The 128157-nt window shown below is 43.6% G+C and overlaps 3 protein-coding genes across 3 annotated transcripts; 2 read left to right on the plus strand and 1 right to left on the minus strand.

Annotated features, from left to right (window-relative positions):
• Window positions 1–7141: 7141 nt before the first annotated feature.
• LOC103057877 (galanin receptor 2b-like) lies at window positions 7142–10916 on the minus strand. The gene is made up of 2 exons (XM_007444608.1): window positions 10543–10916; window positions 7142–7925 (listed from the first exon to the last, which is right to left on the minus strand). Exons 1-2 carry the CDS (start codon window positions 10914–10916, stop codon window positions 7142–7144), a joined length of 1158 nt encoding a protein of 385 aa, XP_007444670.1.
• A 31707-nt stretch (window positions 10917–42623) lies between these two features.
• LOC103058010 (uncharacterized) lies at window positions 42624–114557 on the plus strand. Its single transcript, XM_007437994.3, has 12 exons — window positions 42624–42729; window positions 42882–43004; window positions 58930–60252; window positions 80455–80643; window positions 95657–95785; window positions 98086–98167; window positions 101391–101528; window positions 104413–104530; window positions 106050–106145; window positions 107310–107406; window positions 112066–112117; window positions 113034–114557. Exons 2-12 carry the CDS (start codon window positions 42950–42952, stop codon window positions 113221–113223), a joined length of 2469 nt encoding a protein of 822 aa, XP_007438056.2. The 5' UTR covers window positions 42624–42729; window positions 42882–42949; the 3' UTR covers window positions 113224–114557.
• Window positions 114558–119499: 4942 nt separating this feature from the next.
• LOC103057775 (myeloid-associated differentiation marker-like) lies at window positions 119500–121234 on the plus strand. The gene has a single exon (XM_007437993.4). The coding sequence runs from the start codon at window positions 119625–119627 to the stop codon at window positions 120504–120506; it is 882 nt and encodes a 293-aa protein (XP_007438055.1). The 5' UTR covers window positions 119500–119624; the 3' UTR covers window positions 120507–121234.
• The last annotated feature ends 6923 nt before the right edge of the window (window positions 121235–128157 follow it).

Raw genomic sequence — 128157 nt, forward strand, 5'->3', positions numbered from 1 at the left:
TGGCTTGGTCAGACCCCCTTCTTCGAAAGGCGCTGCTGGTGATGAGTTCTGACTCTGACCCCCGAGAGGGGAACCTGGATTGCTCAGAACGACTGATGAGATTGTGCTGTTGGCTGGATTAAAAATGTAGTATTTGGGGTCACATTCTCCTCTGTATGCCTTTTTGGGCTTCACTTTGCAGGGTACTGGGGGAAGGCGGTCCAAAAAAAACAAGATGGGGGTTGGGACCATGCAATGGAAGCCCTGCCCTTTTTGTACTTTCCATGTGCAACATATGTTAAAAGGGGGTGGAACATCAATCACACAAATGCGGTGGCCCTCTTGACTTTTTTTACCCCCCTGGAAGCACCTGGGACTAGGTCTTCGTTAATAAACCCCCACTGGTTGAGTTCCACCAAGACAGGGAGCAAAAACTGATCAAACAGCAGGATGCAACATATAAAATCAACCCCTTTTGTTTAAAAATTGCCATTCCAAAAAAAAAAATCCTGATTTTTCTTCGATCAGTTCTCATTCAGCTGGATGAACCAGAATGTTTTGGCAAAACATTTTTCAAAGAAGTGAATGTCACTGAATTTTTGGCTGGGAGCCTTTCCTTCCTTGCATTGGCTTATGCTTTTCATTGCTTCCAGGGCTACCTTCTTTGTCTTTCTCTCCCTTTTGTTAGGCAGTTAAGTGAATCCGTTTCCCCACAGACAGGACGACAATACCCATTGCAAGTAGATTATCGTCTGGCAGTTCATTAGGATTTCAGGTGGGGCGTTGGGACATGAAGGGCCACGGGGCTGGGTCTCCACACGCCTGGGGTTTCCCCTGGAAAATTAGTAGATGGTCTCTGGGTTAGAACGTTTTCTGGAGGGCCTGAAACCAGGAGTGAGGAAAATACATTTTTCGGGTGAAGAAAGTAAATTTCTAGAGGCAAATATGTGTAGCTCAGGGTTGAACTGTGGAGTCCTTGGGTTCCCTGAGCTCGGTTGTTTTCTGGCTCGCACTGAAGATGTTCCCTAGCCGGGTAATGAAACGTTTGCAAGGAAACAACGAAGCTCGGAGAACCCAAGGACTCCACATTTCTAGAGGCTTCAGAGGAATGGGAGTGCCTTAATAAAACTGAAACATAGAAGACCATGCAGCACCCTTGCAGCTGGTGTGACCTCCCAAGGCATCTGCCTTGAAGGAGGATGTGTTCTTCCGGGCATCTGGCACCTTGAACTGATTCGTTTCTTCTTCTCAGTCAGGCTATTGCTTCCCTTGTCGACAGTAGATAAACAGAGGGGCAGAAAGTAACCGGAGATCTATTATTCATGTATGTCTGCATCATCATGTGAATATGTATGTATGTATGCCTCCTTTTCCCTTCCCTTTCCTGAAATGTGTAAATATCAGAGCATCTCTTGTGTCTGCAGAGGGAGGGGGGTCTCTCGCTATCCCTTGGCGGGGTCCCCCTCCAGGACGCACTGTCTAATAAACACTGCAGTGAAGCCTTGATCACTTTGCAGTCGGGTCCTGCGTCTTGATCCACGCGTGTAAAAAAGCTGCAGAGCTTCAACCCCGTGGTCATAAAATGGCCCTCATCAGGAGTCACACTCAACTTAAAAGAGACTTGACCTTATTTTGTTTTTAATTCTGTTACAGCATTTTACAGCTGAGAAATACAGTGGCTTTTTAAATTCTTCTTCTCTACTAAAAAATGAGTGGGAACTGTGCCGTTTCCAGCAATCATAGCCAGAAGGGGCCCCAGGACCCCATGGGTTAGCTCATAATTTGATTTATAAGCCTGACAGCTTGTTCTGTGAGCCAAACACTGGCTTAGTCCTTTAACCACAAATCATGGCTTAGGGCTACTAAGCAGCTTTTAGGTAGTTTTTCCCTGTTTGGGGGGAGAGAGTGAGATTTTTGAGATCTCAGGGCACGGATGGTCCTCTTTTGGCTACGTGAGGATATGTGGATCTGATCGGAGTAGATTGTAGAGGTGATACAGAAATAGGATTTGCATCTTTTTTCTTTCTTTTTAAAAAAATTTAATTGGTTTCTCTTATCCTGTTTTTAATATATGGCCTTATTAAGGTCTTATGTTTCGTATGTTTAATATTCTGTATCCTGATATGGCCTAACGGCTAATCAATAATCAAATAGCAGCACCAAGAATCCAAATATTGGGAATCAAGGGAAAGCTGATGAGTAGCTCCCAATCCTATCGAAGGGCAGCTGGAACCCTGTGCGTGTGCGCCATTTCACAGTGCAATTCGAGCCATTCATCCCCTGTTTCTGTTTTGCAAAAAGGCGCACCATTTATCCCCCTCCCTGCTGACTGCCAATTATCCTGTGTTCATTTGGCACAGTGAGAGACCTGCGTATTAACACCCCAGGGCAGACCGTGACTTTATGCGGGGGGCGAATTCTCATCTCTTTTTCAGCACTTGCTAATGGATCCTAACAAAAGAGCTGTTTCTCACTCCTGCTAAGGGGAACTCAAGATGTGGGAGCTAAGACTTATGGGGCACCTGAAGAATGAGAGAGAGAGGAGAGAATTTGGTGTATTGGAGATAAAGGCTGAGGACCAAGGAGTAAAATAGAAGCAGAGGGGGAAGGAGAGCATTGTTCACAATTCTACAAAAATGTTTAAAAAACAACCCAAAGAAGGTTTAAAAAAAAAGACCCAAGAGATTCAGTGAGGGCTAGGTTGTTCAGTAGCCATGAAAAAAATCAGCGTTGCCTGGGAAAAGATGGGACAATGCAGAAGAGGTTGAAGCTCTCGGAAGATTCCTACAAGATGAGGTGAGGCTTCAGTATCTTGTTGGCATTCCCACTTTTGAGCAGAGCTTATAGAATACCCTAACTCAGTGTTTCTCAACCCTGGCATGGCATGGCAACTTTAAGATGGGTGGACTTTAACTCCCAGAATTCCCCAGCCTCCATTCCAGCAATTCTGGAAGTTGGTCCATCCATCTTAAAGTTGTCAAGGATGAGAAACACTGTTTTAAGCCATGGATTGCTCCACCATCATTTACTGAATAAACCACCGTTAGTAAGGGTTACCCAGCATGCTAAGCCCTAAAGCATGGTTTGTAAACCAGAATGGCCAGGTTCACACAATACCCTGAACCAGAACCTTTAAATGTGTATGATTTAAGTATCTCCCTTGATGAAGAAAGGGAGCTTATTTCTTAACAAAACCTGCTTGATCCAAGCAGGATCCTTGAAGATCCTTTTTGCCCTACCATTTCTCATACAATCTGATGGAGGAGAATTTGCCTGAGGAATCCTTTCAAAGAAAAATTGGCAAGAAATTCTCTTGGGTAGAATATGGCCATCTTGCATGTATCTAATGATGAGGTCATATGGGGGTGTCCTCTTTTGCACCAGACAATCTTCTCTCTCCGACAGCTTCCCTGGTTTCTCATCACCCCAGGCATCTGCAGCCTTTCTGGCTTCCTCCTCTTCTATTCATCCAAGAAAAGACCCCAGGAGGGAACTTCTCTGGGGATTTTCCATTGGGGTGCTACTGTTAATGGCTAAAGGGCAGTCCTGCCCCTGAGAAATGACTGAAGAATTTCCTCTTCCTTTGGAAAATCCAGAAAAATTGTCCACTCAATTTCTCTGCCCCCAAATTTGACAAAGAATGTCATAAAACCCCAGGTCTACTTCAAACTGAATTACAGTCTGAGTTTCCATTCTGCAGGGAGAGAAAGGTTCAGTGGGTAGAATTTGAAAGTTGGGTTGGACAGAGAAGGCCTGGTGAAAAATAGCTTATCCTAAGCAAGAACTATTGTCCTGTCACACGTAGTTCTTGCTCAGGATAAGCTATTTTTCACCGGAAGAAAATGAACAAGGGAGGTTAGGTAAATGATCCCTTGATTGTGGCTTACTGAAAACAGTTCTTGTCCAAGTCAGGCTAGAGGACTATAGGAACATGGTACGTTCCAAAATAATGGAAAAGACCAGCCAGGTAATCTTCTATGTGCCATGTGCCATCTAGCATCGATGGGGACCTCTATCTATAATTTCTCCAGGCCATCATCAAATTCTTCAAGCCTTTATTTTTCCATTTGTTTTGGACTAGACAACCCATCAAAAAGACCACATCTTCAGCTAGTGAACTACCCTCGATAAAAGAGAGAGTGTGGCCATCCTAGGTAGTGATGGATTGGAAACCTGGAGGAAGGAGGAAGAAATGATATATACGTTTTGGAACTTTTATTATGAAACTTTCTGACCACTGAAGTCTTCAATCCAGACCTTTCTCACCCATCAGACTCTAAGGCTGCTTTCCATTTTCAGGCTAGGTAGAGATGGTGGCTCCAGAGATTAAGATCAAAAGGAGGTCTTCCCTCTCTATTCCAGCCAGGATACTCAGAGGGATAGGAAGTACAGAAATGACATCTTGTGCAGAGCTATTGTCATGGGGGGAAACCTATCACTGAAATGATACCATCTCTGATAACCGTTTCTGATTGGTTTCCAGAAAGTACTGGAATAGATCAATAGCTTGATCGCTTGCTACAAGGCATTAGTGCATTCAGTGGCCTCTGAATTTTGTTTCCAAAGCAGCTTGGGTCCCTTACCTCTGGTGGTCCTAGAGAAAGAAGTGCGAGGTCTGTTTCAAAAGCAAAAGATCAGAAAAGCCCCAGGTCCAGACGGTGTGACCACCTCGTGTCTGAAAGTTTGTGCAGAACAACTGGCCCCTGTTTTCACGCATATTTTTAATAAATCGCTGGAGACGGGTTATGTCCCTTCTTGTTTTAAGACCTCTACAATCATCCCAGTTCCTAAGAAATCCCCCATTAGTGAGCTGAATGACTACAGACCAGTTGCACTGACATCTGTGGTCATGAAGACCTTCGAGAGGTTAGTGTTGGCTCACTTGAAAGCCATCACGGATCCTCTGTTAGACCCACCGCAATTTGCTTATGGTGGAAACAGGTCAGTGGATGATGCTGTTAATATGGCCTTGCATTATATTCTGCAACACCTTGAATTTCCGGGGTCTTACGCACGAGTTCTTTTTGTGGACTTCAGTTCAGGATTTAATACTATTGTGCCAGAAATTCTTTACAACAAACTGATCCAGCTTACTGTGCCTGACCATACCTGTAGGTGGACAATCAGTTTTCTAACAGGTAGGAAACAACACGTGTGGTTAGGCAAAATTACATCCGGTACCCGGTTAATCAGTACTGGTGCCCCTCAGGGATGTGTGCTCTCCCCGTTGCTTTTCTCCCTTTATACCAATGACTGCATTTCAAAAGACTCTTCTGTTAAAATCTTGAAATATGCGGATGATACAACTGTCATTGGTCTAATTCAAAATGGAAATGAGTCAGCATATAGACGGGAGGTTCAACAGCTGGTCTTGTGGTATGGTTGTAATAACTTGGAATTGAACACACTTAAAACTGTGGAGATGATTGTGGACTTTAGGAAGAATCCTTCTAATACCCCTCCCCTCACCATACTCAACAGCCCAGTATCAGTGGTAGAGTCCTTCAAGTTCCTGGGTTCTATACTTTCCCAGGACCTGAAATGGACGTTTAACATCACAACCATCATTAAAAAGGCACAGCAAAGGATGTTTTTTCTGCAGCAACTTAGGAAGTTTAAATTATCCCAGGAGCTCTTGGTACAGTTTTACAGGGGAATCATTGAGTCTGTTATCTGCTCCTCTATAACTGTCTGGTTTGATTCTGCAACCAAACAGGACAGACTCAGACTCCAACGAATAGTTAAGTCTGCAGAAAGGATAATTGCAACCCGCCTGCCTTCTACAGAAGAACTGTATACTGTGAGGGTCAAAAGGAGGGCAGAGAGGATATCTGCAGACTCTTCTCATCCTGGATATTATCTGTTCCAACTTCTTCCTTCAGGACGGCGCTATAGAGCTCCATATGTTAAAACATCTAGACATTGGAATAGTTTTTTCCCTTGTGCCATTGCTCTGTTAAACACTGTATGATTTGATATGTACTGGATAGTGGCTTCTTCTTTGGAAAAGTTATTTTATTGGGCAGTGTTATTGTTACTGTTTATTAATTTTTGTTGCTATCCAAACGCACCGTTGATCTTGCTGTTCGTCACGGAAGACAAATTCCTTGTGTATATTTTATACTTGGTCATTAAAGTATTTGTATTGTATTGTATTGTATTCAAGACTGTCATGGGCACCTATTGGCTGGTGGCTGTCATGTTATTGACCACCACCCTATTTCTGCTGCTCCATTTGCCATCCCAAAGAGTAAAGTTTGCTATTTTCCTGCTCTGTTCTTAAGGAAGGAAGTACTCTTGCAGTAATTGGATTGAATAAGAAGTCCCTCCTCTACTGGGCTTTCTTTGTAACCCAGTTCTCTGGAGAACCTTAGAAAATATAACACAACAGCATATCGCTATGCAGTAATTTGATATGTCATGGCATCTCCAGCATTTGGCCTGGAGATCAGAAGGCACACCCAGCTGGATGGGCTTAGAAACTTTCCATGTTGAGGAACATAGATAATGCAGATGGCCAAGTCCAGAGAAGCTTCTTGGCATATTCACCTGCTTGTGTTTTAGACATTTGCATCAAAGGGGGTAAGCACAGCGGTGGGCAACATGTGACCTTCTCAGTGTTGCAGACCAGCTCCATTAGCCAGGTCGATCAGGGTTGATGGGAAATGTGCAGTGCATTTGATTCTCAGCCCTAATTAAGCAACTTGTCTTATCTGTCACTATCAGTGGAAATCACCCAATTCCCCCATCATTTCCCAGCTCTTTGTTGGTGACTCAAGTAACCACTGGATCATGGATAGCTATGGTTGTAGGTGATGACACAGATGTAACGATACCATTATGGAAATGATGTGACTTACATACTTGCATCAGATGTCATCATTACATCATGTATAACATGCAGATGTCATCATGTTGACATCATTATGGATAAACGCTACACTGGACATATGCTTTTGACTAAACAGAGGAGATGTGATGGGTAAGAGACAGGCCTCCCCTTGAAAGCAGTGTGAATCTCCTAGTCCTTGACCTGTTTATAGAGACTTTCCCCACAGATGCAGTAAGTTCTATGTCCTCTCTTGGAAAATGCTCTTGGTATGAAGGCTGTGCATGACTGCGATGTAGACTAAAAAAAGAAAATCAACCATTAATTATGACCTTAATGGAAGCATTTGGCACCCTTTGCTGAAGTCCCACTCCACTTTGGCTTATGAAATGCAGGAGATGATGGGACCATGATGGACTTCGGATCCAGTTCACACACATTCAGTTGCCCATTATTCTCATTCACCCGGGACACATCTGTGGAGCCCACCTCAATACCAGGCACAGTAATCGTGTCACGGACTGCGTGGACTTTGTTCCATGGTTTCTTCCTCAGCAGACATCTAAACACCTTCTTAAACCCCTTGCGGAAGTGCTTGGAGACCAAGGCATAGACAATGGGGTTGAGACAAGAGTTGGCATATGCCATACAGTGAGACAGCAGGCGGAAAGCATAGGTAGTTTGGTTGAATGGGAAGTCTCCATAGAGGTAATGGAGCACGACCACATGGTAGGGCAGCCAACACAAGCAGAAGAGGATGGTAACAATGATAATCATTTTAGTCACTTTCCGCTTAGCTTTCTTGGACTCCAACATGTCCGTCAAAGGATCCACAGACGTCCAGAGATATTTAATTGTCCTGGTGTAGGAGAGGCTGACGATAAGTGCCGGGATGATGTAGCCAAAGATGAAAGTGCTGGTGTCCATGACCTTGCGCTTCCATTCCTCCCACCCTGGCACACAGAGGTAGCTGCCCTCCCATTGAATCAAATCGTAGTAGCTCAGGTAGGGCCCTGAAAAGATCATGGAGAGGCCCCAGATGATAACTGTTGTCACCACCGCACTGTAGGGAGTGCGCAATTCCCGGGAGCGCAATGGATATCGAATGGCCAAATACCTATAAAAAAGTCAACTGCATTAGGCATTGCTAAACATATATTATGTTGCTTACGGTCAGGAGCAAGGGGCAGTGAGAACAGTGGACATAAAACCACTGCAAAGCTTCGTGTTGTTTCCCCATGATGGTCCCTCCCATCTCTTGCACAGTGAGCGTTCTTGTGAAAGTGTAACATTCCTGTTGCCCACACATGTGACTAGGTTCACCCCTCATGCCAAACCACAATGTGATTTGGTTTGGTTTCGGTTTAGTATGTCCTGTGAATCCAGGCCATTGTGATTTTATTTAGCAAACCACAGCTTACCATGATCTGGGCACACCTCAACCCTACCGTAAGCTTCTTCGGTTATGATTTCTTTAGCAAATTAGAATGAAAAAACATGTTTTCATAGACCATGACCGGGCTCCCCCGTTGGGCTTAGTCATAATATGGTTAGTGTACTGAGTCAAAAATGGATCAAAATGAGCTAAGCCAGAAAATAACTAAGCAAGCTTAAAAGTTAGGATATTTTGCTAATGCAGTGTAGCCATTAGGTCTTTGGGTGATATAGTTAAGTATGTTATTGAAACACAGACCATATGGGATGTTGGGCAATAGGCTGAGGACCTCTAGGCTGGATCATGCAAAATGTCACCAAGCAAATGACTGCATAAGTAGAACACGCTAAACTTTGTTAAATCATGGCTAGTTCTTTGTGGCTTAACTTGTCGAAATCAAGCCCACCTGGTTAATTTTAGAATTACTGTATTGTGGAGACCCAAAACATGGATTAATTCAGGATGTGGAATAAGGCTGTTGAACGTAGGCATCAGAGACTGGCAAAGCCATAAAGCAGGCTGCTTACCTTGGGCTTGGCGTGACAAATGAAGCCACCTGGGTGTGGCTCATTCAACAAATGATGATTAAGAGCTTCTGGTTTGGCATTCTCATCATGAAACGACCTCTAATGTACGTGTATGCACGTTTATGTTTGTATAAATCTGGCTGTTAAAAAACACTGGGCTCTGTTTCCTTGAGTGTGTGCAGCTTGGTAAAATCTGGGTGCTTTTCATGATTAACTATTGGCGTTTCTTCCGTTGTATTAAGGTGAAGAGGTAATATGAATATTGAGATTTATTCTCTCTGCCTGTTTGATGGGGTTTGTATCTTTGATTATAAATTGCTCTGAGCATTATGTTAATAACATGAAGCAAGGTGCTATAATTCTGAAGTCAAATAAAGTAACAGGAAGAATAGCATTTGTTGGGGGGATTGAAACTATGAATTTATGTTCCAGCAATGAATTCTACTGTGCTAGAAACTCCAGGGATTAAGAGAGTCCCAAGGAGAATTTCTGCCTGATGGTCTCACAGGAAAAATGATTTGCGTGTATGGAAAAATAATACTTTTTGACAAATTTCGCCTGGTAATTTGCAAATTGCTAAAAATCCTGTCATTAATAGTGCAGTAATCCAGTTTTTCCCCCCCTTTTCCTGTAGGTTTTAAACCCACCTACAAAAAAGGTTAACTTTGTTCACAACAGTCTCTTAGAAAGGTTTTCTATGCACCTTCCCTAATTTCCTAATGATGGCCATAATCAATCAATCGATTCGCTGCCAATAGCCTTTTGCATTCTTACCCCCCCACACACACACACTAATTGTGTAGCTTTTGCTCTTTCACATGTACATTTTGTGCAGACTTTTAAAATGCACATTTCCCCAATGTAAGTTCCCTTTTGAAAGGTAGCGGTGCTGTTTATAGGTTACTTTTGGTGGTGTACCTTTTCTCAGACTTTTAGAAAGCGGATCTGAACGCTACCATGCGTGCCCACGCACAAACACATTTACTAACATTCTGTCCACTGCAAAGGCCAGGAGCATGAAACTATCTAAAATATTCTTCCAGCAGAATGTATGGCTATTTTTTTTACCACTGTAAAGGTCCTTAGGGGGAAATAGAAATATACCCGCCTGCACAGGAATTTAATCGCCTAGCAAAATGTGCTTGTTGTGGCCTGGGAGCACCAGCGATTCTTTGGCACAAGAATGGGTAGAGAATGCTTTTTAAGAAATAAGATATCTGACGTGGTTTTATTTATGGAAGTGAAAGAAAGCCCATTATTTTTGTTTGCTGGGTTTGAAGCAGAACATCATGCCGAGAAAATGTCCCATTTTTTTCCCTCCCACTATAAAGCATTCCTGCCTTAATTGATTTAAGCGCAATTGACTGGCTAAATCATGGCTGGATTCACAGATTGATTGATTGATTTGGTAAATTTATATAGCCGCTCTTCCCACACGCGCGACTCTGAGTGGCGTACAAGGTTAAAAAGCCCAAAAAACAATTCAACAAAAATAACCAAAAACGTAACAACCAAAATCATTTTAAAAGTTTAAAAACAATAAAAACCATTTAAAAAAAACTCTAAGCTGCAGGAAAGCGCACTCAGTTTCCCTAGTAATACAGCCACTTTACAGGCGCCATAACTGCTTCCCCAGATCCCCAGATAGGCCAAGCCATAAACTATGTTGTGCCAACCCGAGTGGCAGAGCTCCTCCCACCCCAGCCAGCCCCTTTGGTGCTCACCATAGTGCTTAAATCAGGCATGGGTCATCAAAAAAAGGATCAGATTACCTATCCACGGAGACAGCAGCCAGCGTGAAACTGCTGGCGTACATAGTGAGGTAGATGAAGAAATGCACAGCTTTGCACATGAAAGAGCCAAAGATCCAGCCCTCGGTGGAATAGATGGTGGCCTGGAAGGGCACACAGAAGATGATAAAGGAGACGTCAGCCAAACTGAGGTTGAGAATGAAGAGGTTGGTACTGTTACAGCCCATCTGGCTGTTCTGCAGAACCACAGCCAAAACCAGACCGTTCCCAACTGTGCCCAACAGAAAGATGAGGGAGAAGACCACTGGAATGGCAACCCTGGTGGGGCTGAACTGGTTGAGGTCCGAAGAATTCCAGGGTCCAGCCAAACCGACAAGTTCTTCTTGTTCAGTCATTTTTTTTTAAAACAAAAACAATCTGTGGGCAAACAGATGGAGAAGAACAAGAGAGAGATTGAGCAGCCCATAAATGCTCATGAAATAATCTAAAAGCCCCCTAAACCTGATTCTAAACTTCATACAAAAGCAGAAGAGTCTCCCTTCTTCTTAGATATCAGCTAGACACTTCCAGGGCATATAAAGGCAACCAGGTCTTCTATGGTTGGCCCCTACCTAACCAGTTTTCAGTGATTGCTGCCTCTGACTGTGGAACATAGCTGGTACTCATTGATGATCAGCAAAGCCTGGGTAGAACCTTTTTGCAAAGAGTATCTGCTGGACCCGCCCATATCACTAGAGCAGGGTTTCTCAACCTTGGTCACTTGAAGATGTGTGGACTTCAACTCCCAGAATTTCCCAGCCAGCATGGCTGGCTGGGGAATTCTGGGAGTTGAAGTCCACACATCTTCTGGGAGTTGAAGTCCACACATCTTCTGGGAGTTGCAGTCCACACATCTTCTCCAAGGTTGAGAAACAGGGCACTAGAGAGAGTGTGGCAAAGCAGCTGATCTGGTGTGCAATGAAAGGCAATAAATTGTTAGGTAATTAATTTGTTACGTTTGGAGCAGAAGCCAACATCATGTAGCCTGGTACCATAGGGGGCAATCAAGGAAGCAAGAGCTGCTTAGACTCAAATAAGGCATTTTGTGGTACAGAATCTTGGAAAGTAAGGTAGGAATCTCCAGCCCTAATTTATTAGAACGTTCATTGTGGTGAAGTTTCTTTGGATGGTCTGAATCTCTTCATCCTGCAGTTTTTGCAGTCTGGACTCAGCTGCCACTTATGAGATGAGCTATTAACCACCTTCTTTCCCATCTGTTGGTCACTAATGCAGCCTTTCTCAACCATGGCAACTGTAAGATGTGTGAACTTCAACTCCCAGAATGCTGGGAACTCTAGGAGTTGAAGCCCACAAATCTTAAAGTTGCTAAGGTTGAGAAACACTGTGCAAATGTATCGAGCTCCTCCCATTTCTTTTCCAGCCCCCTTGAAATTTCTCACAGCCAGAAAAGATTAGTAACTTCCCATCTGGATTAGACAGCAAGCAGAACTCCATCCAAAGGTAGTATTGGCCTATGGCATTCTGGCTGGGGAATTCTGGGAGTTGAAGTCCACACATCTTAAAGTGGCTGAGATTGAGAAACACTGGTCTGAGGTCTTGGTTTGGATGATCTTCTAAGCAGGCGGAAAGGGGGGATAGTGGTTAGGGGGCTGGACTAGGGTGGAGAGAGATGGGTTGAAGCCCACTATTAGCCATGGAAGCTCAATGGATGAATTTAGGTAGGCACTATTGCCTAATCCAATCTATTGCACAAACATGTTGCTGTGAGGATAACATTGGAAAACAGAAGAGTTACAAATGCCTCTTTGAACTTCGAAAGCAAAGGTGGAGTACTGTTCTAGTGCTTGTTTAAGATGGTAACCATTGTTTAAGCTCATATGAGGGCTAAACCCCTTCTTCCTCCATGACTGTCTCTACTCCCCTGATAAATCATCATGCTGTCCCAAACCATCGATCAGAATTAGGGGCCACCACTAAGCCAAATATGCTGGGAAAAAATATTTTAGCAAAACAGATATTTAAAAGTAGGTGCTTTTACTGTGGAACAGCGTGCTTCAGAACTGGCGTGCTCCCTTTGATGGAGGCATTTTAGCAGTTCTTCGACCATTTGTCCAAGATTGCGTATTGCATTGTGTTTCCCATGTATCTGTTGTGGGGACAGGCTTGACGACCTCAAAGTTCCCTTTTGTGTTTCTAAGCGTATCCCAAAAGTTTTTAAATTCCACTTTACAGCAGCAAAGTCTGCTGCTGTTTCTCATTAAGGCATATCACAAATGCAGCTTCAAAAACACTCTTGGGAATTCATCTAGGGTGAAATGCATAACTTCTTAGGTCCATGACTAGAACATGGCTGCGTTAATAACCATGTTTGGACTTGGAAAATGCTGGCTTTGAAAGCAAGCACCTTGAGAATGGAAGGTTTAAAACCAGGTCCAATTATCTGGTGCCAATCAAAGTATTTTTTTTTTTTAGACGTCTTTAACCTGCATGTATCATCCCTGGAAAAAAATATTCCATGTTGATTTATGCATGAGCAAAAAACCCAACAGCTAATCCCAAATTTTTATTTTACCACTTCATCCTTAGCTGTTGCTGTAGTTTAACACTGGCATTTTCTGCTCTCAGTTGCCCCCAAGGATGATAGATTACCCTTGAGCAAAGCTATTCCCATTCTTTATTCAAGAGTCAAGGGGTAAATAAATATACTTGCCAAGAACATTGGTTTTATTGCGCCAGAGGAATATATGGCTTAAACCCCCATCAATTTCTTTTGGCTCCCCCATCTGTCTTTGGATTCTCTTCTGCTAAATTAACAGCCATGTTATTTGCACAGAGTTGAGTTATAATTCCATCTTTCTAGGGGTATCTGCAGGGAAGGGAGGGGCCAAAAATCAAGATAGACTGACTGTGCAACTAAAGCCCCAACCTTTTTTTAACATGCTTTGTAATGTACATAAAAAGGGGTGGGGCTTCAATCAAATGGTCACCACTACCATCTTGACTTTTTTGACCCTCTCTCCCCCTGCCAACAACCCTACACCTTTTCCTTGGCACACAGATCCAAGGCAACAGTTTTAACAAGACCCAATTTAGAAACTAGAGATTGGGAACTTGTAATATAATTTGCATGGTTTGGGTTTAATCCCTTGGGTGGGTCCATCCAAAGCCATGGCTTGACAGACCTAGCTAACATTCAACAGATTGTGATTAAGGAAGCCATGGCTTAGTGCAAGGGGTGAATCAGGTCGTTGTATGATCTCTGTGGTTTTGGCCTAGCACATCACTTGAAATACATTACAGCCTCTGAATAGCACTGCATACTGTATCAGGCTGGCTAACTTGGAATCCAGTGAGTGGCTATGATCACGTGAGTTGGGAGAAGGGCTGATAAAGAGAGGGTCCTGAGCTGAAGAGACTTCTTACTAATTTGAGGAGCTCCTGAATTGTCTGTAACCAAAAAGGCAAGAACCTGCTTAGCCATAGAATGGAAATAAAATCTTCTTTGCTAGACGTCTTGGATGTGGCCATGCACTTTTCTGGGAAGCAATAAGGACATGGTCTGGCCTTGGTTTCTTCCAATATGTGGTGTTTTTTCTACCTTCCAGATGACTCAACACAACTGGATCTCCTTGGTGGTCTCCCATTCAAGAACCAATCCGGTCAAACTCTGCTTAGTAGAGGTATCCACAGGGTGTGGTCAAAAACACCAAGGTGGTGGCCATGATGATGCCGTTGAAGCTCCACCTGGTTGTTATGCACTGCACATAAAAAACAGAGTTTCAATTGCACCATCATGGCCAACATCTTGATGTTTATGACCATGCTGTGCTGAGCTTCTTCAGTATTACTCAAGGTTGTCTAGGTATTGCCACCTAACCAGGTGAGTAGATGCACTGCAAAATAAATACCCAAGTGGAGTCACTGGTAGGGGTTTCAGAAAGAAACGGCAGCTTCCTAGGCGAAAAACTGGACTTCTGTTTCCTCTATATCTTAATTTCCAGCAGAAATAACTTAAGATCCTTAGACCTTTGTGGATTATAACTGAAGCTATCAACCAGTTAAAAATAATTCCTCCCCCACACTTGTTAAAATGTCCATGATAGATTTATACCAGTGGATAGAATTAAAATGAAAAAGCTATAAGAAGTTTTAACACCAAAATCTTAAAAGTGAACACTCTGCCTAAGGTTTTAATTAAAGAATCTGGAGCAGGGGTGGGAAACGGGGCAGGCATTGGACCTTGTAAAATTACAATTCCCAGTATCCTCTCCATCGTCCCTGGGTTCGCTGGGAGTTATGATTCATCAACATCTGCCGAGCCACATATTCTCCAGCCCTGATTTGGAGAACAGCTTCCATTGCTAAGAATTATAGGAGCTAAACCTCAATGCATCTTAAAAATGCTAAGTTGGACCACAATAAAAGGCTGCAACCCAACTGTTTGGAGCTGGACACAACAAAGCATCTGATGCAAGAATTCTGTATTTACAAGAAGCCATATCTTCTTTTCAGATGTGGGCTGCATGTCTCTGTATCTGTAATGGTATGTGGGAAAGACCTTGGGAGACGGGGTCAAAGAGCCACTGTCTAGCGAACAGTCAGATAAGAGGCAGCATAGCCCACAACTGCATAGTGGGAAGAGCAAGAGGCTCAGAAGGGACCCTCCCTAAGTTCTTGGGCTGTAAAGGAGATGGGGGGAATTGTATTTTCAGATTTGCAAGACTGATGTCAGCCTTACTAGGTAAACCAGACAGGAAACACGATCAGACAAGGTAATTCTATGTTATTGTAAGGCTACATGAACAAAATCTTGCAAGTCTGATCCTTCCCCCATCTCCTTTACCTCCTGAGAAATTAGGGAGGGTCTCTTTTGAGTCACTTACCCCATCCATTATACAGCTGCTGGCTATGCCACCTCTTATCTGACTGTTCCCTAGGCAGCATGTCCTTGCCCAATCTCCCAAAGCCTTTCCCACATACTGTCACAGTATCTCTGTATTAGCTGAAGTTGCCAGGCAGCTTCTAGGGTGGCCCCACGTCATCCATAATGCAGTAGCCCGACTCCAGTGATAAACTGCAGCCCCAAACTAGTTCAGCCTGTTTATTGGGTGTATATCCTACCATTCAACTGCAGAAACTCCTTTACTTTTATTTTACAGGAGATGGGCATATGTAACTTTCTAATCACAATCAACTGTCAAAAGAAACAAGGAAGCCAGCATATTTCTCAATTTATACACAGCATTGCTTTTTACCTTTTTCTGATATACTGCAAAGATGCTCAACCCTTAAAAGCAAGAAGAGACGAAAAGAAAAAAAAATATGGGGGAAGTCAGCTATTTCCCCACTAATTAAAATCAAAACTGGTCTAGGACAGAAGCTGATGTTAATTCAAAAGGTTGCAGTTTTAACATCTAATATAAACTATGGACCACATTTAAGATTCAGACATGGGCAGTCTCAATTGTTGATCTCTTTTATATGGACAGAGCTTCATCAGAAAGGTTTATTTTTTTCCTGATTTTTTACAAGTGATTTTGGACCGGTCACCCTCAGTACAGACTGGATGAGTGCAAGGTTAAAACAGGAGATGCAGCCTCATCTTGTGATGCACAAAACTTGATTCCTCTTTGGAGACAGGGTGGGATAAAAAAAAAATTTCTGACCTCTGTTTTTTCCCCAAACATCTTAGAATGCACACCTCTATTCCACCAAAAAGAACAGAGAGGTCCACCAAGCACCCACAAAGAATATATATTAATTTCACGATGCACAAAGCTTGATTTGACAAAGATTCATCATCACGTAGTCCTAAACCTGTTTTCAGTTCTGGAACTTAGCTGTGCAAACTCTGAGTAGCAAAAGAAAGCCTGTCTCCTAACTACTAAGTCCTTGAAGCAGCGGGAGGGAGCTGAGTTGAGGCTGAAACATTACCCCAGTTTTTAGAACCTTGGCACTGGTTGTGGGAATGAACCTGGGAGCAGGACCAATGGGGATTGACCCTCTAGACAGTTCCTACCACAATTTAGAGTTCTTGCTGGTTTTGAATTGATCCTGGGTGGTTTTCTCTTTCCTCTCTTACATAGACACACACACACTCACACCCAAGCACAAATCTCCCCCTCGATAAACAATGAATTCTCACCAAATTCCTGCTAAGGAATATGAGGCTTCTTTTCAAAGGTTGTAGACCTTGGAGGAGGAGAGTCACATTACAGAAGCCAACAATCAATAGGAGTCTAGCAGCAGCACTCCAGACCCACACATTTCACCCAAAGACATAAGCTGATGGGAGTTTTTGCCTTTGGGTGAAATGGGTGGCTCTGGAGAGTGGTTGCCAGACTCTTGGTTCTCAAAGGTGGTGTCCCTGATTTCACTGTGATCCCTCTTGGAACTGTGGAGAGCAAGCTTCATCAAGGCTCTGTAAAAGGATCCAGCCTACCTTGTTTTGTTGGAATGGCACGGAAGAGCTGCTGGCTCTCCTCTTTGGTTCACTGCTCTGCCTTTTCTTCCCTTCTGCTTCTACTCTGCAAAGATGAGAGAAAGTCTTGCAGGCAGATCAATGCCTTTTCCCCTCCTGTCTCCCTCCTTCCCTCCTTCCCTTTCTCTTTCTCAGTCTCCGGTGCTTCCTGCCTCTCTGGTGCCACCTTGAGGTCCTCCTGCCTCCTTCTTCATGCAGACAGTGGCACCTAGCATTTGCTAGTCCTGGCTGGAATCCATCTTTATCCTCACTTCATCCTGGTCTCTCCTGTGGATAGGATGCTCCCTCCACTTGCCCTGCACACAGCTCAAGGATGCCTTGCCCACCTTCTCTTACGGAGTTGTCCCTAACCTGGTGCTCTCCAGAGGCTGAAATACACCACCCCACAGCATTCCCTCTTGGCCCTGCTGCCTCAGGGTCCTGGGAGGTGCAATTCAGCACTATCTAAAGAGCCACAACACAGGTTCCCCATCCCTGTGCTGAGGAGGAGGAGGAGGAGGAGGAGGAGAAAAAGGTCACACACATCTTTTTATGACCTAAAGTGGTCTGTCAGGCTTAGAACAGTAGATGAACTAATGTCATACTGAAAAATGCTTCTCTCTTCTTTCTTCACCATTCCCACTTGATCTGATAAAAGAGAATTTGGTTTTGGAAATGCTTGCAGAGGAGAGCAGAATTTCAGAGGGTTTTTGCACTGAGTGACTGGGTGGCCAAGGAGGGAATGAGTGAAGGTCTTTCCTTGGTTTGCCCAATCCTTCCTGGGCAGCTTCTCATCCTCCTAATCCCAAGAGAGGAGCCCAGAAAGGAATTGTTTCTCTGGACCCTTCTTCAACTGGAAGTACCAGCAAGGGATGTTCCAAGGAGATGAAAGAATAGCTTCAATATTTTAGGATTCCCCTCACCCATTTCTATTTCATGGATCATTGACTTCAAGAGACAAAATAAAAATGGAGGGTGGGCTACAGCAACATAGGTTAATGATGAGAAGTATCTACGTATGTGTGTGGATGCTCGAAGAAAGGGTAATTCTGTTCTTGGCTGGGTAATTCAGGAGCTGTGTTCACACAACACGTTTATCCAGGTCAATGAAAGATCGTGTGGTTGCATTTGCGTAACACGTTGCAAGATTCAGCTTCCATCTTGGTCATTGATTTTTTTCCAGATTGACAAGCCATATGAACCCAGCCTCTGTGGTTAGTGAATTGTTCAGCATATAATACAAACCTAGAAAATGGGCTAATTCAGTAACCAGATGAAGAATGTTGTGGGAATGCAACCCACCTCTTCAGAAGGCTTGGCATGGTGGGTCACACCCAAGGGAGGAGGAAGGGGTCCATGGGTTGAAAAGCTCATGAAAGCCCTGGGCTTTAGGAACAAGTCTGGAAGCAGAAACCACTTAACATTTGCTGATTGCCCATCAGACAATTAAAGTACCATCAGATCATCTTTATATTCACTTTATATGGCTGTCTCTTAGCATACAGTAACAATACAGCAAGAGACCAATGCAGAAATCAAATCTGGTCTCTCACAAATCTCTGCTTGGTGCTGAAGAGCAAAATGATTATTCTGTGAGCATCGTTTTTCACTGCAGCATCATTCGCCTCCTCGCCCTGGAGAGAAGACATTATTCCACTTCATTGAGATGATTTCTATAACCCATACCTGTGCAAATGTTTCAAAATCAGAGACAGGGAGGGTAGTTATTTTAGTGTGCCTTGCCTAGCAGGACACACAGAAATGCTTTTACTTCATGTCTCTCCCCGAGCAGAGATTCTGACTTGCAAGGCTAAAAGAAATAATCTTCATAGAAGTCCAACTAAACAAAGCAGCGAACGGAAGATTTCTTAATGTTTCTTAACAGCAAGGTAGAGAAGCTTTCAACAAACCAGATTGGGGAAAAGTTTCAAGTCCATCTTTGATGCAGCCAAGCAGATGTGTCAGCAGGGTAGTCAAAAAAGTCAAGATGGCGGCTACAATGGTACCATGGAAGTTCCACCTGTTTTTTATGTGGGTTGCCACAGAAATGAGCAGTGCTGGATTCAATACAATTTCTTCCACCATAAATGCATGTATAAAATGCATTTATTTATATGTTTGTTTATGTGCTTTATAGAGCTGTCCTCGCAACAGTGACTCTGGGCGGCGTACAAAGATTAAAACTGTCACAATAACATATAACCCATGATACTACATGGATACTACAGCAATTCCCAAAACAAAAAGACACATCCATTAGAATAGATAATCTAATATCACATGAGACCTGGGATATTCACGATTGTGTGCTGTTCTGAACCACCCCAGAGCTTCTGACCTATATCCAACAACCTGTAACTCTCTCCCCGGTCCCCAGATTAGCGGTAATGAACTTAATGGCCCATCTCAGAAGTGACAAAGGTCCTGCAGGGGGTTTTGATCCTTCCAGAAATGCTGATTGGTGGTGGCCCCTTATTCACCAACATTAACAACCCCAAGGAACGGGCCAGTTCCATTATAATGCCAATATACAAGAAGGCCACAAAAGCAATCCAGCTAATTATCATCCTCTCAGCCTACTATGCATAATTAGCAAATTATATGCTAAACATCTCTTTAGTAAGAGATTTAGCAATGACTGGTTGGTCCAAGAAAAAATCTTAGCAATGGAGCAAGCTTGGTTTTAGATCAGGTTTTTCTACTGCTGATCGATGCATCCCTTTGCACCACCTCTCTGCGAAGAATACTAACGCACCTGGAGGTGTGCTCTACCCTACTTTCATAGACTTCAAAGCGGCCTTTGATTCAATCCCTTGTGAGAGGTTGTGGCTAAAACAAGCAGCTTCCTCCTCCATTGATTGCTAGCTTCTGCAACTAATTATGACGTTGCATGAAGAGACTACAGTACAGATCCGATGCTCAAATAGTGCAGAACTGACATCCTATCCTAACATCCAAGGCAGTTAAGCAGAGATTACTCAATGTTTACATCAATGATACTGTTCAGGCCCTTACCAAAGTCAAATTCCATCTCTCTTCTCTGGTCAATAGACCAATCTTCATTCTGCTATATGCTGACGATGCTGCAATCTTGTCTGTTCCACAAGTAGGGCTGTGATGCAACCTTCATGCATTAACAACCTACTGCCGATCTGAAATGCTGGAAATGAACCACACAAAGACCAAGGTGGTCACACTCCCCAAGCAGCATGCAAACCATCTCATCTCTGGAAGATTAACAACCACCAAGATGAGCAGCTGAAGGCTTTCAAATATCTTGGCATTTATCTCCAGTCATCTTCTTTTCAGAAGCCTTCAAACCTTGCTTTGGGAGCCCAAAGAGCCTCTAATATGATCATTAGATATTCAACCCATAAGGGTAACAATGATGTGCCTGTAGCAATTAAACTTTTTGAAGTCAAAAGCGTTTTGCCCCACGGCACGCAATTTTCCACTTACGAGGACATCTGTTCCTTGGTGGCTGTACAATCTTAATTTCTGAGATCCTCACTCTTGAGTTCCCTGTTGTATTGTTAATGTGCTTCTCAGGCTAAAATCTGAAGCTCAATTAGGACCCTGCTGGTTGAGGTACTGGCATAAACAAATTTGGGGAGATGAATCTCCAGCCCAACTAATTCTGACAAACAGATACCAGTCTTCTTGGAAGAAACAGATAACCAGGCTCACTGGGGGCTCACTTCCTGTAATGGTCTATGGGGATGACCTTGGGAGGCAGAAGGAAAAGCTGCAGACCAGACAACCATCAGCCCACAGAAACAAAGGGGACGTGGGAAGCATCTCAGAAGGGACCCTCCCTAGGTTTCCGGAGAGTAAAAGCAAAGGAAGGGAGAAATCCTTTCAGACTTGCAAGATTCCGTTAATATAACCTTACAATAAAGATAGAGTTAGAACTTATAGTTGTGCTTCTTGTCTGGACTACCTCAAAGGACTAACACCTCCCGATCTGTATCCATGCTAAGCTTGGATGAAACCCAGAGACAGCTGAAACAGAATTTGAGACCTTGGTTTACAAAAAGAGAGAACCAACACTTCTCATCTCTGCTACAATGAGCTCAAAGAGTCTCCTTTTACAATTCCCCAATACCTGTATCATCTATTAGTCCCATCCCACAGGGTCAGTCTTGCAAGGTAGTCCAGACAAGAAGCACACCCAGGAGTACTAGCACTATCTTTATTGTAAGGTTATATTAACAGAATCTTGCAAGTCTGAATGTACTGTACATCTCTCCCCGCTTGGCTTTACATGTCAAGAAACTAGGGAGGGCCCCTTCTGAGATGTTTGCCATGTCCCCATTCTTTCTGTGGCCTCAGCTGCCGTTTATCTTACGGTTGTCTAGTCTGTGGCTCTTCCTTCTGTCTCCCAGGGTCATTCCCACATACCATTACACACAGGAGGGCCTTCACACTGGCACGTTTTGATACTCTTTCCTTGATGGAACTGCAGGATAGATACAATGCTATTCCTTACCAAGAGCATTCATGTATTTGCTCAGACTTTGAAACTGAAAGAGTAGCCCATGTGCTTCTGAAATGTCCTATCTACCATTTTTGGAGGGCAGAATTCATCTAAGTGCAAACTATTCGGCCTGTTTTCATATGGCAATCATGTGCTACCTATCAAACAACCAGGATTGGAAAGTCTCTAGAACTGGAGCCAAAATTTGTACCATTGTTATGGCAATGAGAAAAGTTTGGACCTGATTGCTCCCCCAGGTGTATCCACTACAGGCATGAATAGGTTTTTATTGAATGGTATGTAATGTATTTTTTAACTTCGGTGCACTTGGTCTATGACCATATATTCTGATAAATTAAACTAAAACGAATACAGAATATGAGCAATCAATTTGCTTCCCAAGTAAATTATAACAGGTGTTTCCCACCCACCCACTTTTCTTTTTTCCCAGTACAAAAATTTCACCAAAAAGAAAATTTTCCCCTCTGAAACATACAGCTGCCTTGCTCTTTGCATAAAACAATCCTACATGTGCTGATTTGAGGACAATTGATTTCAAGGTAGCTTATTCCCAGGAATTCAGCTTATACAACATCAGGCTTCTTCAGTAACATGGCCCACCACAGTTGCAACCTTGCAGCTGCTTCAGGGAAAAAAAGGCAAACATTCCTTTCTCTCCGAATTTATTATCTATAAACTGCTTATAATGCATAAACAAAATATCATAAGGCTATATATGAATGAATGGATGGATGAATGAATGAATGAATGAATGAATGAATGAATGAATGAATGAATGAATGAATGGTTTGGGGATTGTGTTGCAAGGTCTGTCAGCCCTTCTAGGTAGTCCAGACAAGAAACCACAACCATGAGTACAACCTTTATTGTAGGGTTCCAGTAACAGAATCTCCCCTCCCTGCCTTTACTTTCCAGAGAACTATGGAGGGAAGAAGTGCTTTCAGAGTTGATTTCTCCACTTCCATTCCTTCTGTGGGCTGAGTTATCTCTTTTTTTTTTTTTAATAAATTTTTTATTTTTTACAACAAACACAAACAAACAATAACATAAAAAGCATAAAAAAAACCATCTTCCATTTTAAACCGTGTGTCAGCCAGTTACCAATCATTTGTGCCATCCTTTCATAATCTTCACTCATCATTTATATAAAATCTCATGTCATCTATCTAACACATATTTATATATTTATCAATTATCAATTATTATTCATTTGTTACTAGTCTATAACACCAGCTTTCATAATAGGATTTATATCATTTTTATCCATTGATTATATATATATATATATATAGTAATTTATATCAGTTTGTCAAGTTTCTATTATATAATTTGCTGATCTATTACATTACTATATCTTTTCATCCAACCATTGATAAAACAAATCCCATATCATATAGAATTGTTTATCTTCTTGCTCTCTAATTTCAAATGTTAATTTACTCATCTCTGCACATTCCATAATTTTCTTAATGACTTCCTCCTGCATAGGTACTTTTTCATTTTTCCAATTTTTAGCAAATACAATTCTAGCCGCTGTCAGAACATTTACAATCAAATATTTCAGTTCTTTACTATATGTTTCAGGTATAATTCCTAATAGGAATATCTCTGGTTTAAAGTCTATATGTTGTTTTATCATTTTTTCCAACCATGTGTGGATTTTAATCCAATATCTTTTAGCTTCTGGGCATGTCCACCACATATGGTAATATGTACCGGGCTTCTGATGACACTTCCAACATTTATCAGACTTGTTCTTGTACATTCTCGCAATCCTTGCTGGAGGTAAATGCCACCTATAAAACATCTTATACAGATTTTCTTTATATGCAGTTGACATTGTCATTTTATAGTTTTGAGACCATAATTTTTGCCACTTCTCTAAATCAATTCCGTATCCAAAATTTTTCCCCCATGCGATCATTGTATCTTTAACCTGCTCTTCCTCCATCTTAAATTCTAGTAAATGTCCATAAAGTTTTTTAATCACCTTTTCATCAGTACCCATCAAAATTTTGTCTAAAACAGTCAGCTCATCATAAATACCTTCTGCTTTAAAATCTTTATCGAATCTAGATTGTATTTGCAAATATGAGAACCAGTTCATTTTTATACCTTGTTCTTCCAACGCTTGCATAGTTTTAAGTTCACCCTTTTCATTCAATATCTCAGTATATCTAACTGTTTGTTCCTTTTTATATGTTATTGAATAAGAAAAGGCTTCAATAGTGGATATCCATCGTGGAACTTTTAAATAATATTGTCTTCTTGTCTTCTCCCAGTTTAAAAACAATGCCTCTCGAATATAATGCCTTCTAAAGTAGCCCTGTGTTTTCGTTCCCTTATACCATAAGAAAGCATGCCAGCCCAACAACAGGTCATGTCCCTCTAAGGTCAATAGTCTATTATTTCTTAAAGTTATCCAGTCCTTTACCCACATCAGATTTGTCGCCTGATAGTATAATTCCCAGTTAGGCAAGGCAAACCCACCTCTTACTCTTGCATCTTGTAGTAATTTAAGCTTTATTCTTGCCTTTTACCCTGCCAGATGTATTTCAATACAATTTTATTTAAATCATCAAAAAACTCTTTCCCTAAACGAATTGGAATTGTCTGGAATAGATATAAGATCCTAGGCAATATATTCATCTTAATAGTGGATATTCTCCCAATCATTGATAATTGTAAATTCTCCCATTTTGTCAGATCTATTGCAATCTGTCGTTTAAGTTTAACATAATTATCCTCCTTCAATGTACTACATCTTGGTGTAATATATATCCCTAGGTATTTAACCCTGTTTGTGACCTGTATTTCCAAGACTTCTTCCAATTCTTTCTTTTGCCTTGCTAACATATTCTTTGTTAATATCTTTGTTTTATCTTTGTTTATTTTTAATCCTGCTACTTTTCCATATTCTTCTATCTTTTCAATTAATTTAGGTGCTGTTTCCAGTGGGTCCTCTAGTATAAATACTAGGTCATCTGCGAAGGCTTGCAATTTGTACTCTTCCTTTTTGATCTTCATTCCTTTTATTTCTTTCTCTTCTCTTATATTCCTGTTCAACACTTCTAATGTTAAGACAAACAACAAGGGCGATAGTGGACAACCTTGTCTCGTCCCTTTTGTTATGACTATCTGTTCTGTTAAATCTCCATTTATCATAATTTTTGCAGTCTGCTTGTGATATATTGTTTCAATGGCTTGGGTAAATTTTCTACCAAAGCCCATTTGTTCCAATTGCAGTAGCATAAATCGCCAATTCACGTTGTCAAAGGCTTTTTGTGCATCTAAAAATATCAAGGCCATTTGCTTTTCAGGATGTGCCTCATAGTATTCCAATGTGTCGAGAATTACTCTCATGTTGTCTTTAATTTGTCTCTTTGGCAAAAATCCGTTTTGATCAACATGGATAAAGTTATTCAAATATCTTTTTAGTCTTTCTGCCAATATTGAAGCAAAAATTTTATAATCTGAATTTAATAAGGATATAGGTCTATAATTTTTAACCTGTTGTGGGTCAGCGTCCTCCTTTGGTATAAGTGTAATATATGCTTCAGTCCATGTTTGGGGTATCCTCTTCTTTGTCATAACCTCATTCATAACTTCCAATAGTTGAAGGCTCAATATGTCCTGGAAGGTTTTGTAAAATTCCACTGGCAGTCCATCTGGACCCGGGGCTTTCCCGACATTCTGCTTTTTTAGAGCTTCTGTTAATTCCATCATAGTTATATTCCCCTCTAACATTATTTCAATGTCTTTAGGTATCTGAGGCAATTTCGCTTTCTGTAAATATTGTCTTACTTCTTCTTCTTGTACATTCTCTTGATAATACAATTTTCCATAGTAGTCTTGTATAATTTTTTTCTTGTCCTCATTACCAAAGCAGATCTGTCCTTCTTCATTTATCAATTGATTAATCCTTTTTGATTCTCTCTCTTTTCTCAGTTTATAGGCTAGCCATCTACCTGGTTTATTTGCATCTTCAAAGTAATTCTGTTTAGCACTTCTAATTTTTTGTGCCAGTTCCTCCTTTTCCATTAATCCCATTTTATGTTTAATTAGATCCATTTTCGCTTTAATATCTTTTTTTTGCGGGGATTTCTGTAACTCTTCTTCCAATTTTTTATGATCATTCTCCAGTAGTTTAAAAGTCTTTTTCTGCGTTATGTTTCTTTTCCTTGTATAATCAATTATTAAACCTCTTGTATAAGCCTTCATTGTATCCCAAAGATTCTGTAATGATGTATCCTCTTTTTTATTTTCATTAAAAAAGAAGGTAAGTTCTTTCTCTATTTTTTGTTTGAAATCTTTTTCTTTTAGTATCCTATTATTTAAAGTCCATCTAAATCTCTTCCGTTGTCCTTTCCAAATAACTACCATTGGGTTGTGGTCGGCCCAAGTACTTGTTTGTATTTCAATTTCTCGAATGTTAGCAAATAAGTCCGCTGACATCCATATCATGTCAATTCTAGACCAAGATGTATGTCTGTCTGAATAAAAAGTATATTGTTTATTTGCTGGATTTCTTTCTCTCCATGCATCTTTCAAGTCTATTTCTTCTATCATTCGAAGGAAGGATTTTGGCAATGTCTTCCTAGTTCTCTTTGTCGATTTCTGTGTTTTATAGTCCAATTGATCATTCATTATTCCATTAAAATCTCCCATCATACAGATGTTAACATAGTCCAATTCAGCTATTTTCATATGTAATTTCCTATAAAATTCTTCTTGATTGTCATTGGGAGCATAAATTGCAATTAAAAGAATTTTAACATTATTATCTATTATTTCAACCATCAAAATCCTTCCATCATCATCCGCATAGATTTGTTCTGCTGGCATTGTATCTCTAATATATAGGACCACTCCTCTTTTTTTACATTGTGTCAAGGAAGTAAATAATTTACCCAGTTTTTTTGCTGCAACAAATATACGTGTTGTTTTTTGATATGTACTTCTTGCAGACAAATTATATCAAACTTTAACTTCTCTAATTTATGAAATACTTTCCTTCTTTTAATAGCCAGATTAAGTCCATTTATATTGATCGTAATCAATTTTCTTTCCTCCATGTTAGGCTTTATACGAGGGTTTAATTGCTCTAGTAGATCTTACTTCTCGTTGTTCTCTGGGAACACCATCTCCCCCACTTTCTTCTTTTTCTTTTCCAGTTGCTGCTGCACCTTCTTCTTGAAACTCAATTAACGATTCTTCCTTTTGTGTGTCTTCTTCTTTTCCTTTAAAGAATTCTGAATAGAATAGCTCTGCTTTTTGGACTGTATCAACTCTTTGTCTTTGTTCCTGCCAAGTGAACTGAAGACCTTCTGGAATCAACCATCTGTAGTTTACTCCTCTTCTAAGTAGCTCTTTAGTCAGGAATGAATATTGCCTTCTTATATCTCTTACTTTTCTTGGCACCTGCTTCAGAACTACGATTTCTTTATCTTTGTACTTTAGTGTTTTCTCTCTTGCCACCTGGAGTATCTGTGCCTTAATAGTTTTTTTAGTAAATCTTATGTGTACTTCTCTTGGTAGTTTATTTCTCATTGCATATCTCGTATAGACACGAAAAATTTCATCCATCCCATCTGACATCTTCTCTGTGGTTATCTCCAATGCTTCTGCCAGTATTTCTGTCATTATTTCCGCAAGGTTTTCACCTTTTCCTTCCTCTATGTTTTGAAATCTCAAATAGTATTCTGATTTATCAATTTCCCATCCTAGCAAGTCACTCCTGGCTTTTTCGACTTCACTCAGTCGAGTATCGATATCTCCAATTTTCTTATCTCTTTGTATGTCTTCATCTTCAATTTTCTTAAATCTCTCCTCATATTTTATCATCATCTGTTGTATACTTTCATCTGTCTTTTCAATTCTATGCTCAATATTCTCCGTCCTCTTTCCAATCTTCTGAATTTCTTGCATAATTGCCTGTAATGTCACTTCCTTCTCTTTTTCATATTGTATCATTGTCTGAATTGAACGTTGTCTCCCAGGGGGTGAAGAGGAAGCTACTGACGTTGATGGGATTGGGGCTGTTATTTTCTTGCTCATCTTGATGCTTAAAGCTGCAGAAAAAAGAAAAGAGGGAGAGAACAAGGCAAGAACCACAGATACTATTCCACAAAATGAAAATGAAAAACAATAGAAAGGAGATAAAAAAAACCCTGGAAATAAAAGGGAATGGAAAAGGAAAAACCTTCAGGCACTTGTCCGCCTTAATCCAATAGTATACAGTTAAACAAAATTAAAGGAAGAGGAAAAGAAAGCTAAATTTCTTTTCTTTTAAAAAAAAAAAGAAAACCAGCTGAAGAGAAGGTAGAGAGGAAGAAAGGAACAAAAAGAGAAAAAAAAAAAAAAGGAAAAAACAAAAAGAAAAAAAACCCAAGGCTCTAGCAAGAAGTACGCTACTGCCACTAAATGTCCAAGGCTCTTGTGACTAAATCAGGCTTTCCACCTTAAACATTTTCAGAATCCACTCTCCGCTGTCTTGTTTATAGTTATTCAGGTGGCACCTATATAAACAGTTTGTGATGCACTTCGCTATCTTTTTAAGAGTCCTTGAATATGAGTAAAACAAGTCACAGTAGAAAAAACAATATATATATATATATCCAAGCCTCTAGGTGGCAGTGCTACTTTCTTTCATTGGCTTTCGCTTCGCTTTTCCTCTTTCCCAGCCGGGGAGAGAGGAGAGAAAAAGGAAGAGAAAAGAAGAGAAAAAGAAATATGCTTCTTAAAACACTAAAAAAAAATCTTAGTCCTAATGCTTGAAATCAGAAATTATTGAGTATCAAACAGAAAAGCCAGTCCAGTTGAGTTTAAAAATGAAATAAACCACACTCTGCCAGATTCAAGTCCATAAAAAGGGAAAGTTAAATAACTAAAAAAATTTTCCCAAAGGCTTAATCTCGCCGCTTAGTCCCACTTTTCTTCACTTTTAAAAATTCACTTTGGATTACTTAGGGTGTTCTCTAAGCAAAATTGAATAATAAAGGTCCATCTCACCCAGTTGACACACTTTCTTCTTCCGTTTGGAGCTGTCCCGGCTTTTGCAGTCTCAATGGCTGCCGCTCCGTCGCTGGTTTCAGGGACTTCTCCCGGATCAACCAGAGATTTTGCGATATCCCTGGGATCAACAGGACGTGCCCTATCTAGTCGCCGTCTCTACGGGACGGCTTAGGTCCTTCGGGACCGTCCAGCATCGGAGATATCAGCTGCGATCTTGGGAGCTCCAGATCGCACACCGTACCGCCGCGACGCCAGCTCCGCCTCCCGCTGAGTTATCTCTTATCTGACCATTGCCTTGGCTGAGGCTCTTCCTCCTGTCTCCCAAGGCGTCCAGCCCATTACAGGGATTTTGCAAAAGACCACTAGTAAAGTCTCTCTCCTTTGCTTCTAGCTAAGCTGTGGTTTCAGCAGATCATAAAACTGGAAGAAGTTAATTCATCATATTCAGGTTGCCTTGTGCCTTTAATTGGCTGCAAAAAGATCACAAGGATGATGATCATGGTTCTGTTGATTTAAGCCGGTGACAATTAGGCTCAGAAGCAGCCTCCTGGAAGGGACAGGGTGGAAGAAAAAAGATGTCAAAGCAAAACTGGGAGGAGTGACCTAAAGCTCAAAAAAGCTGTTGAGGACGGTGGTTTGCAAGAAAGCCATGCTGGATGAGCCACCACCCCTGTGCAGAAGAACACCAGGAGTATCTACAATATGTGATCAAAAAAGTCAAGATGGTGAGCATGATAGTGCAATAAAAGCTCCACCTTTTTATATGCAATTAAAAATGGGTGGAGCTTTGATCACTCAGCTGTGGACACCACCTTGACCTTTTTGACCACATACTACAGACACCCCTGGTGCTCTTATGTCTGGGTTTGCTTCTATCCTAGGAAAAAGAACAGGATGATGGAAAAATAACCCTTTGGGGGCTTCTGGATTCCAGCCTTTGAGTAGCTCTCTTCACTGTCTACAGGTCTGTTCTCCAAACCCTGGAGAACCTTCTACCATCCCATACCTTCAGCAGATCGCTCTCCGAGGTCCTGCTTTGCTCTTGCTGGATCTCCAACTGCGGATTCTTCCTCCTGGATACACCGAGTATTGCCGGTCCATATCGTACTATACAAAAGAAACTCCAGAAATACCCCTCCACCTTCTCCTCCATCCTTATTGCTTCAACCTTTTGAGATATTTCCAGCTAGAAGGCCTATGTTTTAAGCAGGCATGAAGCTTCTTGGTGTCTACAAGACGCTGAGCCTGGTTTTGGCCCATAGGAAAAATACCTTTAACCTTGAGAGCCTTGTATCATACCAAGTCCCTCACGGCAACTCACTCTGCCCCATAGACACCACTATGGGCTGCAGGATTCTCATCCATGTCCCCTGATGGCCTCCTTTGCCCTGTTTTATCCCATTTCCACTGCAGATGTCTTTGACATCTATGGGTCGCCTCCACTCAGAACAATTTGACTGATATGAAAAATTGGCTTCTTTAAAAGATGTTCCATGCAAAAGGGAATGCTGTGAATGACTTTTGATTACTACAGGCGTGCTCTTCTACCAAGCAAGCATTGTGCAGACAGGATGTTTTGCTCAATCTCTGGTTCCTGTCGCAATTTTCAGGGTGAAAATGTGTTCTTCATTTTTCTTCTGATACCAGCCTCAGACAATGTAGCTGGGCCACCAAAATTATAGTTAAAGGTAGCCAAAAAGGGGCTAGTGAAAAACAAGAGGGAAAATAATCCTGTCTCTTATGAAAACAGACTCACTCAATTTGGTGAGAATTGGACAAACTGGGATACTATTGAAGGTTTAAAATTACTTTGAAAAGTCAAATGGACAAGAAGACGGGGGAGAACAGAATAGAGGGTCTTGGAGGGGGGCGCATTTTGCTGACCAGCAAGTAAATTTGGAGTTCCCTTAGCAAGATGTGAAATATTTTGTTTGTGTGACCCACTTTCCTAGGACATGTCTGTGTTGTAGCTTCTGGGCCCTAAAACACTAAATCATTTTGATCTTCAAATAGAATGAAATGTTATCTTGTCTTGGTAAGGTGATCCCTGATTGGACGATATTATTCCAGATAGTGGGGTGCTCAGTGTTTAATGTTCCCCCATGTTAAATCAAGAGCCAGTATGGTGTGTGGTGAAGGCCCTACACTAGGTCTGGGGAGGTTCAGCTTCAAGTCCACCCTCAGCAGTAGAAGTTTCTTGGGGGTCTTTAGGGCCTGTCACTCTTTCAGCCCAACTATCTTACAGATTCTCCTGGAGAAAATCTATCTATGCGATCACTAAGAGTTGACACTGACTCAATGGCACATCAATCAACCACTCAATCAACCAATCAATGGAAAGACCCACCTCCCTTGAGAAGTCCATAATGCTGGGAATGATGGAAGGAAAGAAAAAAAGAGGACAAGCAGCAACAAGATGGATGGATTTATTTACAACAACAATGGGTGCACCATTGGAAGACCTGAAGGACTGGGTTGGGAACCATTCCTCCTGGAAAAATTCTTATGTGGTTGCTAAGAGTTGACACCAACTCAGTGGCACATAATCAATCAATCAATCAATCAATCAATCAAAGTCTAATAAATAAAATAGAAAGCTAACATACTGGAAAAGGAACTATTCTACAAGTTCCCTCTCTGACAGGTTAGTTTATTAAATATAAGGAAGTTTTAGTGTCTTTTAAAGGTAGTAAAAAGAGGTGTGCAAATTGTCCATTAGCCTACATTTATGATTTGATTTGACCAAAATCAATAATTCTGTCACTTCAACTTGCTAATTGAGTAAATCACCTTGACATCTTTGATCTGAAAAGATCTCCTTCCTGTTGGGGGAAGACATACCTTGGGCAAACATAGTTAATAGCCTTCTAAGTGGTGATTTTCTGCGCATCCCACTGAGACTGTAATTATGGAGAAAGTAGGCCAGTGTGTTTCTGGGAAGCAGCAGCAACAATTACTTTAGCTAAAAGGTGGACTGTGATGTTTGAAGTTTAGAAGCTTGAGAAGGAGAACAGAAGCAGAAGAAGGCACATGAAGGTTATGCAGGAGGCATCTTGCTAAAATCATGTTTTGCTAAACTACGCTTTGGCGAATATACAGTAGTAAGCTGGGATCACTCCATATGCTAACACAGAACCCAACAAATCACATTATAGCTCATCGTGAATAACAGTTCACAGTATTTTACATTTGATGGTGGTGAAAATCTGAGTTCAGATGTTGGTTTACGGAATGATCTTGGGATAAGACATTCCCTCTCTGCTTCTGCTACTTCACAGTTGTTGTTACAACTGTCTGTAGACTAGGAAGGAGAGTAGAATACTAATGGGAAAAAGGGATACAGTGAAAGATTTCCTCCAGGTTTGCCATTCAAGAAGTGGGATGTGCAATAAAACATCTCATGGTACATCTGATCTCCTAAAAGGGCTCTACCCACTGAGAAGGTTGCTCACCTCGTCTGTTTTCTTCCAGCATTCCCAGAGGGGATAAACTAAATGACCTTTAAAGGTTCTTCCATCCACCTCTAGCATCCATGCTGAGGGTTGTCTATTTGCACACAAACAGTTATTTCAAAGCCTCTGATACCTATTTGCTCAGAGGCAAGGTGGCCTGTACAAACAAGGAATGGGAAACAGTCTCACTCGTGAAAAGTCAGATTAACTCTCCAGTATTGGGGCGGGGGTCCCGAGCTTAGCAATGCTGCTGTCACTTTCTAGCCCAGCTCCAGTTTTTAAGAGGACGGATCCCTGGCAGGAGTGTCTGCAGAGTATGGTCAGAAAAGTCAAGATGGTGGTGGTGATAGTGCAATCAAGGCTCCAGCACACATAAAAATCAGGTAGAGCTTTGATCCCCTGTCACCACCACCATCTTGGCTTTTTTGACCATATCCTGTGAACACCCTTCATCCCAGGGCAGGCAAGATACACCTTTCCCCACCACCAGTGTCTTTCTATTCTCATTGAAGAACGAAGTTGGAGACACCTATTTTGCATCATCTTGTGGGTAGATGGCCCAATACTCTTCCATCAGTTGGAAATCTGTCAACTGCAGCTTGTGACAACTTCATCTCCCTGGGTTACCCCTATTAAAGAATGTCAGACCAACAGCTTCCAACCCCCCATTGCATAATAGGGCTGGATGCATCTCTGCCCTCCATACATTCTCCAGAAGAAGCTAGCACCTCTTTTAAATGAGAAGGAGAAAACATTAGAAGCCAGGACCTGTATCTGAAGTTCCAGCCTTAGCAGTATCAGAACTACAGACAGCAGCAATTGGTGGTCCTCTGCTTAGTGTCTGGAACTTTTCTCATATTGTTAGGCTAGAGAAACCAGGTCCATCCGTCCATCCATCCATCCATCCATCCATCCATCCATCCATCCATCCATCCATCCCTGCATTCCAAGGCCATTGTTGCTCTTGGAAAGCTTCTTTGGGCAGGCCCATAACTGAATAAACAAAGCACTTGCTCAGCAACTGGAAAGTCCTCAATTCACTTCCCAGTGCCTCCAGGAAGGATCAGAAAAGCTCCTCCTTGAACAACAGCTGCCAGTCCTGGCCTCAGTTGAAGAACAGGGGTGGGGGTGGGGGTGGGGGGTGACTTTCCATATTTGGGGAACTCAGAGGGCCTCCTACTCCCTTTCTCTATACCATACCCCACTTTCTTCTCTCTCCCACCTTGCTTTCCCTTTTTACCCAGCACCTCCAAATACACCAATACGGCCCTTCTCCTTCTCCTTCTCCTTCTCCTTCTCCTTCTCCTTCTCCTTCTCCTTCTCCTTCTCCTTCTCCTTCTCCTTCTCCTTCTCCTTCTCCTTCTCCTCTCTTCCTTTCCCTTTCCTTGACAGTGGGAGTTTTTTTCTACATGAAACCATAATTGTAGAGGTGAAGAATCTCCCAAGGGTTGCAATCCATGGGACATGGAGAAATGTAATCTTTATTCTGCACTTGTGGCCTGCTTCACAGCACAGTGACCATAAGCCACTTGGTAGGAGAAGCTCCAATCACAGCAGGGTTGCATTTCTGCATTTTAAATGGAAGAAAGCAATATGCATTACCAAATAAGAGGCCAGAGAGAACAACAACATCCCTTCACCTTGCATACAGATTGAAAACTGACCTAAGTGCTCTGTTGCCCCCAAGTGGTTATAAGAACCTCTGTGACACCAAGAACAAAATCAGAAAATCAGAGCTTGCCTGAAAATGACACTTTTAAGCCCCTTGACATCCTGCTTATTGGTGAGGGAACTGCATCTATCAAGACAAGTGAATGACAGAAACCCCGCAGGGGCTGCTTTGTCTGCTAACACTGAGATTAAATTCTGATGTTGGTAGGAAACAGAAATGACTTGAGTGGAAGAAACAGATCATTGACAAAGTCAGCAGGGCTGGGGAGCAATGTTGCCACCTTTGTTCTTCGCATTCTGGGCCTTAAATACTACCTTTTCTGCAAGTATTAATAGGTAGCAGCTTCCTAGCCAGCCCTGGCAAGTCCCACATGCTGATTTCTGCAGGATGAAGATGCTGGTGCCCGAGAAGCTAGGTTCTTCCCTGGTCAGATGGCCACCTTGTGATCAAGATAGCATTCGGAGAGTCATAGAATCATAGAGTTGGAGGGGACCTCGGAGGTCTTCTAGTCCAACCGCTGCCCAAGGCAGGAGTCCTCATACCATTTTGGACAAACGGCTGTCCAATCTTTTCCTGAAAACCTCCAGCGATGGAGCACCACAACTCCAGGAGGGAAGGTGTTCCTCTGCTTAATAGTTCTCACTGTCAAGATATTCCTCCTTATTTCCAGGTTGGATCTCCCTCTGACGAGCTTCCACCCATTGCTTCTTGTCCTACCCTCAGGTGCTATGGAGAATAAATCGATGCCCTCTTCCCTGTGGCAGCCCTTCAAGGACTGGAAGACTGCTATCATGTCTCCCCCCAGTCTTCTCTTCATTAAGCTAACATACCTAGTTCCTTTAGCCATTCTTCATAGGATTTAGCCTCCAGACCCCTTATCATCTTTGTTGCTCTTCTCCACACTCTTTCTAGGGCCTCAGCATCTGTTTTGTATTGTGGTGATACAAGTCCTTCCCGACTTCGCTTGAACTGTCGCATGGCTTGGTATTTGTTTCTCAAAGGACAAGTGACTGGAAGTTTGTAAGTAGGCCTGGCCTTTCTTGTGTCCAGCCAAGTGACAATATGTGGCTTTTTTCAGCAGTTGGCAGAAACCTGAAGCCAGCTGAGGTCCATCAGTGATACCTGTCCTGGTTCTCAAGCAAACTCACACAAAGAGAGAGAGAGAGAGAGAGAGTACTTTAGCAGCTGGAAATTCCCATCAGCACTTCCCATCAATTAGCATTACTTCAGTCCTTTACTTACAATGGCCTGGAGTGCCTTTGCATGTAATGTAGATTCACAGTGCAACGTTGTGTGTGGTTGGTGGTCTGGTTTTGCTTTAGTGTGTTGTTTTTGTAAACCAGAGTTAAGGGCTCACCATGAGTGCCAACCTAGCTAGATAAGATTTATCCAATAAGCCATACATCGCCATGAGATGGACGCTTCCACACGTGCCAATCCAACCCCTGTTCTAGAGCTGTGGGATTGAGAAGAATTGATTTATTCTGTGAGTAGAATTGATTTATTCTGTGTAACAGCAGTGCACTTGAAACGAATTTTGCTCCTCTTTGAAATGCTGTAGTTCTGATGATCTTGTGAGCATCCTTTTGTCCATCTGCAAGAGTTCCCTCAACTCCCTGGTCCTAAAATTCCACCATTCCCCAAAAGGTCTTTAAGGAGAAAAGAGGGTTTCACAGCTCTGCGACACTCCCTCCCTGGAACTGCTCAGATTTTATTTTATGTCCCCAACCAAATACATGTGATATGGCATAAGGATATGAATGAAATGGGCGCAGAATTTATTTTGTTATGTTTCTGCAATAGGACATTTCCCCCTGTAGGACCTGTGGTAGTTTGAGATGGAGCAATGATTAAATGATGCTCTTTTCATCGGCTTTGTTCTCAGCATATGAAGATTATCTTCACTTCTGCCAATTGCAGACCTTCTTCAATTGCTTTTGAGGGACTTAGCAGTGCAAAAGTAAGTCCTGACTTAGGATGACGTGTACATTCAGTCTCTGTTTTAGGCTGTTCCATGCCACTTAAATAGCATCCCCCACCCCTGAATCAAAACAAGGGTATCTACAGAGTATGGTCAAAATGTCAAGATGGAGGCTGTGACTGTGTGATTGACATTCCACCTGGTTTTTGTGTATGACACATGGTCATGCCTGCCATTTTGATTTTTTTTTTCACACCCTGCAGATAACCCTGTTCAAAGTGCTGTGGGTCCATCTGGGCTTACTGGGGCAGAAAGGGACCTTCTAGAGAAGAGTTGCTGAGTGGGCCTTCAAATATTACTGATTCCTATCAAAATATGAATATACAAGAGTATGTGACTTTATCCAACTCTTTCCAGGTTTCCTGCTGCAGCGAAAAGGTAATGTTTAACCTCTTCAAGTGTTAGATTTATAAGCTGCTTGTCATTCCAGAGCCCAGGGCAATGTACATAGCACTCCCACCTCCCATGTTCACCATACCAAGACCTGGAGGAGTTTGAAATGAAGCAATAATTAAATTATATTCTTTGGTTTTGCTCCTTGTTCTCAGCATTTGGAGACTGTTCTCACTTCAGGGGATGGAGAGAGAAGGACTGGCCCAAAGTCAAACATGGGACTAGAACATTGGTCTCCCTACTTCTAGTCCAGCACCTTCATCACTAACCATCCTGCCTTTTGGGCTGAGAGGAGGAAATTTGGTCCAAAGGCCCCCAGTGAGCTTCAGTGGCTGGGAGTGGACTAAAATCTGGTCTCCCTACTCCTAAACCAGCGCCTTCACCACTACTCCACACTGTCTCTGGGGCTGAGAGGGAGGGACTGGCTCAGAGTCAGTCAATGAGCTTCTGGGGCTATGGAGGGACTAGAACTCAGGGAGGGTCCCTTCGGAGATGCTCTCCCCACCCCCATTCCTTCTGTGGGCTGAGATTTCTCTTATCAGACTGTTGTCTAGGCTACGGCTCTTCCTCCTGTCTCCCAAGGTTATTCTCGCCACCCATTACACGTCCATTGGCCCAATAGCAAGGACTCCCCCCACCCCACATACACACACACTGCAGGCACACCACAAACCTTCTCAGGATAAGACTGCACCTTATATATTTTTCCCCCTCCCTTCTTATACCAAGTTCCTGACTTCAAGACAAGCTCACCCACGTAACTCATAAGGAGGAGAGAACTGGAAACTGGCTGAGATCTCATCTTTAAAATCAGCCATCATGCCTCTGCTGCCAAAAGGGTTTCTTCCATAATGGCAGTGGAACTCCTTGCCACATGACTTTCCATGACTTTCCCTTTTTTTAACTGTGTCCTTCTGCCATTTATAAGGCCTTCTCTTTAAAGCAGGGTTCCTCAACCTTGGTGACTTGAAGATGTGTGGACTTCAACTCCCAGGATTCCCCCAGCCTGGCTGGGGAATTCTGAGAGTTGAAGTCCACACATCTTCAAGTCACCAAGGTTGAGGAACCCTGCTTTAAACAATGACTTGGCACTCTGGTTGTTATTTAACAGCCCCTGGCTTCAGCTCTCCGAGTTTCCTTGCAGCAGTTTTTAGCTGAGATCTGAGTTTTCATTGGGTTTATCTTTTCTATGGTTCATAAGGGAACAGGACTTACTCTGGTTGTGGAGGAAGGGAGTGAAAAGTAGGGCATCTCTTCTTTCAAGAAAATAATGCATGGAAGTGGGGAAGGTGGGACCACATAAATCTGCTTCCCATATCAGGTGTATGTAGCCCAAGCTCCATGTCAGATCCAAACCCGGATTATGGTCCAGTCCATTGCATGAACCGTGATGGCTTCAATAAAGCAGGACTGAGCAAACTTGGCTCGAGGCAATGTGTGAAGCCCTGTGGTCCCTGGGAGGGCACCTTCATTCTCTCCTGATGACTGGGCTCTTGGATGTGGCCGGAATTGTGCAATTGTTAGGAATCCAGCCCAGGATGGAGGAGACAGAACAGGCGTTGGCTCTCTCCAGGCAGCTTTGCTACGTGGTCCTTAAGTCAAAGAAGAAACACCAAGGTTTGATCTCTGGGCCAAATTACCTTCTGTTTAGATTACCAGCCCTTAAAATACTACAGAAGTGTCTCTCCCAAAAACCGCTATAAGAGGGACCATGCAAATCGCCTTGACAGCTAAAGGTGTAATTAGATAAAATATATACCTTGCAGACCACCCTTTAGTAGAGACAGGACAGTGATGCCACATCAGCCAATCCACACGGCTGCCCAGCGGCTTTGCATTGTTCCGTCTGGCCTTTCTCCAACCTGGTGCCCTCCAGATGTGGGGGCTGACTTCAGCTCACATCCCTCTCATTAAGCCAGGTTGCCTTGAGCTGACACCTCCACAGGTGATGGATGCAGCCTCCCATCCCTTCCAGCCAGCTATGGCTAGAAGGGATGGGAGGCTGAGCCCAACACCTGTGGAGATGTCAGCTCAAGGCAACCTGGCTTAATCACTGAAGAAAGCTCAGAGAATGATTTTAAAAGGCTCTTCTCTCTGCCTAACCAGATACAGTCATGCCAGGATTCATACAACACACTAAAGCCAGATTTTACACCGCACCTGGGGTGGCACCCTGCAGATAAGTTGGACTTCAACTCCCAGCATCCCCCAACCAACCTGCAGATAAATAGGACTTCAACTCCCAGCATCCCCCAGCCAACATGGCCATTGCTGAGAATTCTAAGCCTGCACACCTGGATGGCCTCCAGGTTGCCCTAAGCAAACCTTTGCTGTTGAACGGCAACATCTTCCTCACTTCTGCTTTAAGGTATGAAATGATAGGGAATTCCTCTTGGCTTTTGTTTCTTTTCAGGCAAACAGGCAAAAATGGCTTTGCTATCCCTTCACAGGGACCACCATCTTTTCATTTGTTTCACTCAACAATTCTCTGGGGAAAGATTCCTCTGCCGTATGACTGGAAAAAAGAAAAACCTGTTTTTGCTTTTCTTCTTCTTCTTGTTAGAAAAATACCAAGCAGATAAAATGCATTTTGGCCTCTCCATTTCTCCACTCTCTTGAAAGGCCAACCCTGGGTTGGGGAAATGCAATTCAAGTTATTTAATCTCTCCCAGCAGAACTCTCTAAGTCAAAGTGTACTTGGCTGCATTGTGGCTCAAGGCTTGGTGTGACCCTGCTCCGTGTGGTCTATCTGGTTCAGTGTCTGTGCAAACCCAGGAAATGGAGTTAACCTTGGCTCTGTTAACTGGGGCTTGCAGGTTGCGCACATCCATCCAGAGAGAATTAAGTGTCTCATTGGCCTGGTTAGGTATCCAATCCCTAGCAATGTTGGGAAGGAAAGATTTAAAAAGAAGAAAAGAAAAAAAAAATCCTTCTGCAAGCAAAAGCTTTTTCAAATGGCTCACCCTTCTCCCTTTGACACTTTCAGCATGTGGGATCAGCTCCAGGTACACAGCAAAGTAGGGGAAAAAAATTCCTTTTACACATTCCTGGAAGGGTCCCTGCAAGGTCTCCCACGGGGCTGTAGATCCGAGCGTATAGATCACCGTAGAAAGAGATCCAAATTGATGGAGCAGCTCAGTTTTATTTTGCGTGATTGCTGCATTCCACACGTTTTTTGCATTTTTCTGTTGAAGGGTTGAACTTTTATTGAGAGTGTTTGTCTTTGAATATGCAGGAGTTGGCTAAAGGTGCTCTGCCCGTTTGGGAAATCTATCAAGGGCAGGATGCTGGTTAACAATGAGCAGTTTTTGACCTGATTCATCCATCAAACATAAGCTAGGAGGGGCTTAGCCATGGTTTATCAGATAAACCGCCACCTGGAGCAAGTTCTGAGAGAGGGCTAAATCTCTAAGTCTAACTATTTGTCAAAATTTTCCACCAATCACAGTAATGCTATGATTGGCAGGTTGCTTCCTGCTGACTTCCAACATATAGAGAAGTGTTTCTCAATCTTAGCAACTTTAAGATGTGTGGATTTCAACTCCCAGAATCCCCCAGCCAGCAAGGCTGGTTGGGGGATTCTGGGAGTTGAAGTCCACACATCTTAAACTTGCCAAGGTTGAGAAACACTCATATAGAGTCTTTGGAATATCTATAGAAATGTACATATTAGTGAAGCTCAGCATTTTTAATCCATTATTTTAACCTTCTTATCTTTTAAAAGGGATGGATGATAAGAGAAAAGCTAAATGCGGGCAGTGTGTAGTGAGACTACTGATAAAAGGGAGCTTAAGTCAAGAAGGTAGTGTATAATGAAAGTTATGACCTTTTTGTACATGGGGTATTTCTTTCTTATCCATTCCTAACTCTAATAAAATCCATTCCTAACTCTAATAAAATCAATAAATAAAAATATTAATTTTACTCATGTGAAGTTGCACAAATGTGTTTACGGTTTTAGAGAATTGCAGTATCACAACGTTTGTGCTGAGCTACGCTTTGTGGCTCCCGTGATGGTGTTCACCGAACAAGAGAAGCCAACATTCACTATGATATAGCGACAATGTGCAAACCCACTGTGTAAACCTGTTGTACGTAAGGGAACCCTGGAAGCCACAGGATGGGTGGGGCTGAAGCAAACAGTGGTGAGGCTCAAAGTCAAAACTAGATTGTAACACCCACTCTCCTCCTGATCCCATCTCTTTTTATTCCCAAGTAAAGGAAGGGGAGATAGATTTTGCTAGAGAACTGTTGTCGCACATAAAGGTTTCAAAAATAGCTTGAAGAGCAGCAAATCGTTGGGCTCCTGTTTCAGTAGCATTCGCGTTGAACAGCCTTATCAGTTTCCAGGCACCAATTCACATTTACAGAATGGCTGCTTTTAAAAAATGGAATCCATAGTTGAATGTTGTGTGCGTGTATGCACTGATGTTCGCTTGCTTATTGATGTGTTAATGATTGCTTTTGAAAAAGCAGGCATTACAGTTTTATAAAAGTCAGTCCATTAAATGGATACTGATCATGTGCCATCAAGTCGGTGTCTTGACTCTTAGAGACCACATAGATCAGTGTTGTCCAAACTTGGCCACTTTAAGATGAGTGGACTTCAACTCCCAGAATGCTGGCTGGGGAATTCTGGGAGTTGAAGTCCACTCATCTTAAAGTGGCCAAGTTTGGACAACACTGACACAGATAGATTTTCTCCAGGATAATCTGTCCCCAGCCTGGTCCTTAAGGTCTTCCAATGGTGCACTCAACACCACTGTAACTGAGTCTATCCACCTTGCTGTTGGTCGTCCTCTTCTTTTCTTTCCTTCCACCTTTCCCAGCATGATAGACTTCTCCAGAGAGTGAGGCTTCACATAATGTGCCCAAAATATGAAAGTTTGAGCCTGGTCATTTGTGCCTCAAGTGAGAACTCTGGGTTGATTTGTTCAATGATCCATCAGTTTGTTTTCTTGGCTGTCCATGGTCTTCTCAGGAGTCTTCTCCAACACCAAAGTTCAAAGGTGTCAAAACTCTTCCTAACTAGCTTTGTCTTCCATAGAGTGTCACAGAGAATCCATGGCTTGCACGATTCTGATCTTTGTAAGTGTAGACACATCCTGACATCTGAATATCTTCTCTAAGGACTTCATGGCTATTCTACCAAGGGCTACTCTGCAGCGTATTTCTTAATTGCTGGTTCCTTTACTGTTGATGGTTGATCCTAAAAGGCAGAAGCTCTCCACCACTTCAGTATCTTCACTGGCAATTCTAAGGCTGGTTGTTCTACCTGTGGTCATTAATTTGGTCTTTATATATAATTTTAGCCCCGTTTTTCACTGTGCTCCTTGACTTTCATTACTAGACCTTGCAGATAATTTGCATGTTCAGCTATCAAGACATTGATTAGTGGATGGATAAAAGCAAGCAAGCCTCAGCCTGTGTTTTAAAATGACATCCTTTGTGCCATAGTAAACCTTGTGGTAAGACACGCATGAGAAAGAAAAGCACCTCTGGTGGGGTGCATGCTTGCTTCCGTTTTCGTAAGCACTTGTGTTTTAAATTATGTGCCAATCTGCCGCCCTCTCAGTGGATAAAGGATCCTGTTTCAGTTGATTAAAGTCTTTTATGTGTTCATCAATGAAATCTATTAAATCTTGACATCAGCTGGAGATAGCAGCCTTGTCCCCCCCAAAGTCCTCCAGAAGTATTGACACACAGCTCCTGGACTTGCCAACCAAGCTGGGATCTCTAGAACCAAAACACTGGATGATAAGTTGACCAAGGTCTAGATTCCATCTTTTGAAATTCAGCTGCACCTCTGGAAACATAAACGCCCTCAGTCCCCAGTTATACTATATATTCCCTACTTCATGCATTCCCTGGTTTCACTTATCAAAGGGTTATCACCTTTTCTTCCCACTTCTTTGGCACTGCCCTATGAAGGCTGTGAAGGTAGGTCTCTCATGAGCTGAACACATCTCCTGGTGACCAGAGGACCATGACTGTTTCTTGGAAATACCATTGTCATCTTCTGCATTTTTCTCTTGAATTCTAAGTCAGGTCCAACGCTGGACTTTTGTAGTGGTCTCCCATCCAGGCCCTACCCTGTTCCAACCCCCCTTTAGCTTTTCTGAGAGCAGCCAAAGTCAGCTACAGACTGCCACCATGTATTGTGATGCCTTCCAGGGCTGTGGGCCCCCAAACATGGCCCACTCCATTCCATAGGGCCAAGGTGCTCAGTTCTGGGCAACTCTTCTTCCCAATTTGGGCTGCTCCTGATCAATGGCCCAAGAGCAGGGCTGAACTTAAAACAGTTGGCCAACTCTGGTGGGAAATTGACCAGGCCTTGTGGAAATGCCTGGAGGATGGGAAATCTGGAAGGAGAACAGGAGTAAAGTGGGTAAAGGACTCTGCCACACCCCAGCTGCTTCTCCTTGTGTCTTGGACTCTGCAGGCTCTCTGCTTGCTTTCCAGCTCCCCTGCCTTTCTGAAAGCACCTCTGGCTTTATGCTGAGTCCCCCCCGCCCTGATCAAATCCGCCCCTCTCCCTCCCTCCCTCCCTCCCCGGCTTTCTCTCCTCCCCTCGTCTCCTCTTTCCCTGGAAAGAAGGGCCAGGCAAATCCAACCAGCCAATGTGATCCCCGGAAGAGTTGATCTGGGCAGGGGGAGCTTTCTGGAAGCGGGGGGAGAAGGGAAGGCAACTCTGTGCTGCTTCTCCTCCTTTCTGAGCCAGACAGGCAGCCTCGGAAGGTGAGCGCAACAGCAGTGACCCAGCGCCTGGGAAAGGGGCAGAAATCTAATTCCCCCCCCCCCAGCATACAAGCTCACATACTCCTCTACAACCAAAAGTTATGGACTTTGCACTTTTGTGATTCTAAGTCTCTCTGGGGTTTTTTCTGCAGGGTCTCAGGAAAAAGGCAGGTCTGGACTGGATCCCAGGGAGCGTGAACCCAAGCTCCTTGAAAGGAGGATGTCTCAACTGTCAGTGAAAGAACATCTGGATGGGATCCTTTCGGACTTCGAAGGTAAGTGCTGGAGAAGCACCCAGGCAAAGGAGATCATTCACTGCTTTCCAAAAGATAGCTGGCCACGTTTTCCCTGTAGCTTCTGAGTTTCGAAGGCTGTTGAGAGTTTTTTTTCTTAAATACATTGCCAAAGGAAGGGTTAAAATCTTGATCGCTTTGCAAACCACCCAGAGTCTTTCAAAAAAGCCGACTGATTTCTTTTGTCCAAGAAAACCAGAATCGGTGCAGGGCCTGCAAAGAAGGTCAGGTCCCACTTCTGGAAGGTGGGTGAGAGGAGCTCAGCCCACGCTTTTGCAAAACCAAAAGCTCTTTAAAAACCTGGAGAACTACTCATACCCAAGTTCTTCAGTGTCTTCAGTTGTCCTCTGTAGAGGATACAAACATGGAGATCTGCTTGAGTTTGATGCTCAAGTTTTGAAAAAGATGGCTAGGGGAAGAACTGTTGAAGTTGCCATCCAGGCACGTTCTAAAGGAGACATTAAAAAAAATATAAAAATATAAAGTTGTATAAAGCTGCATCCTGCCAACCTGTTTGTTGCAACTGGGTAGTAACAATTGCCCATTATTTAACACAGTGTTTCTCAAAGTGTGGCCCTACAACCCCTGGAAGTCCCCCAAGACGCTCTCAGGGGTCTGCAAAATCACAATTATTTACCAGCCTATGTTGAAAAACAATACAATATTAAAATCCCCTTAATTAATTATGAGAAGCGGTAGTGACTGCAAATGTGTCTATTTTAATTTTTAATATGGTAAATATCGATAAATATAACCCATACAAACAAAAGCTCTTTTGGGGTCCTCCATAATTTTTAAAAGTGGGAAGGGGTCCTGAGAGAGAAAAGTTTAAGAAATGCTGATTTAACACATTTACATACATATGTAAATCACACCATTTGCGTTTTTCTCTTGCTTTCTGTCCTTGCAAATGAATCATCCTTGCAAATGAATCCTCAATTCGTGTATTGCATGTTGTCCTCATCTCTTTCTGATTCTATCCAACTCCAATTTTTTTGGTCTTCCTCTTCCTCTCTGCTCATCCTTCCTTCCTTCATATAAATTGGTTTATTTTAAAGTGTTTTAGTGTTTTAACCCCTTGCTATTGGGGATGTGGTTTTCCTGCTCTGACCCCTTGATGAGAGTAAAGAAATATAAAGCTATGTGTCTCAGTTATTGTGGGGAATTTTTTTTAGCAGGGTTTCTAGTCTGTAAAGCTTCAAAAATATACCTGAAGGGCATGGCCAAATCTCAGAGGTCAGAGAGGTGGTTGAATGAGATTCCTAGGGGGTGGAGTTATCGATGGACATATAAACGACCCTCAAAGTTTCTCTGCATAATTTAAGGGGATTGCAAAGCCTGTTGCTTTCTGAGTTACAGAATTGGGGTTGCTCGACTGCAGAATTTTAAAGATTTGAAAAAATCAAATGCGTGTGGCCGTGAAACTATCGTAACACAAGTCTAATTCAGGACAGTCCACAGGGAACAGGATTTGGAAAAAGGGGTTCTCGGAGGCTTTCCAGGGATTTTAACTTGAGCTCATCTCTACATGAGCCAGGACTTCTGTCCCCGAGCTCTGAAGTCTTTCACCCTGAGATCCTGAGATATCCTGAGGACCGGCGCAAGAGAATCAATAGGAAGATGACGACAAGGGTAGGAAGCTATTTCAGTTGCCGATGTATTCTGGTCATTCATATTTCCAGATTTCATCCAAGCCAGAGAGCACAGAGCGAGCTGGAAGGTTAAGGACAGAACGCTGGGGTTCCTGCACGCAAAGCCATGGTTGGCTCGCTGGATAAGCCATAGTTTGCTGGTGCTAAGTCAGAAGGGGCCAGCTGTGCCCCTTAGGGCTGTCTGTGGCCCTCAGCTAATTTTCTTTTTCAGCCTGCTGAGCCACCTCTGGACTGCTATGGCAGAAAATCGGTAGCCCGATTGCTCGCAGTTTTGAGGCAGGGAATTTGAGAAGAGGGTAGCATAGTTCCTTTGAGAAACTTCTTGACTGAAGAAAAAAAAAGACCTCCTCCCACAATTCAAATGAAAATGACCCTTCTCCCATTGCCCCCACTACCACCATTATGAGCCTCAGTTTTTCAATAATACTGTTTTTGGGTCTGGGTGGCCTCAGTAAATCCAATATATGGAGAAAACAGAACCAAAAAAAGGAAATGAAATGAACAACGGGACTATCCCTTTCTGTGTTAAGCCATAAACCACAGTGGCCAGCTTCACACAACCCAGTAAGCTATAAACCATGGTTTATAAACCAGACTGCCTAGATTCACACAACGCCCTAAGCCAAACTGATCACATGATGATTTAAAGTCATGCATGTACGAACCCACCCATAACTATGAGAGAAATGCAATCTGCCCATGATCAGAAGCACTCTAGTTTTTTTATATGCTTTCATTTGGGGCTAAGAAGGATGGCAATGGAATTATTTGTAGTCTAACTCCAGACCTTGGAGTTGGCAAACTATGGTTTATAGCTTAGCATGTGAGAGGAACCCAGCCCCTAGCGACCGTCCACAAAATACTTTGAGTCGTTTGTCACTGCCGGAGTGTGTAAACTCCAGAAAATAAATGAACAAACATTGGCTTAGTTTGATATGTGGACCCCTGTTCTAGCACTGAAAATGCCACAGTGGAGTTTGGCTCTGATCATATCCAGAAATATAAACGGAATATGCAGTGCACGTAACTGAAATGAACTCACATTCTTATTATTGTTGTCCCTTCTCCATCTCCTGCTGGCGAGAGCTCTAGACAGAGTCTCGTTTATTTTCTGGAAAATTGGTGCCCCTGGAAAGACTTGGTCTCTGGTGCATCTTGAGGGATGTCAAGATGAACCCCAAAGAACTCTCCTACCTTCTGTATTTTTTCTTGCTTTGTGGAAACTGGTGAACAAACCAGGAAAGTTAAGCTAAAAATTCAGTATATACGAAAGTAGGCTTGTATGGATGAATGCACGTAAGAAGAAAAAATTGCCAAGTAAATATATAAGATATACCCTCCCTCTATGTACTTTAACGTGTTTATATAAGGGCTGGGATATGCTAAGGGCCCTTTGAATGTGTACTTTTAAAGATGGAATTCAAGCTGGCGACAGTGGTGTGAAACTGCCATAACGTTATTTTGCACACACATATAAAGCCTTCTCTCGCTTTCATTTTTTCCCGAATACGCCCACATTTGAAACAGTCAAATGGCATCTTTAACTTTCTCTTCATTAGCAAGACAGGGTAAAAGTGGATGTGAGTGGCCGGTTCTCTGTGAAAAGTCGTTTATCATGTCTAGGCAATCTGCCTGGGAACTTCTCCACAGATTCACATAAGGTGCTAAGCAGTGGCTTGCTTTAACCAAGGTTTGTGAACAAGCCATGGTCCTGTTTCACACAACATGCTAGGCCATAAAACATGGTTTCTATTCCATAATGGCCCAGGTTAATGCATCGTGTTAAGCCCAAACCAAACTGAGCATATTATGGTTTAAGATGGTTGGTGAACCCAGCCATAGGAATTCACACCATGACCTGCTTTGCTTGACCATGTTCTGATGGGGCTATGTTCATACAACCTGCAATCAAGGAACCACATTTATGGCACAAAGCAACGTGTGAATCCAGCCATTCTGCTACAAAGACTGCTAAATGCCGAATTGGACTGTTGGCCCATCTCACTGAGTGTTATTCCTACTAGCAGCCAACTTGGTGCTCTCCAAATTAACATATTTGCAGTCTGTAGCTTCCATCATTCACCAGCCAGCATTGTGAGTTTGTTACTTAACCTGCATCCCTGCTTCTCCCAGAGCAAAAGTAGGTATAGAGTCTCTAGGCTTCCCTACAACATTTCATGTCAGTTTGTAGGTTCAGGAATCTCAGGTTTGGCTGCTCCTGGATGTCATAGCATTTGAGCATGTAGAAAATCAACCTCTCAGCAGCCATTGAATTAAAAAACGTTTCCTGAAACTGCTAGATGACCATATGCAAAGAATTTGCCCATAGGGGATCTCGTGGTTTGTGACACATGAAATCTTTGCACGAGATAATCTAGCATGTCAGGAAGGAATAATTTAGCCTGGTTTTCTTTGTTTTTGTTCTCGTTTTAACCATGTTTCACAATATACCATATGGATTCAGAATTACTGCAATCAATTAGTTCCTGTTGGTGCAGTCATAGTCTAGACTGCGTCCACACCACCTTTTGCTGGGGAATCAAAAAAGGTAGAGCAATAAGAGTCTAGTACCCCTTTCTAGGATTGGTTGGAGAGCTGACATTCCAAACCAGGTTTCTGCTGAAACTTAGGAAGCTGAGAAAGTATTGTGCCTTTCTTGGGACACAAAAATTGGCCTTGTTTGGGTCTGGGGAGTGTTTACAAAAGAGGAGAAAGACACTTGACTTGAATTCTTTTTCCTTCTAGAACCCTGAGATCTAGACACTAAAGCCAGTTTCAAAATGGGAGAACAAGGTTCAATATTGCATTTGCCCCAGATGTTCAATTCTTCATGTGAATGAGCAGAGATAGAGAGTTCTGAAATTGGGCAGCACAACTCAAAGAAGATGTGGTGCGATGATACTAGCAGAGCAAAATATCCATTTATCTTTTGTACAAGACAAATCTTGTACAGATCGTTGTTCCTTGGTTCCGTCATATGTTATGTAGCTTTTAAAAAAAATCCTTCGCTGCCCACCAGTTCTTGGGGAGAAATAAAATGAGAGGGGTCACCCGTTAGTCCTCTGGCACTTGGATTGTTTTCTAATCAATTTCACCACTGGATCTTATCAGGCCATTGAATTAGTCAATCTCACAATCTTTCTAATCAGTTTCACAATGCTGATAATCCATTCCCCGAGAATACATTTCCTCTGGTTTGCAGACCACTTTCCTCACCAGGAAAACTAGTACCCCAATGTTGAAATGCAAAGTACTTGGCAACCTGTGCGAGTCACAATTGCCCAAATCACAAAAGCCATCGGGGAGACGAATCTGATTTTTCTTTTATAAGAACTTTATTGAGTTATAAAAAGCATACAGATAAAAGCCAAGAAGAACTAATAATCAAAGAGAGAAGTAGAGAACAAGAGAGTTAGAAATAAAGAAAGAATACCAACGTGATGGAAAGTAAAGAAAAGGGACAAAAGGAAAAACTACAAAAAGAATGACTTCCGACTTCTTATACGGCAGATATAGATAAATCATATAATAACCCCTTACGCTAAAACTACATCTTAACACGCATATTTTGTATCACCTATTATTTTAACTAATCATCAAATCCATCAACCATAACTTCATTTTTTTTCTGTCTCCTGCAAAAAATCCAAAAGACTCCCTTAAAGATCTCCTGAAAGGCCCAGAGATCTCTCTTCTGCATACCCCTCGGTTAGGAAACTGGTCATTCTGGAAATAGATGTCTGGAGGGTGGATCTGTGGAGAAACCCTTGTGGGACAGTGAGATTCTGCAAGGAGCGGAGAGGAGCAAAAACAGCATGGTTTGGCAACAGGCCTCTTTGGAAAGCAGCTGTTTGCCCACACAAAGCTGAAATTCAGCTCATTAAGGCCACCCCACCGTGACATCAGGATAGAGTTTTATTCTAAAGGCTCCTTCAGGAAACCTCGATCACTCGTGTGTGTCTGTTGCACTGGGCAGCAGAGAGAAAGAAGAAGAGAAGAGTTTTGCTGTTTTTTTTTAAGGGTTCCAGTTCCCAGCTGTTGCTGTAGCAATGTCTCCCCTTCAACATTTCACAGTTTGTAATTAAGGAAAGTTTGGAACAGGGAAGGATGAGAGAGGGGGGTGAGGGAGGGAGAGAATGAACTTAGACAATGCATAGAAACTCTGGTTCCCATGGTAGGAATTTTCACCCAGGGCCCGACGGTGGCCAGGGGCTCCTGTATCTGAGCCAAGTCTTGTTGACAACTGCTGTGGAAAAGACATTCTTAAAATGTCTGCAGGACTTGAAGAATCGGGAACACTTTTGATCCGGGACTTGTAGCATAATTTGAAAGAAGCAAGCCTTGGAAACGGAGAAGGTGATTTGGTTCAGGTCTGAACTGGGGAGAATGTGGGATCTGGCATTGATCTCGGGAGCATCTGGGCAAGATGAAAACAGTCCTTTTTGGGGGATGGGTAAGAGCGCCTCGGTTGATTCTGCAACACGATTCAATTCCCAGTCTTGGCCCCGACAGGCTGTTTGTGCCTCTGAACCCTCCTTAGCTCAAGACAGAAACTGACCCTTCTGTCAACCCAGAAAAAACAATCATGAAATTGCACGTTCCTTTGATTTTACGACCGTCTGTAGTTGGCAAAAATCCAGGGGGGGGGGGTATTTTTCACATTTGGGCCTTGCACTTCCGCTGGTGAGCTCAGGATGTTTCTATCGAAGTGGCAACAGGAACAGAGAAACAATCCAGATGCTTTCCTCCTCCTCTCTGTCCCCCACAGATGTGGGAGGAGGGGGGGTTATAGCTGCCAGCTGTTCCCCTAGAAATTATGAATGGACGTTTATTAAGTGGTTGGTGGCAGTAGCTGAAGGATGCGAGACTGGAGATCGAGAAAAAGATTTCCTCAAATCGAGGATGACGCTTGGTAACTACACAGACACAACCATGAGGTTTTCTTGGCAGCCGTGCAGATGTCTATTACTACTGCTGCTTTTTTAGAAAATCCTAATCCCAGCATACACGCCAGGAATCTCCTGGTGGTCTCCTTTCTAGGCAGCTTCCAAGCATAGATAAGATTCTCCAGTTGCGCCACCTGCTGAGACAGATTGGAGAAGACGAGTTTAAAATATATCGGACAGGAATTTGGGCATTTATTTGGTCCTACCCTTTCTTCTAGAAGCAGAGATGGCCATCGCTTTTGGCCCCAAGTTCATACGGGGCCGGTTGTATCGTAAGCCACATTTATCCATGCATTTCTACATGTAGCCTCTCTCCGTGCCAGGGAAGAGGGCATAAATGCATCCTGTTCCTCAGCAAAGGAACACAGTCCTGTAACATGATAGTGTTCTAACTCTGTCGTGTGAATGGCTGCTGGCGCTTGGAAGACGCTGATCAGAAGATGGATAGGTTGCAAGCAAACACAAAACTGCGGGAGATACCCAACTCCTGCAACAGATCATGGAGCAAGCTCTTAAGAAATCCACAAAACTCTGGGCCAGAATAACTGGGCGGTTCTTAAGTTCTACATTCGGTGCACCTCTGGTGATGTCATTAATTCTGTTCCTCTTCAGTCCCATAAAAATATATAATAGGATACCAATTCTTGGAGAAGGCTCACATTTGGCCCTGGGGACTCAGACTGTCCATCCTTGCATTCTATATCATGTCATTTGCTATAATGACATGATAGAATAATGCCATTTGCTTGGTCCTGCCTTGGCATCACAGACACTGTGATTTCATGGCTTAAAATGATGGGCTGAACCCAGCCAACTCTGGTTTATTCAATAGAGCAGGGCTAAGTAAACAACAGTTTAATGCGGTGCATGAACCCAGCCAGTTTATGACAGAGATTAGGTGCTGGAATAATAGCCCAAGTGAGTTTAAAATGTGATTCATGGTGATGATTATAATAAACTATAGAGCGACATAATGTCTTACTGGTGGAAACTGAAGTGCACTCTAGCAACTCAAATTCCATACCAGCCATTCTGTCTTTTTATAGGCTATTATTACACAAACCTGGACTTCGTGTGTATGTGTGTGTACCTTCAAGTAATTCTTGACTCCTGGTGATTGCCTGGAGAAGTCTCTGCAGTTTTCTTGGCAAGGTTTTTCAGAAGTGTTTGCTCTTGCCTCCTTCCTAGGGCTGAGAGAGAGGGACTGGCTCAAGGTCACCCAGCTGGCTTCGCGCCTAAGGCAGGACTAGAATTCACGGTCTCCTGGTTTCTAGCCTGGTGCCTTCACCACTATCCCAATTGGACTCTCCTTCCCATCTTAGCTCTGTCAATTTCCTCTGCTAGAACTTCTCCAGCAGGCAACTGAAAGCACAGTGTTTGGGGGGTGGGCGGTTGGCATCAGATGCGTGTCTTTGGCTCTCAGCCCTATTGTTGGCCAGCTGACTCAACTCACTCCCTGGGTCATCTCTCACACAAGGAGCCATCCAGCTGCAAGAATGCTTGGTGTCCCTCAAGCCAGTCCTTTGATTCCCCAGTGACAGTGACAGAGTGTTTGCTGTCATTCTCTCCATGTGGTTCAGGGGTCAACGCTGGAGGTGTTGCTGGAGAGGGGGTGGAGGGCAGCAGGGGCAAAGTGCAGGAGTGAAGGGCTTCTTCTCACCCCCAGGGAGGTAGTAAAGGCTCTTCTTTGTGATGGATACTTGAGCTCAAGCAGGTGCTGGAGAAAGCAGCTGGAGGGGGTAAAGCAAATAAATGAACTGAAGCTGGCTTTTCTCAGCTCGCTCTGGCTGTTGAGCAGCAGTCGTCCATCATGTTCAGGGCCAGCTCCTGAGCTGAACAGGGTCAAAGCAAAAGGGCCTAGAATGGACCTTAGAGCAGGGTTCCTCAACCTCAGCAACTTTAAGATGGGTGGATTTCAACTCCCAGAATTCCCCAGCCAGCCATGCTGGCTGGGGAATTCTGGGAGTTGAAGTCCACCCATCTTAAAGTTGCTGAGGTTGAGGAACCCTGCCTTAGAGGATTTACCTGGCTGTAGTGATGGGACTCCCAAATGGACTTCAGCATCCTCCTAATTCTCCATCATACCCACACAGCATGTTAGAATCACATGGGGTTGATAATCTGTGGCAGGACCAGAATGGGATTCCACCAGCCTGTTCAGAGCTTCAAAGCAGCCAAAAATGTCAGCTGGTCTCCAACTCAGAGATGGCCATATCACATCCTCCATGTCTTAAAGTATTTCCACCTAGTTTCAACAGATTTTCTCCTTTGCACCTGAATGTCCACTGTGAAATAAATCAGAAGGAACTTCTGAAGTCTTCATATTAAATTAGATGTTCCTTGTTCACCAAAGGAAGTCCTTGAGTTGAAAACATCCTTGTTCCAGCAATGGGGACCTCTGGATTTCCAGGTTCTGTGGGACTACTACTCCCAACAGCCCACACACTTGGCCCTGCTGAAGGGTTGCTGGGAGTTGTAGTTAGGCAACAACTGGATAGGTATGTGTTTCAAACTTCTGCATAACAGATAATTATGGCTTAAAGATTAAGGACCTAAGGTAGTTAGAAAGCAAGGCTTTGATGTTCATTCACATTTACTATTTAGAACAGAAATACAGGTTATGTATTTCTCACAATCTTTTCTACTGCTTGAAGATGACCTGTATTACTTTGGAAATGAATTACATACCTGTTCATGCAAACCCACATAAGCTTTGGAAAGACGCTGATCCAGAAATCATGATCTCTGGATTCACATTACTCTTGTAGACAAAGCTAAACTAGATGTTGATGGGTGAAGACTAAGTATGTGTGTGTATCCAGACGATATCTTTCATTTGAGCCATATTTTCACCATTATTTCTGATTTCTTAATGATCACAGAAAATCCATGAAGGACAGAAAAGGCCCTGGAGCCACAGGTTGCATAAAACTCTCCTTCCTTAAGCCAGTAAACAGTAGATAACATGAAGTGCAAACTTGTAAATCAGGACCCTTTTGGGAATTGATTGTGCTAAGTCTCTTCCCTTTGGGGAAGAGTTCATCTAGTTAAAAAAAAAAAAAAAGGGACCAAGTTAACATCTTAGCGTCTGCCTCCCTGATTTGATTAAATGGAAGGACAGGTCAAGTAATTGAATCTGGATCCTTCATTGTTTGAAAGATTAAGCCTTGAGTAATAGATAAGAGGAAGGAATTTAGCAACTTCCTGCGGTCACCTTGTGAGTAAACCAAGGAATTTGCTCAGAAACAAATCTTCCAGGAAACTTTGGAACAATGCACTGGTGTTTACAGAGAGATGAGGTTACTCATTCCTTTGCATCACACCTTCTGTCCTTTTTTCTTGCCATTTTGCTAGCAATCTGAGAGCCTCATCCCATCTGCCTCTTTTGTTTTCTTGGTGGAGATCATCAACGGGCACTTTCTGGGGAAGGAATTCAAGGCTGAGTGTGTGGCTGGCAAGACCCATCTTATTTTAGGGCACTCTTGTTCCTAATTCCCCTGGCCATTTCTGGCCCCATGCAGTGTTGAATGACAGTCACAATTCATATGCCACCGCCTTAGTTCTTTCCCTCTCTAGTTGCATGCAACTCTTTAACTAAGCTGGGAATTATATTGTGTGACACAAAAACTGTGACTATTTCTGATTCACAGGACTCAGAAACTGAAAGCAAGGACTATCTACCTACTGCTAACCAGAAATAAGGACCACTTTGGGTTGGCATGAGTGCAAAGATGGGGCAGGCAACTTTTTCTCAACCATGGGCTACTTTTGGTTTGTGAGAGGGATGCTGGGGGCTACAGCCCCCAAAGCAGTGGATAGGACCAGGATGAAAGCTAAATTTGTTTTCATTTATATTGGATTAAAATCAAAGAGGTGATATGGTTAATCTGAAGGCAAAAGGAGAAGGGGACAGCAGAGGATGAGATGGTTAGATGGCATCCCTGAAGCAATGAGCATGAAACTGAGCAAAGTCAGGGAGGCAGTGAAGGACAGGAAGGCCTGGCACGATGTGGTTCATGGGGTCACGAAGAGTCAGACACGACTTAACGACTGAACAACAACAATGGTTAATCTCCGATCATACATTTAATCATGTTCTCTTTGTGTCACACGAGAAATGACAGTTTAGCAGGGCTTGGTAAGATCTCTGGGGCCACCTCATGGCTTTTAGGAGGCCCTGTACAGCCCTTATCCTCTGGGCTAAGTTTTCCATGTGTGGACCCTGGCATGTGCTTATGGACCAGCGAAAGAGGGAAGTTCCTCTTTGGTTGTCCCACTCAGAACTGCCTTTAGGCCACAATGGATTCTGGTTAGCCAAGAATCAAAGCACACTTGCATGAGGTTGCTTGAGCCCTCAGGGGACAACGTCACATTCTTCTTTGTCACCTAGCTGACTTGCTTTGAATGCTCTTGGGGGCACTGCCATTTGCCACAAGCAATCCCTTTGCCCCGCTTCTCCTCCAACCTTTCGCAGGGATCATCGGTCTGCTTGAAGTGTAAGCGAGCTTCCACAAATACCTTCAGGTCATCCACTCACCTCCGCAGTTGTATGGCCGTCTCTGGTTAAATTAATTCGGAACATCTGGTATTCACTTTTATCTCATGAATGTCAGCTCTGTGCACTGCCATCTTAGAAATACCTAAAAAAAAAGGGAGTATAAAACTTCTGGAGAACATCAGGTTTCATGGTCCTGACTGAAGGGGTGTCCTTATATGGGCAACATTGCAACATCCAGAGCAAAGTTCAATCAAAAGCAGGGCAGGAATCAAATGTTTTGTCAACTAGAAATAAGAATGGGAATATAGTTGAAATATTACCATTCTTCAGTTGGCTCCCAAGCCTGCTTTTCACAAGCTAGAGGAGACACAACAACCCTTGAAATTTAGCTATTTTGTCTCCAACTGCCTGTTTGTTTAAGAGATGCAACCCCATCTCCCTCACCTCCAGCAGGCAACAGTGTTCCCACCTCGACCCCACATCAAAGACTCCAAAAACCACCTCGCAAAAGGAGGGCATCGAGTTTCACAAGCTGTCGGTAGCGTTGATGGATGGTTTGCAGAGCCTGGGGCTTTGAAGAGGCATCTCTACATACCATCTGGCCCAGGGTGGCACATCTCATACCTCACCAAGGAGAACCTTCTGCTGAAATAGCCGACCTGAAGCTTGGGGCTACTTCTTGTGGTGCCCACTGAACTTTCTGCTTCATTGGACTCTACATTTTTAAAGGATTCTTTTCATAACAGTTTTTTTTAAAAAAAGGCAGGGAAATTGGCTCGCTCCACTCTAGAAATATGCTTAGAAAAGTTTTTTAAAATGGTGGGTAGCTGTAGCTCAAATCTTTGTCTCCCTTGGCCAGAAAGAAGGCAAAAATATTTTGGGATAGTAAAGGGTCTCTCTCTCTCTCTCCCTCCCTCCCTCTCCCTCTCCCTCTCCCCCTCCCCCTCCCTCCCTCCAAGCTCTAGTAATGAAAGTCAAGGAGCACAGTGAAAAAATGGGACTAAGATTAATATAAAGAAGACCGTACTAATGACCACAAGTAGAACAACCAGCCTTAGAATTGGCAATGAAGATATTGAAGTGGTGGAGAGCTTCTGCCTTTTAGGATCAACCATCAACAGTAAAGGAACCAGCAATTAAGAAATACGCTGCAGAGTAGCCCTTGGTAGAATAGCCATGAAGTCCTTAGAGAAGATATTCAGATGTCAGGATGTGTCTACACTTACAAAGATCAGAATCGTGCAAGTCATGGATTCTCTGTGACACTCTATGGAAGACAAAGCTAGTTAGGAAGAGTATTGACACCTTTGAACTTTGGTGTTGGAGAAGACTCCTGAGAAGACCATGGACAGCCAAGAAAACAAACTGATGGATCATTGAACAAATCAACCCAGAGTTCTCACTTGAGGCACAAATGACCAGGCTCAAATTATCCTATTTCAGACACATTATGCAAAGACCCAGTTCTCTGGAGAAGGCTCTGATGCTGGGAAAGGTGGAAGGAACAAGAAGGATGACCATCAAGGTGGACAGAGTCAATTATAGTGGTGATGGGGACACCATTGGTTGCCCTTTTCATAACACCCCAAATTTGGTGCCCAAAGCAACCACCACATAGCTAAGCAGTTCCTACTTGACACTTTCACTATCACCCTCTTAATCCTTGAATCCTTAATCCTTGCCAAGAATTTGGTACTGAAGCTTGTAGCCCACCTCCAAAGATAATCCCCCCCTCAAATTTATATCACATCATCTTATATGAAAATGCAGAAATCTTGATTGCTTAGCGCTCAAAGTATTTGTATTATTGTACACCAGGGCTAGAGAAAGTTGCTTCAAGGCAACCCTGACTTCAGACCCATTCCTCTTGGTCACTTAAAGCTCTCCTTTGACAGTAGAGTTAATTGAAGCACATCAAGCTTCACTGAAATGCACTGTGCAATGTTTCTTCTTTCACCATGGAATCAAACACCACCAGATTTGGCTGCTAACAGAAATTCCAGCTATCAGCATGGATCATTCAGCTGCAATGCATACAAAGCTTTATCCTCTGAGCAAGTGCAAACTATCATTCCCGCTCTTGGAATAATTAGAACTCTTTCCCACAATCCTGGCATTTGATTATAATGAAATCGAATGGTGTAATTTTTCTGCAGGGTTAAATATTCCACTCCTTCCTCTTTATTAACAATGCTACTTATTGGAGATTCGTATTGGAGAAGAGCTTTTTAGACTGCGCCGAGGAGATTGTGACCACACCTCAAACAGAATGATGAAAAAGATGGAAATTTCAAGCAAAACATCTTTACGGTTCGGAGGAGGAGTGGACGGTTTGGAGATGTTTAAACAGACCGCACACCGGTTTGGCTAGAACTAAAGACCATATGGAAAAATGGGGGGTTCTCCCTGAGGACAAGGATATTTACTGCGAATGTGGCGCTATTCAAACAACCATCCATCTTTTACAGTATCCCTTGGGACCGACATGCACACAGAATGACTTGCTGGTCGGAAATACTTTTGCCATCAGCGTGGCCCAGCATTGGGCAAGAATGATATAAATCTATACTTTTATTAAAGTTTTTAATTTTTTAAAATTTAGATTCATAGTTTTCCCTTTTCTAGTTCCTGCATTTCTGACATGAGACGAGATCTGACAAAGAGGTTCCTGAACCTGAATGGGTAGTCAACCTATCCAGCTGCCCATTTTCCACCGCAGAACACAATATCCTCCAGAAAGGTCTCATCTATAACATAGATGATGCTCATCGGTTAGAGACCCCAGAAAGCAAGGCAGAGAATCATACCACAGACCAGAAGAACACAGAAGCAGAACCAACTCAGAACAGAGGAGCCTTCTCAAACCTAAAGAAGGACCAAATCATCACCCTCCTCCCAGCAGACAAAGGCTGAATCACGGTTATCATGGACAGAACATTATATATACAAAAAGCCAAAAAATTACTGGAAGGTGAAGAAACCTACATCTCACTAAACACCAATCCAGTATAGAAACTGAGAACCCTCAACAACCCAACCAAGATAGGTCCAATCACAAAAGAAGAGTGGTGGATAAAAAGCAGTGGATCCGTCCTCCCACGCTTCTATGGATGCTCAAAAATACACAAGGCCAACCTACCTCTTCATCCAATTGTGTCATTACCAGGGACCCCAACTTACAACATAACCGAAGAATTTACAAAAAAGCTTGGACATCTCATAGAAGGGGGCAAATATTCTATCAATGCCCCAATATGGTGTCTCCAGAAAATCAAAGACCTAAAAATAGAAGATGAGATGATGGTTTCCTTTGATGTCCCAGCACTCTTTATGTTCATAGATCCAGAACTAGCAAAAGAATCCATGGCAACAGTACTATACAACTCAACCAACCAAACCAAATACACTAAGATCAAAATACCCAGCATCATGGACCTCATCAACCTCTGCCTCACCACCTACTTTCAGCTTGATGGACAAATATGCCAACCAATCAAAGGAGCACCCATGGGATCACCACTCTCAGGCCTCATAGCAGAGACCGTAATGCGGTGGCTAGAAACTATAGATGGGACTTATCCCAGAGAGCAGAATCTCACTCATGCTCCTGACCTCTGCTCCCTTGCAAACACTCACGTCCCAGTTAAACCACAGCCACCACCAAGGGAGATGGGAAAAGCAAGATTTTACTACTCAGAGATGCCTCAGGCTGGATCCTCAAACTAAATGAAGCAGCCACTGTGCGGAGGCACATTAAGCCAGTGACACGGATATAATATCACCAAGAGATAAAACATATGTACCAAAGCTTTGGGAACTGTTTATCAGGAATTATGGTTGTAGCAAGCATGGCGGGGTGGCTAAAAAAATCAAATTGAGAAATTGGAAAACTGATATTATTCCAGATGTTAAGGAATGGTTGTCGGAAATGTGTGATTTATCTGTTTTGGGAAAAGCAGTATTTTCTGTGAGTATTGATAAAATATAAGATATTCCCCCCCCTTTTTTTCTCTCTTTTCTTTGGAGTTGTTTTTTCTGACTTTTTTGGTTTGGTTTGGTTGCTATTCATTTTTTTCTTTAAGTTTGAAGGTTGTTTTGTAAGCCAGTGAGCACTGATAAATGTAAGGTCATATTTAGTTAATATTTAGGTAATAAGAGTTATCTGTCATGTTATGGCATGCTTTGCTTAACTCTAGTCTGTTGACTAGACCACAACTGGTGGTGTTCAGGCATGGCATTAAATGATGGTTTACAAACCACAATGGCCAAGTTCCCAGAACATATCAAGCCAAAGCCAAGACATCATGATGGTTTGTGCGATATACAAAGTCACATAGTTTTTGGCTTCTGAAAGTTTGTTATAAGTATATGTAATGGAAAGAACTATGTATTCTCCCTTATTTACTCCTGGCTCTGTTTCCTTTTCCTTCCTCTGTGGTGTCTCTTTTGATGTATATCTTTTCTTAATCCAATGCTGGTGCAACCTACCATGTCTTCACTGAAAATGTACCTGTTAAAGGGAACCAACTCAATGGCCTATCATCAGATGTGTATTTTTGTAAGATGACTTTTTTTTTATTATAATGCTGAAACCATAAAGGCCATTAAAATAATACAATACAATACAATACAATACAATACAATACAATACAATACAATAATAGGTTTTGATTAGTAGAGCAGAGACCAAGCTGGAGAACTGATTGTGCTCAACAGCCCGGCAATTTCAAAGGAATCTGTACAACAAAGGTAAATGTTTGAGCAGTTGGTCTAATGGACAATCTTTGTTTCCTTCTTACTTGCTTCTGCAGCCTTAAAGAGGTCCTTTGAGATGGAAGATGTGGAAGAGGTACCTTCATGCTCAACCAGATCTTCTGTGAATCCCTGCCCATCTGAAAATGGAGAGGGGAAAAGAATGGGAGGACCCATGCAGCACATCTACCAGTCTCCCATTGGCATGAGCTCCATCTCCAGTCCTTCACACAGTCCAGTCCCCAAAACCAGGATCACTAACAGCCTGTCTTTCAACCGAGGCACCACTCATTTGCCTCGGGCCAACGGGACCAACCTCATCAGGGTGTCCTCCTTCCAAACTCGGCTGAATCCCAATGGATTCTCTTCATCTTTAGGGCCAGGAAGTGATGAGAGTCTCCACAGTTCTTCTTCCAGTTTGGAGTGCCCAACACCCACAAGATGCCCTCCAAATCCTGCTCGGCAATCTGAGTCCCCTGGAATTGGGATCTCTCAGCTGTCTAATCCTTTGCTGAAGAAATTCTCTTCCCATGGGAATGTCTTCCATGCTGAGGTGGACCGTCCCATCCGGCAGGTCTCCAAGGCCACTGTGAATCACAGCTCCTTGCCGTCCCTTGATCTGCATATTGCAGAAGACCAGGGGCCCAGCCCTATCCTCTGCTCCACCTCAAACGTTGACCCCACCAACAGGTGGAGCTCCCAAGACCAAAATTCCATCTTGCCTCTTCCAAAGAATAGAACGTTATTGAAAAGGGATTCCCCTTTCTCCGCCATGGAGGTGGGCCAGTTGGCAAATGTGACTTCTGCTGCTTCCTTGGCCTCCCGACAAACAGCGAAGCTGCAAACGTTTCCCACCAGCCTGGAAAAGTTAATTGGAAACACCCCAGTTGGTTCTGTTCTCCCTTCAGTGGTTGATCCTGTACCCAAACCTTTGCCTAAGGCTCAGCTTCAGATCAATCTTGGCCACAGTCTGTCTCATCAATCTCCAGAACTGACCAACAAAGATCCAGTAATCATAACCCATGACACTTCCCTAACAACCTCTTATGGAAGCCTTCCAGAGGTATCAGAAAGAGAGAGAACAGCTTCTCATCCTCAGGCGGCTTCTTTCCAGCTTGTCTCTCAGTCTCCAGTTGTTCAAGCTACTTCCCAGTCCTCTTTTCTTGGGTTCCCTATGGTGGTGCCACCTCCACAAAGGAGCCCAGCTTTGCCCAGCCCAAGAGAAAACTGCCCTGCTGTGATTGGCTCCATCTCCTGCCAAGATGCCTCCAAGGCTCCAGATCCAGAGCTGCCTTTTGGCCCCGGGGAAGGACCTGTGGACCAGCCTCTAGGGGACTTCAAGAAGAAGGAAGAGTCTGCAGACAGGGGCTCACTAAAAGAAGGTAAGTCAAGCCATGGCCTAGATGCCCTCTGAAATAAAAAACAGACCTGCTCAAGCCATCTTTTACAAACCTAGAATGGTGAGGGTCACACAACCCATTAAGCTAATCTCCACCAAACCCCAGGATGGCTAACTGCTATGGGTGAATCCAATCCTTGAGTGTCTGGATTCACACAACTCACAAAACCCAGTTTAACAGAATGGCTGTGATCACCTTCTAGGCTGTCCCCAAAGAAATGTATGTCAGATGGATTCACAGCTAGGCTTCCCACAGGCCACCCAACCATTCTTTATCCTAAGCTAGCCTGCTTTGTGAATCCAGCCAGTGCACAGAGGATCCAAGAGATCAGACTTCCTCTAGGCTGCTTCTCCTCTCCTTCATTAGAGGGCATGGGGTCTGTGGCCCATGTTCCAGCCTGGGCATCATCTTAACACGCTTTTGTGACACCCATTCTTCCTTTTGGGGTTTGGCCACAGTTCCTTCAATGCGGCAGTCCTTCTTGCTTGTGTCTGAAAACCAGAGGAAGTTTACTTTCCAGGGCTTCCTCCTATTTGGGGCACCAGGGGGACAAAGCTCTCCTCTGTTTCCATTTCTCTGCTGTCATGTTGGCCAAGCAGCCTGTCCCCCTTGGCGTTGGAATGCACAGGGCCCCTTTCCGATGGAGCATTCGAAAGGACCCAAGAATTACCCAAAGAGCATTTATGAGAATCTCAGAAGCATGTAGGGTATGATGGCAACCTTTGCCCCCCATTTTCCCCCTCCCCTCAGCAGCTAGGGTACACTGATACACTGCCTCCAAATATGGAGGCTCTGTAGCATGCTCATGCAACTTTTTGAGGCCAAGGGCAGTGGCGTACGAGCATCTTTGACGTCTGGAGCAGGTAATTTTTTAAACCCCTCTCCTTCATTGCCGAAAGCCAGTTTGGTGTTGTGGATAAGGCACCAGGCTAGAAAACAGGAGACTGAGAGTCCTAGTCCCACCGTAGGCATGAAAGTGATCTGGGGCCAGTCCCTCCCTCTCAGTCAAAAACCCATTTTGGTTTAGAGGTTAAGGTGATGGATTTAAAGCAAAGAAACCTAGTTCTAGTCCTGCCTTAAGCGTGAAGCCAGCTGGATGACTGTGGGCCAGTCTGCCAGGGAAAGTGCAGAGGACAGTTATCAGGCATCAAAACATGATTTCTTCCCCTCTGTTGCTGCTGGCCACCACCAACCCCCTGATCAATGCAGGCAGCAGCGACCGACTCCATGCTCACCACTAGCCTCCTTGTGTCCTCATAGCACCTGCCTTATTGCCTGCACTCAGGGCAAGCACACTGCCCCCCCAATCCCCTTTGGTACACCATTGGTTGATGGGCTCACTCAGCCTCTGGATGATGCTATAGCAGAGCAGGACAAAGAGAATGGGTGGTCAGGATTAAATCTAAACATGACGTCATTTCATTTTAAATGTCAATGACATCACGGGTCTTAAATTCGGACTCTGATTACACTCCCATTTAGGCTCTGGGGGCCTAAACACCTGCCTCGACCCTGAATGCAGCTCAGCTCTGGGACTGCATTCAGAAGTGCTTCTTTGCACGCAGACCGAACCTAAAGCAGGGTCTGAAGGATGCTGAGTCACTCCATCCGTGAGACCATAGAGAGGTTTCAGCTGTTCCTCCAAACACATTTCACTAATCTGAAGTTGGACTGTTTGTGTCAGCTCCGCTAAATAGACGAGAGCAGGAAATCAATTCCACAGGAAGGCTAAAACTACTTTTATTGAGATAATAGGATCTTGCAAGTCTGATTGTGCTGTATCTCCTTCTCCTCCTTATACTCCAGGGCAGTGTTGCTCAACCTTGGCCGCTTGAAGATGCGTGGACTTCAACTCCCAGAATTCTCCAGCCAGCATGCTGGCTGGAGAATTCTGGGGGTTGAAGTCCACCCATCTTCAAGCGGCCAAGGTTGAGCAACACTGCTCCAGGGAATTAGGGAGGTGATATAATGGGAAGAAGGAATAACCTTGAGGAACAGGAGGAAGAGCCACAATCAAGACAACCGTCAGATAAGAGAAATTTGAGTCTGGGCCAGAATTGTAATTTGAGAAAGTGTCTCAGACAGGACGCTCCTTAGTTCTCATGAAGATAAAGGGAGGGAGGGGGGAAGCGCATTCAGCCTTGCAAGATCCTGTTACTGTAACCTTATAATAAAGGTATTATTAATATCCATGACTTCTGTTTTTCTAGTCTGGTCTACTTTGAAGGGTATCTGCTTCTGAATGCTATCTCATTTTTCTAGACTTAAAAAAAGTTTCATCCCCTTTTGCCTAGACAACAACTCCTATATATCTCCATCAAGGTCGCCTTCCTTCCTTTCTCCAATGTGTGATCCAGCATATGGTGGGAAAGCCAGCCATCAATGTGCTGTGTGAACTCTGCACCATGTTAATCATTGAGTTTATAATATAAGAGTTTATAACTTTATCATCATGGAGTTTATAAAGTAGAGAATGTCACTGAACCCAGTAGCTAGGTAGAGATGCCCTTTGTGTGATGTACAAACCCAGCTTATACCTTCTCTTCCCCCTGGGGGGGGGGGGAATCCTGTTTTTCATGGGCAACTGCTTGAAATCAGAAGTACTTTCAACTCACTGGTCACTCCCTGAAAATAAATAAAATTTGGGGTTTGCCTGCCTCCATCCTGAAAGGAACTCTTTCCCTTAATTTCTTTGACCAAGGGAGGCAAGTTGGAACAAAACACGAATTGTTGGGTTTTTTTGCAGCCGATCTGGGGGGGCGGGGGGACCAGTGGTTGGTTGTTTAAGGGTAACTGAATCAGTTTGTGTCAAAGCCAGACATTATTTTGTGTTTCTCTTCCTCCCCCATTCCTCCCTCCTTCCCAGTTTTTTTTTGACTTTCCTTATTTCCTTGGCTTTGGCACAACTTCTGAATTCTTGAGGTTGTCTTTGCTCCTTTTTCTGCTCCACCCTGCAGCGAGGAGGTGGCAAAGGGCCAAAATCTGTTAATTTTAAGATGTTCAACACCTACCTAAGTGGACGGAAGGAGCAGGCAGCTGTATAATCATTCAAAGGCGTGTGTGCGTGTGTGTTTCTTTTTCTGCAATGGGGCTCTTTCAGACATGTTCTCTCTATGGGTGCAAGAAGGGTCTCACGCAAGAAAAGCAGCTATTAAAACTGCCACTCCTTGTGCAGACCCATCTCACACTGCTATTTCTTCTTCTTCTTCTTCTTCTTCTTCTTCTTCTTCTTCTTCTTCTTCTTCTTCTTCTTCTTCTTCTTCTTCTTCTTCTTCTTCTTCTTCTTCTTCTTCTTCTTCTTCTCCTCTTCCTCCTCCTCCTCCTCCTCCTCCTCCTCCTCCTCCTCCTCCTCCTCCTCCTCCAGTTTGTACTCAGTTTGTCTCTCCACCCCTACCCCATTACTGGCAGGACTGGGCAGATTCACACAACACACATAATCTGGAATCAGGGGTATCCCAAAGCTGTGGTCAAAAAGTCAAGAGGGCATTCACAACAGTGCAATTGAAGCTGTGGCTCTTTTGTGTGTGTGGCATGTGCAACACACGTAAACAATGGGTGGAATTTTGACTGCATCTCCACAGCCACCCTCTTGACTTTTTTGACCACACCCTGTGGACACCCCTGAATCTGGTTAAGGAACTAGCCCATGTTCTGCATCTACATCGGGCCATAAATCAATCAAATGCTTTGGGCTCACCCAGTGCACTAAGTTGCAAAGGACTAAAAAAGGTCAGAACTAACCCAATTTAACATCTTGTGTGAAGAGGGCTGGTAGTCGGTCTCCGAGCTGCTGAAGTGTGTTGTGCAAGGCCAGTCCCTCGCCTTAGTTTGAGGGTCCAGTGCAACTCTAGAAAACAGGATTAATTCAATCAACCAGGATTCAGTTAACCTTGGATAACCATGCTGTGGGAAGAGAGCCACCATCTCTTGCATTTTGAGGCAGCGTCTGAATTGAAAGTGGCTCTTCAGACTGTTTATTCTCCCTGCTCTTCCTTCCTTTGCTGAAGTCTTGATTGGAAGCTTCTTGGGGCTGGGAACTGGGACATTTTAAAGCTGTGTTTCTATTTCCAACCTTAAGGGCACTCAATTGTAACACCCCAAGATTCGCCCCTTCCACTCCCCTTTTCCCTCCAGGTGCAACCCCAGAAGCAATAAAAGAGCATAATGTTAGAGCTGGAAGCACCACGGAATTTCCCTGGGTGACTTTGGGCCAGTTGTACCCTCCCAGCCCAGCCTACCTTGCAAAGTCGTTGTTTTGGGGAGGAAAAGGAGGAAGGAATGCTAGACAGGCCATCTTGCATTCTTGAATGAAAGATGGGAGAGAAATCTATAAAAGGAATAAACCTCCCCCCCCCCCCCGCCGCCCAAAAAGGGGCTTTAAAGACTTGAAAAGTTTCTGACTACACCAGGCCGGGAAGTAGTTCAGTTCTTTTTGCTCAAGGATGGCTGTTAATGTTGCGGAGAGCCTTTTTCTCTTTCCCTTCCTCTGATTTCTCTCTCTCTTAGGAGTGTATATTGTATGTTCCTCGGGGCAGGATCTCCCTCCTATATTATTTCAGGGATTCTCTGCCTTGTGTAGCTGGTAGCTGAGTTGCAGAAAAAATTACTGATGGATTTGCAGTAGGTTCTTCTGGGGGAACGAAAGCCATTTCTACCACCCGCTGGTGTACCCTTCTCCACCTTGGCCTCCTCTGAAGGTCCCTCACAAGGTCCTGATAACCCAGTTCGTTGCTGGAGTTTTTGCCCTTAAATATTCATTTAGCAGACTCACTCGCTTGTACCTTGATTTGCATCTCTAAAGTATCACCTGCTGCTTGTCAGTTTCCAGGTTGATGAGATTCTTGCAAAAAACAGACATCGAGCGCACAGTGGCTGAAAAGACACAATTGCTGAATTTACACACTGGGCTACTAACGCAGTTTGTGCCTTTTTTCTCGGGGCATGGAATATGCGGCCAATAATTGTTGCTGGAAAACCCAAGCTGAAAAACTAAAACCCGAGTGAAAATGATCAGCTGTTATAATTATACACGTTGAAGCTTTCCTGCAAATATTAAATTTGGATCCCCTGCAAATAGCAGTTGATGAAGGCGATACGTGTTGGCTAAGCCATGATTTCCTTGACGGTGTTTTTTTCCTAAATCATTAATCGCTTAATCATGATCATGACATCCATCTCTCATCTCTATATTGTGCAATTCTATAAATGGCACAGACCACATTTGACTTCATTGAGATTATTTCGCAAATGATGATCAAGCCAAGATTACGTAACTATGATTATTGCCTAACTGTGCCCAAACCACGAAGGGCTTGTTACGTATGCTAAGACCAAACCAAGCCAACTGCAAACCGGCTTGGTCAATTATATGAGCCCAGCTACTGTGTCTTATTCAGCAAACTCCATCTCACGCAAGCTGTGGCTTAGCCCAATGTGCGAACCCGGCTAGACTCGACCTCTGTCGGGCAAGACATGCACGCTTTGGTGCTGCGACCCCCTTTCTCTTCCAAGGGAAGCCATGAAAGACGTGCTTGTTGGATTAGAAACTTGTCCTGCCAACTCATTATCCATCTACGCTGTGGGTTTTTAATCTGCCATTCATTAATCATCATTCTTGGAGAACGAGAGACTGTAAATACCTCTCTGCGATTCTGGGGGATGATAAAGGAAGGAGCTATGACTCAACAATTCATATGTGTGTTTATGCTTTTGACAGGCAGATCGTTTTTACCCTTGGCTTAAGAAAGCTCTGGGGTTGGTTTTTTCAACACCACAATGATTTATGTCTTGTTGGAAAGCACACGAGGCTGCAGAATGCCGGAAGCACATTCTCCACCCGTGGAAGAACAGGGGGCAGGAAGCGCTTTTGAGGATCTGCGAGTGCCTTGGTCAAGCCCTGTGGCTAGTGGTTACCCAGTGAACGGATCCTTGGCACCCTTTTGACAACCCCGTCCATACGGAGAACCCAGGCTCGGGAAGATGCTCCCTCCCATGATCCTTGACATTGCAGTAGGGCGAGGGGTTCAAGGTTATTCTGGAAAAAGAGAAGGTTTTTTCCAATGTCGCTTTTTTCACCAGCAATAAGGATAGCGTTTCTCAACCTTGGCAACTTTTAAGACGTGTGGACTTCAACTCCCAGAGTTCTGGGTTCTCCCGGAATTCATGCTGGCTAGGGAATTCTGGGAGTTCAAGTCCACATGTCTTAAAGTTGCCAAGGTTGAGAAACACTGAATTAGAGAGTGTGAAAGAGCAGTTTATGCAGGAGAAGACATTTTTGAGTGCGTGTGAATGGCATGACGGGAAGCATTCGTTCTCCCCTTAAGAGAGATTAATTTGTGTAGATCTTGGAGAAAGAAAAGAAACTCAGAACAGCTTGCAGGAACCAAACGTAACCAATATCTGGGTTAGGTTGTACTTCCCTGACATCTGATCCCTCATTAACAGTTAACCATTTCCTGAGTGGGCACAGAACACACGGAACTGCATGGGCGAGGTTCACACAACCCACTGGTTTCAATGCAATTGGCTAGTTTGCAGTTTGCCGTGACAGGTGATCTCGGTTTCCCCTTTTCAGCTGTTTTGTCTGCCTGGTTTTGTTCTAACAGCCTGTTTCTTCAACTGGTGTAGCATATCAAAACACCGGTGCTATTAGCTGCCTAGAATATAGTCTGATGGGAAACTGTGAAAGAACTGATTAAATCAATAAAAACAGAAGTGGTGGTTTACTGAGGGTGGGGGCTGAAGAAAGGGGATTTGTAATGGGCTGTGAGAATCACCTTGAGAGTCAGAAGGAAGAACTGCAGGCAAGATAACAGTCCGGTCGGATAAGAGCAATCTGAGTCTGTGGCAGAACCGTAATCTGAGAAAAGGTCTCAGACAGAACTGTAACCTGAGAAGGGATCTCAGACATGACCCTGCCTAGTTCTCTTGAATGTAAAACCAGGGAGGGGAGAGGCACAGACTTGAAAGATTACTATATCCTTGTAATAAAAGTAGTAATAGCATTCATAACTTTGGTTTCCTGGTCTGGACTACCTCAAAGCACTGACCGGATTGTTCTTTTCAAAACAATCACTGGGAGCATCTAGTTCCCAAGGCCCCTGGTGATGCCTCTTCCATTCCTCTGTTTAGCCCAACTTGAGACCCCAGAGTCACTTTCCCAGGTAGGAAACACGTTCTGCCACCTTCCTTTGCTGTATTCTTCTTAGCTGACTTGATGGAGTGGAGTAATGGGCATCTTCAAATCCCTTGGTCAAACTGCATTCAACACCTGAACTGGAAGGTATCTTGAGGATCTCCTGGCCTACAAGGTAGAAATGGAAATTCTGTCTCTTGGAGGTTGGCCTATCTTTTCCATCTGTAGCAAGGGTAGTATTTGCATGCCACGTAGTGGGAACTTGGCCGTAGCTGTCCCATTTTACTTTTTCTGTCCCCCTTTCTGTGGTTTCTTTTCATTGTGGTTTGTTGAATAAACCACAGTTGGTATCAGTCCTACAAGGTAGACCAGACGAGGAAATCAACTCCACAGGAAAACTAGAACTAAGTTTATTGAGATTGGTATAATAACAGCGTCCTGCAAGTCTGATTCTGTTGTACTTCCTCCCCCTTCCTACACTCCAGTGAATCAGGGAGGCATTTGGGTGAATCACTTCTGAATATTACTTTGCTTCCCAGGACTTGAAGAATATTTTAACCTTGTTTGCCTAGGCAATGGTTCTTGCATATTTCCATCAAGGTCACATCTCATCTTCATTACAGTTAGTTGGGTTCTCACTCCATGCTAAGCCAAGAACTATGGTTGACAAGCCACAGTGCCTGGGTTTGCACAAAACCGAACAATCCACATTTTGGCTCTGTGGGACGTGTGCATTTATAAAATAAAATAAAAGAGTAGAAAATGGAATAGAAAAATAGAAAACGGCTCTTTTATGTGCTGGATTGAAAGGAAGGTCTTTCCTTTATGAACGATGCCTTGGGCATCCTACTTCCTGTTGAAGATTTCTTTCTGAGTGTTATCACAGAGCTATATTTACCTACACAGAATTTTGACAAGTGATGGGCTGAAAAATTCTCCTGCGTTCAGTGCGGTGAAAGAGGATTTGCTTTTGAAACTTCTTTCAAAGGAGAACAGAATTTCAGTGGAACAACCCTGGGTGGATTTCTGCAGTGATGGCCTTGCATTTATTTAGTGATGAGGTTGCCAAGGAGAGTGTGTAGGAATGGCCTGTCTTTCATGGCCCGGTACTTTCTCCCAGGGTCTTTCTCCTTGGCTTCCTAGACTTCCATTAAATTTCATGGGAAGATCTCGGGAAGAAACTCTCTCTGAGGAACCTTCTCAGGACTGATGCTCTTCCTTTCCCTGCAAAGGGAATGTCCCCTTGCCCTTGAGAAATCCTTGAGGAATTTCTCCTTCCTGTGACTAAAACGTCCACCCAATTTCCATGCCTACAGGGCATGTCTATGTCCATGTGTGTCCATGCACATGTACATTAAGAGAGTGACATTCAGTCATGATCCTGGTCGTACAGCAAGCCACCAAGAGAAACCAGAGACTCCAAATCCATCCTCTTGTGTGTGAGAGGGCCCAGGACAGGTTGGTCTCCCTTTAAGAGGCACATCCGGTAGAGGCATCGGAGATTCTCAGCAACTGTTGCATCACCTCTCCCAGGTTCTCTCATGGCAACCCTCTTGCTGGCCTTTTCCTCCGGTGTTCACTTAATAACCGACAGGGAAAAGCTGTTCCCAGGAGCTTCTGTGGGTTGGAGTCCTCTCTTGGCCCCGTAGGGGAAGGTGGCCTAAAATAAGGAAGGTAGGAAATGGGGAACGCTTGGGAAGAGGAGAGGCAAGAATCGTGTGGGTGTGTCAAGTTAACCCTGGTCAGGCATCTTGTCCTGTCCAGACACTCGCTGTCAGTCTTGGAAGCTCCCTGGCTGTCAAGTTGCTCCTTCTGGCCATCACTGAACTTTTACTTGCTCTCTGTGACCAGACAAGGTGAGACCAAAAAGAGGAGTTTCATTCAGTTGCCTGATGCTTCTTCACTGGACTAGGCCCAAGGAAAGGGCAGTGCTGGCCAAAACAGGTTGGTGTTCATACCCCAAAAACCCTAGATCTAGGCAGGCAGGATCTACATGGGGAGTTAAGAATGTCAAGATGGCAGCCACAACCTCATGATTGAAGCCCCGCCCCCTTTTTTTTTACATGCGTCCACCATCTTGACTTTTTGAACTCTCCCTGTGGATGACCTTGGATCTAGAAGTGGCACTGGTTTGATAGTTTTGTTCTGGGAAAGGTGAGGCATTTCTGTAGTTTAAGGGTGGTGGCCCACGTGGTAGATTGCTTGCGTACAAGCATCAAAAGACACACGAACAAACCAGCTTTGTTTGGTTTCACCTCTGGGGGTTCTGTTACCCCAATCACTCAGATTTCTATGCCATGATTTCTAGCTTACTGTGTTACGCCAATCCAGTCAATTGTGATTATTTGGTAAACCATGATGAATAATCCATAGTTTAATGTGAGTGGAAAACCAGTAAGAATGGGCTCTCCAGGATTTTTTCTGAGAGGTGGGGCAATGAGCTTAGTTTGAACTATACCAAGAAGCTGCTTTCTCTCAGGCTGAACCGTGATTCTGTTCATTCAACCTACAGACATGGGTTGCCTAATTATAATTTAGTGAATAAATTGCAGTAGGTCCACCAATACATGAAACCATACGTCATAGCTTACAAAACACAAGAACTGGGTTTATGCAACACTCTGATCAGCAAACAAGCATTATGGCTTAAACCCAGTCTCTTCCCCTGACCAGTTTGGCTTCATAGTTCTGGTGGTTGCTTTTATCTTGTGAAATAAAAGAGGAAATTAATCTCTCTGAATAGGATCCAAATCTGCATGGAAGTTGCAAATATTGATGAACAAGTATAAAAGATTATTATCAGTTAAACAGACATTCATGACACTTTACCAGAGTGGTAAGACGGAGGTCATCTGATCTCAGTTGCCCAGATGGGGGAGGTCTCACCTCCCCTCTTCTTCCCTTCTGATGACACTTTACGTTTTAATAGCACCAGGCAGAGAAATCTCCTGTATTGTCTTTTCCGGCCAGCTCTGGAAAAGAAGAAAAGGATTTTAGAGGAACCCTCCTGGTGGAGTGTGGTGGACTAGCTCTGATTTAGAAATGCGGTGGTCAGAGTGTAAATGTCCTGCTCTGAAGAATTCTGTCTCCAGCCCTCTTGGCTTCCACATTCATTAAGGACTGAACTCCTCCTATGACCTATGCAACTTTATCAGTAGTGGTGCTACTAAAAAGACTTGCCCTCGAGGAACTGTTCGCAAATGTATCTTTCCCCTGAAGACATGCAGAGAAATTGTCCACCCAGTTTCTTCACCCAGGAACGATTGCTGGAAAGTTTTGAAAGGTCCATTGTGCCCAGCTTTAATCTCTAAACCAGACTTGGACTGGACAACCCTTCTAACAGAGGCCAAATGTTCATTCTGTTTCCAGCACTATTTGAACTCTAGGATTGAACAAAGAGACTGAATTTCCATGCAAGGCCCACCCCGTCAATATATCAATTGTACCCATTATGTGTAATCCATGGTGCTGCTTTAGAATGGCTGAGGAATTAATCCTTACAAACCCTGTTATGAACTGGCCTGCTAGCCGCCTTCCTATGCTACCGAGCAGATCGGGAGTTAGACATCTCTCGGTTTCCTTATTTCAAAATCAAAACACCTTACTTTTATTTCTGTGGGTGAAATATCTCTCTTTTGAGTGGCTTGTGTATCGGCAATCCATCTTGGTCAATCATTTTCAGCATTAGGAGAACAGCTTCTGTAGGAACTGCTTATCCTCTGTCCCCACAGAGTTTCAGAAGGTGACAGCACCTGGCTGATTTTACCTGAGCCTGGAGGTTAAGCAGGATGGGACCTCATTAAGACTCAGTTGAGAAACCATTCCCAAATCCCAGGATTATAAACTAGAAAAAATACCCTAGAACAGTGTTTCCCAGCCTTGGGAACCTTAAGATATGTGGACTTCAACTCCCAGAATTCCCCAGCCATCAATGCTGGCTGGGGAATTCTGGGAGTTGAAGTCCACACACCTTAAAGTTCCCAAGGTTGAGAAACACTGCCCTAGAAGAAGGGAATGACCAACCAGTTCTATTATTGCCAAGCAAGTTGCTTAGAAGTGTCCACAGAGCCACCAGCTCAAGTTGAAGAGGACTTCACTTTCGTATTCCCATGATGCTGGCCTTGTCTGTGGCTGTGATTTACACAGCTGCAGGTTGCTGTTTCTGTACCACAAACACCCTGGCAGCCTCAGTATGTGAACTGGTGAAGACAGCCAGCAAAACATGGTGGTGCTGACAAGTTATTTTGTTGCCATGACAAGGATCAGTCCTGCTAAAGAATGACAGTCCTGCTAAGGAGTAAGGAAAAGTTCATCATCCTGGAATTGCAGACTGGACCCAGAGACTCCCTCTCTCATCCATACCTGCTGCCAGTTTGAGCAATTTCTACTCTCAGCAGCTGGAGGTATTCCTTCCACGCCCATTCCCGTAGCTGTCATGCTTTACAAGTTCTCTCTACAACTCAGCACTCTGAAGAGGAAGAAGAAACCACAAGCAGAAAGCACTAAATTGGCTTGAAACTTCACACCAAGAAAGAATCCTGTGGAGTTGGCTCCTTGGGACGTCCCTAAGCTCTCTGTGAGGTGGCCAAACTGCAGATAATCGTGGGCCAGGAGAGGTAATTGCCGGAATCATGATGTCCTTGGTGTTTGGTATAGCCTGTGGAGCAAATGGGAGTAGGATTGTGCTACTTTCTGTTTGACTTCAGTCTTCCCTGAAGTTGTAGATGACACAGACACTCTAGATAACTTTTGCAAGATGAACATTAGATAAGAAAGCTCTATAAATTAGGGGCAAAAAATGGTCTGTCGTCTACTTCACTTTCCAGTTGTTCCACTAATGGTCAAAAGAAGTAGACATTAGAGCTGGTTCCTAATTTAAGGAAGCTGGGCAAAATTTTGCCTGGAAATCTCTTTCCTGCTTTAGTGTCTTTAATGTATAAAGAATTTGCTAGCATTTGGAAAAATCATGTACCAGCAGATAGTAATTTGATGACTGGGGATTCAGGATGTGCCGTTTTAATTTCTCCCTTGCAATGCCTCAGACTTAGTATAGATCCTTCAAATGGGTTGCCTTCATCCAGTGAGGCTATGGCAGAAAAAATCTCTCCAAGTGTGGTGTGTCCAGGACAGGTCTAAATGTCATGGTGGCCCATCAGCTACCTGAAGATGCTGGATGGAATGAATGTACGGTTCATGTTGTGAGAGATTTCTGCATTACTGAGATGCAATTGACCTGGATATCTTCTTCACCAATTTCATTTTCAGAATAGCCCCACCCAACAAATAATTTTACAGTTGACTATAGCAATAGCAAATGAGTGTTTTGGAGTATGTCATCTGGATATGAAATGCTTTCAACCAGAACGCATGAGAACCAGAAACTTGTACATGTTAAAGACTGTTGAGATTTTTAGAATGTGTTGCAGTGAATATTCCACAAAATATGGATTCCCGGCCATTCTGTAAGTGAACCAATGTGCTATTTGTAATTTAGAATATTGCTGTTCTAAATTGGCACTTAATCTATTCCATGCTGGGTTGAAATCTGCCACGTAACTGAGAATGTTTGTTGAATGTCTCTTGGAGGTATTTTTGAGGTTGTTGGACATGGCGGGGGAGCCAGTGCTGCTGGTGTGGTTTTCTGTGATATGTCTTTTTATTCCTCTGAAGCTTCCCTGGCTGACCTCATATCCTCAAACCCTAGAGAGATATTCCCTCTTGGGGTTTTCTCTTGGTGCACCCCAAGGCTACCAAGCCAGTTTAGGTATTCCAGGGAAAACATATGTATGAATCATCCTTATGCATAAGTCCAATTATCTTGGGTGGATTGGACTGATCTGAGCATAGCATATTGGGTGAGCCTAAACATTGTGCTCTGTAAACCATAAGTTGTAGCTTACCGTGATCCTTGACTGACCTCCGACCCATTCTCGTTTGTTTAGTTAAGTCATGATTAAGCAAACCATAGCTCAGTGTGATGTGGCCAGCCAGGTCACTGTTTAGTGATGCAACAGAGAAGATGCTGAGTTTTCAGCCATGGTCTTTCTACACTCAGGTAGGTTCCTTAGCCTGAATGGCCAATCCTATTTCCTATAGATTCAGCCAAAGTTGGAAGGCTGTATCAAGAGGCTATTTCTGGGCCAAGAGGAGGCATCTAAGGATGTTGAAATGATGTGGCCTGGAGAAATAATGCCCAGGTGAAGTCCCGCACATCCGCCAGCAGTTTTGCTGTCCCCTTTGCTGTACAAACTCCTGATATTACCTTCCTCAGCCCAGCAGCCTGCAAATGGGTTGGACTATAATTCCCATTGTCCACAGGCAAAACAGTTGGGGAAGATGAGGATGGTAGTCCAGTGCATCTAGAGGGCATCAGGTTGAGCAAGATCGCTCCAGCATTTATCCCCATGTAGGTAGAAAATTTCAAGTCCAGAAAACTGAGTGTTCAAGAGATGAGTGTGTAATCCAGGTTTTGGGGTTGGGGGGAGGGCGGGTTTACTACATTTGTAGCCTCTTGTAGATTTTTTTTTTAATTTTTTTTTTTACTTTTATTTTGGAGTAGGGGAGCATTCTAAAAAATTGCTTTACAGTGGCTCTGAAGCACAGCATTGGGTGTGCAATTCTCAGAACCAGGAAGGGGTGATTCATGCAACGTTTTGCCATTTGGCCCTTAACTTGTCCCCCCCCCCCCACCCACATCCCAGGAAGAGCTGCATTTTCTTTTTCTTTTTCTTCAACACCCCTCCCCCATCTTTCTTTAAAATGCAAAGGGCTCGCCTCCTTGGGAGGAGGCACCAAAGATGGCCAGGCTATTGGGCAGAGCTCCTGAATGGCCTTGTGTTCCCCCCTCTTTCACCTTCTGAAGGGGAGAGGGGATCCCAGGAAAGAGGAGGGGAGGGAGGGGACAGAGAGGCTGATTGCCATTCTGATCATGTGTCTACAGCAGCCGGGTGTGCTCGCCTGCTCTTGTCGGATCCCAAAAGGGGAACTGACAGAAGGGAGGGGACGCCTGTTTGCTGTGGCACTGGAAGACGGAAGCACGATGGGCAGCTGAAAGCAGGGGTAAGGATGCAGAGCACGCTGCTCGCCTGATTTGGGGGTGGGGGGTCCCTCGGAGCCACCATAGCTTTCTCTCGGGCTGAAAGAGGAGGTATGACCTGGACAAGGGCTGCATTTTGGAGGGTCGTCTCCCCAGTGAAGGAAGGGTGGGCTGAGAAGGCTAGCAGACAAAGAACTCAAGGAAATCAGGACAAATGCTGGATCTCGCCTGCACCCTCTTTGTCTCCAGGGCTGGTGCTTTTTTCTGGCAGCAGCTTTGTTCTCTAGGGGCAACTGGTCTTCTGCTGCCCACATTCAGGGTGGGATGGTGTGGCCACCTTGAGATGAGATGCTGCCGGCGGGTCATCTTGGAGGAGGCATCAAGAACGTGAATGGTGGGGTGAGGAACAAGAGGCACAATAGAGTGCTAAGGCCTAGCCGGGAGGGGGAGGGTTGGGTTGTGTCATGGTTGCAGAGTCCCTGCAACCCTGGACAGACTTGTACTCTGATCTTGACCCTCCCTTGCTTTCTTCCTTTAACTATAGTTGAGCAAGCCACCTTCCCCAGTAGTATGTGCAAAGCCTGGGTGGGCGTGGAGATTCTCTGGGTTCCTGGTCCTTCCTTTCAACGGTCTGTGTTTTTCTGCATCTCTGCAGACGTTCTAGTTGCTAGTTGTCAAGCTGTCTGGGTTTTTCTGCATCTCTGCAGACGTTCTAGTTGTCCTCATGGAGAGGTAGGTTTTTAGTTGACATTAAGTCATCCTTTAAAAAAGATATATATGGATAGAGTGTATGCTTTTTGAAGAGGTTTCATTGCTGGGGGTTTTGTTTTTTTTCATCCTTGCCATCGTGTGATGAAGGTGTCTAGCTGTTTTTCTCCTCCAGCTGGGGACAAAGGCTAGGAGACAGTCAACTGCACAAAGCCAGAAAGTAAATCCATGGCAGAGGAGATGGTGCCAGAATTCCTGGTCTCTTTGATCCAAGTCTAGATATAAAATGAATCTCCTGTACAGCAAACAGGAGGAGGGAGTGGACATCCATCAATCTAGATTTTTAGTTTGCAGACAGGCAAAACGTTTCCTTTGGGGTGAGTGTTTAGATGATCCGTGGCTTAGCATGATGTGGACCTGATCTGGGATTTAAAAAAAAAAACCCATTCCCTTCACTTAAAAATATTGGCGTGTTCTGCACACGTGAAGCCACTTGCACCGTCATGCATGAATCTAAGCAAGGTTAAAATCATCAAGCTGAAGATGTTGTATGAATGCAACTGTTAGTTTTTTAACTGAGTTGGTTAAGCCATAGCGTATCAAGGAGACAATATCTAGTCTAGACTTCCACCTGATATTGTAGATTATTTCTGGGATTACTTATGTACCATATTTGCTTCTTGTCTGTATTAGCAATAGTACTAAATGTTTCTCTGTGTAATTTCAGAACTACAGTCTTCTGGAAATAAAGTTAGCATGTAGGACAGAACTAATTAAATATTCTCCTGACATATTCATTTGCTAAGTCTATCTGGAGTGGTACTGTCCAGACACAAGGTTGCTTGTGTATGCTGCCAAGAAAGAGGGCAAGACAGATCCATGTTAAATTTGCTAGTGCAAATACATAAGCATGGATGTAGGTAATATTCTTATTTGATTGAATCAGTAGTGCCCAGATTGCAACCTTTGTCCCCCCGTGTGTAAAGCCTCGTGTGCAAGTCTGAATCCTTGCAGATTCAGTGTTACCAATGCATTCTCATTTCGGGGGGGGGGGGGATTAAATGTATGGGGTATAACTTTTTGGAGAGTGACCCTCTGGGATAAATGGTTTTAGTTCTGGAGGCAGGAATGGGTCATACAGGTAGTTCTCATTGAACAACCACTTATTCAGTGACCAAAATTACAATGGTGCTAAATAAGTCCATAAGGTGGACTTATGACAGGTCCTCATAGTTGTAGCTGTCACAGCATCCCCACAGTCACATGATTGTGATTTGGGTGCTCGGCAACTGACTTGCAATTATAACAGTCGCAGCGTCCCACAGTCACATGATCGCCATTTGCGACCTTCCCTGCCAGCTTCCAACAAGCAAAGTCAATGGGGAAGCTGGCAGAAGGTCCAAATGGCAATCATGTGACCGCAGGATGCTGTGACCGCGTGGGATTCGCCTAACAGCAGCAACTGGGACTGCTGCAACTGCTGTCGTAAGTCAGAGCAGTCACATAAGATTGCACTTTACAACCACGTTGCTTAGCAATGAAGTTGCTGGTCCCACTTACCATCGTTAAGCTAGGACTATCTGCATTCTCCCTTCAAAATTGATGATGCACCCTGAAACACCCCTACCTGGAAGATTTCTTTGGTGGGAGAATAGAGCTTCTAGTGGAACAATTTGCTCCTGGGAATGTTGGAGTTCATCAGAAGCCACAAGAGATAAAGTCTTAGACCAACATTTCAGGCTATGTAGAGTTCGCCAAACCCTAATTCCTAGCAAGAAGTTGACATCCAAGATGGTCTTGAGGAACAGCAGTATCAGAGGGTGCAGGATCAGTTGGTGGCCCTAGAGGTATTCGCAGGATCCAATGCTTTGGTCAGAATGATGAAAGCAGAGTTCCATCATTGCACCATCACATTAAGGTCCACTCCTTTGCCCATGCAACACTACAATGCACGTACAAAAAGAGTGGAACTTACCATGTGACTGTGCAACACTGCTTTCACCTGGCCAATAGTCCAGGAAGTGCCTGTTCAGAGAGCCAGAAGCAAATACCTACTTATGAATAAGGGCCCAGTAGTAAGAGATCTCTTATACCTCCCCAAGGCTTTTCTCTACTGCTGAATTGAAGCACTTTCCCCACATTCTTGATTTGGCAGAAAACTAGACCCCTGCATGACATTGGCTACTCGCATTGGTGCTCTCTGTTGCCCAAGCCTTCCACCTCTTCTCCACCAAGTACCTGGAGGGCCCTCCCAGATTGCCTCTGGGTAACAGAAAGTTCAAGTCACTGCAAAGGTAGAGAAGCCCAACAGATTTTGCATCTCTTGAGGCTGACTTGGATGGGGGATGAAAGACATTGATACAGAACAGGATGGCTTAAGCCTATCTCACTCAGGGGAGGGGATGAGATAAAACCCACATCATGGAAACTAAGGGGGAAGGTGTAGGGTCAAGGAATGATTTCACAATGGTTGGGTGCTGTGATGGTGTGCGGGAAAGATCTTGAGAGATGGGGTGAAGAGATGCTGCCTAGGGAATGGTCAGATAAGAGAGGGCATAGCCCGCAGCTGCATAATGGGTAGAGAAAGAGGCTCAGAAGGGATCCTCTCTAACTTCTCAGACTGTAAAGGTGATGGCAGGAGATTTGTACTTTCAGACTTCCAAGATTCTGTTAATGTAGCTTTACAATAAAATAGAATTAGCTTATCTGATTGTGTTTCCTGTCTGGTCTACCTGGTAGGGCTGACAGGTGCAAATAGGAAAAGGCCTATAAAGAGGCTACAGCCAAGCTTAGGTATATCTTGAGAACTTAAGCTTCAACATTTCCAATTCTGTCTGTGACCCTTAGCTCAAAATATGTATGGCCAGGTAGTTCACCTTGTCTGGCCACCTGTAGAGGAACTGACTGGCCCGAGATACTTTGTCCCTGCTGACCAGGACAGCTTCCTGCCCAGCTGGATATAGCAGATGAGGCCCAAAGTGGGATCCCCCCCGCCAAACAGGATGCAATAACGTTGTTGTACTGTTCTACACAGTTGATTCAGTCTTCATCAGAAGGGCATTGGTCATCAATTAAAATGGTTGTCCCAAAAACTGGACTAATTCCTAATGGAGTGGGGCACCAACTAGTCTTGATGGCAGATTCCTATCTCCTAAATGACAGGCAGCATATGTTAGATCGCAGCTGCCTGGGAGGCAGTGTGGAAGAAATCATCTCTCCCCCATCCTTGCTAGTGAACTTCCTGAACACACCCGGTTGACCAGTATAGGATGCAAAGCTGGACTAGAGGGCCCTGGCTGGGCCAATCCAACTCAATGATCTCCTCTGGCAGCTCCTAGCTGGCAGAAGGTGCCCTCATGATGGAATCAACCAAGGCAACTTTCAGACCCTGATCTTTGCTTTGCAAAACCTGCATGGCTCTGGCACAGCCAGGAATATTGGGTGGGGAAGGAGGAGGAGAGACTGATGTCCTTGGTCCTGGCCAGTGTGTTTTCTTCTGAGTGATGTAGCCCGAGCCATATGGGCAGAGGAACAACAGGAAGTTGCTCCCATGCTGTTCCAAGAGACCATATGGATTGGTCCTAACACCCTCTGGGAATGGGGGTGGACAGGAAAAGAGACAGAGGCAGGATTCCTGCCTTCTCATTAAATAATTGCAAGCAGCCGCCCCAAAGGGCGAGAACGGCTTGGCCGGAGATAGCAAAGGGAGATGTGAGATTCATTGCCAATCTCTGGGGGGTACTCTTTCCCCTTCTTAAATATCAGTTGCCTTAGATTTGGGGGAGAGGGGGAATCAATAACTCCTTCACCAGAAACTTTGGAGGACTGGCTCAGAGGCTATGGGTAAGCTCACCTTTCTTCAGTGTCATGGCTCAGATTTAAATCCCGCCCCCTTCTTATTAATGAAAGTGAAAGAAGTCACAAGATCTGATCCTCGCCTGCACACGCGTGCACTGCAATGCCTATCTTTTGGCCCAAAGATGATCTTACTCACATGCTTTTAGAACTGGGTTGGCCCATCCAGGGTCTCCTGCTGAACATAATGGCATGAAGGTCCTCCAAGGCCTCCCTCAATCTTGGAAAACTTTTAGGTTTAAAAGAGTGGTACCCCACAACACTCGCTACACTAGTTTAAGACCACCAAATTTGACTCCTTTGCTGGCCTGAGAAGCATTTAGCTCAGTGTTGTCCAAACTTGGCCACTTTAAGATGAGTGGACTACTTCAACTCCCAGAATTCCCCAGCCAGCATGGCTGGCTGGGGAATTCTGGGAGTTGAAGTAGTCCACTCATCTTAAAGTGGCCAAGTTTGGACAACACTGAGCTAGCTAGCCGTGACTAAGGAGGTCAGATCCAGTCGGTACTTGGATGGGAGACCACCAGAAAAATGCATGGCCTTTTCTCTATCCTGGGAAGTTGGAGGGAAAAAAAAACAGAAGAAGACAATAGCAAGCGGGCCTGTTAACCTCATTAATTTGATCTGCAGGAGCTTTTACATTTTCAGCCTTGAAATTAGACAGATGCTCCTCTCTAAACTGCAGGATCTTCTAATGGAGCCATGTCCAACTCCCAGTGCTATCTTCCCAGTGTCTTGAACTACAATCCCCCTCATTTCCAACCAAGTTAAGAAGAGGCTTTTTTCTCTCTCTATTCTGGGAGGTGGAGGAAGAAACTTACTCCTTTTCCTCCCATGGCGCCTCTGCAAAGCTTCCAAACTCCTGGGCTGGGTGCCAACACTCTTTCCCCCACCCTCTCCCCAGTGGAGGCACCCCTCCAGCCTCTTTGGTTGAACTTCTCTTTAAGGTCTGATCTTTGTCAGAGATGTTGCTGTGCATCTAAATTCACTTCCACTTTTTTTCCTGGCCTAACGGCCATCTAAGACAAGCATGATCAGGATCCATGCAGCATGGGAAACCAGCACAATGGGAACTCTGCTCATGGTGAGGAACATGCTTCTTCCTGGCTCTCTTCCCACCTGAGCTGAGTTGCTGTTTATGAGATCTGCTGCCAAGAGATTCCCTTCTATCTCTTGACTGTTTATGTCTCCTCTCCCTCCCATTCCTGCCCCAGCCTCCCCACCATATCTCACAGCACCCAACTTTAGCTAGACTTAGTGTCACTTGAAGGCTGCATTTCTACTTTAAAAGACAGACAAAAAGACAACAATCAGGAGAGGATAAGTTTTATCTTGCCCTTTCATTCTTGCTCCAGCCTTAATACAGAAGTGCAACAAGGCTGCAGGGAAAGAAAGTGGTTGCTTGGAGGAACCGGTTGCCTATCACTTAGGTTTCTCTTCCTCTTTTCAGAGACTCATCCCAAGCTTCAGCAGCTGAGCATGGAGGAAGACCCAGCAGGAGAACTGATTCCCCAGGGTGGTCCGGCCCTCAGCACCAAGGATGGGGAACTCTTTGGCTATGTGGGCATTGAGGCAGTCCTGGACCAGATGCGTATCAAGACCATGAAGACGGGCTTTGAATTCAACATCATGGTTGTAGGTGAGCATGGAAACGATCTCAAAAGCCTTCATACATGGAGACTCTGGAGTAGGGCCAGAGAGTGTTTACCCATCCTCAGCCACAGAAGACATTGAGTGACTTTGGACCAAGCATTAACTCCTATCCCAAGCTGTTCTAGTGGTTTTTTGATAAAGAGAATAGTAGAGGATGGAGGGCATATGTACCCCTCCTTGCTCTCCAGAAGAATAAGTAGAGTAGAAATCCGAGAAACGTATAGGCTTGTTGTTCTGAGGAGTTTTTAGAGGAGAGAATGTTAGGTGTGCCACTCTGAAGTCCTGGAGAAAAGGTGGGGTATAAATTTAACAGATAAACAAATGCAGATCCTCTCTTGGCAACATTTTGTTGTTTTTCCCAGATAAAGCTGGGAAAGGCACAAAAACAGGTGCTTACATCCTAAAAGACAGTTACAACGGAACGACATTCACCCCTAAATTCCAGAAGGTTGCATTCCCACGGATTTGCATGATGGGTCCTCATCCATTTTACGTCATTGCTCCAACTGATTCTAGTGGGACTAGGAGGGCTTTCCCAGAAAGTTAAGCATCACATCAAAAGGTTGTTCACCCCAGAGTTATCAGGAAGAAGGATGCTTTGTAGGTAGAGGAAAAGATCCTGAAAATATCGCCCAGAGCTATAGAAGTTTGTCTCCACTCTGGTGAACAGGATTCTGGATTATTTATTTATTTATTTTATCAAATGTATCGAAGACTGGAGCGCTGAATTGCACTTCAAAAAGGGGTGGGAGTGGGCAAAAGAAAGGAGGAAGGGGGACACTCTGGTTTTGATATGATTGACTTGACATTTAAATATAATTCAGCTTAGATTAATCAAAGGCAGTAGATATGATTGCTCCTTATGGAGTTCACCCATTCCCCCTCCTGTTGCGTGGAAGTTGATGATTTAGTGGCAATGCTGTGAGAACATCTGGGGCCACGTGCTCCTTGGGGTGGTAAACTGTGCATATCAAATGTAGATTCCCAGCAATTAGAAAATACTCCGGGGTACTTTTACCTGCTCTTCATCTGCTCCAGAGCTGTGGAGATGAAAAGAAAAGTGAATGAGAATAATGGAAAAGATTACGTACAGAGATACGTTTGGGGGGGAAATTTTCAACTTTCTGAATAAATGCAATTTGGGGAAAAAATATGATGTTAGCTGATATGGATGGGTGGGTGAGAATGAGACAAGAACGTGCAAAAAAAGTGACTGGGCCATTCAGAGACCTGGGAATGGTGACTGATGTCTATCTGCTTAAAAACAAAACTGTTTGAAATACATGTTTAAGCTATGCCTATTTAGAGGTACACAGGACAGAAGGATGAATATAAATCTAGAAGTATGTTTTGATTATTTATAAGGAAAGATTGAGAGAATTAGTGAAGGATACAAAAGTGGGGAGAAATCCTGAGTGTGGGAAGGGCCATTTGTTAGTGTCGAGAGTGGATCTTGTGAAAAAATAATAGATCTAGAAGGCGAGGAGGGACAGGAAAGAAGCAGGAATGAAAATAGCACATGGGCAGAAAAATAAGTACAAGTTCTATATATAAAAAAAGCATTAGAAGATATCTGTGATGATATGTGGAAATGACCTTGGGAGGTGGAGGAAAAGCCGCAGCCAGGGAAATGGTTGGATAAAAGGCAGCTTAGTTTTTCTTCTTCCTAATATTATGCATAAGATTGTCTAACCCAGTGTTTCTCAACCTCAGCAACTTTTAGATGTGTGGACTTCAACTCCCAGAATTCCCCAGCCAGCATGCTGGCTGGGGAATTCTGGGAGTTGAAGTCCACTCATCTTAAAGTTGCTGAGATTGAGAAACACTGGGTTAGAAATAAGAACGTGAATATAGATTTACACACAGATGATGTGGTGTTGTTGGCTGAGAACCTGCATGAAGTGCAACCAATATTAAATGGCTTGTATGATGCAACAATGAGTTCTGGATCTGAACACAAAAGTACTGAAGACCAAGGGTATCATGTTGGCAGAGAAAATGGAGTGAAAATCTGCAAGGGATGCAGAAAGGGAAAAAGAGTAATTAGCGTGAGTGTATGTGCCTCGGTTGAAGGTTTACTAAATTTTACGGTGCAAATGCTTCTAGAAAGGAGACAGTAATGTGTGAGCAGGTTGTCTGAAGGGTATGGGGGAAAAAGTCAAGATGGCCCCATGGCAGTGCAATTAAGCTCCGCCTCTGCAACAGAGTGTTTTTTTTAAGAAGTAAAAATGTCTATCTGTGTGGTCACTAAGAGTTGACAATGACTTGATGGCATGTAATCAATCCATCAAAAATGGCTATATAAGAACATGCTTCTTCTCACTCTGTTATATGAAACTGAGAGTTGGCTGTATAAGGAAGAATATAAAGTGTCTGATGAAACAAAAAAGTCAAGAACGAATGGAGTAAAATGTAGATGGAATACAAAAGTGAGTGGCCGGTGTGCAAAATGTTGTGTTGAGGTGGTATTGTCATTCATCAGAATAAAGGAGGATCAAATCAAAAGGCAAACATAGGAAGGAAGAGTGAATCGGTCAAGAGGAAAGGGAAGACCAAGAAATCATGGTTGGATGGAGTTGATGAGATCCTCAAAAAGAAGAGGGGCAAGAAGTTTAAAACAAAATCAAAAGTTTAGGAACAAAAGGCAATGGATGAAGTGGCAGATGGATGAGTTGGAAGTAAGGCTGGTTTGCAAGGAGCAAAAGGAATGGAGATACTGTGAATGGTGGTGCCATAGTTTTAGTTATACTTCCTGTTCTTTTTCTCATCCGATGCCTTTAAGTTTTCTGCCCTGCTGTTTCTTATTTCGTTTCTCACTTTGCATAATGTAGATGATTTCCCCCACGAGGGAACAGAGTGATGACCATGCATTTTTGATACATGTATGTATATAAGCAACTCTCAGAATCCAGAATGGTGCAAAACTTGGATGGTCTGGGGCCAGTATTATACATGTCATTCTGAAGATAAGACTGGAGGAAAAATGAGGTCAAACCAAATAGATCCCAGAAACAGAGCCGCTGTTATGATGAGTTTTGCTTGACCCTGGATTTTATACCTCATTCCTCTAGAGCCTGGAGCAGCTCTGCCTGGATTGTCAACGCAGGGGGTTGACTTACAAAGTAAATGGGAGTTGGAGGGGGCCTCCTCCTGTGCCCCATTCCAGAGCTTCTCAGCAAATCTGTTGGCTCTCCATAATTCTGTATCTTCAGAGAAGTAGAAGAGGAAAGGTTAGGTTGAAACCCTGCCGCTGTAAAGTTCTGCTCATGCTTGAAAGTGTATAAAGTGAAGACCGTTGTTGGATGAAAATCAGTGCAAGTGTAAAAGGGTGGAGATTCTCGGTGTGGACATTGGCTTCTCAGATCACTCAGCCCATGGATCTGCAGCTTCTGTAGCTTCTCATTCATTACTGAATCACAGCAGAAGACCTCAGGAGCGACTCAGTCCATGCGGTTTTTTTCAGGTTGGGAAGAGTAGGCAGCCAGGGAGATTTTATTTATTTAAAAGACTAATATAGCCACCCATCTTTTGTACCGTGACCTTGGGAGGCTCAGAGAACCACCACGAAAGCATGTTGCAGAATACAACCACACCAGCAACAGCACCCACCTACCACCATCAGTTCAAAAGCCCATGTGAAAGAAATGTGAATTCTCAACCCCCTTGAAATAAGGTTGAAAACCAGAAGCTTCTTCAGCAAGGGAAGAAAACATCTGTGAAACTAAAAGGTGGGCTTTAGGATTCCATTCAAATTTTGGGTAGAAATCCACCTCACTCAGACAAGACCTATCCAGATTTCCCTGTCAATTCTCAGCACTTTTTAATGCTGTTGGGCAAATATAGGACATGGATCATTTTCCTTTTTTTTTTAATCTGCTTTCAATCGTGACCGATTCTACGGAGGCTGCCTGGACGAGTCCCTGCAGTTTTCCTGGCAAGGTTTTTTCAGAAGTGGTTTGCCATGGCCTCCTTCCTAGGGTGGAGCCCAGCTGGCGGTCTCAGGAAATTGGGTCTCTTCCGTTGTGTTGTGTCCAGCAACCGGCAACCGATTCCCATTTTCCCGTGCGAGGCACCACCAGTGTTTTTCCTCCCACTGGGGTGAGAGTACCTATTTATCTACTCACTTATGCTTTTGAGCTGCTAGGTGGGCAGGAGCTGAGGGTACAAGATGGGAACTCACCCCGCCGCACGGAGCTTGGGCTTGAACCGCTGAAGTGTCAACCATTTCTGGCCGGCAACGTCCAGTGTCATTAAGCCGCTGAGCCACCGCGTCCCTATATCATTTTCCTTGGTCAGTTGTAATTGTTCTGGGATCCTTTCATGCTTCTGCTGAGTCAGGTACCAGACTAGATTTCAAAACATATCCTGATGTCAAAGTCCATTCGCGTATTTGCTTTCTGTTTATTGACATGTTGTAGCCTTGCCTGACCTGGTTGTCCTCCAGAGGAGTGAACCTCAACTCCTCAATTTCCCCAGCCAAAAAAACCCTTGTTGAGAATCCTGGTTATTGAAGTCCACACATCTGGAGGTCAACCCAGGTTGGGGAGATCTAACATCTGGTTTTAATACACCATCTGGAAAAACTCCCCAAGTGGGCTCGCAAAATAATAGAAGACAAATCATATCCACCCTTGAACTTATTGCCTAAAGCAGAGGAGCACAATTCTGGGGCTCAAAAGCTTTGAATACCACCTCCCCAGGGCCCTTCCAAAAGTTGCTGCAAGATCATAATACTTTCCTAAAGCACATGGGAAGATTATGCACAAGGAGTAATTATATTTTTAAATTAATTTCATCTGGGAAGATAATGGCTAGAGATTCCCAGTGGACAAAACGAAACAATCACAGAGCGCATAGTTAAACTATGAGATTTGATTCCAGAAGGACTGCTGGTGGCCACCAACTTGAACAGCTATGAAAGATCTTTAGGCACATTCATCGAAGATAAGCCTGATTATGGATTACTTGCTATGGTGGATGTCTCAGATCTCCAGTAGGATAGATAGGGTCTGTGTCTGCATAACATGCTTATTGAGGGTGAGTCATCCATGCTTTACTCAATAGGCCATCTTCTCTAGTTCCCACAAAACGCCAAGTCCTGCATTGGCTAGGCTTGCATCCCACTGATGCTAGGTTCACACCATACACTAGGCTGAGTTAACTCAGGTTAAAATATGGTTGGCTCATTTGTGGCTCAGCAGTCATGCAAATTTAGCCCAAGAGCTGCTATTGCAAAAGGAATTCTCACAGTATCTGGTGGCCGCTATGGGAACAGAAAGCCGATCTATCTAGTCCTTCTATCTGGTCCAGCAGAACATCTCTTCTGTTTGGAAAACTTGATCCTCCTTACCCTTCCCTTTGTAGAAATGCTGTAAGAGCGAAACTTATTCAATTCTACCGAAAGCCAGTCTGGGATTAATTCAGCTTCACCATAGTGATCTCATCGAGAACGGATGGATCTGGGTGAGCTAAGCATTGTCCCCCTGTACGTTGAGGGGGTTGCAAGAACTTTGTTTAAAGAACTGATAGGCCTTATAAATATTTATAGGAGGCTTACAAATAAGAGGATTTTAAACATGCACACACAAGATACTCATCAAGAATAAGTTCAAAAGCCAACAGATAAAAAGCAGAAATGAAGGCAATCAACTTTGGGAAGGATGCTATATGAAACACAGCTTGCACATCTGGTTCCCACACCCCAACTGACATTCTTCCAGAAACCCCAAATTTGCATAGCCAGAATTTGGCAGCAACTTGTGGATTTTCAGCAAAGGGGTTTCTTTTTTTTTTCATGCATGTGTTTGTTTTAAGAAAACATCAGCACTTCTACAGCGCCTTCACCCCCAAATAACCCAAAGCAACCCCATAAAAGGATGGAAATGTTGGTCCTCTCTTCTCCCCACCCACCCACCCCCATCTCCTGTGACATGAATCCTTGGAGCCCTAAAAAAGAAATACTTCTGAAAAGTACAGCTCCAAGACCAGGAAAGTTGCCTAGCTATGGTGGATCATACAGCTTTCCACAACCTGATTGTCCCAGCCTGGGTCCCAGTCTGTCTGAAGAATAGAAAGTGTGACCTGGGTTTTTCAGCCAAACCACAGGCCCTCCTTGTGAGTGAAGATGTTAATTTTGAGCTTTAGTTTCTACATGCAGTGCGCTGCCAGGACCATCTGGCCTGAATTAGTTCCTGGTTTCCTGTTCGCTTTTGTGTGGGTTAGACTTGATGGCCTCCATTCAAGGTCCTTCCACCTCGGGTGGCCAGGTTGTCCTACTTTACAGAAGACAGTCCACTGGGGACCATAACTCCCAGAGTGACCAGACCCAACTTGAGTATTTCATTGCAGGAAGGGCCCTTCCAGATTTCCTGCCAAGAAAATGTTGGCAGGGTCATCGGCTGCTTGAAATGGGACACACCTTTTATTGGTTGGCCTTTGGATAGTTGCTCGGTGCCTCTGTGCCTTTCTGTTGCACCGTTCCCAGTCCGTGGGTTGCTTTGCTGCAAGAACTACCTGCTTTCCAAGGACTTTGCATATGGCTTGCATTACTCTTCGGCACTCAGTTCTGGGAACCGTCTCCTTCCTAGCAACCTCGTGCCCTTTCCCACCATCACTCCTCCCCAAACATTTTCTCCTGGTCCTCCCCCCTCCCCAATACAGTTCAAATCTTTGTACAGAACCCTCTTCTGAAGTCATGACCCTCTCATGCATTTGGCAATAAATATTCCCAGATCAAAAGCCGGAGGCCAGCTTGGAGATGCCGGAAAGCAATCTTGAGTAAGAAAGCTGATTTCGTTAGGGGCCTAAAACAAGGAGGAGAATAGGAAGAATTAGGGGGAATCATTTAAAGAGCTAAGCGAAAGCAGGAGTGCAAAATAAGTCCAATACAGCTCTCCAGGTTTCCTAGTGTAAGAAAAAAATGATGGAACAGGTGGAGGGAGAAAGCAGTTTTCCATTTCCTTCTGCCCTGCACAATCTTAGTTTTGAGAGATACGAACCAGGTGGTTGGCTTTCTGGCTAAAACGGTGAGAAAGAGCTTGGAAAGAACTGACCCATCATTTGCATTTTCTTTTTCACATGGTGGAAAAGAGAGAGATTTCCCTTTGAAACATCCCCTTGGCTGAACCTGCTAATACAGACCCCCCTCCCTCCTAGGCCCTTCAGCTTTTCAGAAATGAGATCAATGTTTCTAGTCCTTATGAACATGGAAAGTCAGCTTCCCAGGGGAGAACGAATGGTTAGCTGAAATCTCAAAAGCCAGAGAGGAAATGAACAGGATTTCCATCATTTCTGGTGAGGTCACCAGCCAGGGGGTAACTGAAAATGTTCTGTCTGTTGGTTGGTCTGAAGGTGTAAGTAGCAAGGACACCTTCAACTCAGGGGTCAGGATTTATGTGACATTCTGAGGTGCTCCATTAAAGATGGCCTGTTGTTTGATGTGCAAGGGTAGGAAGGGAGCATTGATGGTGCCCTAAGCTATGAGTCCTCATTGTCTGGAATACAGGCCCTTCTCCAACCTCCAACTATGCCATTGGATGTACACACAGAGACAGCAGGAAGCCACTACGTAGAAGTCCCTTCCAGTTCTCCCCGTTGCAACAACTGTCATGCCCAAGCTGGCAGTTTACTCAGTCTGTGCAAAGCCTTCCAGAAAAGGAGCTTTGTAGAATATATTAGCAGAACTGAATAGCTCTGCTTGAAGCCATGTTTCTTGGAAGCCTCCCACAGCTGCTTAGAAGGCTATGTCTTGGGGCTGGACACAGCTATCAGTCTCGACTCTCCAGAAACTTAACCCTGGATTCAGGACCTAGAAACTTAACCCTGGATTCAGGACCTTGCTTCCAGCAGAAGCTCACAAGCAAGGCATGGCTCAGTAATGGCTTTGTGGCAAGCAAGAATGAAGCCACGCACGCACCGATGACTCGCCTTCTGCAATTCCCAGAATTCGCAGCCCATATGCATCTGACATTTACAATTTCCCCCTTCTCCTCCTCCTCTCTTTCGAAGCAGCAGAAATGGGGCTGTTCTCTTGGTGGCCTGGAGATTAGGAGGCACCTATTTCATCATCTCACTGTGGCTCTGCCTTGCTTTCTTTATGCGATTTATACAGCCGCTCATCTCGCAGTACAGCATCTAGGCGGCGAACAAGGGCTCAGACTGAAACAAAACCCCAGTATAAATAACAAACAGAAAAAGCAGAATAAACACCCACGTATGTGCAAGGTTTAAGAGCATTAAGGACTGGAACTGGACAGATCAGCCCACAGGGCTCCCTTCACTTCCCAGCCCAAAAACCCTGGGGGAAGAACCAGGCCTTTAAGGCTTCAGGGTGGGGCCATCTGGATCTCCGGGGGCTGCTGTTCCACAGGGCAGGCACTGCCACAGAGATGGCATGACTCCTAGATGCCCCCCGATGCCACTCCTGAATAGACGGGATCTGGAGCATTCCCACCCTGCTGGTTGCTGCCTCGCCAGCTTTGCTGCTTGCTCTCCATGGGCGTGTCTGCAGCCGCAGCTGCTTGGCCTCGTCCAGGGTCCCAGGGGAGAGGTCTGTCCATGGGCACCCAGCCCCAGACAGCCAGGGGCAGCTTCTGAAGCAGCTGGGTGGGTCTTGCACTTCCTTTTTTGCAGGGGGGGGGGTAATTTTACTAAATATTATTTTAAAAATAAGATAAAAACGAATACAAACTAACTGAAAGGGCGAAGAAGAAACGAAGAAGAAAGAAATCAAAGAGAAAGCTACAAACGACAGAAGGGGGAAAAAGGAAAAGAGAAAGAGAAAAGAAAGACAAAAGATACCAAAGTAGCTTTTGATCTTTTTTACTGCAGTTAAAGTACAATTACCTTGTACTTTATGCTTATTATCCCCGGTTTTGTTTCCAGTGGCTCAGGAAAGTTCTGTCCTTTGATATACAGGTAGTCCTCGACTTATGACCACAATAGGGACTGGAAAATTCGTCGTGAAACAGTGTGGTCATTAAGCGAGTCGTCACGTGACCACACCTGATTTTATGACCTTTTTGTCACAGTCATTAAACGAATCACATGGTTGCTAAGCGAATCTGGCTTCCCCCTTTGATTTTGCTTCTTGGAAGCCAGCTGGGAAGGTCGCAAATGGCAATCACATGACCACAGCATGCTTCAACCATCATAAATGCACGAAGATTGCCAAATTTTGATCATGTGATCGTGGGGACAGTGTGATGATCGTATGTGCAAGGATCGGTCATAAGTCACTTTTTTCAGCACCATCATAACTTCAAACAGTCACTAAACAAACGGTCGTAAGTAGAGAACTACCTGTAGAGATGAGATAAATACTTGCCTGTTGTTGATCTTTCTCACTGCTTTTGCTTGCATTTTATCCTGTTTTGCCAGTTAACTGTTGAAGTTTGCTGAGGTTTGATAAATAAACATTAGGTTATATTTTTGCTGGCTGAATTGAGTGATACGTGCGCTTGCTCTGATCTTAGGGTTTGACTAGGAGTGTGCTGAGTGGAGACCTATTGTAATTATCCAACATTTTCCCATTTGCTAGTGTTGAGGAGTAGAGATGAGTTACGTTTTGCTGGAGCCACAATTTGCAAAGAACTTTCCAGCATCACGTTTCCCAAATTGTCATGAGAATTGGAACAATTTCCCTTCGGCAATTGCACTTTTCTGAATTTTACAAGGAAGGTTTCCAAACAAGCAAGTTCTTCAACACAAAAATGTATATGTAGGGGGAAGGGGGAAAATAATACACAAGGAAGCATTAAATGGGTTGCTGAAATAGTGCATAAATTAGACCAATGTTTCTCAATCTTAGCAACTTTAAGACCTGTGAACTTCAACTCCCAGAATTCCCCAGGCAGCATGCTGGCTGGGGAATTCTGGGAGTTGAAGTCCATACATCTAACATTTGCTGAGGCTGAGAAACACTGGATTAGACAATCTTATGCATAAAATTAAGAAGAAAAAAATGAACATGGATTTTTGTGGAGAGTTTTTATTTTAAGTTAGAAACAGGAAAAATGGGAAGCCCTCATTAGAAAAGGTAATTGGACTGGCCAGTTTTACAGGCTGTCCTTTTTTGCATTTTGCTGAAATTTGATCCCTTTTTTTTGCTTTCTTATATACCCATGCAGAGTATCATTTCCTACCTATCCATATGCCAGGTTTGCTTAAATCAGTTTGGTCTTGGTTTTCTATTGAAAAGGCCTCCTAGAGTGACTCATCCGCAAATAACACTTGCTGGCTAAAAGCTGTGTGATAAGAAGTAAAAGCAATGCGGTGGGAAGAGGAAAGATGCACAAAGGCAGGCACTAATTCTTGAAAAATTGAACATTCGTTCATTCATTCTTATTTCAGCCTTTGACCAGCATCAAAAGCTTTAAAACATAATTCCATCATCCCTGCCCAGAATCTGCTGCAATGGATAGGTATAATACATTTCATTAGATAGATGAGAGAGAGAGAGAGAGAGAGAGAGAGATTGAGATTCTCCATAAGCATGAATCAGAGATCTGTATCTTGCATTTCATAAAGTGGCTAGTCCAGCAGTCTTTCAATGTATCTTTCTTTATGCTAGACCAGTGTTTCTCAACCTTGGCAGCTTCAAGATGGCTGGACTTCAACTCCCAGAATTCCCCAGCCAGCCATGCTGGCTGGGGAATTCTGGGAGTTGAAGTTCACATATCTTAAAGTGGCCAAGGTTGAGAAACATTGTCTAGCTAAAGGATAGCATAATCTTGAAAAATCCATTCCACCAGACTTCATCCTCTGTGAGGTCACACATTGTACCCTGGACATCTGTGTGTAAAAATCCATGGGGATTCACAGGAAACACTGCAGTGAAAAATGGGGCGGGCTCTTCCCCGTATCTAGGAATGCCATCTTTGGATCTGTTTTTACAAATTTCTCCACTTAGCAATGTTTTCCACCCGCAAGTTCCTCCTGATGGAAAAGAAACAGCAACCCCCACTTTTATAGGCCTGCCGTTTCAAGGGGCACAGCCCCAAATGCCTGAAATGATAAGGAAGGGAAAAATCTTTGGAAACTATAAGATGGGAGGATTCAACAATATTAGCGTCCAGATTTTTTCTAATCCAATGATCTCCTTAAATATCCACTGGGATTATCAGAGCCTGGGGCAATTCGACTGCATGATTTAAAAACAAGTGAATTCAAGGAAAGGAAATTCTGGTGGAATACCAGAATATGTCTCCCCATTGTTGAAGCTCCAGAGACTCCATCTTTGCTGGTTGCTTGAAGGTTCTCCAGAAAAGTGTAAAACCATATTTACCTGAGAAGAAGTTGACCCTGAATTTGAGATGACCCTTCTCCCCCCTAAAAAAACACTTAGACAACTCCCCACCCCTTTTCCGTTGCTGTATACTCCATAGCTTTAAAGCTAGCCACCCCTTTCCAAGCCCAATTATCCAAGAAGAAAATCTAACCCTCCTCCCTTCAACTAAATGCTGGAATTGTACCTTCTTTGAACCCAAGATGAGTTGTTTTCAAACCCTGCATGTTCTTTCACGTCTATTTTCCTGCCTTCCTGTGCCAGTTTTGCTCCTTCAGCGGGGTGACTGTTCCGGTTGCCTGCCCGAGCCCCCTTCCTGGGGTGCTGCGTTGACCAATGGCAGACGAGGATTGGAAAAGCAGGAAGATATCCCAGCTGTGGCTCCTCTGACCCTTTTCTGAGGGTTGCACATCTGGTTTTGATCATTCCTGGGAATCTCTTCTCCCCCTTCCACGCAGAGAGGTTTTGACTTTGTTGAACTTAAAAGGTGTGTGTGTGTGTGTGTTTGCAGCGAGAGGGCGGGAGGAGACCAGAACTGCTTTGGACCGGGAGAGAAAAGCCCCCACAAACCAGATAAGGTCTCTTTGGAGAGAATTTGAGATAAACAAGCAAGGAACAAAATGAGGCCCTCAAGGCTTTTGGGTTTGGGGTTAGATTTGGTTTAAGAAGACGGTTCCATCTGATACATGTTAGATAATGACAGCTTTGGACAGCAGAAGAGCAAGGCTATCTTTTCCATCTTTGTCCCCCGAAACACAGGCAGTACATTTACCCAACGATAGATAAAATGAGTAACTTCGGATGAGTGGGAGGTCTGCAGTCTCTGGGGAACCTCAGCGTCCCACCTCAGGTTGACCAACGGAGATCCAGTTCTGTCTACGTTGCTTCCTCCAATGCATGGTGATCTTGGTCCCAAGGAAATAACAAGAGCGCTAATAGGGGTGTAATAATAATGTCATAGTGGCACCATTCAGACTCAACGCATAAGATAATGGACAGAAAACTATGAATGATGGGGGGGATGGACTTGTCTCTGTGTTTGCTAGAGGGCCTTTCCGTCCCAAGGCCCATGGCCATTGGACACACAGCTCCTGCTTTGGATGCTTCAGGTTATTGCATAGTCCAGCAAGATAATGGAAATCAAAATGAGTTTCTGTACAACTGAACGCCCATTTGAAGGTTCAGAAGCATTTGCTGGCCTCGTTTGGAAAAGACTGATTGGGTACTGATGTATCTTGGCCATTGTCTTCATTTCTCATTCTACTTGTTTTGATGACTGGGGAGCTGAACATCTTTCGGAATGGTGAGGATCATGGAAGATCACAAGGAAGGCCTGGTTGTCTCAGATATGTAAGCAGGGCTACAATTTCTCGCATGTTTGAAAGTGTTTTCCAGTTCTCTGTAGGCTTTTAAACCTATGCTAATTTTAGGGTTAGGTTTATAGTTTTCTATTTTCTATTCCAACCTGAGAAATTGTGAACCCCACTAGGTAGACCAGATCAGGAAATCAACTCCATAGAGACTTCCGGTGAGGACTCAGGGTGAACTAGATGTCTTCAAGGGAGCGGGAACTGCATTGTGGTGAGATTGGCGGCCAGACAGTGTTTTCTGGCTGGCCCAACCACTCAGGATAAAGGAGAGATAGTGAGATCACCCACTTGCACTCCAGACAGCTGCTCCTCATGAGTAGACTGCAGGAACTGAGGTTTCTGCAGCCAGCTCATGAGTTGAGCAGCTGGGAGTTGAGGGATTTCAACCAAGTTCACAGCTGCAAAGTAGCCTATAAGGACATAAAGTTCTGCTGAGCCTCATTGCTTAATCACTTTTGGAAATTGCTTATTAATTGCTTTTCAACTGTTAAGAACCTTTAGATTGACAAATTTTACAGCACTGGGTGAGTTTCTTTTGAACCTTAGCAAAAGAAGTTTTAAAGATAAGGTTAAGGACATAAAAAAAAAGTTTGTTTTTGAATAAGAGGCAAAAGGGTGATAAGAATGTTGATTTTGGAAAGTTATAAATGGAGTAGGGGTCCAGATGGATTTGAAATAAGACTTTGAAACTGATCGTGGAAATCCTTCTCATAGGAAAATGCTGGTCTTTTGAATTCTTGAAAGAAAACATGATAGGATGGGAATTTGAATGTTGGACACTAGAGGGAACCAGAGAACAAATGATTACAATTAAAGGAGAAGAACACTTAAATTTGACTTTCTAATACAGAACGGAGCAAAATACTTCAATGCTGGGCGTATTCAAGGATATTTGTGAGCAATGGATCCAGAAGTTAATCTTAAAAGTGTCTGCCATTATGGATAGACAGCTTTTAAGAGATACTGTGGAAGAGGAACAAACATTGCTGAACAGGACTGGGATTGATCTGAAAGTGGATTTGAAAACGACAGGCAGCAAGAGTGATATGGAAAAAGATATTACACTGGATAGACAAATGAAACTGGCTGATTGGTTTTAGTTGGCTGTAATAACAGACTCTTGAATGTCTCATTGTGCTGCACCTCCTCCTCTTCCTCCTTATACTCCAGTGAAGTAGGGAGGTGTCTGCCTGAGCTACTTCTGAATGTTATCTTGTTCTGGACTTTAAAAATGTTTCAGCCCTTTTTTTGCCTAGGTAATGGTTCCTGCATATCTCTGTCAAGGCCATCTTCCTGACAGAGATATGCAATTAACTGTGGTTGGAAAAGATAGATAGATGGATAGATGGATAGATGGATAGATGGATTGATTTGGAAAATACATGTTGGCCAAGGATCTCAGGTAGCCCATCCCTGACTTAATGAATCAGAATTATTTCTATAATGTGTACCTATACATGAGCAGATATCAATATGTAAGAGGATTTGAGATTTTCGTTTCCTTTTGGTGGGTGCATTTCTGCTTCCTTTCCTCCATCTTGGTGCCCATCTTACAATGCTCTAAACCTCATGTCACTGTGGAACCCCTACACTTTTTCATTTCTCGAAGGTTTTCCTTCCTCTCCTTGCCTCTGCAAGAGGTCATGCTCTCCCCGTACCCAATCCTAGCTGTGAGGCCACAAGCGACTACATCTTGACCAGTTGAGGCCAAAGGTGAGAAGGTCCTATGTCCTGAAGGAGAAAGATCTGAGAGGTGCAAGAAGGCCGAGCCGAGCCGAGCCAGTGTTTTATTAGAAGGCCTACAGCCTTCACTTTGCTGTCAGTCAGAAGGAGAGATGGCTTTGATGAGGGGAGGTTGAACACCTTTTTTCCTGACATCAGTGTGACTGGCAGACCCCAGTGGAGCCACTGGTATTCAAGGATGGAAAAAGTGTACTTTTGTATTCTGAGAAGGAACTCCAGGCTTCCTGTGGGCTTATTTCATTTAAAGAGCAGCTATTCTTATTTTGACTTGACTTCTTATTTCTCCCGCCTGAAGATGTCCTGAGTGGTCTACCAATGTGCAATAAAGCAACCTCCTATAAAACAATTGAATAAAACCAGTTTATTTATTAATGAATCAATTAATTGCATGTGTTTTACCAAACGTCATAAATTACAGCTGTATATATATACATATACATGGGAAAATCTAGCATTCTGACACAAGCCAACCTTTTGTGGTTTCCTAAGCGATCATTGCCCCCATGTTTGAGATAGTGCAGGGGCAAATTAAGAGTTATTCAACCCACTACTTAGCAGAAGTTGGCATGTTTTACAACATCTCCTTTTTTCTCCTTCTGCAGGACAGAGCGGCCTTGGCAAGTCCACCATGGTCAACACCCTCTTTAAATCCAAGATCAGTCGGAAATCATCCTGTTCTGGTTACGAAGAGCGTATTCCCAAAACTGTGCAGCTGCTCTCTGTCACCCATAGTAAGTGATCTGAAAATGCTGGCTTGTTGCTTCTGTTTTGGAAGGAAGCGTCTCTTTCCCTCCCTTCTAGCCATCTTGTTTCCAGTAGATCCAATACTTGCCTGGAATAACTACTAGGGATTTTAAATTCTTCTCCATCCATCTCACTCCAAGGTCACAATGAATATGACTGTGTTTTTCATTTTGTGTTCTGGCCCTAATGACAGACACTTAATGCTTCCAGTCTTCAACTAGCATCACGATTTATATGACTGGTGTCAAGGAAGGAAATGTGTTGTTATGGGAGTTGCTCACAAGAGAACTAATCGGCTGGATTCTCAAACTATTCTAGACTAGGCTAAAACAGAGGTGGGTAGCCTATGTTTCAGGGTGTGGTAAGAAAACCATATATTGTCCTAGCATGGTGTATGAATCAGGCAGTCATACTAAGCCATGATTTGGTTGATTTTTCTGGCCACCACATATTAGGCAAACAGCCATTTTGAGTTGCTGACCTGGGTTTAGTGTTAAATATTTCCTGTGAACCCAACTGTTGAGTCCATGAGGGCTAGGGAGTTCAAGAGAATCATATCAAGACTTAGTCACTTGGGAGGACTTGTGAAGTCCTGGAAAATTCTGATCTCAACATTCAGGTCTAACAGGAGCAAATTCAGAAATCTGATGACACTGAATATTCGCATAGAAATCTTCCAAATCCTGACTTTCAGTTTTGCTTCTCTGTGCCTCTCTCCCATCACCCCTTAACATAATAAAACTATTTTGATTTTCTAAGCTGGGTTTGAAAGCTGCGCTCATCCAACACACTTAAGCTGGTGAATGAACCCATTTTCTGGGTTTGCACAATACACTGAACCCTAAACCAGCAAAATTATCTGGGTATAGCCAACACGCTATTCCATTACAAAACCCAAACCAGCAGAATGTGTAATACAACCTCCAGCTCCAATGACTTGCTCAGTTTGATAAGAAATTTAATAAGACTAATTCAATGCTTGCTAACCGTTTTGGTCCTGTGGACATAGCTTCCTTTAAAAAAAAAAAAGTATTTTCCACCCCACTTGTCTTTTTCTCACCCCTCCAAGAACAAGAGACACAGAGAGAGACAGAGATGAGGCCAGGAAGGTGGAAAAACAGTAGTAGAAATGTTGTGTGTTCCTAACTGGGAAAGTCCTCTGCAGGATTGGAGGAAATCACCCAACATTTTTGCTGGGGGTGAGGGGAGGTAACTGTCCTTTTGAAAAACAGCTGGAGGGAAGAGAAGTTGTCCCCCAAGACCCTGGTGACTGCATAGGAGAGAAATGGTGCAAGCTATCTTAGTATTGGGCTCACTGAAGGGACTGAAGCTGGCTTATTGGGGAGATGAAAAAGGAGGCCCCTTTATTGTGCTATCAAAAATAGACCATTCTTATCCCACATCCCCTCAACCCCCACTCCCACTCCTCACTTACCCAGCACGGCTTGAAAGGAGCTGGGTCTGTCCATTGCAGCTCCTATAAACAAAGGCTGTCTTGTGCAGGACTCCCACTAACCCATTAGAGCGTCGCCATAGCTACCCGCCCAGGAAGTTCATGCTGGTTTAAGAGGAGGAATGCTGTAATTCTTCCAAAAGGCAGAGCCCACTACTGATCTGGCCCCGTAGTTTGAGATCAGAGATCTCCTCCCCACTTGCTTTCCAGTGGGGGCTTGGTTTCCCAGGTCCAGCCTTGGGATGAGACCAAGGGAAGACGTTTTCTGAAAGGGTAGCCTGCCCCAAAGTTGAAAGGCTGTTTTGAGGATCCGGGGGAAGATGCTAAGAGAGTAAGTTTTACCAATAGAAGAGAATAGGTGTAGCTCAGGGTTGAACTGTGGAGTCCTTGGGTTCTCTGAGCTTGGTTGTTTTCTTGCAAATGAAACGTTTGCAAGAAAACAACCAAGCTCAGAGAACCCCAAGGACTCCACAGGGGTAAGTTTTGCCCAGTTGCACATGGAATGGGGGGAGGATGCCTCCTCTACCTCTGGCAACCCAACATCTTTGGTTGAACCTGTGGTGTCCCGTTTCAGCACGCTTTCTGCTGCCTTTCAGCCTAAGCCCCTGAGTTAAAATGTCTTCACCCCTGCCCCCCCAGTTCTAAACCACATCAGGAGTCTCTGCATCTGGCATTTATTTGAAAAGCTCAAGGAGCTGCTAATCAACCCCTCATCCTGACAATCAGAATTATGCTCCCCGCACCCCCCTGCAGCTGGAAAGCAAGAAGAAAACAGGTGAGTTTCAGTCTGGATTGGGAAATGTGAACTAACTGAATACCCTCTTTCTATGGCAGTTGTTGAAGAAAAAGGCGTGAAGATGAAGCTGACGGTCACGGACACACCGGGATTTGGGGACCAGATTAACAATCAAAACTGGTAGGAAGGGGATGGGTGACTAGCATCTTCCATGGAAGAACTGGCATTGATTTCCTCTGTCCAATGGTGTTCGTTCATGCTAAGCCAGGATGTGCCAATTCAGTTTTGACCTTTTCTGGCGTGGGGTTGCAATTCTGCATTTTGCCCTTCCTGGGGGGCCACAAGGGTGTGGCCCATGAAGTTATGGCAATACCAGAGACATTTTTGGGGAACTGGTGGTTTTTTGGAGTAGACATTATGGTATAGTTGAAGAGAAATGAAGGTGTTGATTCTCCATGGGGAAGACCTCAATCCCTCTCCACGGGGAAGATCTGCCCAGTTCATGGCGTTTTAAGGAGTGTCGGATGTAGGGGTGTTAAAAAAAGAGAGTAAAAATGGTGGCTGCAGCTGTAAAAAATAGCAGAGCTTTGATTGTGTAGATGTGGCCACCATCTTGTTTTTTTTGACACACACGCCCTGTGAATGCCCATGAAGGAAGGGCTGTGGTTGCCTTAAACCTCTGCAAGGCTTATGAATGAAAAATATCCCCAATGGACCCAAATGAAAAAGGGTCCAAAGGAAGATATGGAGATATGGGATTGTCCACTCCATCTTAGAATGTTTGTGAGGACTGTCGCTGTGGTTAGCAAACCAAGATCAATGGCTTGGGGGCTATGCAAACTCAGTCCTTTTGACTTGGTCAAGAAATCATGGTTGTGCAAAGCGTGACTGGTATAATGTACAATAAGGTTCTTTGCTCCCTGGTTTAGAGTGGACCTTTGCTATGGGGAAAGATGCCTTTAATATGGAAAGGGAATGGGAGGTGGCTGTTAATTGCTTTCAGGGAGTAGGATAACAAGTCCAACCTTATTTTTATTTGCTACATATTATGAATAGGAGGAAGTCAGGTTCTGAGGAAGTCACCCATTTCTGTGCAATCCACATCTAAACCACACCTAGCAGGACTGACTTCCAAGCAAATTTTAAATAAATCAGTATTGCAATATTTGCCCTACAAAGCTTTTATACCATACATACTTCCCTAAACCAACCAACTTGGTAAAGTAAAGGATTTGCTCTTAAGTGTATGAGCATCTGTGGGTCTGTTTGCTTTATCTCTTCCACAAATAAAACCTTAAATAATAATATAACAAATAGATAAAAATCTGATAACTTTTAAATGTTACTGAACCGGATGGTTTACGTTGGAGTGACAGCTGGTATTAGTAACCAGAGCTTTGTAAATGTCTTTTCAAACAGTCGATGTGTTGAATGATTTGGAATGGATTAGTTTGAGGAGATGGGGTGGGATGGTTAATCTTCTCGAGCAAGAGCTGCAAATCGCTTCCCCTGCTCTTTCCTCTTTCCAAAGCTTCAGGCCTGCTTCACTCATGCAGTCCCTTTTTAAGACCACCCTCCTGGAAGAGGGGGTTGATTTAAGGGAGGGGGCACTTCAGAGCACAGGAGAAGGTTTAAAATGGCTCTAATTCACTCACTCCCAAAGCTGTGGTGGCCAGTCTTTTGTGCATACGGGGGGATCTGGAGGATGTGGTCAAAAAAGTCAAGATGGCAGATGCAACAGGGCCATTGGACCCTGTGCAAAATGGGCTGGGTTTTGATGGCACCATTGCAGTCACCCTTTTGGCTTTTATTACCATACCCTGTGCACACATCTGGCCATGTTCTGCATGGAACGCTATATGTTCATGATGGCCCAGGTGCCAACCTGTTGGAAAAATGTTCAGCACTCATGTGAGCCTCTTCTGCAAGCGATGCGAGAGCGTGGCGTCTGGGTGAGCAGAAAAGAGGGCAGTGAAATTGCATTGCCCTAGCAAAAGTATTAAGCAGAGTACACGGACCATCTTTTCTTGGGAAAAAGGCAGGACGAACCTGGAAAAGGGGCAAAGCTGAAAGAGGTTCATCAGGATTAAAAAAAATGCCATTGTTTATGTTTATAACATGGCTCTGCCAGGGAAAATTCAAGAGCAAAACCAAGGAAAACTTTACCACAACGCATATTCTGATAAAGATATCTAAAAAGCATAGAAAGCTACGAAGTTACAAGAAGCCAGTATGAAAAAGGATTTCTGCCATCAGACGGTGCATTACAAGTTAAATGACCCAAATAAAGGACAAAAGTGAGTTTTTGAAAAATAAATAAATTAAAGGGCAGCTTTCTGAAAGAAAGGACTGTCCTCTATAATAAAGGACGTATGGTCACTGCAGGGAAACCAGAACACCAGCTTTTCCAGGCTTCACTACCATTTATTTAATAAATGTATATGGGCCACCCATCTCACATGCATGACTCTGGGCAGCTAACAGATTAAAAACAGCATAAACCCATAGTAAAAACAACCAAAATTAAAAACAACGGAAATAATACAGCAGAAAAGAACACTCATTTAACGCAACCATGACCAAGAAACCGACTCACCCATGCTATCAAGGCCCCAGGCTTGATGGCAAAACCAGGTTCTCAATTCCTTGCAAAAGGTTGCAGGCTTAGAGCAAGTCTAATCTCGGGGGTGGGGGGGATGATGGTCCAGATGACACGCTACCCAATGGGCTGGTACATTGAGTTGAAGCCCAAATAACGTCATTTCCATTGCAATTTACAACAGCCCTTGCCCAAACACCCCATGTCATTTGTGGGATGATATATTATGCAAATGGCACCGATGAGAGTATGGTATCTTTATTATGGTCTAAGAACTGGTACAACATAAAGGAAACCAAAAGTATAATAACGCGATGACAGTTGAGTATACGGCGTGCTTCTGTTCACAAATCTGGATGACGTAGGCTTGCAGCAAAGCACAAAACTTGGCAATTAAAAAGGTGATGGCAGAATACTTGCCATTTCAGAAACCTTCTCAGTAATGACGACCAGGGTGGCCAGGCAGTCTTTCCAACAAAAGGGCAAATTATGCCAACTGCAAATTATGCAGATGATGTCAGTTGATTCAAATGGCATCGTTGGCACTGTTTCCACCACAGCAATGATGTATACTTCAATTCACCAGACTTTGGGGGCAGGGGGTAACAGACACCCCCTCCTCCAAGTCAATCCATTAGAAAGAGGTTTCACTGAAGTCAGAAGGGCTTGATGTTCCTGCAATGAAGGTATTTTCTCAAAGAAGTTCATATTTGGGTTGCTTGCTTGCTGGTTTTGAGCAATGAGGGACAGGTTTTGCTCAGAATGGTCCAGGGAGCTGAATCTCTGTCTCCCCCTTTCTTGTAGCTGGGAGCCGATCATCCAGTATATCAATGACCAATATGAGCGCTACTTGAAAGAGGAGATCCTTATTAATCGCAAGCAGAAAATCCCAGATACCCGCATACATGCCTGTGTGTACTTTGTACCACCCACAGGTCACTGGTAAGTCCTCCTATGCTATGAAAGTCTATCTCCCTTCATTATGAAAGGATAAGTAAATAGGTGAACATAGAAAGTGGGACAACCTCTATTCAGAGCATGGCACTGTGAAGACTACTCATCTTATGGATCTCTTTCATCTTTTACTCAGAAATGATGAGTCTGGTTTTAGGTTGGCCCTCAAAATGACAAACCAGAGCTTGCAGGAAACAAGAGTCTCTTGGAAGAACAGTGCAAATATTTTGGTTAGATAGCATGAGACAAGACAAATAGACATAGCATCTTATCTAGAAGGTCTTTAGATTGTGCCTCCCATCAAAGGTTGGGGAGAATGCTTTTCTTAATCCACACTAAACCTGCCACAGGTGATCTTTGAAGTTCACCACCAATTTTGCTGGCAGAGCAATTGGGTGGCAGTTTCTCCAGGGAAGGAGAAATTCTCCAATTACTTCTTGAAGGCAGGAACTCCCCTTCAACGGTGATTGGAGCATCATTGTTGCCGAAGCCTCAGTGGAGAATTTCACTCTTGAAGTCTTCCTTTGGGCATCTGTAGAACTCATCGTTTTCATCAAAATGACAAAACAAATGTCGCAATGTCAGATCTGCCTCTTCTATATATGTGTGTGACATCACACATTACCTTGTGACAGTGCTATGCTGGTGTCATCATTTCCCTCCTGCTACCAGATGTGTCTGCCCTTGAGATGTGGAGATTTGGAGGAACTCTGGAAACCAGGAGGCTGTAGATCTCTAGAGAGAAGATTGAACAATGAAAGACAGAACATTCTCCCTCTCTTTCCCTCTCTGTCGCACACACCACATACACACACACACACACACACACACACACATCCCTCAGCCAGCTCATCACTGTGCAAGAACAAAATATCCACTCCCAAGAATTTCATTGAAATTCCATTCTCCTTTGCATAAAAATGCATTCAAAACAAATTCTCTTTCATCACATCGAATGGGAACTGGCAGGACAAGATGCATTAAGAATATCTCTACCCAAAATTAGACCTAACTCATCTTGTCAGTAGCAACTTCTAAAATCATCTTTTCCCCAAGAAATATGGCCAGGTTTTTACCCTAGCTCTGGCCTATCACCAGCATATTCTCTTCAGCAGGCAATCACATTTAGCCAGATGGATTTAGCCTGGTGCCTAAATAAATTTATGCCACACAAGAGACCTGGAAAAGTGGGGATCCTCCCGTAACCACAGGCTGCAGCAAATGTATGGAAGAGGGAGCATAACTATGATGTTAAGCCAGGAACACACATTTTCAGCCCCTGAAAACCTTGGGTGGCTCCACCAGAACCTTTCTGAAAGTCGCCACCCATGTTGCAGAAGAATAAAATTATTAAGTACCCAAGGATGGCCAGGTTAACTTCATTTAATTTCTTTAATTTTACATTTAATTGACATTTAAACTGTCAGCATCTTAGGCCAAGCTAACTCCAAAAATGCAAGGGAATTCCTGGAAGCTTGGTATTCAGACAAGGCAGCCATCAACAGACACACAGAGATAAACAACATCTACACACTATTCAAAAGAGGCAATAAAAAGGAAACAAAAGCCCAGAATATCTCCTCACCAGCAATCATCACCCAGATAAGCAGAGATTAACACCAAGATTGACACCAGTCAGACAATCAAGCAGTAAACAACAGCCTAATCAAGGAAATACCAAGAAAAACAAAACCCACACCCCCACCAACACTGGCAGGTCAAGCTACTGTATATAAGCAGAGAGCAAACCCCTCTCCCTTCTAGCAATGAAGATGTTACCTAGCCGGGCTAACGAAACATTTGCAAGAAACCAACCAAGCTCAGAGAACCCCAAGGACTCCAAATTTGAATTAAATCCCTTTTAGTTTTTCTTCTCGTGCCAGCCACTTTTATGTGCAAAGCAGGTATGTGCTTATGCACTAGAACCACCCATCAATACCATCTATCTGCTCCCTGGCCCAAATCCATTATAACAGTACCATCATATCAAAGTATGTTTTTATAAATGATCTTCCTTCCTACCTCTATGCTTCTCTGTTTCACCCTCTCCTTCCTTCCTTCCTTCCTTCCTTCCTTCCTTCCTTCCTTCCTTCCTTCCTCCCTTCCTCCCTTCCTTCCTTCCTTCCTCCCGTCCTCCCTTCCTTCCTTCCTCCCTTACTCCCACCCTTCCTTCCTTCCGTCCTTCCTTACTTCCTTCCTTCCTTCCTTCCTTCCTTCCTTCCTTCCTTCCTCCCTCCCTCCCTCCCTCCCTCCCTCCCTCCTTCCTTCCTTCCTTCCTTCCTTCCTTCCTTCCTTCCTTCCTTCCTTCCTTCCTTCCTTCCTTCCTTCCTTCCTTTTACAGGTGTTAAATAACAGCAGAGCCCAAAACAAGGAAGGACAAAGCTTGTATCTACTATAACAATGTGAAACGTGTAATTAGAAAATGAGAGAGAAAATCTTGTAGAAAATATATAATCAGAAAATTAAATGAAAGTAAGTCCAATCACTACAGGTTATTCTCTTGAAGAAGAACCAGGTGAAACTTCAACAGAATGTGTTATCTACATATTATTCATTTTTGAAAATCTGTAGAGATTTGCCTTTTCCCTGCTATACAATAATTAGGCTAGATATGCGCAATGTAAGTCCCGTGTGGCGGTTATAGTTAGGAGGCCATATCTTTCTCTAACCACTGGCAATTACAGCAGAATTGTATTGACAAAACTATGACTTTCAAACTAAAAGGATAGGAAAGGCCCAAGCCTTCTGAGTAAGCATTCCTACTTCCAAGTAGGAAGTAGAAACCTTCAGCAACAAGCAGTAGGTTTCATTGTGATAGCAACTCTGTTCATGTCACTACTGGATGGGTCTTCTTGTATGTCTTTCCCCTCAGGCTCCGCCCCTTGGACTTGGAGTTCATGAGACGTCTCAGTAAGATCACCAATGTGGTGCCCGTCATTGCCAAAGCAGACACCTTGACCCTTGAGGAAAGGGCAGAGTTTAAACAGAGGGTAAGAGAACTACCAGCATGAGGAGAGACCCAGAGAGTTCCTAATGACAGAATGGTGGGTTAACTTGGAGAAGGGGGAGGAGGAAGATGAGCCATTACAGAAAAGATATATGAGTCCTGGGCAAGTAGAAAGTATGAGAAACTCAAAAAGTTTCACCTTGATTGTGTTAGGTATAAGATGAAGTAGAGACAGGCTTTGATAGGCCTTCAAGATTCTGTTACAATACCCTAACCCAGTGTCTCTCAACCTCAGCAACTTTAAGATGTGTGGACTTCAACCCCTAGAATTCAACCCCTAGCATGCTGGGCTGGGGAATTCTGAGAGTTGAAGTCCACACATCTTAAAGTTGCTGAGGTTGAGAAACACAGCTATAAACACATTAACATAAATTCAAGGACTCTTACTGTTTCCTGATCTTGCCTACCTCATAGGATTGGCATATCCACAGTGAAAGGAGATCCAGAGTGATCCGTGCCCCATCTTCTTTTCATTTTAAGATTTGATAATGGGGTGATAATCAGATGCTCTGCAGGACTCAGAAGCTGTGAGGCTTTTATGTGCCTCTTGCTTTACACACAGCGTTTGGTATGGACCAAGGATCGGACAACCATCCTGATCAGAATTCATATTATGTTCTCCATGAATCCAGCACTATAAATTTGGACAAAAACTCTGTGATTTTTAAGTACCTTTGAGCTTTTGCATATGGACATTTTTCCAAGCACATTGGGGGAATGTGGCTGCATTCTGTGGCCTCATTTTTCACTTGTGAATCCTTGGTATCATGTCCGGTGACACATGGTGCATGATGAATATAACGTCATCTGTCTTTATCACCTGTGGTTTGTGGAGCTCCACATGGCAACAGCAAAGACAAAACAATAAAAAATGTCAAAAATGCCTGATATTACCAAGGAAATGCAGAAAATGTAGAAGAATTCTTAGTCGTATTTTGGAGGATGAAAATACTAAAGCTTAGTTTCAACCTATAGAGCAACCTTAAACAAAATTTTGAATTTTGTTTTTTTTTAATTAATTTTTATTCAAGATGTTTTTTCCAAAGTAACAACATTTTGAAGGCTTAACTAACTAGGTTTAATACTATCATGATCAAAGAATAAAACTGAACTGGGCCATCTGAAATAGCATAATTAGATGCTTTCCTAAGGGTGCGAAAAATCCCAAAACAACATCTCTAGGAGAAGTGTGGACTTGAATATGGCTTTCTGATATTTTGTTTGTAAATAGAGAAGCATCCAGTTACAAAATTCCTCCAGGTTTCATAGGTGATTTGAGTCCATAAAGAGTTTTACAGCATTTCTGCTGTAAACCAGACAAAAATCAAGGGGCAAAATGAGAAAAAAAAATCTGCACTTTTTGGGTTGATCAAGAATATCGCAACATGCTGTACAGGAAATCTGCTTTGCTTCTGTAGGATATTCTTCCTTTATCCTGTCAATGAAGGAGGAGAAATGTTATCCTTCTAGTCATGATTATGACTACCAGTTTACCTTGACAGGTTCAGAAAGACTTGAAGGCCCATGGAATCCATGTTTACCCCCAAGTTGACTTTGACGATGACCCGGATGATCGGCTTTTGAATGATAAAATCCGGGTAAGTCAATGATGGCCAACAGAATGGAAAGAACATTATTGAGGATTATGATAATGATTACTGGCTGAGTTTAGGGTTCAGCCAAACCTGCATGCTACTTTTCATGAACATTTTTTGCAGCATTTCCTTCCTTCCCACCTCCATATCCTTGGTAGGCTTTAAATATTGATCTTGGCGTACAGTAACCCTTATTCCCATTGTTAGCAGTCGATGGTCAAATCGTGTAATCTGGATGAAATTTGGTTATGTCTTCCCTGATAGATTGGAATTGCCCATGTTATAATCTGGAATTATGGTTTGGAATTTGAACTGAGATGGAAACTAAGAACTGTAGGAAATTCAGGAGGTTCTAGCTTGGTTTGCAAGTCCTTCACTAAATATTGTAACTTGGTTTAGACTGGCATCTTTCAATACACACACACACACAAAATCAGGACTCAAGAATTGTAACAAATACAGGCTGTGTCAAAACTCAGGAAGACTGTTGCTGAAGACAGAGTTGATGCTTTGTTGTACTCCTAATCAAAAAAAATAAATAAATCTCATGGCCAATCTAAATTCAGAATGTTTTTAAACAGATTTCAGAGATTTTTATAGCTGGTTGAATTTGCCTCATCACAAAAGGCAGATACACACCCCATTTCTGGCAGCATTTGGCACTTAGGAAGTGCTGCCCTCCCTCTCAAATGACTTCAGATGGCTTCAATGACATCATCGCCTGACCAAATCTGATTGGCCTGTAATAATTGCAGTATGATTCCTTTCCTGAGCTGATTCCTAATTGGCTTGGCTTTACTTGGAAAGACAACATGACAATTACAAGATATGTATTGTTGAAGGCTTTCACGGCCGGAATACGATGGATCCATCAATTACAAGATACCCGGTCTTGAGGTCTGCCCACCTCAATTCTACCTAAAGAGCTAAATTTTGAAACGTACTCCTGTAGGCAATTTTTTTAAAAAAGTAATTGGCTTGTGATTCTCAATTAGATTGAAATTTGGTCAGTTTCTGAAGGGGTGTTTCAGTTTAGCTGAAGTTCTGGATGCTCCCAGACTATCAGACATGGTATAAATATTTAGACTCTGCTGATTTTTCTCTGTGTGACTTCACCAAGGTGGGAGAACCAAATTCCTCACCTTGCTTCTGCTTCTCTTAATCTAGGAGAAAATCCCCTTTGCAGTGGTGGGAGCAGATAAGGAGCACCAGGTGAATGGGAAGAAAGTCCTGGGTCGCAAGACCAAGTGGGGGATCATTGAAGGTAATGCTTCTTGGCAGAAGAGCTGGCCTGCAGTGGCCTGCAGAGGTCCAGCTGAGAAATGTCCACATAAGAAAATCTTCTGAGTGAACCTGTTTGCTTGTTCTGCACACTCATGTGCCTTTTGCTTTCTTCTGCTCCTCCTGCTTTGCATCCCACACTGACAGCTACTCATTTACACCCATGGCTAGGAAAGAGGTGCCACTCCCACCAGGACACCACTAGCAGAGCAGTGACCTGGAGCCAAGTAGTTGCCAAAATGTATAAGCTTTTACTGAAATTTGAAATGGAAGAACAACAAGTTAAGGAGTGTATGATAAAATGGGCTAAGAACTTTGGTTATAATATACAGGTGGATCAATGGGAAAATATCTGGCTAAAAGGACTGAAATTCATATTATGTTATAATTTAAAAGAGATTTTTTACAAAATGATGTACCATTGGTATATGACACCAGAAAAACTTTCTAGAATGTATAAAGGTACTTCAAATCTATGCTGGCAATGTGGAAAACATGGTCATTTTTTCATGCTTGGTGGACTTGTAAAAAGGCTAGAAAAGGATGGGTTCAAATACAAAGAATTGTAAAAATTAATAATCAACTGAAACCAAAATTTTTCTTACTGGGACTAATGGACAGACAACCAGAAAAGACTTATGGACGATTGTTTCTGTACATGGTAACTGCAATGAGATTATAACATGCACAGAAATGGAAAGACTCTGAAATACCTACAATGGAGGAATGGTTGGTGAAGATGACAGAATTTGCAGCGATGGCACAATTGATGTGTCTGATTAGGGAAAAGGCAATAACTACATTTGTCAGAATGTAGACAAGAAACCCTTTATGGACTTTTTACTGAAAATGGAAAAGAAATTAACTTGTGATTAATGGGTTTCACGATTCGAAAGAGTAGAGTATGGAAAGAAGGGAGCCATGTTGTAACCTTAGAGAAAGAGGATAAAATATAAATGCATTTATAACTGCTGTAAAGAAGATCAGAAGCCACTTTTTAATATTTTTCTTTCTTTTTTTTCTTTCTGTCTTTTTCTCTTTCATTTCTTTTCTACTTCTCACTTTTCTTTTACTTTTCTTTACTTCCTTTTTTTTAACTTGTATTGTTTTTTATTTTGCAAAAACCATCAATAATAAAAATTAATTTTTTAAAAAAGCAGTGACCTGGGGCAGGAAGAACTGTGAAGGCTGCTTTCTCATGCAGCTGAGAAAGGCAGTCCAACAGAAGAGAAGATCTGTAGCGCAGGGTTGAACAGTGGAGTCCTCTGAGCTTGGTCGTCGGCTTGCAGACGTTTCATGACCCAACTAAGTAACATCATCAGTGCGAATGACTGTGGGGTTTGGTCCCTGTTTATATACAGTAGCTTGCCCTGCCAATGCAAGCTACTGTATATAAACAGGGAGTGAACCCCACACTCACTCACATTAACAGGGAGCAAACCCCACACCCACTCGCACTGGTAATGCTACCCAGGTGGGTCATGAAACGTCTGCAAGCAAACAACCAAGCTCAGAGAGCACCAGAAACTCCACAAAAGCAATCCAGTTGCAGAGTCTTCCTGCATCTAAGTAGCTCCTTTTGCTGGAGGCATTCAGAATTGCTGGCTACATGTACAATAGCTGTGCAGGTGAAATGGCTGTGATAGCATCTGATTCTGCTTTTCTTTTGTCTGTGCATTGATCCTTTGGGCATTCCCTATAGCAAAAGAGGAAGTATTCTTCACTGATCTGGCTCAGCAGCTCTCCAGGGTTTCAAACAGTTCTTTCCAGGCCTGCTTGGAAATGTCAGGGCTGAATTTGGGACTTTGGGACTCTCAAATAGGACTCTCTGAATTTGGGACTTTGGGATTCTCAATGGTGATGCACATATTTTTTGCATGTACTGCATCACCTCATTCATAACTTTCTGTGCTCATCTTTACAACCCGCCATCTGCACTTGTGGGAATTTGCATTCTAGGATTCTCCCAGTGTCCCTTGGTGCAGAGATCTTGTGCACTGAATTGCAATCTGGCCATTGATTAAAAGTGGCTTTAAACTTTTCTACTGTCTCCTCCAGACCACTATTGGCAGGACTATATTTAGGAATCCATTGCCCCCTAGCGTTCAGCAGAGGCTGTATTTCCAGCAAGACGTGTCCTTCCAAACATTGCCTGTGAGCTCCAAGATTTGACCTGATGACTCAAGCTAAACATTTGGCAGCAGAAATGGATATGGAAATGAGGAGTTCTGCAGTTGAGTGAATTTAGGGAAGATGTGATTTGGAGGAGAGAAAGATCAGATGAAAGGATTCTCCACTCTTCTCCATCCTTTTCCTTTTTCCTCTTTGAGGAGACATCTAGAACTTAATCTGGGGAGGGACACAGGAGGTAAATGGTGGGTTATGGAGGACTAGGTGCCCTTCCTTTTTTTTATAAATTTTATTAGAAGTTTTACATAGAACATAAAAACTAGCACAAACTAATAAAGAGTAAAAGAAGGAAGGAAGGAAGGAAGGAAGGAAGGAAGGAAGGAAGGAAGGAAGGAAGGAAGGAAGGAAGGAAGGAAGGAAGGAGTAGAAAGAGAGAAAAAGAAAAGAAAAAAAGAAGCTTCTGATTTCCTTTGCGGCAAATATAAGTACAATTACAAAATTATCTCTTACTCTATGGTTACAAAACAGAAAAAGCTCACTTTTTTCTATTATCCAATTTTTTTCTAATTGTCAAAACCACAAGTCATAAGTCCATTTTTTTCCGTTTCATGCAAAAAGTCCATAAGGGGTTTCCAGTCAGCCATAAATGTAGATGGTGGCTTTTCTCTAAGCAAGGAAGTCAATTTAGCCCTCTCCACAAGTTCCATCATCTTCACCAACCATTCCTCCATGGTGGGTAGTGTCGAACCTTTCCACATTTGAGCATATAATAGTCCCGCTGCAGTTGTCATGTAAAAAAACAAAGTTCCATGGTTTTTTTCTAGTTGCTTGTCCATTCGTCCCAAAAGCAAACTCTCTGGATTCAATTGTACTTTAAAATCTTTTGAATTGATATATGTATTAGTGTCCAAAATTTACTGGCTTTTTTACACGTCCACCAAACATGAGAAAATGTCCCTTCATGTTGTTCACATTTCCAGCAAAGATTCGTCTTTACGCCTTTATACATTCTAGACCATTTCTAGAATATTTTATACCTGTATACATTCTAGACAATTTCTCTGGTGACAAATATCAAAGGACTAGGTGCCCTTCTTGTGGCATTTCTATGCTACTGTTGCAGCCTGTTCTCTGCAGCTTTGCAGATGCAAATGTCTTTGTCGGCACTTGCTGCCCTGTATGCTTGAAGCAGCCTCCAAGAATGTACCTTCAGGATTACAGTTTCCTTCCTTCCTTCCTTCCTTCTTTCCTTCACTATGCAAAATCTTTAGCTCCTATGCTCCACTGTAGCTTAGCTTGAATATTTGCAGTTAAACCAACCAGTTTGGACTTCCTCATTTTTCTGTGTACTTTGCTCTAAATGTTTGATTACACTCCTCAAGGTAGGGATCTGTATGCTCTGAGCTATCTTTTTATAGATGGGCAGCGGGAACGTGCTGTTCAGCTCGGATCCAAACATTTAAATTAAATCCAAAGGTTTTGATCTGTTGCATAAATTGGAAGGTTTGAACTGCTTTGGCAAAACCTGCGCATGTAGATTGGTGACGGTACCTTTGCAGCCTTTTCGCTTACTGTTTTGGGGGAGGAGGGGGAATTTTTAAAATCATAAAACAGGCTGTTAAGCCAACTGGAGGCTCAAGCCAACTAACTTCTCATTTCTATAAAGAAAAAAAACATGTTACTAAGTTGGGAGTGTTGGACACTAGGTTTTAGTGCACAAACATGGACACATGTTGGCTAGAGAGAGAAAGCTGGGGCGGGGTTCATATGGAGTCTATGGGTGGCACGTTACCCAGCCAACCCTCCATGAATCATCATCATTTTGCTAGCTCTGCACTTGCTGGGATCCATGGAGGTAATCAAGAGCTGGTTTCCCCAAGAGACCTGTTCCTGGATGGCAGGCCAGAAGTGACCTCTCTGTATTGGAGGCAGTGAATGCCAAAGGCCAGAATAGCAGAAATAGCAGGGAAAGGTTTGCAGACAAACCCATTGATGGTTTTGCTGAAAGCATTGGTTGGGCTGCTCTCAGAATACAATGTCAGATGCCTTAAATGCATCTTTTCTCTAGTTGAGCGCCATGGCTGTTTGTGCACTTCGATGCAATTGCCCTTTTCAGTTGTCAGCCTTACCAGATAGACCAGACAGGAAACACGACCAGATGAGCTAATTCTACTTTATTGTAAAGCTACATTAACAGAATCTTGCAAGTCTGAAAGTACAAATCTCTTACCATCTCCTTTACAGCCCGAGAAGCTAGGGAGGGTCCCTTCTGAGTTTCTTGCTCTACCCATTATGCAGCTGTGGGCTATGCTGTCTCTTATCTGACCATTCCCTAGGCAGCATCTCTTCCCCCTGTCTCCCAAGGTCTTTCCCACATACCATTACATCAGTGTAGAAAGCCTGGCCCCCCTGCCACAGACCCCCTGGCATTGCCTTCCCTTTGGATTCTCCTGTTTCTGTCCCCCTGATCCAGTCCAAAATGCTAATCCACTTCTGTGTTCTTCTCTTTCAGTGGAAAATTCAGCCCATTGTGAGTTTCCTTTGCTGCGGGATCTCTTAATCCGGTGAGCTGTTGGCTCGGAAAATTAACTATTGTTGAGTTATAGATGGTTGAAGTGTTTGGAACCTTAATGAGCCAGTCAGAAAGGAAATAGGAGTGCCATAACTCTTGTGTTTTAATGTACGGGCTGGCCACATTCCTTGGCATTCTGATATTCTGCCTTGGTATGCACTCTGTAAGTGCAGCAGGAACCCTGGGCTAACAGGCAACAAGGGAACCCAACAGGTCCAGATGCTGCATTAGTAAAGATTAACTCTAACTTGCAACTGGAACTGCTCACCTGTTTCCATCTTGGTGAGAAGTGCACGACTCTGCCAAGGCCAAAACTCTGCCAGAAGAAGAACAGTGGTCTTGATAAAGCAGTTAAGTTTAAGTGTAAGCACATTTAAAAGGACCAGGTCTATCTCTTTCCTTCTATGGTTTGCCAGGATGGGCATCTTTTTTTTAGGGCTCCTGGGGGTCCTGCAGCTGGAGCTTCATTTCCAGACTGACTTATTTCTGGGACAAGATTTTCAGTTACATTGACCATCTGGAGGCACCACATTAGTACCAGTTTCCTCCCTCTTAGGAATTGTCAGATGTGGTAGCTAGATGTTATTCTGTGGATTTCAAACTCTCTACCAGAGTTGGACCTTCACAGTTGGATATATCCATATAGTGCATTAGTTTTAGGAGTTATCCAGGTCCGGACACTCAACAGTTTGCAAAAATGGACATATAGAGACTGTCAGAAAGATATATGGTGGTATAAGGTGGATTGTATATACCATTCTGGTAGCTTCTGGGATGAGAGAAATCGTTTGGGAGCCAAAGGATGGGGAATTGGTAGGGAGTCATCCAACTCTCTCAGGTGGAATGGTTGAGATGTTGGTCTGCCTGATGGTTTCCAACCTCTTTTGCTGGTATCCCCTTCTCTGTAGGTCTCACCTCCAGGATCTCAAGGACATCACCCACAGTGTACATTATGAACAATATCGCATCCAGCGCCTCAATGAAAGCAACCGGCTGGCCAAGGGTGGCGAGTGGCTGGCACTGAGCTCCCTCACCTTTGAGCCTCAGGGACAGCATGGTCTCCCCTGCCCCACCTCAACCCCAGCACCCCTCCAGTAGCTTGTGCAGACTGGTTTCCCCTTCCTTCTTCTTTTTGTGGGGATTAGCTGGAGCAATGTTCCCAGAAGACATCACACTCCCCCTGTAGCCCCCATGTCCTCTGAGCATCTATGCCCCACTGCTGGACACCTTCCTTCCCATCTGTCTTCCATGCAGTTTCACATTGTGGAGAAGAGCCGTGCTGGAACAGCTGGCAATTTAGCCAACCTTTTCGTATTCCTTGCCATCTGCTCCACGTGGCTGTCTTAGGGCTGTGTCTTCTGCTTCTCAGCTAAGCACTGCACATCATCCCAGGAAAACCTCCATGCTGCCTTTGTAAGCAGTTTCCCTCTTTTCAGATGTTTGGATGTGAGCCTGCTGGCCCAAGCAGAGACCCATTTCCTTCCTTAACCGACATCATATTCTCTCCTTTGTTTGATCCTAAACCTAGTGGCTCCACAGTGCTTCCCCATTGTGCTTATGGGGTGGGGTGGGGAATGAGGGAGAGACCCTGAAGTTTTTGCATTGTGTGAAACATGGAGCTCACAAACTCTTATAGCCCAAGTGGGGACTCTTTCTCCATTGTAGATTGTCCCAGATTGGGAGGTTGGTAGCTGCAAGAAGGTATGACAGCAAATACGGTCTTCAGATGAAGGGTCAACTTCCTACGTGACTTGGACTAATTGGTAGGACCAAAATCGCTCATCTGGAAGGTAGCTAGACAGCAGGAGGAATGGGATATTACAAGCAATTTTCTACACAAGAGATGGTCTAGCTGTGAGACCTGTGTCACCCTATACAAAGCTACAAGCTTCTGACTGAGGAATGCTCCCTCTGGGTACTTCTTGCCCCGAGATCCATGGGCCTGGGACTATACAGAAGACTTGTTCCAGCCTGGCCCCATGTTGATGCAGAAGAAGATACCTGGGAAAACTCTTCCATCTTCCAGAATTTGCTCAACTGCCCAGGCTTGTGGTTCCATCCATGACATTGACACTCCTGAGCAAAGGCTCTTGGTCGGCTTGTGAGTCTCCAGTTATTACATTAAATTCCAATTTAGAAGTTTTGGAGTTTTTCTTTTTTGCTGAGTTGCTTTAACTTCAACGTAGAACAGGGGGCTCTTTCTCTGTTCTGTCCTGTAGCTCTCTTGTTGGGTAATGAGATTGGGTCTATATAACATGCTAAAGCCTAAATCTTGGTTAGCAGAAGGACATTTGCCACGCTCCCATGACCATGCTGTGGTCATGTGGTGTCCTGCTTCCCACAACTTGCTAAGAGGATGGCCAAGTTACCCATAACACACTGAGCCACAAGCTATCCCAACTCTGTTTTAGTTAGTCTAGTGTAGTGTTGTCCAAACTTGGCCACTTTAAGATGAGTGGACTTCAACTCCCAGAATTCCCCAGCCAGCCATGCTGGCTGGGGAATTCTGGGAGTTGAAGTCCACTCATCTTAAAGTGGCCAAGTTTGGACAACACTGGTCTAGTGTATTCTGTGAACCAAACCAATGTCTGTTCCAAGTGTACCACAAGAACTTTTCCAATGTGTATCCAAGACCCTATTTCAAGGAGGAGCAGGGTAAACAATGAATGTCTTCAGACAACACCATTGAGCCACAAGACTGAGAGTTCATATTCTAAATTTTTATTTTTGTTTTTTTAAGTATAGGCTAGACTGTTGGATTAAAACTGGAAAGACCTGGGGTCAAGTTTACCCTCATCCTTGAAAACATATTGGGTGGCTTTGGCCCAGATTCTGTGGCTGAGTTCTCACATCAGATTACTTTAACAATGAGGTTGGATATTTGGTTATTGCGTGAACCTTGCCCTCATTGTAAGTTGCTACATGCTTTATTTCAGGGAAAGTAAGCACCAGGGGTGTCTGGAAAGCATGGTCAAAAAGTCATGTCTGTGTCATCAAAGCTCTGTCGCACATAAAAAATGCATGGAATTTTGATCACACAGTCATGACTGCCATTTTGACTTTTTTGACTATATCCTGCAGAGCCCCCTGGTGAGCATGTTATGGGAACACTACTCAATTGTGCTTTGTTACAAGGTTTATATGTTGCCTGAACCTAGCAAAACTATCAACACACCCTTCCATATGGAAAAAAGGTGGAATAGAACTTGAACACATAAACAAATATAGAAAAGATCAGTGGTGAACATTTTTCCAGCAACTACCTTCAACTTTACAAAAAAATTTTAAAAATCAAGGTTATTTTGTTTTGTTTTAAAAAGTACTCCTTAAGGAGCTATGCTGACATGTAAAATAAACTGCTTTCTGGGTTCCAATGTATCTGGGACTTCTTGATTACAAGTTTGTCCTCAGAAGAAAGGAGAGCTGGAATTTGGTATATGATGTGGGCTTTCCCCAGCTTCTTTCCCAGAGCTTAACAAACAACAGCACTGTTTCAAGTGATTATAGAGGGCATGATGGCCATTCTCAGGATCCCTCTGGAGCCGAAGAGCCCTTAGATCTACCAGTCAATTGATCTGATTCAGACTGGTCTGTTTGATTTTCGATTAGGACGGGTGAACCTAGCTGATGCAGTTGGCCAACTGTGGTTGAGTGTGTTGTGTGAATGGAAGAATTATGGTTTTATCAGTAAATCTCAGCAAAAGAAACCAGGGTGTTATGTGATGTTTGAACCTTGTCACTAAAAATGGTCTGGGGGAAAGGGGACAATAGGAAACGGTGGCAAAATAAGACAAGTTTCCAACTGGGTGACAATTGGAGGCTCCCTCCTTTCCCCCAGAAATTTCCATGAACAAAGCAGGATGGTGCCTTGATAAAAGCTTTGTTGAGATGCATTTATAATTTCTGTTTATACTCCGATCCTAGTTTATATTCAGGGCTGCATCTCCCTCCCTGAAGTGCATATTGACGGGATAAATCTGAGTTGCAGGATTTAAGAGGCTCATTTAAGTGCAATGTGTGAATTATTGCTTTGCTCTCCGACATTGCTTTACGGATGGTCGCCAGAGTACTACTTTTGGTCCTGTATTGGTCCAAGCAGTGCAGTATTCATCGGTTAGTTCTTGGGGCCAATTCACTACCAGTGACTCTCCAACCAAATCTGAGTAGAGCTGTACAAAGAGACACATAGAAGTCCTCAGCTTGTGGGAGGCCATTTTTGGGACAACCTCTGCAGTGAGCCAGAATGCTCATCTTCTGTTGCAGAATCTTGGCCCTATCATTGACCTGGCTGGCCTTTACTTTCAGCTCTCAGATTTGTTCTGCCTCTTAGTTGCATTTTGGCTCTTGACCTGTAAACTGTCTTTTGACTTGGTGACATGAGGCTACAGGCTTTGTTTTGGATCCCTCAAGCATGTCTGGCTATGCCACTAGAACAGATGGATGGGTGGCATCATGGTGATTTGTGTAGTGTACAGCTGTGTTTCTCAGCCTCAGCAACTTTAAGATGTGTGGACTTCAACTCCCAGAATTCCCCAGCCCATGCATGGGCTGGGGAATTCTGGGAGTTGAAGTCCACACTTCTTAAAGTTGCTGAGGCTGAGAAACACTGGTGTAAAACATACTCCTATTGCTATTAGTTCACCACCTCTGGCTGTGTACAAGAGGCTAACTGTCAATATCACCAGTGTGGTCCTTGATTCTGGGTTTGGCCAGTGTTTTCTTCAAACAGTGCAAAGCAAAGTATAGACTTATCATTTTTCTGCCATTTTGTCCATCGCTGTATCTACAATGTTGTCTAAATAAGGGCACATGTTTCTCTATCCTTCTAAACAAAAATATTTCACCTGGTTTCTTTGCTAAGGTGCCCAGCTTCAGAAGACAGAGCAAGATGACCATTGCAGGTTTCATAGGCCTCTCGTTCTCAACCCAATGTTCTATAAATGTGTTGGGACTCCTAGCATCCAAATTAGCAAGACTGAAGGACAGCAGGTTGTGGAAGGCTGTGATAGGGGGTTAGAGCAAGCAAAGGAAGGTCATTAATGTATTCTAGTAGAGAGAAGGTGAAGGAAGTTGTAACTCTTTGGGGATAAACTATAAGTATTACTAGACAATCCTGTGACGTGTTGGGTCATCGTTTGAGAGAAAGGTAGTGCGGTCTGATGTGATCAGAATGAACATTACATTTAACCTGACCATATTATTTTTTACCCCAATGCTGGACAGATCTTATGATCATCTAAGAAGAGTATATATCATAAATGGAAAAATAATTGTAGTGGTAAATGAACGTCAGTAATAAGTCCATATTTTAGGTAAGTAAATATTGACTTACTATTGAAGTTCATTTGCCACTACAATTATTTTTCTGTTTATGATATATACTCTTCTTAAAGTGTATATCATAAATATATGGATCAACAGGATGACCACGGGTGGGCTAAAAAGCAGTGGGAGCAACTTACAACTTCCTGCCGGCTTCCCAATTGACACCACTTGTGGGAAGCTGACAGGGAGCATTGGAAATCACGATCACGTGACCGTGGGGATGCTGCAACGGCCACAGCTTTGCAAATAAAATTGGTCTGAACATCGTGGAAATGTCAGTTCCACAGGAGTCATGGGTCCCAGATTTTTTACACATTCTTTAAGTTAGCAGATTTTAGGTTGTTGTTGTTTAGTCGTTAAGTCGTGTCCGACTCTTCGTGACCCCATGAACCATATTGCGCCAGGCCTTCCTGTCCTTCACTGCCTCCCTGAGTTTGCTCAGTTTCATGCTCATTGCTTCAGTGATGCTATCTAACCATCTCATCCTCTGCCGTCCTCTTCTCCTTTTGCCTTCAATCTTTCCCAGCATCAGGGTCTTCTCCAAAGAGATCTCTCTTCGCATTAGGTGACCAAAATATCTGAGCTTGAGCTTCATTATCGATCCTTCCAATGAGCAATCAGGGTTGATTTCCTTTAAGATTGACTGGTTTGACCTCCTAGCAGTCCAGGGGACTCTCAAGAGTCTTCTCCAGCACCACAGTTCAAAGGCATCAATTCTTCGGCGCTCGGCCTTTTTTATGGTCCAGCTCTCACAGCCATACATTACTACTGGAAGATTTTAGGTACCTTGATTCAAAAATTGTTGTGGTATAACACACTGTTTGGGCTAATGAGGGTACAGACAGACAAACATAATTAAAGTTTTAGGAGTATATAGATATTATGTTCTCATCTAGGACATGGGGAAGCTCAAAGTCCACGTAGGCCACTGTTTTGGGGGACAGATTATTGCCAGCCCTAACATTAGGCAAAGGGAAAGAGTTGCCATAGGTGACATTATGGTAGAAATTATAACAGTTTCTCTGCTGTTTCACACAAGATACAAGGCTATTCCTTTCTTTTATAGGGCAGTTGTGTGTATGTAGGACAAAGTATGGTATGGAAAATCCTGTCCTGTTTCTAAGGTTGGAGGAAAATAGAAGTAAGCATGATGGTAGGGGGAAGGGGGCCATCGTATCCTTTGCCAGAGAGGGCCACATATTATGGGCTGTTCTTGAGAAGCCCCTGCAAACCAGTTCGGAGATTAGGGCATGTTTTGTTGTGTCTTTCAGGATTCTTGGATTTACTTCGAATCATATTTTAAAAGGATCCTAAAGCATGTAAATCACTCCAGTGCCTTTTGACCCCGTGGCCAGAATGCAGGAACCTGGGAGCGGGTGGGTGTACTTTGGACTGAGTAGAAAGCAGCGAGGCATTTCTGCCTTCACAAGAACTAGAAACCAACTTTTGAAAAGGAAGAAGCACCATCCAGAAAGGGATGGGACTTCTCAGGAGGACCCAAACCTTCTAAACTTTCACTACTGTCCCCATCACCTGCATAATACAGTTAGAACACTAAATCCTTTCTGGCTTCAGATGAAGGCTGACAGATTTGGTGACCTGCAACAACAGCAGGTACACCGGATGGCCAGGTGGTAGGACTACCTTATCGTCTTCAGTTTTGTTAATCATCTACCTGCTTCGTATTTCCGGACAACTAGTTTCCTGCTCTGAGTCAGAAACAGCTTGCAGTGAAAGGCTACTATCCAAAGAACCCATTTTGACACCCACGGCGGGCTGCTTCACCCTTTCCCTCAGGCAAACACTCCTCTAGGTTATGTCACCAACTTTGCATTCTTCCATGAGAAAGCTCAGGGAGGAAAGCTTCTGACGGAGAAGGAATGTTAGCAGTTCTCCTGCCCTTCTGCTGCTGCTGGGTTTCCCTGTCCTGTCCTAGATTTAGCAAAAGCGGAGAGCTTCAAGGCAACTCCCTAAAGAAATGGCAGAACTCCACCCTCTACTGAGAGGGGACCTCTAACCATTTGCTCAAACTGGGTGTTCCTGCACTTCGGGGCAGTGCCTAAACGAACGCAGTACCACACCCACGTAGGCTTTCTGATCAGCCTCTCAACACACCTTGCTTTCTGTCAAGCTAATCTTTCCTGTTGCCTCTTCGCCCCGCTGAAGGAGCCACCATGCCAGCACTTCAGTTCAACGGCCGCTCCTTGATTTCTCTGCTGGGGATTATTCGGTTGTTTGAGATTTTTCTCTCCTGCACCGCCTTCAGCTTAGTCGCTGCCTGTCAAAACTACAATGACAACTATGGGACGTGGTCAATGTTTACATGGTGCTTTTGTTTTATTGTTTCCATCTTTGTGGTGGTCATGGAGCTGATCGGACTGAACGCGTCCCTGCCTCTTTCCTGGCAGGACTTCAGCTCTGCCTTCGCCATGCTAGCCACTCTTATGATCTTCACTACTTCCATTGTCTACCCAGCAACCTTCACATCACATTGCAAAAGCTACAACTGCGGATACGAGATTGCAGCCACTGTCATGTCTTGCCTCTGCTTCATTGCCTACGCAGCCGAAGTAGGACTGACCCAGGCCAAAGCAGGGGAGCTCAGCAACTTCTTGACTACCATCCCTGGTCTCCTAAAGGTATTTGAGGCCTACCTAGCCTGCCTCATCTTCTCCTTGCTGGACAGCTATTCTTTTTACAACAGGTTTCCTGGTCTGGAATGGTGTGTGGCTGTCTACTCCATCTGCTTCATTCTCACCATGGTGATTATCATTCTCACCATTGGACGCTGCCTTGGTTCCCTGCCCATCCCTGTGGAGAAGACTCTGGTGGCCTACAACATCTTGGCTGTACTCCTGTACCTTACAGTGGTAGTCCTGTGGCCTTTCTATAGCTTTCGAAATAATTCAAGGCCTTCGTGTAATCACAATCCTAGGGGTTGTATCATTTGGGACAATCACCTGGGAATTACGTTCCTCTCCTTCTTCAACCTTATTGCCTACGTTGTGGACCTTGTCTATTCTTACAAACTGGTTTTTGTGACCACACCAGCGTAGATTGCTCATGCAACCATCCCACCCATGAACATATGTATGTGTCGAACCCATTTGCTTACGCTGCTGGACATGCTGGGTTGTAAGAACAATGCTCCAGGAGTACCAGAGGATACTGATATCTGTGGTGGTGGTGATGGTACTTTTAATGTTATACATACACAATTTAAATTTTGGATTGTTTTATTTTATGCTTGAGGTCATGTTGGATGGACAGATCCCATTTCCTAAAGGAGTTGACTCTGCCTTCATTCTCCACAAGACTTCCATGAATTGCACATGGATTAGATGTGAGTCCTTCAGGTTTGGCTAAACATCTGAGCCAGGCCATAAATTTTGGAGCAACCAGTGTACCATAATTATTCCAACTTCTGTTTTAAAAGCAGCAGCTGTGAGAAAAGAGAACACTGTGAGCAAGAGAGGGAAATATCAGGAGTGGAGAAGAAGCTGAGACCTCCGCAGAAAGAACATTCAACCATTGCACTGTGTTCAGGACACACATTTTCCCCCCATGTGTGCTTTACAGGAATGTTTTCTCACCTCTTGACAGAATATCCTAAGGAGGTCAGATGAAACCTGAGATACCACTCCAGAATATGGAGAAGTGCATTGTATTGCTCTACCAAGCAGTCAACTAAAACATGGCTTATTGCATTATGGATTGTTGAATAAACCACAATTGGCTGGTTCACACAATAAAAAGGAAAAGTCTTCCTCAAGTTGAACTTGGATACATCTAGGTAGTCTTCTTGGCAACAGTGTGAAATTATTTTGGCATTGTCTTCTTTGGGATGTTTTTTCAACTTCAACTCTCCAGTCTAGGCTGGAATTTTCTGGGGATCTCTAAGTATTAGCCCCATCTGGCCCTGCCTGAAGAATTGTCCCATGGACTATCCCTGATAGACAGACATAAAGGTGAAGGTAAGATCTCCTCTGAGTTGAGTTCAACTGCTGGTGACTTTATGGACATGGTCATGTTTTGTGGGCAACAATATGGAGGTGGCTTGCCATTGTCTTCTTATAGGATAGGTTTGGGCTTTTTTTTTTCTTCCTAGCTTAGCCTACAGCTGTGGGTTATCTTGCTAGACTTCCCTCTAGGTACTGTGGAGAAGCAAAGAGATGACCTTGGAGAAGATATGTGGAGATTGTTATAAGCTCAAACTATTAGTACATGAGCTCAGTTTGAGCAAACAAGAAAATGTGAGAAAGAAACTTTCTTGAGGTAGGCTAGGTCAGGAAACAGACACCACAAGAAATACTAAAATTCTACTTTATTGATGAAGTATCTTGAAAGCCTGACAGTGTTTCCCTTTCTCTCCCTCTTAGACCAAAGAGAGTCAAAGCAGGGCAGTCTTAAGCCCCTTTCTCAGGGTCCCCAAACTGAGTTCATATTTTACTAAAGGTTGTTGCATAATTTCTCAAGGTCATCTCTGTCCTCCTCTACACTACTAGCCGAGCCTCTTTGAGATTGGCCAAGACTGCTTCAGCGCGACCACCTGGTGGGACCAGTTCACACTGTAAGCAAAGCCAAAGACCATGGTTTACAAACCAGGAGCTGAGTTCATACAACATGCTAAACTAGAATGCAACATAAAACTCACATCATATGCATTCAGGACCAATGTGCCAATTGTCAGTACTCTTATATAATTTTATTAAGATTTTAATAAAGAAAGATTAAAAACTAACAGAAACGAATACCAACCTGGCCTTGGATGATCTCAACCATCTAGGGAGGATCAGACCTTGTTAGTATCTGGATGGGAAAATTCAAGGCAGTGGACAAGGTTGGGAAGTCAAAAAACATCCCAAAAGAAGACCGGGCCAAGCCACGTCTGTTCTGTTGTCCAGAAAGCAACATGTCCATGACGTTGCCAAGAAGATAGCTTAAATTGAAGGAGACTTACCTTTTATTAATTATACTGGGTTTGTAACTAATTTAGGGCCTCAGATAAATAGCTGATGAAGGGATTACACATAGACACATGGATGTACACATTATGCGGTGAGTTACACTTCTTGAATATATAGATCTTTTCAGTTGTGCTGATAAGCAATAAAGAAGGTGAGTTTTCAGGAGATAGGTGGGAAAGGTGCTGTTAAGTTTCAACTATCCAAACTTCTTCATAGACACAACATTTCTAAGGCTTACAGTAACCCCCTGTGAGATATCAGTGTAACACTCCCCATATGAACAGTTGGGGTAGAGATGAATGGGTTGAATCTGACAGACAGTGCCTGGCCTTCTTTTCTAAGCAGAGTTCATTGAATGAACCAGTTGATTGGGTTCACACAGCATGCTAAGCCAAAGATAGGATTAGCATGATCTCTGAACCTGGCTAGTAGCTTATCTAATGCCAGGCATATCACTAAGCGTGCTTTCCACGGGGTCCTTGCTAAACCCAAGGTATCTCTGGTGATCCAATAGCATAGAAAATTTTTCATGGGAAGTCTCTCTAGAAAATAAAGAAGGTTGTATTGAATAGCCAAGGACAAGCATTTCTGGTCTGAAAGGAACTTGTTTCTGCCACTAAATATACCCTAGTGAACACTGGCATCAATTTACCATTGTTCATAATGCCTCTCTGCAACTATTTCATTCCAATACAAGAGAATATCGGTAGCTCAGGGTTGAACTGTGGAGTTGTACTGATGATGTTACCTAGTTGGGTCATGAAACATCTGTAAGCAAACAACCAAGCTCAGAGAGCACCAAGGACTCCACAACTATGTCATTATTCTTTCTTGAATATTTGACCACTGGTTGACTTGGCATGATATCAACCACTTGGTTGTCTTAGTAAGTATATGATCCCTAGTTGGCTGGGATGGTAAAGGCTGAGAGTGGTGATCCATGCAATACACCCATTAGAAATGGTGTACTCATGGTATCATGAGATTGTACACCTGGAGGGGGAGGACTAAAGCACTGCACCTGTTCAAGTTTCACTTGAGAAATGAGAGGTGGAGTATTGGTTGCTCAGCAGCCAAGGAAAATCCCTTATCACAAATATGCAAAGGAATCTCAGTCTAATTACAACATCCCAGCATTGTCTGGCCAAGATGAGAGAGTTTGTGACTAGCTGTAACTCCCATGCCAGTGCAGAACTGCTGCAATCATAGCTCTCGAATCATGAGTTGTATGAACAGTATGACATATTTACATACAGGTAGTCCTCACTTAACAACTGCAATTGGGACCAGAAAGTCCATCACTAAGCGATGCATTCGTTAAGTGAAACATTACATGATCGCACCAGACTTACGATGTCAGTTGTACTGCGGTTGTTAAGTGAGACATTGCATGACCATGATTTGCAACTCACCACTGGCCTCTCCATTGACTTTGCTTGTCAGAAGGCAGTTGTGAAGAGCGCAAATGGCAATCATGTGACTGTGGGATGCTGCAATGATCGTAAGTTCAAAGTCTGGTCATAAAACTACTTTTTCAGTGCCATCATAAGTTCAAACAGTCGCTGAACAAGGCGCTCATTAACCGAGGACTACCTGTATAAGATTTATCCTTTTATCCTTGCCCCCTGGGGTTGTTGAAGAAAGTTTATTCCAAGTGGAGGTTTTTTAGATTTTTTTTTATCCCGCCTTTCTTATTTTTATAAATAACGCAAGGCAGCGAACATATCTAATACTCCTTCCTCCTCCTATTTTCCCCACAACAACAACCCTGTGAGGTGGGTTGGATTGGCCCAAAGTCATCCAGTTGGCTTTCATGCCTAAGGCAGGACCAGAACTCACCGTCTCCTGGTTTCTAGCCTGGTGCCTGAACCACTACACCAAACTGGCTGTGTGTGCTGGATTTTCAACTAGTTTCCATCCTACCCACCAGGGAGCACATATTCCCCAGGAGGTCTTCAAATCTGCCCAAAATGCCTGTTTGTATTTGTTGGCACCAACGCACCCAGAGATGCCCGCCTTTGCACTTCTTGACAGGTCCCCACCTTTCTCTTCTCTGCCCCCTTCCAGCAAAACAAGCTTAGATGATAAGAGGACATTGCTAGAAGAGGTAGCAAGTCTCACCTCTTTGCATTCCAGTGAATGGATGTTTGGCAACTGACCACACCCCCAAGGACCATTTCTGAGCAGGCAAGCTTGCCCACAGCTCTCGAAATGCCCTCAAGACACAAGCCTACTTCCCTGAAAGGGTTGGGGGCCATTCAGTTTAAAAGAATCCACTCCCCTGATCCAATCTGGCCCAGCTTCCTGTGCTGCCTTCCTCGTTTTAGAAACCGAAACTGGACCATGTGTCTACTGCAAGCCAGGAGTGTGAGAAACCCCTTTTAAGCCCTGGAATAACCAGTGTTCAAATTGAGCAGAAGGTCAGCATCCATAAAGGTTTGCGGTGCACCAGCACAAAACGGGAGCCAATGCTAATCAATGACTCACATTGCATTTCATTGCATTCCAGTTTTAGTGCAAACACAAAGAGACGATTATTACACCTGGACGGTGAGCCTGCCACGTTCTTGTAGCAAAATGCAACATATCTCCTTGGCTACTGGTTGCCTCCCACTGGCCTTTCCTTTTGGCAAACTCGGTGTTCCTGAAAGGCAGAGGGAAAGAGCGCGGTTTCCTGTCTTACACCAAAGGGATCTCTTTCCTTTGTGTACTTTCCTTTTTCTGCACAAGATTAGACAGAAGCTGGACGCAAAACCATTTGTTCTTCCTTCCAATGCATTGCTCAGAGCGTATGGTGGCCAACGGGTTTGCAGAAAGGGGTTGGCCAGACAAGCAATTGATTTCTTCAGTCTTTCTTGCCCAAGGAGGGTGTGATGGGGTGTGTGTGTGTGTACAAAAGGAGGAAAAATGCCTCTTTTTGCTTTCAGCTAAGGAACTTTGCAATATGTAAGATGCAAGGGGGGGAAAGGATACATTCAAACCAGCAACGTATGCCAAAGAGCAGCGTTTCTCAACCTTGGGAACTTGAAGATGTGTGGACTTCAACTTCCAGAATTCCCCAGCCAGCTGTGCTGGCTGGGAAATTCTGGGAATTGAAGTCCACACATCTTCAAGTTCCCAAGGTTGAGAAACTGTGCCAAAGAGGGAAGCATGAAAGCATCACTCATGCAGGGTTCATTCACAACACACACCATGACACCAAGGAGCTGCGTCCTTCTCTTATACAGTATCAGGTTGACTTTCTGCTTCATCTACAAATGCGTTGCTTGGGAACAGAGGGGAGTGTAGCACGTCTGTTTATCCACGAACCTTTCTCGTACCTTTTTTGCTCAGTGGAGCCCTGAAAATTGGAATTCTCTTCCCAATAACAAACCCAACTGGGTATCCTCTTGCCTCACCGTACACCGTTTTTCATCCAGCGACCGCTAGCGCAAGCTTTCTGGGACACCCTTTTCCAGAATGTGCACTTTAAAAGAAATCCAGTGAACGACAATACACACCCTTTGGCAGGGAACACGCCTAGCAATATCTGTTTTGTCAAACATATTTGAGAGGGGAGGAACAGACAGGCGCATTCCATGCATTGCTGCTTTGTGTGAGACGTTGCCAGATATACAGGTGGATCTGTGCCATTTTACTTTCCAAGCAATCGGGGGGGGGGCTTTCTTTTTTGCAGCCCTAGTTTTTGCTTGGATTGGTGTGCCCAAGCCGCACCATTATCTCTACAGACGGAAGCCCCTGAAATGATTTTATCAGGATAGAGGGGAAAGGACCCCAATGTTTAATTTGGCTTCCAGAGCCAGCACAAACGACATTTCAGAGCCCGCGTTACTCGGTACTGTCCACTCCAAGGCAGGAATAAACGTAAGGTAGACCTTTTGCCTAGCGCTGTGCTGAAAATCCCTCTGCTTTTCTTTAATCCGTCAATTTATTCAGACTGATGGAAAATCGATAGCTTTCAAAACGATCTGAAACTGGAGCAGATCCCTGCGATGCGCAGGCACAGAGAATGATTTCATTTTCTGTCCTCAGCTATTCAGAGGATCCCACTGGGGGAGTCAAAGACCCTCGATTCTGTTGCAAAAAGCTCCATTTCAGCTCACTGCATTGCTATTCAAAGTGCAGGAAAAAACACAGTCCCTCTCCCCCACCCCTTATTCCCCCAAGAAGACCCCTGGCCTTGAAGACCTCCTGATGCTGGCTTATGCCAAAAGAGAGCTGTCTTTATCACATCTGCGCGGAAGCAACTGCTCTCTGGATTGAGAGGTAGCTATAAAAAGCCTCTGTTTTGCTGCAGGAACCTCTATTTCAGGCACTGTTTAGCAAGTCAAATTCTCCGTGGCTCTGAATACCATCCCATTTTCCACATTCAGAGGCCATGGTGCACAGGAACGTACCTCTCTCCATCTATTAACTATTTCTTCCTTGGAACTTCTGCCTTCCTTGGATTTATGACTTAGCTACCCCATCTGAACCATTGTTAACTCTCTAATCAATTTACGGTATTATTATTAGGATTTGTAAAGCCGCCCGTGTCAAATGCATGATTGTGGTCAGCTAATAATTAAATACCTAGACACTCTGTACACGGTGTGTGAACCATGGGGAGTATTTCTTTTATTTATTTATATTTCAAATTTGGCCACCACCCATCTCACTAGGAAGTGACTCTGGGCAGTTTACAGTAAAATTCAGTTTATGGTTTAGTTGGGAAGGGACGTATTCATGGAGAATTAGGAGGATATGGTAGCACCTTTTCCAACCTACACATTTTATTAAAGCATTCGTGAGCAGCTGCTCACTTCATCAGATGCAGGGCTAAAGTCTACAGACTTTAAACTGGGACGGGGGAAGGAAGAGAAGACAGGTTGGTTGTGCAGATGGAGGCTAAATGCATCTGAGACAGATTACGAGTCTCTCATCATGAACAATTAATGGGTGAAAAACTCATGGTGTTATGAGGCTATCTGTGATACTACCCTTGAGGACTGACCATTGAATCACAAACGTCGTATCTTGCCCCAGTTGGTAGTAAGACCACGGCTGAGGGACCTGCCCTCCTTCCCAGACTTGTGAACTTCTGGAGGGCACCAGGTTGGCCAGGGAGGTGACTCAATACTGGATGGGATGAGTTGTTGACCTGATCTAGATCTGATCTTCTCGTAGTCTGCCTGACCCCCTGATACATTGCATCATTGCATGTTGTGACCCTCCCGCCACCCTTTCCCTTCTTTTGGTTTGAAACTAACCTCCCATTGAAAGATGTCCCCCTTTACAGTCTGATGCTTTTTGGATCAGAGAAAAACGCCCTGTTTCTATGCATACAGCAGGTTCCGAGGGGATGACTTTCATCGTGAGAAGGAAATGCAGAAAGGTAAGCAGTTCAGCCCTGCTTGCGAAGTAAGAAAAGAAGCTGGGGGAGATTAGAGGAGACAAGAGGAACCTGCCTTGAACTGACTCCGTGGTCCCTCCAGCTGGTTTTGTCACCACTGTCTGGCAGCAGTTCTTGTGGGTTTTCAAGTGGGAATCTTTCCATCACTACTCTGAGAGGCTGAGGATCGGACCTGTGATCTTCTGCATCCCAGGCTGGAGCTCCACCACTGAGTTACCAGTGACATCCAGCTATGAACCGACATATTCGCAGGTCCAGATGTGCTTTTCTGTGGGATCACAGCTGCCCTTACAGCTTTATGACCTGAAAAGAAAAGCATGGCACAATTCTATGGGTGGCATTTATATA

This window comes from Python bivittatus, unplaced genomic scaffold (genome assembly GCF_059951505.1).
Source record: "Python bivittatus isolate LINGU-HERP-01145 unplaced genomic scaffold, Pbiv_v1 ctg000640_np1212, whole genome shotgun sequence".
Classification (NCBI taxonomy): domain Eukaryota; kingdom Metazoa; phylum Chordata; class Lepidosauria; order Squamata; family Pythonidae; genus Python; species Python bivittatus.

What these genes read in the sequence shown, in the direction of transcription:
- LOC103057877 (XM_007444608.1), bottom strand. Translation starts at nt 10,916, where the DNA reads ATGACTGAACAAGAAGAACTTGTCGGTTTGGCTGGACCCTGGAATTCT. An exon ending in GCTGCTGTCTCCGTGGATAG is followed by an intron (nt 7,926 to 10,542) that starts GTAATCTGATCC and finishes ACTTTTTTATAG; the next exon opens with GTATTTGGCCATTCGATATC.
- LOC103058010 (XM_007437994.3), top strand. Translation starts at nt 42,950, where the DNA reads ATGTCTCAACTGTCAGTGAAAGAACATCTGGATGGGATCCTTTCGGAC. An exon ending in GGGCAGAGTTTAAACAGAGG is followed by an intron (nt 104,531 to 106,049) that starts GTAAGAGAACTA and finishes TTACCTTGACAG; the next exon opens with GTTCAGAAAGACTTGAAGGC. An exon ending in CAAGTGGGGGATCATTGAAG is followed by an intron (nt 107,407 to 112,065) that starts GTAATGCTTCTT and finishes CTTCTCTTTCAG; the next exon opens with TGGAAAATTCAGCCCATTGT.
- LOC103057775 (XM_007437993.4), top strand. Translation starts at nt 119,625, where the DNA reads ATGCCAGCACTTCAGTTCAACGGCCGCTCCTTGATTTCTCTGCTGGGG.